This window comes from Rhizophagus irregularis, chromosome 18, assembly GCF_026210795.1.
Source record: "Rhizophagus irregularis chromosome 18, complete sequence".
NCBI lineage: Eukaryota > Fungi > Glomeromycota > Glomeromycetes > Glomerales > Glomeraceae > Rhizophagus > Rhizophagus irregularis.
Window position 1 is genome coordinate 2667566 of NC_089446.1, and position 104811 is coordinate 2772376.

General features: G+C 25.4%; 20 protein-coding genes across 20 annotated transcripts; 10 read left to right on the plus strand and 10 right to left on the minus strand.

Moving 5' to 3' along the window:
• Positions 1 to 7954: 7954 nt before the first annotated feature.
• OCT59_010212 (uncharacterized protein) lies at positions 7955 to 8292 on the plus strand (the record flags this gene model as incomplete). The annotated part of the gene is made up of 2 exons (XM_066132879.1): positions 7955 to 8107; positions 8203 to 8292. 2 exons carry the CDS (start codon positions 7955 to 7957, stop codon positions 8290 to 8292), a joined length of 243 nt encoding a protein of 80 aa, XP_066000483.1.
• Positions 8293 to 8671: 379 nt separating this feature from the next.
• OCT59_010213 (uncharacterized protein) lies at positions 8672 to 9043 on the plus strand (the record flags this gene model as incomplete). The annotated part of the gene is made up of 1 exon (XM_066132880.1): positions 8672 to 9043. The coding sequence occupies one exon, from the start codon at positions 8672 to 8674 to the stop codon at positions 9041 to 9043; it is 372 nt and encodes a 123-aa protein (XP_066000484.1).
• Positions 9044 to 33203: 24160 nt separating this feature from the next.
• On the minus strand, positions 33204 to 34757 carry OCT59_010214 (uncharacterized protein). The gene has a single exon (XM_025320197.2). It carries the CDS (start codon positions 34744 to 34746, stop codon positions 33571 to 33573), a length of 1176 nt encoding a protein of 391 aa, XP_025171967.1. The 5' UTR covers positions 34747 to 34757; the 3' UTR covers positions 33204 to 33570.
• A 4273-nt stretch (positions 34758 to 39030) lies between these two features.
• On the plus strand, positions 39031 to 39549 carry OCT59_010215 (uncharacterized protein; the record flags this gene model as incomplete). Its single annotated transcript, XM_025320196.2, has 1 exon — positions 39031 to 39549. One exon carries the CDS (start codon positions 39031 to 39033, stop codon positions 39547 to 39549), a length of 519 nt encoding a protein of 172 aa, XP_025171966.2.
• Positions 39550 to 39925: 376 nt separating this feature from the next.
• On the minus strand, positions 39926 to 41365 carry OCT59_010216 (uncharacterized protein; the record flags this gene model as incomplete). Its single annotated transcript, XM_025333496.2, has 1 exon — positions 39926 to 41365. The coding sequence occupies one exon, from the start codon at positions 41363 to 41365 to the stop codon at positions 39926 to 39928; it is 1440 nt and encodes a 479-aa protein (XP_025171965.1).
• Positions 41366 to 51784: 10419 nt separating this feature from the next.
• Positions 51785 to 55955, minus strand: OCT59_010217 (uncharacterized protein; the record flags this gene model as incomplete). Its single annotated transcript, XM_025320194.2, has 10 exons — positions 55025 to 55955; positions 54298 to 54955; positions 54087 to 54218; positions 53893 to 54016; positions 53500 to 53832; positions 53170 to 53428; positions 52967 to 53100; positions 52862 to 52877; positions 52540 to 52787; positions 51785 to 52453 (listed from the first exon to the last, which is right to left on the minus strand). The coding sequence occupies exons 1-10, from the start codon at positions 55839 to 55841 to the stop codon at positions 51785 to 51787; spliced, it is 3390 nt and encodes a 1129-aa protein (XP_025171963.2). The 5' UTR covers positions 55842 to 55955.
• Positions 55956 to 57170: 1215 nt separating this feature from the next.
• Positions 57171 to 57892, minus strand: OCT59_010218 (uncharacterized protein; the record flags this gene model as incomplete). Its single annotated transcript, XM_066132881.1, has 5 exons — positions 57171 to 57344; positions 57419 to 57473; positions 57622 to 57703; positions 57779 to 57787; positions 57868 to 57892. The coding sequence occupies 5 exons, from the start codon at positions 57890 to 57892 to the stop codon at positions 57171 to 57173; spliced, it is 345 nt and encodes a 114-aa protein (XP_066000485.1).
• A 704-nt stretch (positions 57893 to 58596) lies between these two features.
• OCT59_010219 (uncharacterized protein) lies at positions 58597 to 59409 on the minus strand (the record flags this gene model as incomplete). Its single annotated transcript, XM_066132882.1, has 4 exons — positions 58597 to 58716; positions 58836 to 58964; positions 59026 to 59202; positions 59296 to 59409. The coding sequence occupies 4 exons, from the start codon at positions 59407 to 59409 to the stop codon at positions 58597 to 58599; spliced, it is 540 nt and encodes a 179-aa protein (XP_066000486.1).
• Positions 59410 to 60650: 1241 nt separating this feature from the next.
• Positions 60651 to 61318, plus strand: OCT59_010220 (Histone H2A.2; the record flags this gene model as incomplete). The annotated part of the gene is made up of 3 exons (XM_066132883.1): positions 60651 to 60797; positions 60887 to 61196; positions 61269 to 61318. The coding sequence occupies 3 exons, from the start codon at positions 60651 to 60653 to the stop codon at positions 61316 to 61318; spliced, it is 507 nt and encodes a 168-aa protein (XP_066000487.1).
• A 2865-nt stretch (positions 61319 to 64183) lies between these two features.
• OCT59_010221 (uncharacterized protein) lies at positions 64184 to 66604 on the minus strand (the record flags this gene model as incomplete). The annotated part of the gene is made up of 8 exons (XM_025320191.2): positions 64184 to 64630; positions 64729 to 64943; positions 65021 to 65270; positions 65365 to 65429; positions 65498 to 65593; positions 65666 to 66023; positions 66101 to 66411; positions 66496 to 66604. 8 exons carry the CDS (start codon positions 66602 to 66604, stop codon positions 64619 to 64621), a joined length of 1416 nt encoding a protein of 471 aa, XP_025171959.1. The 3' UTR covers positions 64184 to 64618.
• A 2239-nt stretch (positions 66605 to 68843) lies between these two features.
• OCT59_010222 (uncharacterized protein) lies at positions 68844 to 70406 on the plus strand (the record flags this gene model as incomplete). Its single annotated transcript, XM_025320190.2, has 1 exon — positions 68844 to 70406. The coding sequence occupies one exon, from the start codon at positions 68844 to 68846 to the stop codon at positions 70404 to 70406; it is 1563 nt and encodes a 520-aa protein (XP_025171958.2).
• Positions 70407 to 71954: 1548 nt separating this feature from the next.
• OCT59_010223 (uncharacterized protein) lies at positions 71955 to 72848 on the plus strand. Its single transcript, XM_025327303.2, has 2 exons — positions 71955 to 72313; positions 72396 to 72848. Exons 1-2 carry the CDS (start codon positions 72086 to 72088, stop codon positions 72489 to 72491), a joined length of 324 nt encoding a protein of 107 aa, XP_025171957.1. The 5' UTR covers positions 71955 to 72085; the 3' UTR covers positions 72492 to 72848.
• A 2115-nt stretch (positions 72849 to 74963) lies between these two features.
• On the minus strand, positions 74964 to 75813 carry OCT59_010224 (uncharacterized protein; the record flags this gene model as incomplete). The annotated part of the gene is made up of 5 exons (XM_066132884.1): positions 74964 to 75066; positions 75139 to 75190; positions 75271 to 75486; positions 75692 to 75710; positions 75787 to 75813. 5 exons carry the CDS (start codon positions 75811 to 75813, stop codon positions 74964 to 74966), a joined length of 417 nt encoding a protein of 138 aa, XP_066000488.1.
• A 309-nt stretch (positions 75814 to 76122) lies between these two features.
• On the minus strand, positions 76123 to 76942 carry OCT59_010225 (uncharacterized protein; the record flags this gene model as incomplete). The annotated part of the gene is made up of 3 exons (XM_066132885.1): positions 76123 to 76352; positions 76439 to 76535; positions 76697 to 76942. The coding sequence occupies 3 exons, from the start codon at positions 76940 to 76942 to the stop codon at positions 76123 to 76125; spliced, it is 573 nt and encodes a 190-aa protein (XP_066000489.1).
• Positions 76943 to 86981: 10039 nt separating this feature from the next.
• Positions 86982 to 88602, minus strand: OCT59_010226 (uncharacterized protein; the record flags this gene model as incomplete). Its single annotated transcript, XM_025309485.2, has 10 exons — positions 86982 to 87134; positions 87204 to 87262; positions 87335 to 87452; positions 87545 to 87671; positions 87743 to 87846; positions 87927 to 87968; positions 88034 to 88113; positions 88192 to 88264; positions 88342 to 88464; positions 88531 to 88602. The coding sequence occupies 10 exons, from the start codon at positions 88600 to 88602 to the stop codon at positions 86982 to 86984; spliced, it is 951 nt and encodes a 316-aa protein (XP_025171956.2).
• Positions 88603 to 90241: 1639 nt separating this feature from the next.
• OCT59_010227 (uncharacterized protein) lies at positions 90242 to 92575 on the plus strand (the record flags this gene model as incomplete). The annotated part of the gene is made up of 3 exons (XM_066132887.1): positions 90242 to 91709; positions 92142 to 92205; positions 92346 to 92575. 3 exons carry the CDS (start codon positions 90242 to 90244, stop codon positions 92464 to 92466), a joined length of 1653 nt encoding a protein of 550 aa, XP_066000490.1. The 3' UTR covers positions 92467 to 92575.
• Positions 92576 to 95594: 3019 nt separating this feature from the next.
• OCT59_010228 (uncharacterized protein) lies at positions 95595 to 96280 on the plus strand. The gene has a single exon (XM_025320188.2). The coding sequence runs from the start codon at positions 95650 to 95652 to the stop codon at positions 96082 to 96084; it is 435 nt and encodes a 144-aa protein (XP_025171954.1). The 5' UTR covers positions 95595 to 95649; the 3' UTR covers positions 96085 to 96280.
• Positions 96281 to 97999: 1719 nt separating this feature from the next.
• Positions 98000 to 99649, minus strand: OCT59_010229 (uncharacterized protein; the record flags this gene model as incomplete). Its single annotated transcript, XM_025320187.2, has 1 exon — positions 98000 to 99649. One exon carries the CDS (start codon positions 99647 to 99649, stop codon positions 98000 to 98002), a length of 1650 nt encoding a protein of 549 aa, XP_025171953.2.
• Positions 99650 to 100858: 1209 nt separating this feature from the next.
• OCT59_010230 (uncharacterized protein) lies at positions 100859 to 102476 on the plus strand. The gene is made up of 2 exons (XM_025320186.2): positions 100859 to 101150; positions 101235 to 102476. Exons 1-2 carry the CDS (start codon positions 100894 to 100896, stop codon positions 102373 to 102375), a joined length of 1398 nt encoding a protein of 465 aa, XP_025171952.2. The 5' UTR covers positions 100859 to 100893; the 3' UTR covers positions 102376 to 102476.
• A 715-nt stretch (positions 102477 to 103191) lies between these two features.
• On the plus strand, positions 103192 to 104603 carry OCT59_010231 (uncharacterized protein; the record flags this gene model as incomplete). Its single annotated transcript, XM_025333494.2, has 9 exons — positions 103192 to 103272; positions 103354 to 103386; positions 103475 to 103522; positions 103610 to 103688; positions 103771 to 103841; positions 103937 to 104099; positions 104166 to 104237; positions 104304 to 104345; positions 104422 to 104603. 9 exons carry the CDS (start codon positions 103192 to 103194, stop codon positions 104601 to 104603), a joined length of 771 nt encoding a protein of 256 aa, XP_025171951.1.
• Positions 104604 to 104811: the final 208 nt, after the last annotated feature.

Consider the following 104811-nt stretch of genomic DNA (forward strand, 5'->3'; position numbering starts at 1 on the left):
AAAATTTCCTTTTTCAATCTATTATTTGGATGTACAAAAAATTCTTTTATTATATTACCTCTTGCGGAAATAACTTATTACATACAAGTTACCAAATAAATTTCCAAAATACTTTGTTAAAAAAGAACATGGCGTTAATATAATATAAATTATAATTTATTATTATTATTAGACCATAATATGAACTTATGCATAGTACATGGTTAATAATAGTTGCAAATATGCATAGGTAAATTATTTCTAGTTTTGGCGTAGTAAAAAAAAAAGTACGCATGCATGAACGAAAGATATCGTATGAATGTATTAATTCTTTCTTCTCATGATTTTTTTTTTGTTATGAATTCCTTTTAGACTTAACTTCCTTTTTATCGATAAAACACTATAACCGCCATCTAATTTTGTTTAAATTCAGTATTAGATATCGAAAATATCGATGACAAACCAAAATTACAAAGTTTCGAAGCTGCGCCATGACGCCTATGACACCAAAGCGTCACATGATTTTTTGGAATTTGGCAACAAGTCTGGTCCTAAAAGATGAATGTGTTTTTGTTAATTATTAATTAGAAACTAAAATTCTAGAGAAAATGACATCTCAACTAAGGCATTCAGCTATCTCTTACTTTCAAATTTGTAACGTATCGTAATAATTTTTTTTTAAAAAAAAAACTCCCCATAATCTGACCTTTTATAAATAAAATTACAATAATACCATTCTTCAATTTCTAAACTTCGCATAATAGGGAATTCATTTATGATTATCATTAGTAATGTAATACAATTATTAAATATTACTGAATGTATGCGGAATTGCGGAATTTGAATACTTCAATTTTACGAAAGATTGTTTATAAAATCAACTGTGTCACTAAACCTGACGTCTAACTATTCATTATTTAATTTCCTATATTATCATTATCTAAAGTATAAAGTAATATCATGTAGTAAATCCTCTTTAATAAATTGTCCCTTAATCTTTGGAAAATTACCTTAATGGGAAATTTCATTCGAAAAGTTCAAATAATTCGGAAAATTTAGCCGAATGTTATCGAATACTAAATAAATATTTTCAAAAGAAAGGATTTCATATTTTGCATTTACACACACAAACATGTATTCATTCCGATCTGTCCCGTTTTATAAAATATTATGACAACAATCGAATATTTTTAATTATAACCAATTTCAAATAAGAAATCGAAACTTGAAATGTGACGCGTTAGGTTAAGATTATTGAATAAGGCTGATTTTTATTCCATAAGGATTAAGGAGTTCACTCGTGATGTTGATGGAGTTAGGTAATACACATTTCTAAATATTTTTTTTAAATTACTAAATAGAGTTCAAAATAATTTTAAATGATAAAATATTATTTTTACAACAAAACAATCAATTTATTTTATTGACAAAATCGGATTTTATAGGATCTGTTTAATTTTCCTTTTTCTTTTCTTTTTTTTTAAAAAACTTAAAAATTGACGTAATGAAGTTTATAGCATTTTTAAGGTGCTGCAGTTTCAAATCAAAAAAGTAATACGAAAATTAGCCAATTGAAATTAAAATTTTGCGCCATGAAAATTTCTCGGGATGAATGGTGTGACAATTTATAATATCGCATTAAAGTAAAATTGTCAAACAAAAATAATATAATAAACATTACATTTTATTTTATTTTTTTTTATTTCAATGATATCAAATGTATAAAATTTATAAAGTAGCAATTCAGAATGGGTCGCGTGAACCCTCATAAAAACATAGGTCTTGTTTGGGGTTTACAATTAATATACCGCAAAAAGTATCTATCTATCTAAATAAAGAAATTTGAATCAAAAAAAAACACGCATAACTCAAAACCATACAGAGTAACACAGTGAGATGATGGATTATCGTTATCATGTTGCATTCAAAGTTTAAAGTAACAAATGGCGAAGAAATATTTTCAAAAGATTTACTTTAAACCACAAGGGACGAAGAATTAGACAATTTAATTCATTCATTTTTCATTTAACCATATTTGATTATCTCATACAGCCGCAAGATATAACAGAACAATCCAAGAGCGTTAAAATTATTGTTTCTCTCACTTTATATTTATAACAACACATGATCTCTCGATGACGATCACTTGAATTTTTACTTACCCTAAAAATTAGTATCAGTTAACCAAAATAAAAATATTTACATGTAAACATAAAATTCTGGAAAATTGTTAAAAGGAGGTTTGAAGTTACTTGCTTCTTAATTTAAAAAATATTTGTGAATTTAATTAAATATACAAGAATTATTTAGTATTTTGGAAAATTAAAATTGTCTTAACAAATTATTAGTAAATTATTTAGTAGAATTAGAATTACTGGTAATTTAATTTTATTTAATTGAACCAATACTTATATTTTATAAAAATTAGATGTATATTTATATAATTTTATTGTAAAAGTAAGATAAGAAACATATTTACTAAAAAATATAGATATTAATAAAGGTAAATACTTCAAATTTTATAAATTGCAGTCAACTTCTAAATGCATCCCCTTGGAACCATAATGAAAATTTGAAAAAACATGCATTTAGAGAAGGAAATTTTATATGATCTTTATATACTTAATACTGAGTAAAAGGACGCATTTAGAGAAAAAATTAATACATGCACTTAAAAAGAATTATTATACTAAAATTATTGATTTTTTTACAAATTTTAACTATCCCTTAAACTGTTTTGCAGCCAAATTTGCCTGCAATTTTGTTTTTTAATTAAAGACACTTTTAAATATCTTAAAATATTTTATTACATAAACCAATATTTTTGTAATAAATTCTATAGTATTTTCTAAGTAAAAATCGAAAAAAAAGTTCAATTTGATTAATGATTTTTTAAAAGTAAATGATCAACAAATTATAACAAATAGTAGCTAAATTTTTCAAATTGAAATATCTTTTTATCCATTACACCTAGAAACATAAAATTACCACCATTTGATGCATCTTAATGAGAAGAATCTGATAGAAATAAAATTGTCCTATAAATATTATGTGACAGGATAACTTATAAAATCTAAAAATTTATAAATTAATATAACTTTTTATTTTATTACCATTAAATGCGCCTTAATAAGAGGAATCTAACAAATATAATTTCATCTTTCTATAATCACTAGACCTTAAGATATTTTAAAAATTCAAAAATTTTTAAAATTAATTTTAACCCCTACAGTTTAAGGGATAATGTAGTTTTTAAATTGAATTATTTTTTTTTTACCATTAAAAAAACTGTTTAATAAATTAAAATTACTTGTAATTTAATTTATTTAAACTAATTAAATTTTAATAAGTATTTTTAAATTTATTATAAAATTAAATATTTTGCAAGTATTATTTAAAAATCCTATAAATCCTATATAAAATATATATAGAATATACTTATTAATTATATAAAATTATTTATTTTAGAAAAACTATATATCCTATTTAAATTAATTAAAAATACTAAAAATACAAATTTAATAAAAATATTATTAGAATCTTCTTAATAAAAGAAATATAATATGGTGGTCGTCACCTATAAACAACAATATTAATAATAGTCCGAAATTTAAAATTTTATTTATTTATATTGTGTAACTTATTTTTAAAGTACTTTGCTAAAATATAATAATTGCCGCGTAAGCGGCAAAATTTTTTTTTGCTATATTACATGGAATTTTTGTGGATTTCCATGGAATTTTTGTAAAATCCATAAAAATTACATAAAAACTAGTCCGAAATTTTATGTTTTTATTATGGCTACTTATTAAAATTATCTAACTTTAACCCATAATATTAATTAAAATTCTTATTAAATTCTATAAAATAACCCGATAGAAATGTTCAGTACATGTTGTTCTATCATTTTATCGGTTTAGTTTTTTCTTTTTACTATTCAATTTACAATTTATAAAAATTTGAAGTCACATAATATTAGTGTGGTTTATAGGTGACGGCCACCATAGTAATAATTTTATTTAATATTTTCTAAATATAATATACTAAAGTACTATTTAAAATTATATAGCTTATACTAAATGGTAAGTAATGCAAACTTATATATATAAATAAATATTTTACTGATAAATCATAATTAATTAGTTATTATTATAATAATTAGTAAATATTATATATAGATTGTTTTTTATATTTTTATATATTATATTTTATACAATATAAATAAATTATTTATTTATTATATTAAATAAATAATCTGCAAAAATCTATTAGGGGAGTGACACATATTACGTCATATTCATTTTACTATGAATTCTACCCCCCTCCCCCCTTTGTCAGATTTAATAACCAATTAAATTTAATTATACAATTTATATAAATAGAATAAGTGTAACGTCAGATTTTAATTATTCCCTCCCCCTTTCTAATAATTACGTCATATGTGTCACTTCCCTTATTTGATTAAAATTGATTAATATTTATTATTCTATATAAAAAAAAATTATATTTTAAAAATATTAAAATTTATATTAATATAATAAATAGAAAATTACTAAATATTATCTGAACAATTATCACCTTTAAAATGAAACTTAAGAGTTGAAGCAGAATTAAAATATAATTATAATTCTATTTAAAATACTATTCTAATGCTAGTAAAAGTAATATTTACCTAAGTAATATTTAGTAATATCCTAATAAATAAATAAATAATTCACATTATAATTTAATAATAAATATTTTAAATATACAAATATAAGTTATATTTATTAAAATAAAATCATTTAAAATTAATTTTATATTTAATATTATTATTTATTAAAAACTTTTATATTAATAGTATAATAATTAGAAATAATTTATTTATCGCACGTGCGATGCAAATTTTTATGTTTATCATTGCCATTTTAAGGGGGTGGCGATGTATAAGCAGGTTGATCAACATAAATAATTTACAAAAAAGGAAAGTGGCGATGCATCGCACGTGCGATGAATAAATTTACTCTAATAATTATTCAATATTTTAAAAATTTATATATATGAAATTTTTAATAAATATGTAATAGTAATGTTATCATCCAAAATTTAATTATAGAAAAAATACAAAAAATTAGAATATTATTAAATAATGTTACTAATAATTATCATTTTACTAGAATTAAAGTAAAATTTTAAGTAAAATTAAAAATATTATTAATACTAATATGGTAAAAATTACTTATAATAAAATTTAATAATATAAAGATTTTAAAAATAATTTTATCTAATTTTAGTTATTATTAATAAAAAATAATTTTAATATATATAAAATATATAGTTTTATTATTTTAAATTTCAACTAAATTTAACTATTAAAAAAGGTAATTTTAAGTAATAAATCAATAACATTTAATATATAATAATATTTAAATTTTTAATAATAGTAACTATTTATTTATATAAAAGTTAAAAATATTTTTTAATTATTATAGAACTTTAGATATTTTTAAAATAAATTATAAATTATATTTTTAGCAAATTAATTCATTTTTTTAAAAAATTAAAAATTAGAGATATATAATTTTTTTAGTATTTAAATTAATAAACTTTTTTATTTTATAAATAATTTTTATTAAACTTACAATTTAAAAAAAAATATTAAAATTAAACCACTAAATATTAAAATATTTGCAAAAAAATAACTTTTAAAATTTTAGTAAAAAAAATTAAAAGTTTATTATAATTAATATATTGATATCTAAAACTCTATTGTAATAAAAAAATAAAAGAATATTATTATTTTTTAAATAAAGTATATAAAAGTTATTTAATTGACTAATAAACTATTATTATAATTATTATAATGCTAATCATTTATTTGTTATAAGTAAAAATCATGTTATTTACTTTTTTTATTAAAGAATTATATAATATTTAATTTTTTAATAATAAATAATAATAAAATTTTTTATTTTAAATACAAATTTATTTAATTATAAAAAAAGTTTAAATCAATTTTTAGTATAATAAAATTATTTAAACTAATAAAATTAATAATATAAAATTTTAATTATATAAATAATATTAAAAATATTATTATATTATTTCAATATTTCAATAGTAATAATATTAAAATAATTATTATTTTAATATTCCAATAGTATTATTTATAATTATAAGAGTTTATTTAATAAAAAATATATGGTGCATATCACCTAAACTCATCAAATAAAATTAGTGATTTTAAAAAGCTAACTACTTGTTAAAATTATATGATAATTAAAAATGTAAACCGATAAAATTACACTTTGAGTTCTTCTCTTTCAAATTATCGGATTACTTTTCCTTTATCTAACATATTTCAAAAGTTATTAAAGTTTAAAGTTAGCATATTTTTATATATCTCTATATTAACTTATATATAAATGAGAAAATTTCGGAATTATTCTATCATGTGATATTGATTATAACCAATTATTTGTTATAATAAATTGTGATCAAAATTTTAATTACTAAATAAAGTTAGACTATTGCCTTATTTAGAAGTAATAAATCCTAATTTAGTAATGATCATCATAAAATAAAAATTCGGACTATTGATGAGTTTAGGTGATATGCACCATATATATATATTGTATATATATGGTAATATGATAAAAACTAATATTTTTACATCTAATAAATAATAGTTGTTAAGTAAAGGAATTGAAATATTACTGAATTGCAAAGCAGTTTGAATGATATTTAATATTCTACCTAATAACTGTATTATTATGCAAATATTTAAGATTATGATGTTTTATATAAAAAAATAGGTATTTATTTATAAGAATTAGTATATATAATATTTAATCCAAATGATGAAATACATTAAAAATATCAAAGATATTTATGCAATAATAATTTGTTTAAAAATATCAGTATATTAAAAATAATATAATCTTATTTTGGCTGTATAATAATAAATAGTTATTAAGAATAAAAATATTAGTTGAAAGTTAATATTTTCCATCTAACTGATTTATAAAAATATTGGTCATTAAAATCCCATATATTTTAAACAATAAATGATTAATATTAAATTAAGCATATTATTTTAACTTGTATATTATATAATTATAATAATTTTTTTTTACTTTAAATTAATTCTTTTATTTAATATAATTGTCTTTTCAGCAGTTTTTAAATAAACAAAACTTTTAATTCAGGATGAATCAAAAATTTAGACTAAAATGGATATAATTAAGCAAAATTATTATAATTTTCCTATAGTAGTCACTTGTAATTTTTTATATTGTATTATAAAAATAATACCAAATTTCCTTTTAAAAACATATTTATACTATATTATTTAAAGTATTTTATAAATATTTTTATTTAGTTTAGTGAATATCCAATTTAGTTAGTATATTAATTAAACCCTTTTATTAAAATATGGATCATTTGTGTTATAATTAATGCAGTGAAATATTGGATGTTGATTCAATTTCAAATCATAATTAGTCATGATCTATATGCGAAAATCAAAGTGTAAAAACCTATAATATAAATTAAACCATTTTTTATTCTATTATATTTATTTGTCAATAATAAAAATTAAAACTGACGATCTCGGATTTCAATGATTCATTGTTTTCTCTATCGAAAATTTTAAAAAAAGTAATTTTTAATAAGGGTGTCGATCGAGCCATCAGATGATATATAAACATTTATTTGGGATCCCTCCTGTAATAAGTTAAACAATGATGAAATGGTGTCTGGACGAAAAAAGATTGGTTCCGCACAATATATAATGCACATAATCAACACAAATAAAAAATAGATCTTTCTCGTGGTTTCCATAAATCCACGAAAACATTGTAAAATTCCCAAGCCCCTTAGATAACGGTAACGTAATATTATTTTAAAGATATCCCGATTCCCGAAATATACCGAACCATAATTCTTTAAAAGGATAATATTTTAATAAATACAACATTTTAGAGAACCAATCCTTATGAATCGGGATGATTCAAGTTTCACAATAAATTTTGTGTGCTCATTGTTCATTGTTGGCGAGTTCCTGTCTGAAACTAAGATTTGGGAATGTCGTTCAATTGTTTCTTATTTTGATCGTGACACCTTTGTTCATTTCATTGTTAAAAATTGTGTAAATAATTTTTTTATAACCCGCTTGGTGATTGATCTACTTGATTACACCAACTAAATTAATTGATCACCAAAAATATAATTTTCTTTTATTAGAACAAGGGCCTTTTTAATATTCGGATATTCGGGGCTCCCCACGTTTTAATCTTTTTCCCAAACACAATAGACTTTAAACGCGTAACGTAACATAGTTGATGCAAACATGCAAACAGTGGACTTCATAATCCCTAAAAACCATTCATTTCATGCAATTAATTTTCTAGGTAACTCAAGAGTTTGAAATTTTAAACAATGATTGTTAAAATAAACTTTTAATAATAGCCATTATATTAATTATTTGTAACAGTTAATTTAATAATTGAGGATCGGTCCTTATAACAATGGTTTACTTATAAATAATCCTTTTTTTACAATGAAAAAAAACAAAAAAGAAATCTTTATTTTCTTTTTTTTATCGAAATACTTGTTACCTTCTACATTTGGGTTGACGTTTTACGATATTGAATTCTCCTTGTTTCCTTTTAAAGTTTTCCTTCCTCTTTGTAAACTCTTTTTCTTTCAAATAATGAGTAGATTAATCAACTCTCCAAATAACAACCTCTCCTCCATTTCCATTAATAGTCTTTCTAATAGAAGACGTCGTGCTCGCAATCTTCTTGCGAGTATTAATATGGCCCGTATCTTTCCCCCTTTTATGAATAACATAAGGAGAATTCGTACCCTTTTAGCTCACAATAATCGACGTCCACGTCGAAGAGCTTATAATGGTTTCGATTTATTTGTCATAATTGTCTCGGAAGAGGCAAGAGATCATAATGAGGGATCAGATTGCTACGTTATTAGGATAGTTGCAAACGCACTATGGAGGAGAAGCACTAGATTTCAAAAAAATGACTACATTCAACTTGCTCAAATAGTTAACTCAAGTAGTAGGTAACAACCTATAAATATGATATAAGTTTCTATAAGTATCCAAACTTACTAAGAACAAAAAATATATATCGACATATATATTTCTTTACGCTAATATTACTCATATGCGTTTAAATTAATTATTAAAACAACATCTTCTATGCTTTTATGAATTTACTATTTATATTTCCTTTTATTTTTATTAACTTTATATTATATTATTATTATATTTATTATTATATTTATCGTTTATTATTATTTATCGTTTATTTTTTATATATTTCTCGTTTATTATATTTCTCGTTTCTTATACTTATCGATTATTATCTACACTTAAAAGTTTAAACTAAGTTTCGAAAAAGTACCTTGCAAAAAGTTTATAGTTCGTTTTTTTTTCAATCCGACTTTATTTTTCGATCGTTGAAATTATTCTTAATGTTCATACCCTTATAATTCTAAATTTTTTTTAAATTATCAATCATTAATCGTGTTATTTTAAGTTGGCCATTTTCGAGTAAATTTTTCAATATTGAAATAAACTATTCCATTTCGTTATGCAACAATTTGTTGTACCTTTTAAATCAATTTCTCATATTCTATGTATACCTTATCTTAATGGATCTCAAAAAAATAATCAAAGGTAAATTGACTGCAACGGTTAAATTTATAATGTTACGAAAACAAAGAAGTGATCTAAAGGGAAACCGTTGCGAGCTGAGGATTTGCAATTTTATTGGCTGAATGTCACGTGAATGGCAGAGAAACACCCGTGACCGCAAATTTTTCATAGGGCGTAGTAGTATATTGTCCTTCGCTTCGCTCGGACAATAAATGTGAAATAAGTAGCCTTATTAATGCCTTATTCGTGTTTAGGTTACAATAGATAAATTTACTAAAGTGTACAAAAAATTTAATTTATTCTCCTGTAGCCTAATGAACTACCAGCCTACCATCCAGAATATAGATTTCTTTATTATTTAACATACCACTCAGTAAGTACCTTATAATAAATTAATAAAGTAGAAAAGTAAAAATTATATTAAATACAACTATAAAAGCTTGTTGGTATTATATAGGATAATTATATTAAATATAAACTTATAGACATATTATTTTTATATAATTTAATATAATTTCAATAATTCTATAGTTTATATTATAAAATATAAAGTATTAAACTCAAATAAATTAATTATAATAACTTTAACTATAATTCAGAATTCAATAGTTGGATTGAAAATTATTATCAGAAGATAAAAACATGCTAAAGGATTTCATCATACAGTTAAAAGATATGAAGACACTGGTGAGTTATATTTAAATTCTTATTCAATTGAATACAAAAATATATTATTAATTAATGCATTTAATATTTGGAAGAATGTACTAAATTAGTTGAAAATGAATCATTAAGTAAATTTAATAAATATTTACTATAAGAAATATTAAATTTCTTTATTTTATTTTAATTTCTTTATTTAAAATTTATTTATATATTATTTTTAAATATCTAATACTATAAGTAATATAATAAAAAGTGTTTAATTTTTATAATACATTATTTTAAATTAATTTTTTTTTAATATATGTGTAACTTTATTAAATAATAAATTTGTAAAACATACTATTACTATCTACTATCCATCTAATCTGCAGATATGTACATTAAAAATAAACAAACAAAATAAATAATATATATAATAATAAAAATAAAAAGTTTGTTTTTATTTGTAATGTTATTAAAATGCAAAGTATTTTATACAGATATATTATTCAATTTATAATATTATAATTCAAATATTACATAAGAAAAATAATATATAATTATAATAATTTTAAGATTTTATAAAGCAAGTTTATTTAATTAATTTTTTTTATTATATTTAAAGAGAACAATATATGTATACAAAGGGCAATCAATGATAATTATGCAAATATTTTTCAAAGTGAAAAAAATTATATACATATTAATAAAGTGAAAGTAAAAATTTAAGTACAGTATATTTATTGCATCTTTAATCATTAATTAAAATAAAAATTTATCATTAAATTCTATTTTCATTTGCCACAATAATAGCTTTAATTCTATAAAATAAGCAATTAATCTATATTTTATAATACTCCAGAGGAATATCTTTTACGTATTTTAATATACTTTTCAAATACTTTTATTAAGAATTTAATAAGACATTGTGAATATAATATAAATAATTTAATATTATATAAAATTAGGGGTAAATATCCCTTAAACTGTAAAGGCTAAAATTAATTTTAAAAATTTTAGAATTTTTAAAATATCTTAAGATCTAGTAATCATAGAAAGATGAAATTATATTTGTTAAATTCCTCTTATTAAGGCGCATTTAATAGTAATAAAATTATAACTCTAAAATTGATAAATAAAAAATTATATTAATTTATAAATTTTTAGATTTTATAAGTTATCTTGTCACATAATATTTGAAGAAAAACAATTTTATTTCTATCAGATTCTTCTTATTAAGACACATCAAATGGTGGTAATTTTATATTTTTAGGATTAATGGATAAAAAGATATTTCAATTTAAAAAATTTAACTACAGTACTATTTGTTATAATTTGTTGATCATTTACTTTTAAAAAATCATTAATCAAATTGAACTTTTTTTCAATTTTTACTTAGAAAATACTATAGAATTTATTACAAAAATATTGGTTTATATAATAAAATATTTTAAAGTATTTAAAAATGTCTTTAATTAAATCAATTAAAAAATAAATTGTAGACAAATTTGACTGCAAAATAGTTTAAGTAAACATAAGTTATATAGATTTACAAAAATTGTAAAATTCTTAATTTTTTGAAAAATTTAAGTCATATATTAAAAATATTTCAATATTAAGTGATTGGATTTTTATAATCTTAGATTCAATAGAATCATCTTATTAAAATAATTCTAATAATAGTAATTTTATGCTTGTAGAATAGATATTTGATATGTAATTATACTTTAAATATCCAGAATTATCTTATGATATTTTATAATATGGTAATTAGAATTTTATGATTATTAGTTCATTGGATTTGTCTCATTGAGATAATTCAAATGATAGTAAATTTATAGTTATTAGAATAATATTGATCATGTTATGCTATTTTTAAGTTTTATAGATGGTATAACAAAAATCAATAAATTTATTTATACAATACAATCAACTCTTATTATAACGAACACTTAGGAGTGCAGGCACTGAAAACTTCGCTATAATTTATAGTGAAGATTTTAAGAGATTTAATTGGATAATTCATTATAGCGAAGGGAAATTTATTATAATTGTCTAAAAAATTCACTATATCGAGGGTTCTTATTTATATCGAGTTTGATTGTAGGTGATTTCATATTTCTAAAAAATTTTAAAAAAATATGAAGCATGGAAATTTGTTTATTATGTATATAAAAACAAAATTATAAATTATTTGCATTACAGTTACAGGTCAAAAAGTGAAAAATTAGGCATTAATCAGTCACCAATTGGTCACCAATCAGATAGTTAATTGGTAACTGATTGGTAACTGATTTGCATTTTTGCCAAATACTGTCACCAATCAGGCAGTTTGCTAACTTTTGACCTACTGTATAGCGCTGCATACAATATCCCTTTGTAATAGTAGTATCTCCTTTAAATAGTACCAGGGTATTATTCAAATTCATATTTGGGTATTTTTAAAAAATATCCTGGTACTAATCAAAATTTGATTTTGAATAATATCCCAGATACTAATCATATTCTGACTTAAAATTAATCAAATTTATGCACTAATTTATTTAATTATAACAAAATCAAATGTACCTCCCTTCCAATATACCCCCTTTTAATAAGTATCTCCTCCTATAAGTATCTCCTTGTACTATTCAATCTAATAAAGACTTTCTTGAATATAAGACTATATGTAGCGTTATATAGTAGTGATCAGAAAAAGATGAAATATAGCTCATTGGAATCATTTCAATAAGATGAATCTAATAGTAGTAAAATTGCATTTTCAGAATTAATACTTGATGAGAAATTAAGTAAAATATAAAAATAAAAATATATCTATTAACTATTAATTCTGGAAATGCAATTTTACTACCATTAGATTTGTTTTGTTGAGATGATTCCAATGAGTTATATTTCATATTTTTCTGATCATTGGGTCAAAAGTTAGCAAACTGTCTGATTGGTGACAGTATTTGGTAAAAATGCCCGATTGGTGACTGACTGATGCCTGATTTTTTACTTTTCAACCTGTGATACATTAACATATAATGATCCATATAATTTTGGTAAAAATAATAAGTGTTCACATAACATTAATCACCTTCTATAGTTAATAGAAACAACTACAAAAATCTATAATTTACATATAACTGACAGTACTTTATCATTAAAATATAATAATCAAATATATTCTATGAGTTTATTTATTTAATTAACAATTATTTTTAATTATTTTTAGTTTAATAAATTTAAAATTAGGTATAAAATTAGCTATTTTAAGTTTATATTTAAAGAGTTTTCAAAATGGAATAATAATGTTATTACAATTCTTTTTTGACAAATATATAGTTTATATATGATATTTGATTTGAAAAAAAATGAAACTTTTGGCAAATTTTAATTAGATTTTTTTTAAAAGCTTTAAATATAAAATAATTTTACATATAGATTTAATAGGATCCCGAACAATACTAATACAACTCACATTGGAGTTTGCGTAGAGTTTATATTAAAATTTTCAAAAGTTGCGTATTACAGAAGTGTTTTTAAAATTTTACTAGTGTTCACCTGTTGTCTACAACAACAGTTAATATGTAATTCCGGCCAGAATTAAAAGATCTGCAAAGAATTTCCTTTTTTGGAAATTTGAGCAACACAATTTTTTTAATTTCTCTGAAAAGTAACAGAAGACAAAATTTCCTTTTTTGGAAATTTGCGTAACCGACAATTTCCTTTTATGGAATCCTGTGTAACCCAAAATTTCAGTTTTTCGCCAGAAATAAAATTTCCTTTTTTGGTCTTGTGTAACATTGGCGACGAATAGGAGTAGGGTTACACAATTCAAATGACTTATTTATATGGTTAATCTAAACATAACGCCCACGTGATTGCAGTGTTTTTAAATAGATAGATTATTCTACATATCCCTATTTTTAATACAACCAGTAATTCAATTTTAATAAAATTTATATCATTAGATTCATCTCGATGAGAGAATTTTAATGATAGTAAAATCGAATTCCTAGCTTCAATATTAACAGAATTATGTCATAAAATATATTTTTACTTTGGTACTTAAAGTTTACTTGTGAGTTATATTAGGGGAGTTACATATATTACGTAATATTTAGTTTAATATAAATTTACTCCCCCCTTTGTCAAATTTAATAACCAATCAAATTATAATATTTATAAATTATATATTTTATTAAGTATAACGTAAGATTTTGGTTACCCCTCCCCCTTTAATAATTACGTAATATCTATAAGCTCCCTTAGTATTATTCAGGATCCTATTTAATTAATTGAAATTTTTTGTTATAATTTAATAGAAATATGATTACAACTAAATTTTATTATTAATTACAATTTGCAATTTATAATTACAATTCTAAATTTTTATATAACTATAATTTTGCAACTATTTAAAAAATAGAATTTTAAATTTAAAATATATTTATAAATTAAAGATAATTAAAATAAACAAAAATAAAAATATATAAAATAAAAATAAAAATTAAATAAAATTAAATAAAATTAGAAAAAAATATATATATAAATAAAAATTTTTTTAACTATCATTAAATGTGATGATTATTGATGACTAAAATTATAATGATTAACCAACATTAAAAAAATATAGTACCAGTAAAAATTGATAATTTTGGTTAACAGTGATATTTCTGATGATTTGAAGTAAAAATCTAAAAATAAAATAGAAAAACTAATAAAATATAAAAAAATAGATTTTAAAATTTTAAAAAACCTAAAACTTATCAATTTACTAAAATACTTAAATTAAAAAATTTATAAAAAAAAAGTTTATTATTTTTAAGAATCTAAATATATATATATATATAAAGTTAAAAAATATTAAAATATTAAAAAATAATAAAAAATAATAAAAAAGAATTAGTATTTATTATTATTTAATAAGCAAATAAATCATATTAACTGAAATAAAGTAATTTAATAAATTATTATGTATTCTATTAGATTTTACTTTCTTTTATAATATTTTTTTACAAAAAATTTATTTAAAAAATGCATTCTTTTAAAATTCTTTTTAAAATTAAAGTTAATAAACTATATTAAGAAATAAAATATATATAATTTTATATAAAAAACAATTTTTTCAATGTTAAAAAGGTAAATATTCAGATAATTTTTACTTAAAATACAAAAAAAAACCAGTTTTTTTATTTTTTAATTAGTTTGAAGTATAATAAAAAACTATATTTTTTTCTTTTACTTATATCATGTTATTATTTTACAAATATTTTAAGAAAGATTATAAATAAGTTAAATACTATTTTTAATATTTTTGACAATTTGTAACTTGAAAAATAAGAAATATCAAATTTATCTAAAGTAAATTGCCTAAACTTTTTTAAAATCTTACAGTTAATTTCTTCAAAATTTTACTATAATTTTATTATAATTTTGATAAAGTTTTAGAATTTTAACATTTATAATAAATTTTACTAGGTTTTACTTTTTTTAAAGTTTTGCCAATTTTTAATAAACTTTTATATAATTTTACTAGTAAAGTTTGCTATTTCAGAATTTTACCAACTTGTCAAAGTCTTTTAATTTCTTCAACAATATTAATTTTAATCAAAATTAAGATTTAATTATTACTAATACTAGTGTCTAGTATAAATTATAAGAAATTTTAATTATATAATTATAGTTTAGTTTAGATGATTTTATTTATATATATAAAAATTAAAAATTTAAAAAGAAATTAATGCAAAGATGAAAAAGTCAGCTAACAAATTTAAATTAGTGGTCAATAAATTAAATAAAATAGTAAGTTCATATTAAATAGCTGAATATTTAACAAGAAAGATTATTGGTCAAATTTTTAGAGCTTTTATGATGAGTCACCTTTAATCTTAAGGTGACAAGTCAGTCTTTTTCTTTAGAAAGGACAGTATATTGATAATATTTAAATTAATTTAGAATACTTTATTTTATTTTACTTTTATAAATATATTATATTACTTTAACATTATTATTTACAAATAAACATGATTGTACTTTTACAAAGAAAAAAATAAAAATAAAAATAAAAATTAAAAATTAAAAATTTATATAAAATTTATATATAGTTTTGATTAATTAAAAATTTTATTATAATTATTATAATTTAAAGGATTAATTTTACATTCACCTCCGGTGAATTTCACCTTGATCTGCAATGCATTAAAATTTTAAATTTACCCTGGTGAAATTCACCAGGTGATTTCATATTACACAAACGCGTAGCGCATATTTTGTTTTTTGCTTTCTTGTAGTATTATTTCCAAAATGGCTGGAACTTCTTTAAGGTAAGATTTTTTTTTTTCTTATTACTTCGCTAGTTTAATGTTCTTTTTCTCTTATGCTAACTTGTTAACTTGTTTTTCAGAAAACAATTTCAAATAACTTCAAGAGGTTTAAGGTAAGACTCACTTTTATTGCTAGTATTTTGCTATTTTATTGTTTTCTTTATTGAAAATAATACTAACAGTTTCTTTTATTTTCTATCATCACTTTATTCCCTTTTCATTTTCTATATCCATTTCACTCCCTTTTCATTTATTTGCTATTATTTTTTTCGCTCCTTTTGTTTTTTATTATTTCATTATTCCCTTCGCCTCCACCCTTCGCCTCCATTTTATTTTTCTATCATTCCCTTTGCTCCCATTTTGTTTTTAATTATCCTTTTTATTTATCATCGTCCCTTTCGCTCCCATATCATTTTTCATCACTCCATATCGCTCCATATCATTTTTCATCACTCCATATTGCTGATTGCTCCATATCGTTTTTCATCACTCCATATCATTCCATATCGTTTTTCATCACGCCATATCGCTCCATATCATTCTATATACTCCATATCATTTTTCATCACTCCATATTGCCCCATATCATTTTTCATTACTCCATATTTCTCCATATCATTTTTCATCACTCCATATTGTTCCATATCGTTTTTCATCACCCATATCATTTTTCATCATTCCATATCGCTCCATATCATTTTTTTCATCACTCCATATCGCTCCATATCATTTTTCATCACGCCATATCTTCCCATATCGTTCCATATTGTTTTTCATCACTCCATATCGCTCTATATCATCTTTCATCACTCCATATCGCTCCATATCGTTCCATATCATTTTTCATCACGCCATATCGCTCCATATCATTCTATATACTCCATATCATTTTTTATCACTCCATATCGCTCCATATCGTTCCATATCATTTTTCATCACTCCATATCGTTCCATATCGTTCTATATCGCTCCATATCACTCCATATCATTTTTCATCACTCCATATCGCTCCATGTCATCTTTCATCATTCCATATCGCTCCATATCGGTTTTCATCATTTCATATCGTTCCATATCATTTTCCATCATCTCCATATCATTTTTCATCACTCCATTTCGTTTTGCAACATTCCATTTCATTTACATCATCCCATTTCACTCCCATTTTGTTTTTCATTATCCCTTTACTCCAATTTCATTTTTCACATTGTCTTTTTAATTTCATCATCCACTTCATCCCTTTTTTACATATTCATTTCTTTTCCGTCATAAAATTATTAATTGTTAACTGAATTATAAAGGATTATATATCTTATGCATTACTATAGATTTTAAATTAATAAAAAACTTTGAATAAAAACGTGTAAAAAAGTTTTTCTATTGACCATTTAGCATGAACTTATAAAGTTTTATTAACGAAAAGTTTCTTTTTAAATTACAAGAATATACATAACTTTAATTAAACTATTACACCCATCCACTAACCATTTAATCTAACATAAAAATTTGAAGTTACGTAATTACCGATCTTAGCAAAATTTTAATATAATAATAAATATCACGTGATATGGTGAAATTCACCTCCCGGAGTCCTCCGGTGAATTTAACCTCCGGTGAGCGTTAAAATGATCCTAATTTAAAATACATTTATTATATTAAAATAGAAAAATCTATAATTTTATTGAGTGATCTTAACGCTCACCAGTAGTGAAATTCACCAGGAGTAAATTTCACCAGGGGTAAAATTCACCAGAGGTAAAGTTCACCTATTTATTAAATTTTAAATTTTTTTGTTTTAAAAAAACTAATAATTTTATTAATAAAAGTATATATAGTTTAAATATGTCAATATATTATACAATAATTTAGAAGTTAGTATTATTATAAAAAATGGGATAAATAGTTTTTATACTGCTAAACAACTTTCAATTAATAAAGGAAGTTGATTTCATGCGACCAAAGTGGTAAAATTACACTCTAAAGTTCATAGTAAATGGAAAAAAAAATCAAAAGTTAGTACCATTATGAAAAATGTAGGTTTCTCTATATGTATTATACATACACCCATGAAAATTAACATACAAGTAGTTTCAACCTTGCTGAACAATTTTTAATTAATTTAGAAAGTCGATTTCATTTGACTAAAGTGGTGAAATTACACGCTGAACCCAATAAATAAAAAAAGAAATCAAAAGTTAGTACTGTTATAAAAAACGTAGGTTTCTCCATATGTATTATATTTACACCTATGAAAATTAATATACAAGTAGTTTCGACCTTGCTGAACAATTTTTAATTAATTTAGAAAGTTGATTTCATTTGACTAAAGTGGTGAAATTACGCGCTGAAGTTAGTAAACAGAAAAAAAAAATTCAAAATTTAGTACCATTATGAAAAATGTAGATTTCTTCATATATATTATATTCACATCCATGAAAATTAATACACAAGTAGGTTCGACCTGGCTGAACATGTTTTAATTAATTTAAAAAGTCAATTTCATTTGACTAAAGTGGTGAAATTATGCTCTAAATTTAGTAAATGGAAAAATAAAAATTTGAAAGTTAGTACTGTTATAAAAAATGTAGATTTCTCCATATGTATTATTTCTACACCTATGAAAATTAATATACACATAGTTTAAAGATGGTCATTGGTTCTACCGGTCCTACTCAGTTCTGGACCGGTCAGTCCCAGAACTTGTAGGACTGGATTACGGTCTTTCATTTTTTTTGGCGCAGTAGGATCAGGCCTGAGACTGACCTAGTCTTTGTATCAGTCTTTATATATAAGTTATTACATGCATATTGAAACTTTGCCTTATTTCTAGAAAAGACTGTCTCCAAGGAAAAAAAAGAAAATTAACGTTAATAAAGTATAATAAATCTGTCTTTATACATGTTATTTGCTTATAATATACGTCTGGACTGGAATGGTTCCTGGAAGACTGTTCCTAGTAAAGTAATAGAAAAAAATTATTATTTGCGGAAAAAAGAAAAAGACTGATCGGTCTTAAAAAGACTGCAGTCCTTAGAGCCATTCGGTGGTCTTATTGTACGTGTTACGCAAAGACTGACGAGTGCCTACACCAAGACAGACTGGTCCGTCTTTTTAAGGTGTAGACTAAGCTGAGACCATAGTCTTTTAGGACCGATAACCATTTTTAATGTAGTTTCAACCTAGCTGAACATTTTCCAACTAATTTAAAAAGTTGATTTCATTTGACCAAAGTGGCGAAATTATGCTCTGAAGTTAATAAATAAATAAAAAAAAATTGAAAGTTAGTACTGTTATGAAAAATATGGGTTTCTTTATATATATTATACTTACACTTATAAAAATTAATATACAAGTAGTTTTGACTTCATTAAACAACTTTCAATTAATAAAAGAAGTTGATTTCATTTAACTAAAGTGATGAAATTATGCTCTAAAGTTATTAAATAAAAAAATATAAAACTTTGGAAGTTGATAGTATTATAAAAAACAAATTTCTCTATAAATTTTATTTCTAATTTATGAAATTGAGTTGTATAGGCTAAATAATATATTTGGAAAGAAAGTTACAGTTTAAAAAAATTCACAAAAAAATTTTTATTTACATGTACAAAATTGTAAAACGTAATACAAATATTAAAAATTGTATTAAAATACTGGTGAATTTCACCAGAGGTAAAATTTACCACTGGTGAATAACCACTGGTGAATATAAAATTAATCCAATTTTATTATATTATATTATAATTCATGTAATTTTTACAAATATTTAATAATTACATTTAAAATTGAAATTAAAATAAAAAAATAAAATTAAATGAAATTAAAATAAAATTAAATGAAATTAGATGAGATTAAAATAAACTAAAATTTAAAATTAAATAATTAAAATTAAAGTAAAAGTAAAATTAAACAGTAAAAATAAATTATAAAGTCAAAGTCAAAATATAAAGAAAATAAAAAAAGAAAAAACCTAAAAAGAAATAAAAAAAACTTTTTAAAAAAATAAAAAAATAAAAAAAAATTCCAATAAAATCTAAAAAAAAATTTAAAGAAAAAATTTTGGCCAAAATAAAAGAAATTCAAATAAAAAATAAAAAACTAATTAATTATTATAAAGAAATTAGACTTTTGAAATTTTAAAAAATTTGAAAATTAAAAAAAATTTACAAAAAAAAATGGATAATTAGAGAATAATAGTAAAAAAAAAAATAAATATGGTGCACACAATCTAAAGTCATCACTTTTTATTATGTGATTTCAAATGAATAGAAAAAAAAATTTAATCAATATTTTTTTAAAAAACTTTCTGTAATATTGTAGTTTAAATAGTATACTTTTATGTAATAGAGAGTTTTTTCAAATTGAATTACTATAGCATAAGATATATAGTAAGTTTTAATTTTGGTTATTTTATTATATTTTAAATAAATTTGGAGGAATTTGGCCAGTTTAATACTAATATAATGCAGGCCAAATTTTATAAACTGGCTTAAATTAAAAATTAATATAAATATTTTTGTTTAAAATAACTGAATAAGAATTATTTATCTATAAATTTTATTTTTTTTTTGAAATAAATTAAATATATATTTATTATTATTAATGAATATAAAAAAATTTAATGGATATCACAATTTTATATATAATAAAATTTCTAATAATATGAATTTATAAATCATCTAGAATTAATATTAATTCTGGCTAAACAATTAGTATTTTATTCTACAAACCCACCTATATAGTATATATATGATAAGTAAATATTAACCAATGAAATTTGCTCATGTGATTTTATAAAACTTGGCCAAAAAATAAAAAAGTGGTGGCTTTAGACTATGCGCACCATATTAAAATAAAAAACTTATCTTTAAAAGTAAAGTTATTAAAAATATTAAAAAATATTAAAAAATATTAAAAGTTATTAAAAAAATATTAAAAGATATTAAAGAATGTTAAGTTAAAATTATCTATTTTATATGTAATATACTTATTGAGTTACAATAACTATTTAGAGTTATTATAAAATAGTTTACTATATATAATTTTATTTTATTTTTAACTTTAATAAACTTATAAATGCACTGTAGTTATAAAAAAAAAATTAAAAAATATTATAACTTAAAAAAAAATTATTTATTATTTAATAAATAAATAAACAAAAAATTTAATCAGATAATATTATCTAATTATTTATTACCTATATATGTTAAATAAATTTATACTGTATAATAAAAATTAATAAGTGATATTATTTAGATAATTTCATTTTAAATGCAAATTAGTTATATTTATCAAATTTCATATAAATTTAATATATTAAAATAATTTTAAATAATAAGAAATTAGTTTTTAAAAAAAAGTTTGATAAATCAAAAGTTTATTATATTATAAGTTTGTTATATTAAAATCAAACTGTAGTTTAAATTTAAAATTCCAAATTTTTAATTTTTTTTTTTCAAATACTTTATTAATTATATAAAATAAGTATATTATACCAAATTTTAATCTCAAATCCAAAATTTTATAAATAATAAAATTGATAATTATAATTACTACATTAAATTACATCAGTAAGATTTTGGGCGGTGTATACTTATGTTAATTAATGCCAAATTGCCAATTGACACTAGTGTTGTTTAACGCTGTCACCGGCACCTGCCATATACCGATAGATGACAAAATCCTAACATTTATAATTATATATGTCCTTGCTTGGTTTAGATTTTATCATTTTAATTTATTCAAAATTTTAAACTGCGATAATTTCTCTTAATGCTTTCATAACTTCATTATTTGTTTATTAATTTTATTTTAAATATTAATTTTATCAATTATTAAACGTTTTCTAATATGAAGCCATATTAGTAACTCTATATTAACAACTAATACAATTATTAATTATCATTATGTTTCCTAAATCCCCAATATTATTACCAATTTCAAGTTGAAACTTGGTCCCTTTTAATTAACTCCAAAACCTCAGTCTTAAATATCTTTTTAAGTTACTGCAGTAAATTGATTATCTCTCGATTATCCATCTAAAACTTAATATTTTCCATTTGTAATTTATCATTTCCATTACAATTTATCATTTTCCATGACAATTTATCATTTTCCATTACAATTTATCATTTTCCATAACTTGTCCAAACTGTCCATCATAATTTGGTATTATCCATAATTTGTCTATTCCATAAGTTAAATTGTCAAAGTCCTCCTAATATTATATCATTTCATTAACGTGATAATAATCTATTTATACTAAACTAATAATAACTAAACTAATAATATAAATAATTATCAATAACTGAACTATAAATAAATAACTAACTATTGTACAACTATAATAATGTATTTTTTAATTATTTCGGTTAAATATTCTTCCATTGGCTGAATGTTTATCTATATTCCATTCGGTATATTATTCATCCTTCAGGTAGTTATTCTTCTGATCACATGATTATCTTGATATCTAGAGTTACAACGCTTTAAAATATAGAAAAACTAACCCTATAATAACCAACACTATTAAAAAACGTGTATAAAATTGCAGATTAGTGTTAAATGACACGTATCATGTGTTAATTGATTTGTATTGTACAATAAACATATAGTATTGAAAAATACATCTATTTACGTATATATTTTAGTTGAAAAACGCATAAAAAAGTATTGATTTATACATTTATTTACATGAAAATACGCATTGTTTATTATTAAATTATCTAATTATTTAACTAATGTAAATATCTAATGTAAATCTATATACATATAATGAAATAAAAAAATTAAGTTTTTGGAAGTACCAATTTCCAGGTACCCGATTTAAAGCCCTTTTGCTGGATAATTGTTTTCATGTTTTCACTGATTTTTGTAGATTGTTAGAACAAATTGCACTAATCAAAAAATATCTTGCTAAAAATTCTATTTGGAACTTACAAAAAAAAAGAAAAAAAAATATTAAAAATAATAATAAAAAAAATAAATAAAATAGTCTCATAAAGAAACTTACGGTTTCAGTTCCAATACATTGATTCGAAACTTTAGGACCTATAATAAAAATAAAAAAAAGAAACATTGAAAAAGTTTCTTATAAAAAAAATAAAATAAGTTTCATTTTAAAATTCGAAACTTACCATCCTGAAGGCAGAACTAATTATAATTCATTTCGCCTTGCTGGTATCTCTTCTATGCTTAGTGCCATAAACTTCATAACAACCATCTTAAATATGCGAACTCTGGATATTTCATTACACCGTATGCCTCTGTTTGCATGAGCTGTATTAGTGACAGTCATTCTATTATTATTATCTTTACCAGTTCTAGCAGGTAGCTATTTCTATCTCTTTCACAACGAATTAACGAAATTTGCAGTTTAAGCATTCCCAACGCATTTCAACGCGTTTCAGATTTAAAACCTACAAAAGAAAGTAAAATAGAAATGTTAGCTAGCGTTTCTAATTAAATAAATGAAAAAAAAAACAATTACTTCACAATGGGATGTTGTGAAACTTATATTTCAAACGTTTTCGGTGCATTCCCAATTCAAGATAACACTCCGATCTGATCCTACAAAAAAGATAAAGGAGATGTTAGTAAACGTTTCCTAATAAAAATTTTAAAAAAAATAAATTTTAAAAGGTTTGAAGTGAATCTCTTCAAAACTTACCATCTGATACTAAACCAACGAATTCTATTATATACCTAAATAAATAAAAGAAAAAGGAAATATTAGTAAACATTTCCTAATTTTTAAAAAAACAAACAAATAACGGTAATTTCGTAATAAAACGTACAAAACTTACTGTTTCAGAACCTGTATCCAATACCGGATATTCTTGAACCTACAAAAAATAAAGGATCAGTTAGAACGGTTCCTAATAAAAATTCTATTTTAAAAAGTTATTTAAGTTTTATAACGAAACAAAACTTATCCAACCGTTCATCTGTTCTGAACACTTTGATCCTACAAAAATGATAAAGGGAATGTTAACAAATAAAAATTAAAAAAAAAAAATCAATTTTAAAAGTTTTGAAGTGAAACTTTTCAAAACCTACCATTCTACTACTATATCTAAGATCTGAAGTTAAACACCTACAAAAAAAATTATAGGAAACATTAGTGCCGTTTCCTAAAAGAAATTAAAATTTTTTTTTAAAAAAGTTTACCATTTCATTTTCCAATCGAATACGCCAAGTCTTACAAAAAAAAATTATAGGAAACGTCAGTTTCCTAAACTAAAAGGATTAAAAAAATATAATTTACAAAAGTTTTAAAGCTTTCGAAACTTACCATTTGAAAAACGGGAAAATAAAAGAAAAGGAGAGAATGAAAAGGAAAGGGAGTAATGAAAGAGAAAGAGAAGGGAGGAGGGGAAATAAAAGGAAAGGAAAGGAGAAAAAACAAAGGGCGAAAAAAGAAATTTTTAAAAAAAGGTTAAAAAAAGTTTTGAAGCAAATGCTTCAAAACTTACTATTTTGAAAATGGAAGGAAGGGGAGAAAGCGAAAAGAAAAAAGGAGAATAAAAGAGAAGGAAAGGGGAGAATAAAAAGGAAAAGAGAAGCGAAAAGGGAAGGGAAAATGAAAGGGAGAAAAAAGAAATTATAAAAAAAAACTTAAAAAAGTTTTGAAGCAAATGCTTCAAAACTTACCATTTGGAAAATGGGAGAAAAGGGAAGGGGATAACAAAAGAGAAAAAGAAGAGGAGAATGAAAAGGGGAAGGAGAGAATGAAAGAAAGAAAAGGAAAGTCGTGAGAAAAAAATTAAGCTTTTGCTAAAAAAAGCTTAATTTTTTTTTCGCAATACTGCAGCACCGCAGCAGGCGTAGCAGTAATTATTAATTCAATATCACATAATATACATGATATGTAGATTTATATAAATAGGGGGCTTTTTCCTGAAATTTTTTTTTATATTTTTTTTTAATAGATGTATATGTTGTGCCTCAAATTGATTCTTGCCTCAGCTGACAGCTGACGCACCTCAGATTAAAATCATCACCTGACGCGTCTCATTTGAATCGTATAAATTTAATCTACTATAAATAAACTTTTTTCTATTAATTAAATTGCCTTCATGTTATAAGTAAATATATTTGTCACAATAATGTACACATATTCTGAAATTTTTATACAATTTTAATTCATATTAAATATACAATGCGAATATATTTGGAAAATTTGCATTATAAACACATTTTTAAATGAAGATTTCAAAAGCAATCATGAATCCAATTGATCTAAAATTTTAGAATTGAATATTTGAAAATACAGCAAATAAGTTTTATTAATAATCAAATGTACATTAGATTAGAAAATTTAATGCTTAATTATAATCAATTTTTTATTGTAAAGTGAGGCACGTCAGGTGGCGATTTTAATCTGAGGTGCGTCAGCTGTCAGCTGAGGCAAGAATCAATCTGAGGCACAACATATATATGTGCTTATATATACATATATATATATCTATTAACTTTAATACTTTATGAAAAGCCCCTCCTCTATAAATAGGTAGAGGTCATAAAATACCTATAGGGGAAGAGCCATTGCTGCCCCTTTCGTCTATTTTATAGTGATAAAAAGAGGAAGTCTTCAGTAGTAAGGTTTAATGTGTATTTATATATATTAATTATTAATATTAAATAACACAATATATATATTAAATTACACCTGATATTAAAAAATCTCTATAAAAAGTATTTATATTTAAAATATAATTAAAAACTTTTTAAAATATATTTAAAATATACTTAAAATATATCACTGGTCGAAATCAAAACTTTTGACCGTTAAGAGCTTTCGGCATGATTTTTGCCGATTGGTCATATGATTCGTCACATTTTTTGACCAATGGCAAAAATCGGTAAAATCAATTACAAATTGACTGATACTGATTGTTAAACAAAAGCTTGTTCAGTCTTTTGGTGGAAAATCAACTTATACTGATTGATATACGAAAAATTGTTCCTTTAAGATCATTCAGTAAATTATGCCGATTGGTCATATAAATCGACACAATTTTGCCAAATTTGCCAAATTGGTAAAAATTGGCAATAATTCGGCAAATCAGTTGTTGAAATCATCAGATGATTAAGATCGACATTTTACAGAAACTTTTTTAAACTTTTTAAACTTTTCGCATCCTTTCCTCCCTCTCTTTCGTCCTTTTCCCTTCCTTTTTTTACACCTTAGTTCTTCACATAAATGTACACATTGAATTCGGTAACTTTTTATTAAATTAAAAAAGTTTCGAAATTTCTTTAAAAAAACGTTTTTTAACGTTAAAAAACGTTTCTTTTTTATACTTTTAGTGAAGAAAATCAGTTCCGGCTTGAATACCGATATTACAGGTAAAGTTTTGAAAAATTTCGAAACTTTAAAAAAAAAAAACATTTTTAGATAAAAACGTTTCTTTTTTATATTTTTTGCAGGAAATCGGTTCCAGTGTGGATACCGTTTCTCTAGATAAAGTTTTGAAAGATTTTTGAAACTATCTTAAAAAAAAACGTTTTCTAACTAAAAAACGTTTTTTTTCATTTATTATGGTAGGAAATCAGTTCCGGCGTGGATACCGTTTCCCTAGGTAAAGTTTTGAAAAAAATTTTCGAAACTTTCTTTAATAAAACGTTTTTAATAAAAAAACGTTTTTTTTTATTATTTTTTTATATAGGAATTCGGTTCCAGCGTGGATACCGATATTCCAGGTAAAGTTTCGAAAATTTTCGAAACTTTAATAAAAAAACGTTAAATATTAACGTTTTTTATTATATTTTTTTGTAGGGAATCGGTTCCAGCGTGAATACCAAATCCTAAAGTAAAGTTTCGAAAATTTTCGAAACTTTAATATAAAAAACGTTAAATATTTAACGTTTTTTTTAATTTTTTTGTAGGGATATTGGTTCCGGCGTGGATACCAAATCCCAAAGTTAAGTTTTGAAAAAAAAGTTTCGAAACTTTCTTAAATAACGTTTTTTAACAAAAAAAAACATTTTTTTTTTATTTATTTTTGTGGGAAATCGGTTCCGGCGTGGATACCGTTTCCTAGGTAAAGTTTTGAAAATTTTCGAAACTTTAATATAAAAAACGTTATATTTAACGTTTTTTTTAATTTTTTTGTAGGGATATCGGTTCCGGCGTGGATACCGAATCCCAAAGTTAAGTTTCGAAAAAAGAATTTCGAAACTTTCTTTAATAAAACGTTTTTATACTAAAAACGTTTTTTTTTTATTATTTTTTATATAGGGCTATCGGTTCCAGCTTGGATACCGAAACCCAAGATAAGTTTCGAAAAATTTCGAAACTATAATAAAAAAACTTCGTAAGTTCTTTGATTTTTTTTATTTTTTTTTTAATAAAATATGAACGGTTAATACTAACCGTTCTTTTTTACTTTTTTTTTTAGTTTCGGCACTCGGGTGGGCTTCCGAAGTACAGAAATCCAAAGATTCGTAAGTAGTACGAATTCTTTGGATTTTTTTTTGTTTTTTTTTTAAATAAAATATGAACGGTTAATACTAACCATTCTTTTTTACTTTTTTTTTAGGTCAGCTCTCGGGTGACTTCCGAAGAATGGAAAAATGGAAAAAACCAAGTTTCGTAAGTTCGAAACTTGGTTATTTTTTTTTTTGTTTAATTTTTAATATTATGAACGGTTATTAACCGTTCTTTTTCTTTTATTTTTTATAGGTGGGAGGGGCTTCCGAGTTCCGAAGAACGAAAAAAAACCAAGATTCGTAAGTATATATACGAATCTTGGTTTTTTATTTTATTTTTTTTTAATTTTATTAACGAACGGTTACTAATAACCATTCGTTCTTTTTTTAGGTTCGGTGGACTTCCGAATTCCGAAGATCAGAAAAGAACCAAGATTCGTAAGTATATACGAATCTTGGTTTATTTTTTTGTTTTATTTTTAATATTACGAACGGTTACTAATAACCGTTCCTCTCTTTTTTTTATAGGTCAGGTGGATTTCCGACGAATAGATGAACCAAGATTCGTAAGTACAAATACGAATCTTGGTCTTTTTATTTTTATTATATTTTTTGATTTTTTTTTCTTCTATTTTGTAGGTTTTGGCATTCAATTCTTGAGCGTTGGATATATGGGTAAGTTTTGAAGTAAAACTTCGAAACTTTTTCTAAAAAAAATTATTTTAATTTTTTTTTAATTTTTTTTTTCTATTTGTAGGTTCGACTTTCAGTTCTTGGGCTTTGGATTTATGGGTAAGTTTCGAAGTGAAACTTCGAAACTTATTTTAAAAAAAGATTTTTTTTTAATTTTATTTTAATTTTTTTTCTATTTTGTAAGTTCGACTTTCGGTTGGGCTTTGGATATATGGGTAAGTTTCGAAGTAAAACTTCGTAACTTATTTTAAAAAAATATATTTTTTTAATTATATTTTAATCTTTTTTTTCTACTTTGTAGGTTTCGACTTTCGGTTGGGCTTTGGATATATAGGATAGTTTCGAAGTTAAAACTTCAAAACTTTTTAAAAGAAATTTTTTTTAATTGTTTCTTTTTTCTATTTTGTAGGTTCGACTTTCGGTTGGGCTTTGGATATATGGGTAAGTTTCGAAGTAAAATTTCAAAACTTTAAAAAAAATTGGTATTCTTAATTGTTTCTTTTTTCTATTTTGTAGATTTCTTTCAGCTCTAGGGCATTTGGATATATAGGTGAGTTTCGAAGTGAAACTTTGAAACTTTTTAAAAGAAATATTTTTTTAATTGTTTCTTTTTTCTATTTTGTAGATTTTGACTTTCGGTTCTTGGGCTTTGGATAGGTGAGTTTCGAAACTTTGCTTTCTTTTCAAAACTTTAAGAAAATTTTTAATTTTTATTTCTTTTTTTATTTTGTAGGTATCAGCTGCGATCGATGGTTGACAATGGTTGACAATAGATGGTGAATGGTGAATGGTAGTAGGTGTAAATAGACAGATACTGTAGAATGTAGATATTAGATATTTAATATGATAATTTTTAATATGTAATTTTAATAAAGCGAAATAATAAAATTTAATCAATTGATTGTTATTACAAAATTAAAAATAAGCTAAATACATAAAAATCATTAACAATTAGACAAAATTAGACTTAATTTTGTCCAACATTCGGCAATTTGAAATTTGGACGAATGTCTAGTAAAAAATTGACGAATAGTTTATTTCCGATTTTTAATGAATTTTTGCCGATTTGTGATTGCCAAGTGGCAGGCATTACGGTGCAAATCGTCCATAAAATTAGTTGCCGATTTTTTTGGTACTGATCGGCTAAGGTCAGACCGAATTTCGTCCAACATTCGGCAATTTAAAATTTTGCCGAAATGGACTATTCTGACCAGTGTATTTAATTTAAAAATTGTGAAATACTTATAATATACTTAAAATGTATTTAAAATTATCTTAAAATATATTTCTAATATATTTAATTTTTGCCCAAATACTTAAAATATACTTAAATTAAAATTTAAGTATATTATAGATATATTTTTTACATACTTAAAATATTCTTATAATATATTTCATAATATATTTTAAGTATATTTTAAGTATGTAAAAAATATACTTATAATAATCTTATAATATACTTAAATTTTAATTTAAATATAATTTAAATATATTTTAAGTATATGGGCAAAAATTAAATATATTAGACATATATTTTAAGATAATTTTAAGTATATTTTAAAGAATTTTTCTAACTATCAACCGGGGTATCACCGGTAACTGAAATTATGACGATCGACTAGCATTAAAAAAATATAGTGCCGGTAAAAATTGATAATTCTGGCCAACGGTGATGATCACCCCCGGTGACTTGAAGTAAAAAACTATTTTAAATATATTAAAAATATGATATTATAAGTATTTTGCAATTTTTAAATTAAGTATATTTTAAATATATTTTAAGTATATTTTAAGTATAATACTTTTTATAGGGTAATATATATAATGTTAAAAAATACTAATAAAAATGTGTGTATTTTTATACTAAATTGCAGTATAACAAATTTCATATTTATATATATTGCTTATTAGCATTTAACAATATATTAAACTACATTATGTGTTGAAAAATATGTATAGTATTAATAAATAGAAATAACAACTAGTGTTTTTTTATACTAAATTTTAATAAAATAACATTTTGTGTTTGTTTACATTAATTGATAGCATTAAACTACATTACATATCATATTGAACTATACTTGACATTAAACAACATAAAAAAACTTGTAAAATTATACGTTTAATGTTAATCATTACAGTATACAGTATTAAACAATAGGATATATTGTATTAAACAACTTCTTAATGTTAATTAACACTAAAATTATGTAAAGCAACACTTTTAAAACTTGCTGATGTATACAGTCAATTTTCTATAAATACATTACTTATAAAGTTTCAAGTATATATAATATCTAATTATTTACTCTTTATAAATACACATGGCACACCCTTTATAATCACATACTTTTATCCAGTTCCAAAAGAGGTGCATTTATAAAGAGTTGACTGTAAATGAGTTTTATTTGTATATAGGTCATAGGGTATTCAAATATAGGTTTTTAAAAAAGTAAATTTTTTATGTTGATTATTTAATATTAGGCAGAATTAAATTTAATAAAAAAACAGGAAAAAAAAAAATTTGTTAAATAAATTAAAATTGACATTTAAAATTAATTTTATATTTTAAGTAAACTTACAGAACAGATAAAAATACATACAGTATGTTACAAAAAAAATCAGAAAATTATTCATATAATAAAAATACATGTTATACACTTAAAATAAATGCAACTTACATTGTGTAAATTGTATAGTAAATTTGAGATCTAAAGCTATATTTTGATATCTTTTGATTTTTGAATTATAAATGCTTATATTATTTTTTAAAAAAATTAGCAATAATTATTTACTTCAAAGTAAAAAATATAAATTAAATTTATAAAATATTGGTGGATTAGATTTAATTTAAATACTCAAATATTGTTAAGAATAATACCAAAAAATAAATATTAAAAAATCTGCAGTAAAGAAAATGTAACATTTAAAAATCTTTCAACTTCTTAAAAAAAATATAATTTAGAAAAAATAAACTGGTAATTTTATTCTTCGAGGTAAGCTCTATTAAATTACCAGTCAGATGTTTTAAAAGAATGTTTATGTAAAAAGTTATAAGCATTAAAATTGCATGATTTTCATATAATTAGCCTAAATTTGAAACAAAATATATTGGTCAGAACTTATGATAATTTGGGCTAACTTCATACATTGTGATAATGCCAGCCTGAATTATCATAATATGAATCAAATGTAATTTTTAAATTTTTTATCAATGTATAACTTTTATAAAATAATAGTTACGATTTATTGCTATTTACTTTTTCTTATGTTTTATCTTATTTATAATAAAAAATTTTTAAAAACTGCATTTTATTAGTACTTTACACAAAAAATTCCAGTTTTTTATTGGCTGAATTCTGGATCACATGATATAGAATTGACTCAGAAAATTGAAATAAAATCATGTAATTATCGAGTATAGACTTCCAGTATCATAATAAATGGTTCAAATTACAAAAATGCATGTAGTTCATTTAAAACAAACCCAATTTTTATCATTTAAATTATAAAATAAACTTAAATATTGGAACTACATTTTGATATCATTTGGGACTCTAGTGCTTTTTTACTTTTGAATAAATTAGCTACAAATGTTAATTTTAAAGAAAAATTTGGCATGAAATTCATAAATTAAAAAATAGATGCAAATTCACTAAAAATTTCTTGTATTTATTAAGATAAATGGAAAAATGCAAATAAAAAAAAAATTCTTTAACAATATAAAGTATTTTATAAAAAAAATATAAATTTGCTCTAAAATAATTATAAAAATTTTTAAATAAAAAAAATACAATTATAAGTTTAATTATAGAAAAATTGCTGAAATAAATTCCATATTAATTTTTTTATTGATAAAATCTATGGTTTCCATCTTTCAAATAAGCTATTTCATATATAATTTGGTAAAATTGTCATGGTATTATGGTTAATTTTTTAATTCCAGTTTTTTTTTGTAATACACTGTATATATACTGTATATTTCTTTTAAAATTATATTTATTAAAAATTTTTTTACATAACTTTTTAATAAAGTTATGTAATACATATATGAATACCTAGTATAAATTAAAAAATTTTTGTTAGTGTTAGCATTTATAAGTCAAATTATTATAATAATTTTATTATTTTAATATTAAAATTTTGTAAAAAGATTGTATGTAATATATAAATCAAATTTTATTAATTAAAATTATTATATAAATTTAATATTATTAAAAGTAAAGGATATTAATTATATTTAAATAATTTAATTTATTATTATTTTAAATAAGTCATTTTAAATTATAAATATATTTTGTATAATATAAATTTTGAATTTTTTTTTTATTAAAAAGAAGAATTTTAACAAATTAGTAGAATTTAAGATTTATAAAAAAAAAATATTTATTAATTTTAAATTTCTTATTATATATTAAGATTTCCTTTACTTAATGTTATATTTCAACTATAATACTGTTTCAATAATTATATAAAAATTTTATAAAACAGAATTTAGCTTTTTTTTATTACTACAAAGTTTTAATTCAAAATATTGATTCTTTATGATTTAATAAGACATAATGCTTAAATTGCTTAGGGGGATTGTTACGCATACATTAAAAATTATAATATATAAACATCTTAGAAATACTAGTATAAAAGGGAAATAATGTAGGTAAAAAAAGAAGGTAATTGCCAAATACTCCCCCATAATTCAAGGCATAATTCGGTATAGTCGTTTTTATTAGCTGAAAAGCCAATGATATCATCTAATACATACATTTATTTACAACTTATTCTCATATTGAAATAAAATATATATTTATATGTATAATATTATATAAATTTTCCATATAAAAAATATATTAATTATAAGGAGAAAAATTTTTCGAAATCATCATTTGAGATTGTGATTCCCAAATCGTCGGGACCTTCGTATTCTATAAAATCAGGTAAAGGCTCGGAATTCACTTCTGTATTTGTATCATTTATGGTAACGTTGTCATTGTTCAAGTTATCGAGGCAATCGAGAAAGTTTGATTGCGTATCGTCGAAAAAAGTGGTTAAATTATCAAAAGTATTTAAACCTGTTGTTTCATTATTTTGAGAAAACCAGAATTGTTGTGACAAGTCGTTGATAACAAATTGGGGAATTTCTTTTTCTTGTTCAATCTGTTCGTTATTATTATTTTCCATTTGCTGTAAATTTTCGATAGGAAAAGTATTAAATAATTCATCTAAATTTGGAGATGCAAGATTACTTTCATCGCTCAATGATAAATCTGGACTTGGATAAATTTTTTCTTGTTGTAATTCATTATTATCATTGAAATAATTATTGAATTGCTCGAGATTGTTTAATGAACTATCAGACTGTATATTACTTTGATCATTATTGTTATTGTTCAAGGCATTTAAAGATAATTCATTGGACGCGATAAGATTTTGTAATAAGACTTCATTAATCAAAGCACTAATTAACGGATTTTTTAGAATATCTTCAGTAGGAGTAGGTAATTGTAAATTTCCGATATTCAATATTTCATTGTTTATATTTTCTGAAACATTATTACCATCATCGTTATTAGGAATAGTACTCTTAAAAGAAATAACATTCCATTTCTCTCGTTTTTTACGTCTATTAACTTTTTTAGGAAATCGTTCGTTTCGATAATTAAATGCTTCTTTGGCAAGTCCTTTATAATAATTTTTAATTTCTTCAGGTTCTTGTTCCCAAGATTGTGAAGCCATCGAAGAAATGGAGGTCATTGGTAAAACATATCCTTCATTTTTAATAGTTTTAAAGAAAACTTTACGATAAATAATGAATGCATTTGGGGACCTAGTAGGTTTATTATCTTTACCAATAATCAATAAATCTTTTGGATCGATTAAAGGTGGAAATGGTGGTTTTAATGAAGGATAAGGAAGTTTTTTCTTTTGAACGTGATTTTTTACTTCTGGATTGTTCGTATTAATGAACACGCATTTATTTAACTCATTAGAGTTACTGATAATAATCGAATTATCAATTGTTTCGTTCATTTTGTATTTTTGTATCGAATTTTTTTTATAAAAAAGAAAAAACCGAGTGAATTATTTTTTTTTTTCTGGATCGACTTAACGTATATTTGTCTTTATTCCCCAATATTTATAATGAAATTTAAAAGAAAAAAATAATTAATAATCATTGCAGATCATTATCTGCAAAGTAAATAGCTTGGCGTCTCACGGAGTTACGGACTCATAATGTTTACCAAACAAATTAAAAGCCCGAAATTATAATTAAGAAATTTCCATTGTCGGGCATGTAATATGCCACACTATTCCCATTTATATATATGATCATCATCGATTACTTCATTTTTTATTTTTAAACTTCAAACTTATAGGTTCTTTTCTTACGCATTTAAATTAGCAAACTTCCCTAAAAAATTTTCCATAAATCTATATATGTCAATTAAAATAAATAAGTCAATGATGATAATGAAGTCTTCAAATTCGAAAAAAAAATATTTGATTGTTTGTAAAGCACAAGCACATCATTTTTAAGTGTCGATTTTTTTTTGGTTTCGGGATCTTTCTTCCAAACTGAAAATCTTAAATTTTATTAAACGTAATATAATATATGAGTATTAATTAAAATATTAAAATATTAAAAACTACTCTGTCTAATATTATTATCAATCTATAAATAGAAGAAGTATGGAGAATCTGGACGAAGATAATCAAATTAAAAAAATGGTAAAAAAAATATATTACGTTATGTTAGTTATCTCGAATGCCAAAAAAAGGTAATTGGATACTGGAAATGTGCGTGATTTTCTTCAATTAATGATTTATAATATAGTCTTCGTAATATGAGAATATGAGGTAATTCATGCAATTAATCATACTTATAATTATATGCTGCGCAAGTATACAAATATTACATCATGTGTAACTATTTATGGCACGTACCGCATTTTTATAATGATTATGTTTTTCGTTATTCGGGAACGCGTAAATTTTTTACATATTGGAATGTTCGTAGAATATGTAGAATATCGTAGAAGGTGATCGGAGAATTTATTTAGACATAAATAAAGGGATATTACGATATTACACAAATAAACATTTGCATTAAATAAATATTTATCTATATTAAAAACAATTCGTTACAAATATTTATTAAATAATAATTGGCTACCATTTTCCGAATTGAATGAATGATTCTATACTATCTACAAATAACATAAAAAGCAAATTATACACGATCCTATTAAAGTTATTCTTTTCCCATCTGTAAAGTAGATCATAGAGTAGACTATCAACTCATCTAAAGTATATTTAAAGCTAAACTATAGTAAATTAAAATAAATAAATAAATATAGACTAAGAGTGTAACAAATATATTTTCGTGGATCATCTCTGCTCTAAAGTGATAACATCCGGCCATGTGTCTATCATATGCATAATCTAAAACGATATGATAGTCCTATTTTATCAGCTGATGATGCAATAATAAAAGGTAGCGTTCTGACTTCCTGAATGAGGAAGAAGATTCATCAGAAACATGAATTTGGTTATGAATAAATTAAAAAGCAAAATAGACCAAAATCTAACGTATTCTATTCTGGAAAAATCCAAAATTTCATTCCTAAAAGGATAAAAAAAAAAAATTTCATAACGTCAATGAAAGTCATGTAAAGCTTATAATAATGCAGCACTTACCATCTTTCTGTTTATAAAATCTTTATCCTTTTCTAATTCTTAATTTAATTGCATTTTGTAATAGTTTCATACTCAAATAATCTCCTAGTCAATTAGTTCAATTAGTTTCTTTTTACAATTGGGCATAAAGCAATTCATCCCCAAAATCACTAAAAGGTAAAAACAATAATAAAAATATAAAATTGGATAAACTTCCTAAAAAATCTTCCTTATACTTCAAGATTTTGATCTCTAAATTAATAAATCCGATTAAAAAAAAACTATCCCACCTTTTTCATAGACATTTCTTTCTAATTATAATATCCATAATTATACCACAACACTGTTAAATGAATCACACTGCAATTCCTTACGAGCGCCATCACTATCAATCATGTCATGTTAAGGTGAAGTGAAATCATCTACAAGACAATAAAATGTTAATCAAATCGCTAATAAACCAAAATTTCTTGACGGCAAGGAAGAGATGTTTTTAGGATGTCAAGTAGTAAGTATTGTAAGCGTTATTGTAGTTATTGTAGTTGGCGTAACGCTTTGTGCATAAGCAAATGCCAATATGAAAATTTGCCATTAATCTCTCAGAATTAAACTTTCAAATAACTTTCAAAATTTCATGATTTCTATGGGATCATACTATCATTGCATAAAAATTTTTGACCCGGTATTTACACTACCCTCTGCTACCTATAATTATAAAAATCAATTAGTTATTTCGTGTTTCAAATTACTAAAGATGTTGAATCAACAAAAGAGAAGAAGTGTAATATGTGTTTGTTTCCTCACCTTGAAATCTAATTATTACCTGCGAGGAACAGGCGCTTAATTTATTAGTGTCGTAACATTCTACGCTATACTACATTTTCACTTTTGTGTTAAATATTGCAATGTATAAAAAAGAGAATAAATAAATAATTTTTTTTAGGTATACTGTAACTATAAAATTAAGACATAAGGATGGGATAATACATATATCTTGTTAATCCCCCTATTGATCTCTTTATTCACCTTATTTTCGTTTGTGATTTGAACGTCCTTTTCAAGTATGAGATAAATGATGAACATCAAGTAAATTTTTTTTTTGCATCAGCAAGCATGCTATAATCGGACTAAAATATCCCAAATAAAACAAATTGCCCATTTCAAGAGTAATATGCTCAGGAAGCTAATCGGTCATCATCTATATATCTGACATATCAATATGTGATGCTTCAACAAGTTCTGAATAACTAAAGATATATTGAGCATAAAATGAGGCGACAATATTTTGACATTGAACGCTGGTCTTCAACTCTTGTTTTATTTGAAGCTACTTCATTACATATACAATACTTTCTGGCAAACATTATAAACGCTCATAGAAAAAGGATTTCCCCTGCATGTTCGTACTTATATATATATATATATCATTTCATTAAACTAATAAAAGTCTAATTCCGCAATGCTTCCTGGCAAAAATCTGTCAGAAGAAGAATAGTGACAGTGTTTATTAACGATAAAAGTTTGAAAATTTTAATATTACCATGAGCTTACTAGGTGGTTATATTTTTTAGTTTGTGTGAAGCTAGGTAAATTTTCTTGAAGAATTAATATACAAAAAAAAATTGATGTAGATCATCACGTGTATTTCTTATTTTCTTGGAATTCTTAGAAATGTAGATTTCAGAAAGAGTGTACAGTATGCTTAAACATCACGCGCTTATTACCAAATAAGGACAAGCCCAGACCGTTTCTATTGTATACCACTTATGTTCACGTGACCTGTTTATATGTGATGTTTAACCATACTACATGCATAACGGTTCCATACATTACATGTTTACTATGTTCTCCCTCGGAAGTAATGAACAAATTAATACATTAAAAAAAAAAAATTTTTTTTTACGTGATCTTTTACCTCTGATAATATTGATCTAACGCGAATTCTAGGGTTATTTTTTATAAAAAAAAAAGAAAAAACATTCTTTAACTATATTCTATTCATTACTGAACATACTTTGATTTGTTGATCAATGTTCTGCGCCATACTCATTAGAAATGGATTTAACAATCAAGGATCGGATCTTTTTCTCTTTAGCAAATAAACAAATTTGGGCTCTTATCAGATTTAAGAACTATTTTAAGTTCTAAATAACAATACTTATGAGCTATTAATATATATAAAATGTATAAAAATATCTTTGAATTTTACATTCGTTACATTCGTGCAGATTTTTCATAATAAAATAGAACAAACTCATTAAAAAATCGATAATAACGCGTTACACTGATAAAAAAGCCTCACATATTAATAGAATCATGCAACCAACATGTAATTTAACCAGATATAGTAGTAGATAAGCAAGTGAAAAGGGTTTAGAAATGAAATATAAATAAGCCCTTGAAAGGACCAAAGATTTCGTCTCCCACTTTTTTTTTTTTTAAAAAAAAAGGTTTTCTTTTTTTCATATTAAAATTTTCAAAATTAAAATAAAATAAAATAAAATAATCATATTGTTAATTATTTAACTTAAAGAAAAACTTATAAAACTTACTTTATACGCGATTTTTCGTGAAATTTTTTCGTGAAAAAATCAATATAATTCATAGTATTAATTATCAATTATATAAGGTTTAAATATGAGTTCGAGTTCGAATAATTCGCATGTACAATTTTCCGATGTAAGAACCTTTCATACAACTCCAACATATTATAATTCACTTTACAATCCAAACAATTTTCCCGTCGTGTACGATGCGAATCACGTGATGGTCTCGCCGCAGCTCACCATCCATCCATTCAACTTCTTTTATAGACCACCGAATGAACTTTACCATTACAACATTAAATGTAACGAAATCTCTTACAGCAACGTTATATTCCTATTAAATAAATCATTGAATAGTAAAGAATTTAACACTCAATCCAATGAAAATGAATATATTTTCTTTTATCAACAAGAATATGACAATCGATTTTATCAGGTTACTTGTGAAATTGTTTCGCCTTCTTCGATTACTAATTACTTGAATGAAAATATTTATGGAATTAAACCTCAACAAGAACAACAAGAAGAACGATTATCATTTATTATCGAACAAAAGCAGAATCTTGAATTTCATTTAACACAATATTTAAGAAATTATTTATTGAATTAAATTAAGTATGGTTTTAATTATATGTACCAATAAGCTTTAAATTTGTATTGTATTTGTATGTTATAAGTTATAACAATATCAATAAAGTAAGAACTAAGTTATATTAACGTGAATCAAAATTATAACGCAAAGCATTTGTTATCACATTAAAACATATCATGTTGATTACCTAATGTTTCGCTTATAGTAAAGCTTTGTTATCAAAAATACTATCACTCGTCGTGATCAGATAAATTATTTCCGCATAATAAGGTATGATAAATTCCGTAAATTAAAATGCATGTGACACTGTGATGAAAATTTTCGTAAATTTATTTATTTTATTTAATATACAGTTTTACAATTGTTATATTGGATATTTCATATATATGAAATTTTAATAAAAATCATAATTTGAACTTTTTATTACACCTTCTCTAATATATTTCCTAATAATTGATTTATGATCATCTTTAATATAATTTATAATATTATCAGGTATAATTGCAAAATATGATAAAATTCTTTCTCTACAACTATCAAAAAATTGTTCAAAAATATTAATAGAATATTTCCAACTACCACTAATTCTTATTCGAGTTAAAGAATTTGGTGAATATTTAGTTAAAATATCTAATAATTCATCTCCTATATTATCATTTTCATTATTTATATTTAAACTATAAAATCTTAAAGATTCTAAATCTCTACAATTTAATAATAATAATTTTACATGAATAAAATCTATTGATTCAAGATATGTTGATAATATTTTAATCCTTGGACAATTATTAGAAATTGATTTAATTAAAATTCCTGTATTTTTTGATGTTTTATCAGAATCTGAAATTTCAACATTTATAATATTTCCTTTGGTTTTTTCAATTAACATTGAAATTTCTTTAAAACATGATAATCTATTAATTAAAAGATATCGAAGATTTGGAAATTCTGAAATTGAAAGATATTTTTGAAATTCTTTAATCTCTTCTCTTGTTTCATCATATTTTTCTCTATTATAAATTGATATAAATTTTAAATTATTAAGTGATGTTAAGAATGTTGGTGTAATGGTACTAATTGATGTTAAACTAATAAAATTTATTGTATTACTCTTTCTTGCTATTGCTTTACTTAATTCTTTACAATTTCCTTCCTTATTTTTATAAGAATAAAATGATATACTTTTTAAATTCTTTTGAGCATCAATTAAAGAAATTAATCCTGAATCATTTGAAAAATTTTCAATAAATAATTCATATAAATTTTTTGAAATTTTTGACATCTCATAAAGTGATTTAGAATCTATATATTCCATATCAATATCTAAACTCTTTAATTTTGAAAAACATTTTAATGCTCCTGGAAATAATGGTAAAGGTTGTGATGTTTCCCAACTTAATTCTTTAATCTTTTCACATTGACTAACAAATAATTTATAAATTTCTTGTTCTAAAAGATTTCTTTTATCTTCATCATTTTCATCATTATCATTCAATTCTTCAAATACCATTTCAATTATATTATCTACTATTTCTGCTTCTGGAAATTCACAAAAACTTATATAATTAAATATTGGTGGTTTTTTTATTATAGGTAATTTTATATTATTATCATTTAATAATTTTTTTGATGTTAATGATAAACAAGATAATATTGTATTAAAAAGTTTCTTTTCTGATTTATCATCTACATACCATGAAACTTCTTTCCATAAAATTGGAACTACAATATTACACCATTCTTTATTAACCAATAAACAAGAATATAAGGAATTTTTATCTTTTTGTAGTTCATCAAAAATAAGGTTAAGACAGTCCGTATTAAGTTTTATCATTGTGAAAAATTGAAAATCATGAAAAAAAAAAAAAAATTATTCCATTATTTATATAACAAGTTAACAAGGTTGTACAAAATCAAAATAATTTAACTAGTTATTCGATGTGTATCCATGTGGGTTGTCCAATTAAAATTATCCGCATATAGCCAACATTATTGGTGTTTATCATAAAGGACGTAAACTATTTAGTTAATGAATGGACTGTACATCTTTTGTTAGAGACTATGGACATTGGAAAAAGGAGGACCATTAATAGACACTTGTCGATTTTGATGATACGAACATATTCTTTCGCCAAAATTCAAATTCATAGATTATATACTGTACGTAGTTTCATTTCTCTCCTCTATCTTTATGTCTAAATTGTTACTTTATCATTTCTAAATTTATTAATTGGCATAATTGGCCGTGAAATAATGTCATAGTTGCCTAGATATAAGAAATATAGTTTTGTTTTTATTTAAAATTTGTTACAATTATAAATGCGCAATAAATGCGCAGTAAATTTGCAATCAATTCTTAGAAAAGTAATAAGTTGTGATTTCTACTATTTAAGAATTTGAGTATCTCAAGAATTTGAATATAAAAAAAAAAGAATTATAAGTCAATGTTGTAATTATAATAATATTATAGATTATTGTTGGTCTACGTTAAAAAAATTAAATTTATCGTGAAAGTTGTTCGAATCTAGGTGAATTATACAGTATTTGGGTGTGAATCATTCGAGAGTTTGGAATAATATGTAATTTCAAGATTCTATAGATTGGCTTCGGTTTTTTACACATAAACACTATGAACTTTTCCAATCGTATGGAATTAATTTCACTGTAATCTATCTCAACATGTCGCCATAAAATTGGCATCCCAATACTTGTACCAAAGACGATTAACAAATAGAGCAGGATAAAGTGATTTATCATTTAATAGAAAACACGACTGAACATGTGGCGTAGCATTTAATATTAATACTTGTACGATTATTAAGATGAGACAGCATATAATACAATTCAATTTATCGCAAAAGAAATATATGTATTTATGACGGAACCTTCAAATATATTTCATGCAGCATCTAATAACATGAAAATCAGAGAATTGACGCGAGGTATATATATTATATAATCACAACCTAAACAAACTATTTAAATCTAATGAAGAAAAAAAGTTATTATTAGAAATATGGGAGCGCTGTTACTTAAACATAAGAGAACTAATATGGATCAAAAGATGCAACAGAGTAATTGAACTGGAAAAAAGTAAGGGAATAACGAAAAAGGAAAAGAAAAGAAAAAAGGGTAAGAAGGAGGACGATGAATTTGAGGACAATGGGTCAACATCAATTAATTGAAAATATAGAAAAAGAGATAATTATACAAAAAATAGGTAATAACAGCGTATTAATAAATCGTTCTTACGAGAATATAGTTGATTTTATTAATGATTGTTTTTCAACACATCCATTATTATAATGGAGTTAGTAGATAGAAACTGTTTCTATGTATTTCTAAATTTTGAATTTTTATTATTAATAATAATTTAATAAAGTGAAATACGCGTTACAATAAATATTGGGATACATGATTCTTCATATACTTCTTAAGCTGTCTTTTTTTATGAAATAAGCATTTTCTACAAATTTTACGTGCAGAATTTAAGACTTAATCATACTATCCATAGAATATACCAACATGGACAATTTTTTCATGTAAATTGTTAAAGGATTTATCCCATAACTTACATTACAGTACGAATAACTGGTATGTAAATAAAATTTTAAATAAAAAGGAGTGCGAGTAAAAAAAATGAATTTAAATTAGTATATAATAAAATAAGAATATATTTACGCTGATTAATTACACTTTTGCATGAGAAAAAATAATATGTCATATCAACTGATTTGTTAATTATATAAGATCCTTTTTTCTAATTCCCTATTTTTTTAAAAAAAAATCTTTTTTTCTTTTTACTTTGACATACAATTAATTTTATAACCATGTCCGAGTTCGGTAAGAATTCTTTTATGAAGTTTTATGATTATGTATTAAATAAAATGGTTATAATAAGAAAAGAAACATTATGATGATAAGGATGATAAATCTTAAAATCTATTTTTTCTTAGTGCTTCGCGACAATTGAATAAATTCATAAAACATATGCATTATTTAGACAGAATAATGTTTAACATTTATTCTTTACAGTTGATTTCGCACTTTCATTTATTTCCTTTATGTGCCATACATATTCTTCTTATTCTATGTCACATTATTCCAATTCGTATCAAAATTATCTATTTATGAGTTTGTATTTTTTTTTGCGTGGTGTATCACGCTACTATTAATAAAAAATATTAGCGCAAATGATTCTTCAGAATATTGATCGCAGGGATAAACTAAAGTTAATGGGTCATATGCGGATCGTGATTTGCTGGATCAACTGACAGGTTTATGTGATGAACATGAGTTGAAAATTTGCAATGTCCTTACATTTCGCAAAAGAGAACTTTATTTTATCAATATACAAGGAATTCTTGTCTTTGCTAAGTTCTTAAAATTTTTCTTTTTACCTGTTACGCAAAAATTTTACTTATCTCCACGTATTTTTTTTTTTTTCAAGGTAATTTGGACATATAGTAATTAACTTACGACAAGGTTACTTTTTTACACGAAATTTCACTCACTAGTATGTTCTAAAAATGACACATATTACCCTCAATTATTCTAGTGGTCAGTTCAATGTTCTTTCACGCTCATAGTTATGATTCAAGGGACAAACAGTTAACGTGCTTCAAACTGCAATTATAACTTGGGACTGGTTAATAATGTCTCTCTTGATATTTGATAAATGTAGATGAAAAGCGTATGCGGCCACAGGTTTTGCTTATTTGTATGATTGTATTAATAATTTTTTTATTAAGAAAAAGTCTGACATATCTTTTTTAGAAGTGTGAGAAGTGTGGGCATTCAAATCAAGCTTCTCACAACCTGAGATTCAATAATAATGCCTCAGATTCTTTCATCATATAGAAGAAAGGCTGAAATTTATTAATTGCGTTTAAGTATGAAGAAACTTCGCGTCTATCACATTGAACACAAAATTATTAGAAATATGTTCAAAAAATTCTTGGCATTTTTTATTCAGTTCAGTTATGTTATTTATTGAAGATTGGACGAACTGGAAGATCATCTGAATGGATCATATATTAATGACTCATTTTCATTCCAGGATTGCTAAAGGATAAGCCATTTACAGATTAGTCTGTAATATAGACGTTTCAGTTTTGAAATTTATTCTTTAATGTACCAAGAAAGCATAATTGCCCATCGATTTCATTTTTACATAAATGTTTTACGTTTTTATTTTCTGGGCTATTGATATTTATTATCAAAATTTCCTACGATATAGATAGACATTGAATAATATCAAGATTTTATAATGATTTTAAGAAGCGTTTGTTAATCCAGATTTTTGTGATGCGATCATATTAACGTAGAGTGAATTTCCAATTTCAATTCTTGGACCGTTACAAATTATAAAATTGAGATGAGATTAGTTGATCACTTTATATCTGTTTTGCACAAGTACAATGAAGAAAATTCTCTAACGAGATCAAATACATTATCATAAGTGCAGCACAACAATTGAAACAAAACTTATTATAATGCATTAAGAGTTCTAGAGAAAACAACTCTCAATAAGTTTCTCGGATTATGAGGCGGAGTAGCTTATCTCTGATATTGTGAACGAATTTATGCTATAGGTTCGAGATACAAAGAAATTCTCTTCTGAAGTCAATCTTGCTAAAATCTTATATGGATGGTCCATGAGGTTGAAATGAAATAGGATGGAATGAGATTTGGAATATTATTGTGATCGCAATTGAAGTTACATTCCGTCTTGATTATTTTGATGGCAACCTAACATATACTGTAGTGTACATTTGATATGTCTCAAACAACTTTCCTTGATGTACTGTACAATATATTTGTGAAAGGCAAGTATAAATCGTAACAACAATTTAATGACGACCAAGATATTATAAAATATTAAATACTGGGACAATTTATTGATTTAGAAGGTAGTGATAGATATAATTGCAAAAATTTTATAGATAAAAAGGATCATGTTGATGGGAATTGGTATCTAATCTTTTACTAAGACAATAATAAAGTTTCGTTTGAATTGTGCTTGATTTTATTAACGTTCGTGTATGTGTGTATGTATGAAGTGATGCTCCTTCTCCCTATACCTAAAACTTATGATTGGATTGTCAATTAAAGAACACACGACCAATCACTCTGCTAGAGTGTAGTAGAAAATTTCTAGTGAAATTTTTAACCAACAAACTTAATACGGTATTATCGACTAACAATATTTTACAAATTAATAACAGAGCTGGAGTTAGTGGTCAATCTACTCTTGAACCACTTTTCGTAATATTTAATCGAACAAGCGCGTCTTAATAAACAAGAATATGGATTATTCTACAAGATCTACAATCGAGTAGATATTTCAATCCTCTTCTTTCAAATATGAATTTATAAAAAAGTTATATTTTTTTACCTATTTTCCTTCCGTTCATCTTTACCTGTTAACTATCTTATATTAATTTTACATATTATCAGTTATCAGAGCAGAAATAGATGAAGCCTTCAATTCAGTTTAGAGATTTATGAGTTAAAGCATTATTTATGAATGAATATACATAATATGTAAGTCTTAGATGAAAAATATTTAGGTAATCTAATTTTAGTAACTTATACTTCTAAGGCTATTACCACTTCACTAAGTAAGAAAGAATTATTCATCTTATTGATAATTAAAGCTATTTTTTAAATTTAAATTCATTTTCTAAACTAATTTTAAACTTTTAAACTAAACTTCATTTTTTAAATTAATTCTAAACTAATTTAAACTAATTCTAAACTTAAAACTAACAGAAATTAGTTAAAAATTAATTTAAAACTAAATTTGTACAGTGACACCTCTCTAAGTGCACCCCCCTTAGGACCATAGTAAAAAAATAGTAGAATGTGCACTTAGAGAGGGTGTGCATTTATAGAGAGTAAAATATTAAGAGCTCTTATATAAGTTGCAACCAGGTCCACCATGCACTTAAAGAGAATTTATATAGTGCATGCACTTATAAAAGGTGCACTTATAGAGGTATCACTGTAAAATAAAAAATTGATTTTTTAAAATTTAAAGTAATTTTTTAAATTAGAATTACCTATCTAAACCTATTTGAAATTTATGCATTTCAATTTTATCAGTTTTTTAATAAGAATTTAATATAGTTTTATCATTTACTAATATTTAATATAGTTTTGTTTATTATAGTTTTGCTAGTTTTTTAATAAGATTTTAATATAATTTCATCAAGTTCTGACTTTTTATCATTTTATCAATTTGCTAAATTTTCTAGTTTTGATAGGTAACCTTATTTAAAATAATTTTAAAGTCATTAGTTTAAAAAGGCAATATTATTAATAATAACCAATTAAATATAATATATATAAATTACTGTTTAATATAAGTCATAATTTTAAACAAATAATTAAATTTTACTATTTATTATATATTTATATTTTTTTATTTAATATGCTGTATATTTATTAGTTAAGGTAAAAAAAAGGTATAAATACAAGTAAAACTAAATTATACTATAAAATACTAATAAACTTCTATTTGAGATTTTATATATGCACAATTATTCAGTTATTTAGTTATACAGATAGGCAGAAATCCAAATTTATTCTGATATTAAATTGCAAATTTTTATTATAATAATGGAAAAAATTTATTGTCTAGAGCGTAGCGAAGGATTATATAATTTTACAAAGATCAATGACAATTAGTGTCATGTGGTGATTTCCAGTTGTCCGCACACATCATTTCTGATTGGTCTGCACAGAATGTGTATTAAAATTTTATGCTACATCAAAAATAAACAAGTAAAAAAGTTTATGATTTTAGATTTCAGTCAGTAAGTATATATTTTTTTTAAATAACTTCAAAGAAATGTTTTCTTATTTTTTACCTAGGATTTCTGGATTTCTTGTATGGACTGGTGAGTTTTTTTTTATTTGTTTTGCTTTAAAAAAACATTTTTAACATTTCATTTTATTTTCTTTTATCTAACGTTGTGATTTTTGTACATGCCGATCTCTTGTGCCGTAAATTGTGCTGTCTTTTCTTATTTGTTTAACTTTAAAGAAACATTTCTAACATTTCATTTTTTAGTTTTATTTTTTAGGGATGCCAGATTTTTTGTATAAATTGAATTTTTAAAGATATTTGGATTTTATATAAAATCTTTTACTCCAGACTTACAACGGTTTCTGTTTCCTAGTTCTAATAAAAAATTATTAATTATAGTAAGAAACACTTAATAATTTTAGCAGACTTATATTTTAATGTAGGTTTAAGTTATGCTAGTAATATAACAATAATTTTAGCCAAAAATAATTGTAATTTACTATTTTTACAAATTTTATCACAATATAATCAATAATGATTGGCTAGTTGTCACATATCAGAATAAAATTATTAAAAATCATAAAATTCTGTTTATTTTATAATACAGCAAAAATTCTGATCTATTTATTTATTATAAAAATGGAATTTTTCTGAGTCTTTGTAAGTAGTGTATATTATTCAAATAATCTATACATTAGTCGAAATAAGGCAAATCGGAAATAAGGCAAATCGTCCTTATTTCGGCTAAATTTTGGCTAATAATTAACAATCGTCTGTATATCAGGTGACATTCGGCATAGCCGATTTCCGATTTCACTAGTCGAAAAAGGCCAGCCTATATTCAATTAAAAATTTGACCATGATCTACGATTAGACATTGGTCGAATAGTCTAATTAAACGTTACGCGTTATGCGTATCAAAGTTTAAAAAAGGATCTTTTTTAAACTTTTCCCTTTCATCCCTTCCTTTCACTTCACTTCGTCCCTACTTTCCCCTGTCCTTTCGTCCTTTCCCTCCCTTCCCCTATTGTCCTTTCCTTTCCCTTTCGTCCTTCCTGCTTCCCTTTCGCTCTCCCTCTTTTCTCACACCTTTTTCTGCCTCTTTTCTTGGAAGTAATATAAGTTTCGTTTCGAAACTTACATATTTTTTTTAATTTTTTTTTTTTTTAATTTAAGAAACGAATTTCTTTTCATTGTTTTTTTTTTGTAGGACGCCAGCTTTAACACGAAACTGGACTTTAAGGTAAAAAACGGGAAAGTGAAGTTTTGTTAATTTAAGAAACAAACTAATGTTTCTTTTCATTATTTTTTTTTGTAGGACGCATAGAAGGACGCCGGCTTTAACACGAAACCGGACTTTAAGGTAAAAAATGGGGAAAGGGGAAGGGGAAGGGGATTTAGAACCAAGATTCTTAAGAATCTTGGTTTTTATTTTTTTTAATATTTCAGAACAGTTACTAACTGTTCCTTTCTTTTTTATAAGTTTCGGGCGGGCTTCCTGGTTCCGAAGAATGGAAAGAACCAAGATTTGTAAGTAAACGAATCTTGGTTTAATTTTTTTTGTTTTTTTTTGTAATATTAACGAACGGTTACTAATAACCGTTTTTTTCTTTATTATTTTAGGATTGGGTTGGCTTTCGAGTTTCGAAGAACGGAAAGAACCAAGTTTTGTAAGTACAAGTACGAACCTTGGTTTATTTTTTATTTTATTTTTTTTCCTATTATATGAACGGTTACTAACCGTTCCTTTCTTTTTCTTATAGGTTCGGCCGTTTGGGTGAGTTTCCGAAGAACGGAAAAAAACTAAGATTCTGTACTACGAATCTTAGTTTTTTCTTTTTTTAATATTTAGAACGGTTATTACTAACCGTTCTTTTTCTTTTATTTTTTATAGGTTCGGTGTCTCAGGAGGGGCTTCCGAGTTCCGAAGAATAAAAAAAAAACCAAGATTCGTAAGTATATACGAATCATGGTTTTAATTTTGTTTTTTTTTAATTTTATTAATGAACGGTTACTAATAACCGTTCTTTCTTTTTTTAGGTTTGCGAGTTCTGAAGAACGGAAAAGAACTAAGATTCGTAAGTATATATGAATCTTGGTTTTAATTTTTTTGTTTTGTTTAATTTTATTAATGAACGGTTACTAATAACCGTTCTTTTCTTTTTTAGGTTCGGGTGGGCTTCCGATCTTTGGAAAAAGTGGAATTAAGATTCGTAAGTAAGTACGAATCTTGGTTTAATTTTTTATTATTATTATTATTACGAACGGTTACTAATAACCGTTCTTTTTTTTTTTAGGATTGGATGGATTTCTGAATTCCGAAGAATGGAAAATCAAGATTCGTAAGTAACTACTAATTACGAATCTTGATTTTTTTTTCTTTTTTTTCAATATTATTAATGAACGGTTACTAATAATCGTTCTTTTTTTTTTTAGGATCGGGTGGATTTTTGAATTCTGAAATACAGAAAGAACTAAGATTCGTAAGTATATACGAATCTTGGTTTTGGTTTTGTTTTTTTATTATTTGGAACGGTTTACTAACCGTTCCTTTCTTTATTTTTTAGGTTTCGAGTTGAGCACTGAAGATCGGAAGAAAAGGAACCAAGATTCGTAAGTAAGTACGAATCTTGGTTTATTTTTTATTTTTATTTTTTATTATTTTGGAACGGGTACTAACCGTTCCTTTCTTTTATTTTATAGGTTCGGGTGGGCTTTCAAGTTCCGGAGAATGGAAAAAAATCAAGATTCGTAGATATATACGAATCTTGGTTAAAATTTTTTTATTAATATTAATGAACGGTTACTTAATAACTTTAATTCTTCTTTTTTTATAGGTTTTGGTGGATTTCTGACAAATGGATGAACTAAAACCAAGATTCGTAAGTACGAATCATGGTTTATTTTATTATTATTATTTTATTATAATTTTGAATTAGCAATATTTATTTGTAATTTAGATAGATGATAATAATAATAATATAATTATAAAGTTTTTAAGCATTTAATTAATAAATACATTTAATAAATTTGATAATAAAAATTGAAATAAATTTAGAAAAAAATAGTCCGATTTTTGTCCGATTTAAGTTCTGAAGTACATTTGATTGACTGTCTGAATTTAGTATGATTTAGTTCTGATTTATGTCCGATTTAAGTTCTGAAGTACATCTGATTGGCAGTCAATCGGATAACAATCGGAATATATTTTTTTTGTAAAAATCGGACATATTTTAGCCGTAATTCGACCTAAAATCGAATATCTGATTTTTAGCCGATTTGCCTTATTTCGACTAGTGTATTTTTAGCTGATTTTAATTAAGTAATCTAAGCAAGCAAATTGAATAAAAACAACTTTACTATACCTGTATTATTATATTAGTATTAATATAAATAAATAAAAGAGTAATGTAAAAAATTAAATCTTCCTATAATCCTTATAGAATTTCTTCACTTTTAGTAAAATAGCAAGTTGATTTAATCAGGCTGTATTTAAATTGCAAAAGTCATTTAAATCTACTGGATTTTTAGATTATTAAATGTATTTATTTATAAAATACTATATAAAGAGTTAGTATTGAAATGGTATTAGATAACATATACATGTAGCTAAAACCTCTATGAAGCTGGACAAGGTTTCGGACTTTCAGTAATTTAATTATAATAAATTATTAAAAACTATCCAGAAATCCATTTGAAACTCCAAAGACTTTATATTATAGTTTCGGCTGGATGTAGAGATTAATTTTTATCATTTTTTAACTTAATTTTGATTTAAAGATGTGGCCGAAAATCACGTGAAAAGGTTTCGGCTACAAGTATAAGATAACATACTTCAAATTTTACTTTTATACTATTCATCTAATTCCATTAGTAAACTAATAATACTAATTTTAACAGATTTTTTGGTGATAAAACTGGAAAAAATGGAAAATACACCAAGTTTCTATCATTTTTACTCCTCAAATATCAACTGATAATAAAGAAGAAGTCTGCTCTTCAAGTGGCCATTTTGTCAACTATTACTTTATGAAAAGACTTTCATAATACTTCCAAAAAAAATAATACTTTATATAATTAAAATAAAATTATTTTTTACAAAGATAAATCTTTTATAATTTAATACTATAAAAAATTGTAAACTATAAGTTTATTTTTTTTAAAAAAAAATGGCTAATTGATATATGTATTTATAATTATATTTTAATATTTAATACTTAACATTAATATTAAAAGTATTAATTTATTTACTTATTTGAAATTTTGAAAGATTTTTATTATCATATATTACAGAATGTATAATGGTTTTACTGTATATTATTATGTTAATTATTAAATTTTTTTTTTTACAGAAGAATAAATAATTAAATAGATGATTCTATAAATTACATTAACTAAATATACAAGTATACATTAAAGTTATCAGCAAAATTAATAGAATTAATGAATAATTGCTAATAATATATCCGCCACTACCCATGGAAAACTTAATAAAATGTTTTCACCTTGATCTGGATATTCTTCTTGGTTATACGTGACATAATACCAGGCTGAAGCTTTTGCTTTTGTTTCATCATTTATTGGTATGGTCACATGTAAACTAAACGGTGTAACATCATCCATATCACCGTCATCATTTGTATCTTGCCCTCCTAGTCCCATTAAGAATTGTTTACGACAATAGTAAATAATAAATGATACGGTTCCACTAATCGATTCTCTTATATCTTGGCTCTTCCTACCCTCTACCTGTCTTCCTAATAATTGTGCTGCTATAATTTCAGCTTCAGTTTTCACTTTGTATTTTTTCATTAAATGTCTAATTTCATTGTTGTAATATTCACGGTAAATCATAGCTTCTTCCACATATTGTTCATATCCGTCAAATAAAAACTCTTCATTTAAAATTATATTCTCTACATCATAGTTTAACAAAGAAACATTCTCGGATTTGTCAAGATGAATGTTTCGGTACAATTTGCCGAGTATTTTTTCGGATTTATAAGATTTCTTATGATCTTTTTCCATAAAGTCTGGATATTCTTCAATATTAGGTAAAGTTTCAGTTACTGGAATCCCAGTTTTACTAAAATCGACTGCTTTAGAGTGCTATTTATCATAAAGAAATAATAAAATATTAAAAGCGTAATTAGAATTATCTGCAAAAAATGTTATAAAAAAACGTAACTTCTTACCAAAGCCGCTAAAATTTTACACCCAATAAAGTTAACACCTTCTTCTTCACTATCTGCAAAGGCCACATGAAGATTGCTAATTTGACCAAGTCTATTATTAAGCATAAAATCTTTAAAAAATTCGCATATATCAGTGATTTCGACCGGTCTACCCAAAATTTTTTTTTCCGGAGGATCATAATTCATAGGTTCCATGTTCTCGGTTATTAAAATTCTTTTATCAAAAGAAACGAAAAATTCATCTCCATCTTAAATTATACAATAAAAATATTAAGAGTAATTACAAATTATGAAAAAATAATAAATTTATGATAATATTTACCTAAATCGCCTCCAGACTATTATATTTAAAAAATAAGTACATGTGAATTATGTAATAATGTAATATTAAAAAAAAAAATAGTTAAGTAAAATAAACATCACGTACTAGAAGGTTTGGTAGTGGTTTATATCCTTTTTGGCTAAAAACGACACAATTTTTTAAGTGTGACAATTCAGGAACCTCTACTGCGACAACTTTTCTGAGATCGCCGGGATGCAAACATGGGTTCCTTGTGATAACTGTAAAAATCAAAAAATAAATAAAAATAATCAATGCATTGATGTATTATAAATAAGTTAAAAAATTACCAGCTGGGCCTTTCCAGATTTTTTGCTCCCTCTGAATTTTTTCATGAGCTGTATCGAAAGTTTGATACTCGGAAACTATGGTGGATGTTTGAACATAGATTTCATTCTCTTCTAATATACCGGTTTCGTCAATAACGCCGATCAAAAGAAATGAATCAGGTACCAAAATTCGCGCTTTGCTTCGTAGCAACTTCAGTGTAAAAATACGCTTGCATTCCAAAAAAGCATTCAAAAATAAATCATTCTTCCTCATCAATCCCTAAATTAAATGAAAAATCTATTATTACATAATATTTGATAAGTTAATTAGAAAATATATTTAATACAAACCGCATTGATCATACTAATAATTGAACGTGTAATATGAGAACATTCTCGTGTTCCTGTACTACGCTTGACAATTTGACAGGCCTTATCCTCGTTTGTCATCATCAAATTAATATCCGCAAGCATTTCTTCTTGAAGGGTAATAAACACTTCATCTTTAACACCAAGTGTTGATAACAATAATACTATTTGACGATTCAAGTGCCCGGGCAATGGGCTTTTTACCGTTCTTACGATTTCTAAATTTAAAGAAGGCGCTTCAAATTTTTTTTGACTAGGGCGTATGTATAAAACGTTACCCTCTTCTTTGAGATTCGGGTCAACAGCTACAACTCCCTAAAAAAAATATTAAGATTAGACCAAGATATAATTATATATGACCCTTATTTTTCATACCTTACATCCACCTAATCGTATTTGGAAAACCGTAGGGATTTCTTTATCTTTTGTGTTTTTGGTTCCCCAGTATTCTTTCGCCGCAAGTTCTGCTAAGCCAGGGGATATTTTCCCACATCCGTCACTAAATACCAAATTATTTTTGTTTAATAAGAAATATATAGATTGAGTTTAACTAATAACAAACATATTACCTAAATTTAAAATCATTCTTTACAATTTCATCAAGTGGTTTAATTTGTTCGCGATTAAGTTCCAGTACCCCCATCGTGCTTGTGAAGCACTGACCCATACGGGCTGCATATAATGCGGGATTCTCAATTTTTCTATTTAAAAAATGATAGTTAAAACAATAACTGATAATGTTTGTAATTTATAAAAGCAACAAAAAGAATTTTCACTCACTCAAATTCCCCCATATTAGCTCGAATAAAATTGGCATTAAAATCACCATTTGAAGCAACGAACCAGCAAGATGTCTCTTTTAACTGAGATGAAGAGAAGGCTAAAAATTCATAATGTCTCCCAGCCAATTTAAATCCTTTATTTTTAATAGCCATAATTCGCTGTTCGATTATATCGACATCTTCGTCCTTGTTAACAAATAGCCTTTCAAAATTTTCTTCTCTGAAAGTGACTCGCAAAAAATAATCGATCTTATCCTTGTATAAACGTAATATACGATTCGATGATTCGTAATGAGGTCCATCATAGTAAATATTTGTTGGAGTTATTGTGGCATGATTTATCCATGCGCAACGTGAATTATTTATCAAAGAAATCGGCGGATGCCAACTCTTAAAATTCTTTATTACATTTTCAAAAATTGTTATCGGCCGATCTTTATGTCTTTCGTCAAAGGGATCCCAATATTTGGTACAGATTTGGTTCAAAGCATGCAAAGCCACATCTTCTTGGTTTTCATTGTGAATAAGTTCACTTAAACGTTCTCCTAATTTAAATTCTTCGATTTCGTATGGTCTTAATATTCCATATGAAATTAAACTTTCTAGTTTATAACATATATTAAACGGTAATAATTCGCAAAGAAGTTGAAATTGCTCTTCATATTTTTTTAAATAAACCGGTTTTTCCACGCATCTGATCATAATTTAGGGTATATGTGGAATACCTCTAAATCTAAATTTATCTAATGTATTACGTAACTCATCAAGATTATCTTTAAATATTAACCTATACACCATACATCTTCCAAAAACTGCTTCTGTCCAATCAACGGTTCGTATCCACTCAATAATTCGAGGCTGTTTTCTCAAAATCGGTAAAATCCATAATAACTGATTCACTTTTCCTTTACGATAAAGGTATGGCGGTATCTTTAAAGTTATGTAGATAGATATTTCATCGTCTCTCTGGTCGAGAATAATTCCCCGTGAATTTCCGACTAAAATGCGAAAGGGAATTTTAACACGTCTTAATACGGAATCTTGATCAGAATCTTTGAACCCTTCCAAAATAAAAGCTTCGTCTGTTTTTGAAAAGTATATCTGAGGCTTTTCATAATCTTCTGGGTATTTCCATTCACTTGAGAATGTGAAAGGTTGGTTATTATTACTCTTTTTCTTTTTCTTTTTATCAGTTACAGATAGCCAATTTCCGAGTTCCAAACTCGATAAAAAAAATTCTTCTTTGATATCACCCGCGTTATCGCTTATTGTTTCGGCTTTTTTTCTGGGTGTGGCAGGATATATATATAAAGGTCTTCCCATGCATATTGGCCGAACAAATGCCGCCTTTGCAATGCAGTTTTTCGCATCTTTCTCATTTTCAAAAACTACGTACCCGGAACCAACATTACAATTTTTTCGAGTTTTATGCATCTTTAGGTCACAATCATTTATGGGTCCATGACCATTAGATAATAAAGCTTCAATCAAAGTATTTTTATCGGCTTCGTACGGAATATTTTTTACGTATACTTTTGCCATGATAAGTACTAAAATGAGATTATAAATTGTAATATGTAATTATATTTTGTCTTTTTTTGTGGAGTATGGGAACAACAAAATCTTCCCAGTTTTATATCAAAAGCAACAAAAGCAACAAAAGCAAAAACTAAAACATTGGTAGTAACACACAATTGGGTTTTGTGATGAATAAATATAGCAATAATTTATCGAACAATAACCACATTTCTTTTGTTACTAGAATAGGAAATTTTTTCAAAGTCTTTGTAGCGCAGTTATGACTCATTATTCGCACCACATGATTATTGTATTGTTTACACGGGATGTGCTTTTGTTCCTACTTTTTGAACTTACATAAGTTTATCAATCTCATGATCAATACTTGAGGAACTCTACCTTTTCAGTTACGATAGTAGAGAGTAATAGCTCAAAACGAAAGCTACGGTCGATTTTACGAAAATTCTCCATATTCACAGCTTTTAAAACCTCGTTTTATACGAATATAAATTAGCGCTCGGGAGTCGCTTTCCACAGAAGAAATTGGAGGAATCTGCTGTAATGCCCAACATAATTGTTGAGTAGCCACTTACTGGAAATAACCTCAACCTCATAGAGTATTGTATGAATAGAAAGTGTGATTCTTCCCTGTATTTTCTGCTTATTTACTTTTACAATATATTGGTAATGAAACAAATCTCTCTCTGCTAGCGGCGCTTGAAGACGAGGTCTCAATATAAATCCGAAAATAAAAGTATTACGCTCTTACAGTGAGATCCTGATATAACAAAAGGGCACCTACTCCTAGTAATGACTCCAAATCTAAGAATGGTTTATTTATTATTTTTAATTTCTCCTTTCAGCACAATTGGGGCTACAGATGCAGTGGGTTAAGGGAGAGTTCACTGTCGTAAATCTTATTTCAGGATCTCCCGTAATCGTAATTTGATGATAAGAACTTGGTACTGGGTCTACATCATGTTATTACAATTGTTGACACTGTATTTTGTGATTACGGACAATCATCTGGGTTCTGGGAGTTCTAATTTAAATTCGAGGATAATATTGCAATATGTGTGATGTGAAATCTAAACGAGGTCTGAAGCACCTGGATTTTAATTAGCTAAAGGCTGTGAATAATGTGAATTTAATTTTGCACTTCAAATCAGATTATTTATTTGTTGATGTCTATATTTTAGCATTAAATTTTATTTGTAATGATAAAAAAATAAAAATACTAATAAAGAAGTGCTATTACTGATATGATGTACTACATTATATAAGCAACTTTTTATTATTTGATTTGATTAATTAACACGTGAAGAAAAATTATAATCTAGACGATAGTATATTTCAAACATCTTGTTTCTTTAAGCTACAATATTTCATTCCACATTTTTTACAAGCATAAGCTGAGACAAATACACGCACTGAACAAAATTTCCTTAGAGGATATCTAGATGGTTTGGCTGCCACTGTTAAATATGTTTGAACATCTTGAACATCTGGTGGTTTCTCTGCAATTTTCTAAAAAAAAAACGAAAGATTTTAATTATACATTTGAAATAATTTATTTATATTATCAATATATTCAATGTTACCGATTTATCTAATAAAGCTTTAAAGCTTCTTTTTGATGTTGATTTTATATGTTGACTTTTAGTTCATTTCGGGTTTCTATCTATAAAATAAATAAATATTAGTAAAAAAAATTAAATTTGAATGTTAAAAAAAAAATGATATAATTTACGTTCGTATCAGCTAAATCAGAAACACGACGCAGTTTTGAAATTGTTCCTGTTACAATTTCAAGTTCTGGTATTTCTTGATAACCAACTCATTCAAGTGAATTTCTATATATTTTCTTCGCGTTGCTTCGTCAATTTCTAATTTTTATAGGGTTATAAAGACATTTTTGAATGAAAAATTTGAGTAATTAGAATAAGGAAACGAATAAGTACCTTTTGATTCTTTTTTGACATTTTTTCGAGATGAAAAATACGGACGCCCTTTTTACTAATAATCTTTTATTCCACCTTGCTAATAATACCGTGCCAATTGGGCGTTTGTAACATAAAGGCAAATTTAATCGTTCTATATTTAACTACACTTTCTGGTATAATTCTTTTACCTTGAAAGATCACAATACAACTATAAGTCCCTCAATTCCTTAGGGAATTTCGTACCACAAACAACCCTAACGTAAGATTTTCCCCAACAATTTTATAAATTCTGAATCTGATGCAATATCAGCCAACAAATTCATGGAGATTTATAAAATAAATAGAATTTTTTCAAAGATCCATTATACCCCCTTTATTGTCGGGAATTTTTCAGGCTTCTTCATCTTCGGGAGCAAATTCATCAACATACGTACACTCTTATTCTCTTCCCGCGCGTTTGTTAACGTCATCCAGATAATCTCACAAGATGTTTTTGTTAAAATATGCAATTCGATCAGTGTAATGAAATAATTTAATATATGAACTTATGCATCAAGTATGATGAAATTATTTTCAACATATTATGCTTGCTTTTGATTAAAATACAATGTTACCACAGATGATAATTCCATCAAATTCCATTATAACATTTTCTTTTGAATCGGACATTATTTATTTTGTTGAAAATTTTAAAGAACCACCCAAATTTTCATAAAGAGCTTTTTTTACTGATTGAAAGTTTTTTTCTCCATTGCTTGGTTGCCTATGAGCCATTTCCTTTCTGATAAATTCTTAGGACTGATGACGTGATTACTTTTGAAAATTCATTAGAAGTATCAATTGGTTCTAAACCTTTTTCCCTCTACGGCATCAAATTCGTTTTGGTTACGCATTGAATATTCTTCAAATCCATCCAATAGTTCCCCTTCGTTATTATATTTTTGTATATAAACCTTCTAATATGACAAGGAAACAAAATGATGATAAGTAATGAGATCAATGACAAATTTGTATAAATTTGCATAGAAACAATAAAGGTTACATGTCACATTCATGATATGATGTAAAGTCTTACCAGTACTGCCAGCATTAGTAGTTTGATTATTAAAGGTGTTTTAGGAGTAAAGTTTCTTAATCCTGGATCAATAATTTCGTCATCTTTTTCTAAAATAGTGCAGCCAATGGTGACATTGGTAAATAAGATCTTTTTTAATTTGCTTTATAAGATCATTTATATCCTTTCCATTAAAATTAATTTTGGTCACTCGAGAATTGCCGTATTGCGAGCTTAATGAAATCAGTTGAGCCTTATATTTATCAAGGAATTCCTCTGGTGTTAGATTTATCTCCATTTTTGCCAAATGATCAAGGACAACATTTATAGACCAGCTTTCAATGTCTGAATCGTGAAAAAAGAAAGAAATTCCACTTGAATTGTTCATCTATGAAAAAGTTAGTTACAAAATTAAAATAACTATGAGGAAACACGGAATTGGCATCGACAAAATGGAATTCTGGAAAAAAGTTTGTCATACGAATCTAAGAGGATTACAATATAAATCGTAATGGGTCCTAGTAGGCGTGCGATGCCCTCCTTCCAAAGCATTGGCCGTAGGGGTCCATATAAATGGGTGGGTCCATACAGACATAGCATACAGACATAGGAATTCAATATAGTTCAGTATACTGGAAAAGAGTATGTCACACGAATCTACTATGAGGATCACAGAAGCAGTGATGGGTTCTAGTAGCCGCCTGGGTTTCGTCACGTGAAGTTTTTTCAGGGAGAAAAATCGAAAATATTGAAGCTTATAATCTCCGTCACGATTTATGTAGATCATATTCTAGAGTGCAATTCCCTTTTTCCAAGCATTGTGGTTCCATACAGACGTAGGATATTGTGTAATGCCAGAAAATATGTCAAAAAGATACTGAACTTCTGTGGTTGATGAAGTCTCAACATCCTTAACCTTTCTTCGTTTACTAGAATACTCTAAGTAACCCAAATATCAAAGAAAAATATGAAAATATATCACAAAAAAAACCGGGGAAAATGGAAAATTTTATACGTAAAAAGTAGAGAAAAAATGGAAAGGTTTATACGTAAAATGGGGAAATTATACGTAAAAAGCAGAGAGTAAGAGAAAAAAATTATATATTATTTTTTTGACAATAACTGATTAACAAATCTGAATCTTTCCCGAGTTTATATAGTCTAAGGTGACACAATTTTGAATCACATGATATAAATTGCATTATAAAAATAATGCCCATTTACCCATTTAAACATTTTGTCTAGTAATGATTTTATCCAAATTTGCTTGTTTTTTTTTTGTTTTTTGGTATTATTATGTAAAAAATAGAATTTTTGAATAAATTTACATTGTTATCCTATTCTTGTTAATAATTGGTCAGGTATTAATAAAGTTGACAAGATGTACGGCATAAATTACGCGTGAGCAATGTATTGCAAAGATATCGAGGGGCGACTAATTTTATAAGATCAAACTTATTTTTGAAATTGACGAACTTAATAATAATATTTAAATGATAAAATTTCACCAAATTATATAAATTATACTTTGTTATTATTATAATTATAGGCAAAAATCTATTAATTCATAATATTTAAGTATATTATGAATAATTTTTAATCAGAATTAATCAAATGACTAATTATTTGTCATTTAAATAATATAATTAATAAAATTAATGACAAATTATTACAGAATTATAAATTTAATGATTAAGAAAATAATCAAATATTATCATATAATCATAAAATTGGATATATAAAAGAGCTGGAAATCAATATTTATTACCTTCTCACTTTCTTATTTTTTATTGCAGTTTAACGAATCCTTTTCTCTTAATAAAGAACAAAAAAAAAATGTCTACTCGTACTAGAAGTAGTAAAAAAGATACTGGTGGTAAAAGAGATACTGGTGGTAAAAAAGATACTGGTAATAAGAAAATTCCTACTAGCAGAAGGGTATTAGTAGAAGAAAAGAAATCAATTACTTCAAGATCTGCAAGAGTATATTTATTTATTAAATGAATTATTTTAAAAAAGTTTTGATTTTTCTCATATATTTTATTAATAATATATGTTATTAATTTTTTTAGGCTGGCGTTCAATTTCCAGTTGGACGAATTCATCGTTTTCTTCGAAAAGGAAATTATGCATCTCATATTGGTGCTGGAGCGCCCGTTTTTCTTGCAGCAGCTATTGAATATTTGGTGGCAGAGATAATAGAACTTGCTGGTAATGCTGCTACGGATAATACAAAAAAAAGAATCAGTCCTCGTCATATTCAGTTGGCTATTCGTAATGATGATGAATTGAATAAATTACTTGAAGATGTTACAATTGCTCAAGGAGGTGTCTTACCCAATATTCACAAAGTTTTGTTACCACCACAAAAAACAAAAAAGAGTAAGTTTTATAATAAATAATATTTTAGTTTTTATTCTGATTAAATTAATTGATGTTAATCTTGATTAATAGGTGAAAAGGACAATCAGCCAGAAGTGGGAGTAGTCGAGAGAAGAAAATAATTTTTATGGGGGAGGTTTTTTTTTTATAATTTGATTATTTAGTAGAAAAATGGAACTAAAATTTAGTAGAAGAATTCGAATAAAAAATCATAGATAATGCATTCAATTACTCCCATATTAAATCGTAGTTTTTTTTTTCCTGATATTATGTAATGAATTCTTATTTTCTATAAAATTTGGATGATAATTATAAAAATCCAAGATGTGAATTATTTAGATTTTTAATATAAAAAATAAAGTGAAATTTCCGCTATCCGTCAGTCTGATCCGTTAAACGAATCATGGCGATACTAGTAACAATTTATTATGCCTGAATAAATTATTCCTTTTTGATCCTGTTCTTATATCGGATCTATCGGTTTAATTACATTCGATCGGTGTTAAATATAAAATTAATACTGTACATTTAAAAGTAATTACATTATTGAATATTTCAAACTACTTAACGATATCAATCTCTATCAAGAGTAGCTGATTCGAAAGATGAATACTAAAAATACGAACTTTATCACGTGATTGCGGATCAACTGTTATAGGTCATTAGATTATAGTGAATGCTTGAATGGCGGTATAAAAGAATAGATTTAAACATGTACTTTATATTCTCTATAATTATCAATTAAATCTAATCATTATCATGTGTTTATGAATTTCTGTTATCTACCATATCTAGTTCTAAAAAGCATCAATCGAATACTTCCAACTTTCACTAAGCATTATTTTTTTTAAATACCGTACTGCACTACAACTGATGCAAAATACCTGCTTAAAGTATTTTGTGTATCAGAATTAGAATTGACGCACTTTCTTGATATTTATATTGTATAAAGTCCATTGGTACAATTTCATCACATCATTTATGATTTATAATAAAATCTGTATTAAAAAAAAAACAATATAATATATATATTATTTGCTAAATTTAAATTTTAAGTCAATATTTTATTATTAAATTTTAGATTGGTACTCGGTAGCAATAATTAAAATACAAGATTATAGCACTACCTATATTATTCATTTTATCAATACTTCTGACAAATCAATGCGTTAAATTTACATTAAAGTACCAATATCTGTGCTTATTATGATCTCTTTCATATATTTATTAATTATTACTTTATGACCTTCCGTAATATAATATCCATCTTCGATCGCGAAATAAGATAAAATCCTTTCTTTACAGTTTTCAAAAAATCTCTCAAGACCATCAATTGAAATATTTCCAACTTCTACTAATTCTTATATCAGTTAAAGATTCTGGAAAAAAATTTGGTTAAAATATCTAATAACTCAACTACTATATTATTATCATTTATCATAAAATCTAAACTAAAAATCTTATATATTTTAATATTAATCTTTACATTAATAAAATCTTCACTCTTCAGGTTTTATAAGATGTGCCAGAATAACTTTTCAATCTTCGGACAATTATTGGCAATCGCTTTAGTTAACGTTTCTGCACCATCAGCAACTTTATCATTTGTACAAATATCAATATAAGAAATATTTCCTTTAGTTTTTTTCAATTAACCTTCTTTAAAATATGATAACCCATTGATAGTAAGTGAAAATTATAATATATATCATGAAGTTTATTTATTTAAGTTTAGTTATTGTATTGCCTTTTTTTCCAATGCTTTCGCTTAGTTCTCCTAAATGAAGTTCAGTTATTGTATTGCCTTTTTTTCCTAGTTCTTTGTATTTCCATTCTTATTAAGGTCGAATTGAGAATCAATTAAGGAAATTAATCCAGGAAACCTTAGATACAACTTTCGATAGTTAATTCACCTTAAACTTTTACATCTCAAATCATCAAAAGATTTTCTCTCAAAATCATTTTCATAATATCTATAACAACAGATTATTAAAGGTTAAAGGTATTGTTGATGATAAATTTAAATCATTATCTGATAAAATTTTGTTTGAATTGAATGAAAAAAAAAGTGTGTATTATATATATTCAAAGAGCTTTTTCACTCGATTCTCTCCAAAATATCCCATGAATGTTTTTTCCATAAAATTGGAATTAATTGTAATTCGATATGGCGCGATAAAAATAATCAATTACACGTGATTATGTTACGATTTTATAGAGAAACACCAATGAAAAATTGCGTCACATACTTGACCTCGTTTGCGGCGCAACAAAAAATCTAAATGTTCTTAATACGTATAACTTCTAAAATTCATTGGCTGCCCTGAAAGTTCAAAAAACTTTGATTCATTAAAGAAATGATCAGCAAAGAAACCCCATTTTTTTTATATAATTATATTAAAATCAAAACCGGCATTCGAAGCCTCCTTTTAAACTCAAAGTAAACTTGCAAGATCAGGTAAAAAAATATATATCTAAATATAATTTTATTTTTATATTAGAAGAAAAAATCTTTTATTTAAAATTTAATTTACCATGCCACTCAGAACCTGTTCAAATTTTAGGTGTGTTCAAGCCCGATACATTTGCTTCGCTACCCATCGCTACGCCCTGGATAATTACAAATTTGGAAATTGAAAAATAAATATTTACATGACGTAATTTAAAGTTACACATGATTGCATAAAGATCGATGAGCTTAAATTATTTTTTGATTTGACACATTGTTTTATCATTGATTTTTCAATCGTAGGCACGATTAATGACATCAACCCTGTGAGCCCTGGAGGAACCTTTTTAACCTTTACAATAAATGGTTTTAGTGTCAATGTTTCAGTGTTTTTGTATATTTATATGTAAATATACTAAAACATAAATTCTATAAATTTTCCCCAAAATCACTTCCAACTAAAATTTCTTAAGATGTACTTTTGTAATTTATTATACTGTAGTTACTGTAGTTATAATTTAGACTTAAATAATTATTTGAACAGTTTTAACATCCAAAAAAATATTGGCATCTTGATCAGATTTATTTAACACAAATGATACTCCTTTTCTTTTAATATTGAAAAATTGAAAAATTTTTACTACAAAGTATCAAATTTTTTATTAAATGATTATACTAATTAGAGTATATCAGTATAACCGAATAGGATAAGTAGTATCATATTAGATACTTGAAATTTTTGATATAAATTTTTGTTTTGATATTTTGTATATTAAAAGGTCAATAAATAATAAATATTTTTTTTTTAATTAATTCGATTCGTATCAAATAAATAATATTATTAAAACATATAAATAAATAATTTTTTTAACTTGTTTTTTGAACATGTTTTTCCATTTCAAGTTTTAAATATAAAATGATATTATAAAATCAAATTACATCCAAATCCAAAATGCTTGATTATGTGATTTCCTTAATAAACGTACTAAAAAAATGATAATAACAAGATTAGATTATTTTATCTAGTACGTACAATTTTTTTTTTAACAACAGATATATATATATACATATATTTGTACTTACGGGTAATAATTTCCATTTTACAACTTTTCCATATTCATCCCAATATTTTCCATATTTACCCTTACATCTAGCATCATCTCTCCAAATACGATGAATTAATAAAATAATCATATAAATAATGTAAAAGTAAGGCAATATATGATTAAATCCACAAGTAAGGCACATTGCTAATGAGATGAGTAAATCACCAACATAATTAAAATGTCTTGATATTCCTATAAAGAAAAAGAAATACACAAAAATTAAGAATCTTAATAAAAAAAATTATTTAAGAATACTTTGAATTACTTACCCCAAAAACCACTTGTAAGTAAAATACTTGAATGGATTTTTCCATCACTAGTAACAAATTGAGTTCTAATAAATCGAGCAGGTTTACCCCAAATCAAGCAATCACCATTTTTTATTCTAACAATATCTTTTTGATGATTTACGGCTCGGAAAATATAATAACCGGAAAGGCCAACTCCAAGGACAAATGAAAAGTAAGGAATAGATAGATCAATCGGATTACGAACTAAATAATGAGATTGAAGCGTATACTAAGAAGAAATCAGGAAGGTTATAATTAATTAAAAAATAATTTTTAAAGATTTGAGATTTTTAGAGATTTGAGATTTTCTTTATAAAATTTACCATCCATGGTAACCATACAGTATCACCCCATGCCAAATAGAATCCAAAATGATCATGAGCGATATCTTTTGAAATTTACAAGTTAATAATCTCGTTATATAAATCTAAAGAATTTATCTTCAAAAAAGCCTACCAATGGTCCTAAGATACCAATCCTCATTATAAAAGAAATCCAAAACATAAACGGCATGTAAGAAATTCAACAAAATCATTGAATTGGTTACATAACCTGAAATAAATCAATATCAATATATTGAATCAAATAAAATTAAAAATCTTTGATCATTTATTAATTCCTTACCAATTTTATTATATTGAGCAGCGGCAAAAGATAAATTAATTAATGTCCAAGCAATGATTCCAGGTCTGCCATTATGAAATAATTTGAAATCCCAATATTTTCCAAATCTTGGATTCATTTCAATACCCATTAACAAATCATAAATAAAACTTCCAGAAAATTTTCGATCTTCTGCATGAGAAGGTATTAAATATGCTTTGATAAACGAGAAGAAAGTAAGGAAATAACCATATATATTTGCGGCTATAAAAAGTTGACCCCATCGATCATGAATGATAGAAGCATCCCACCAATTAAAGTAGAATGCACCAACCAAAAAAAGAGTATGGGTAATAAACCAAGCCAAAAGTCCATTTACCTAATAAAATAAATAAATAAATAAATAAATAAGTAGGTAAATAAAAATAAGTAAATAATCACATATAAATAATTTACCTTATAAGGTAAAATATGACCAGCAGGAGTTCTCTGACCGTGACCAATTTTTGCTGGTAAAACAGCATAAAGTATTGCCTGAAAACTTAACCAAGTAAAATAAATTTTGATACCCTCCCACGAAAATTGAGGAAGTTTTTGTAAGATTATAGTTTCAAAAGCTTCCTTAGAGAAATCATTTGATTGGAGAAGAAAGACAGGCTCAATTATAGAACATTGATAATGAGTACAAACAACCCAAAAATAAATAACCAAAAGGGGACAACAAGTGAGAATAACGGTAGATAATAAAACAGTAAGATATGATATATCTAAATAATAATTTAGACTAGGATTAATTTGAATGATTTTTAAAGAAAAAAAAAATTATTTCTAAAAAAAAAAGAAGTATTTACCCCTGTCACGACCCCACGTTTTCCCGGTTTGAGCCTTCAGATTTACTATATTTTCTGAAGGCTCATTATCTTTTTCGTTAACAGCATTTCTCTGTCTTAATGAAGACATAAATGAAATAAATTTAAGGGAAAAAAAAGCGTAAACAAAAAATTTCGATCATCACACAAACTTTTCAGAAAGGTAAATTCAATGTGACACAGCATCGGATATAAAAATTTCCTATAATCATATAGATTAAAAAAAATTGAGAAAACGATTTTGATTTCTTTTTACAACTTTTAAACCTTAAAAAATTTATTACTAGATAACACGACGGCTAAACTGTCGGATCTATAACTTTATTTTATGCAAAATTTAATAAGTCGTAATTTATCCGAAAGAGTTCACTACAGTTACATATTACTTGTAAGCATTCTAGATTTCGAATTTTTGAAAATTCTTAAACACCAAATAATCAATCTTTAAAGGCATAACCGAACTGTAAATACACCCATTGCATTTTCCTAAAATTGGATAAAACCTGTTGTCTTAATGAACTGTTTGACTGTTTGACAGTTACAGTACATAATATATATATTTTGGTTATCTTTTATATCAGTTAGTTAAATTTAATTTTTCTTAGTGATTTCTTTTTCAATTAAAAATTCCAAATTACTTTGTAACATCAAATATATTCCAATTAATTCAATTAAATTAAAATCATGGTAAAATCATAATATATTATTGGTAAAAAAATAATAAAGTTTCATTTTCATCATATTTTTTTTTTTGGATTGCATGGAAAAAAAATGGATGTTTATCCGTACATATATGTTTAAATGAACGATAAAGAAATAAACACATGGGCTATGTTAATTTATTCAAATGTCAAAATTTGTAATGAAACTAAATAAAGTAATAAATTTCAAAACAAAACGGGATTTAATTAAATCTTGAATGTAGCACATAAAAAATTGAAAAGTTGACAGCTTTGATTAAATTTATAAATAAATGTTGAATGTTTATCTTTTTTTTCGGGTTCTCTTACACAAAATTTTAAATTATGATCCCGTAAATCGTATAATTTAGTTGCGCGAACTTTAAGAAGAAAATGCACGTCAAATTAGTTGGAGTAAATCATTTCCCTGTATAAACTATCATAACTATCATTATCTCCGTTTTTTTCCGTTTAAAATGATGCTTTATACTATTGAAAACACACACAAAACATATATATAACATTGAGACTTTGACACAAATAAACTTGTTTGATTTTTTTTTTTTGTATCTCAAGTTTATTTCTCTCTCTCTATCTCTCTATCTCTCTCTTTCTCTTTTTCTTTGGTCTTTACATTTATGTTTGCGTTCAAAAAAAAAATTTTTATATAGATATAAAGTTGAATAAAATGGAAAAATGTCTTTTATTTTGGAAAGTTGACAGTTGACAGTAAACGCGTTAGAAAATAACGAAAGATGAGGAAAATATGAAAGCAAAATGAAAGAAAAATATTTACCTCTTTTTTTTTTATTTTATTTTATTTTATTAAAAGGAAGGAAGGAAGAAGATGTATATATATATATATATGTATATATATATCAAAAAAGTTGGTTCACTTTCTCATTTTTTAATATTTTTATTTGAAAATTCTTTTTATTAAAAAATTTTCTTTTTTTTTTTATTATTAAAAGAATGCATGCTTTTTCATGTGTCACCACAGTGAAAGAAAAAAAAAAAACGCTGCGGTGGCAACGTGACGTGAATAACGTGACAATTTTTTTTTTTTTTTCCTGAATCAAACATGGATTTCAAGAATGCGGATTTCAGGGGGAGGGGGTTTGCAGCCTTATTAACACGGGTGTAACAAGCCCTTCCGGTCAAGGAATTATTTTTTTCTTTTTTGTTTTTTATCTAACATGTTCTCCAAAGATGTTTTACGTTTTTGGTGAAGAATACTAATAAAGGATATTGGGCGTTTGGGGAAATTTAAATAATTGTGGAGTAAAAAAAAAAATAATAATAAAACTGCGGGGAGAAATCCATAATCCATTGTTCTTACGATGGATTGAGATTTTTAAGGTTTCATTGTTATGATCAAATGACCAAATGATCAAATGATCTTTGAAATTTTATACCAATTGTAGTCATTTATTAGGATTTTGGAGGCACTAAATGTATTACAACATGATTTTATTTTCGGTTACATAAAAATAAAAAAGTAATGGTATCAATGTAAATCTTTTTTTTCCCATTAAGTTCAAATTTTTTTTTTTTTTCTTTTAGAAAAGAGAAGGAAAAAAAAAGGAAGAAAGGAAAAAAAAAGAAAAAAAAATTTTTTTTAAAGATTTTTTTTTTTTTTTTATAGGAATTATGAATTCTTATGTGGAAGGAAAACCAATAGCACCACCATTACCATACGAATCTATGGTAGAAATATTAAACCATCTAGAAAATGATATAAAATCATTACATTCGTGTGTATTGGTTAATCGACATTGGTGCCGAGAGTCAATGTCTCACTTATGGGTTGAACCTTTTACCAAAAAATTATCGGATAAATCAATACTTTCTTTATTGGAAACATATTTCAGATGTTTAAAAGATGAGGATAAAACTTTACTCCGAATAGAAGTTGGGAACATTTTACCGACAACATCAACAACGAGACCATTTTTTAATTATGCATCATTTTTAAAAAAATTAAATACTAGATTATTAGGACATTCAGTAAGTGTTTTGGTAAATTTGGAAGAAAATTTATATTCATGTAATAAAAATAAATCAGAGATAACAAATTTGATGTTAAAAGCATTATATAAATTATTTATTGAAAGTGGTGCAATATTAAATAGTTTAACTTTAGATGTATCATCAGGATCAATGGATATAGCAGCAAAAATTCCATTATTTAGAAAAAATTTAAATTTTATATCAAATATAAGAAAATTAAATTGTATATTTAGTAATCCATCATCAGAAATATTTTATAATATGAGTGATTTATGGGATGAATTACCAAGAATTTGTACAAGGATAAGAATATTAGATATTGATGCAAATGACATGCATTGGTCAAGTGGTCAAACCTTGGCAGATTTAATAAAATCACAAACGGAATTATCAAATGTTAAATTTAGATCTTCTGGTAGTAGGGTTACTTCAGCTATTGCTATGTTGGCAAAAAAATCTGATACTTTAACATCACTTGAATTTGAATATATAGATTTTCGTAAAGTATCATTAGATGGTCTTGAAAGTTGTACAAAATTAGAAAAGTTAAGATTCATTGGCGCTAATAATTGTAATATTAATACTTTTCTTCCGTTAATTAATGCAAAATGTAAAATTAAGACTTTAGAATTAAACGAAATTGACGATTCACAATCTTTGATAACACTTTTAGAGAATGTTGGTTGGAGTTTGGAACATTTAATTATACATCCAATTATAAATTCTCTCATGGAAATTTTACCAACTTATTGTCCTAATATCACTTATTTAAATATTTTAGTAAGTTCCCCTTTCATACCTCAATTATTATCATTAGTAAGTGGTTGTCAATTGGAATATTTAGTTATAAGAACAAATTCTATTAATGACTCTGAAATAATCGTAAATGAAATGGGTAGAGTTATTCCTTCATCTTTACATTATTTAGAATTTTTAATGCCTTTAACTTCTAGTCAATTGAATACTTTTCTAATGGATTGTCAAGCTCCTCTGAAGACACTTATAGTAGATTCTTCTCCTTATATATTTTTAACCGATTCTCATATTAATGCGATTAGAAATTTTACTATAAGAAAAGGTACATTAAAATATGTTAGTATCGGTATTGGAGGTCTTAATATAGATCATGATCGTTTGTATATTGAAGAAATTGGTAGATATCTAAATTTCTTACCTGTAGATAAAGTTATGGTGAGATATTAAAAAAAAAACAAAAAAAAAGTTGGGAAATCGTATTTTGGAGATTTTTTTTTTTTTTTTTTTGATACAAAAAAAAAAGGTGTTTTTTCTCTGGCAAAATAGAAATTAAATTATTTATTTATATTGGACATTAAAAAAAAAAAAATATTAAAAAAAGAAAAAAAAAAATTTTTTTTTGTGACTGAACATTTTTACTATTTGATTATACAAAATACACCTGACATTTTTTTTTTTATGGGATTATATTCAATAGGATATTTGTTTCATTTTTTCATTCATTTTATATATTCATTCATTCATTCATTCATTTTTTTTATTTATTTTTGCTTTTTTTTTGTGAGATAAAAAAAAATTGGTAATAAGTGTGAATATTTTTATAATTGGCAAAACAAAAACAAAAAAAAGTGGCATCGATTTCGTTTTTATTTAAAAATAGAATTTTCTTAAAAACCAAAAATTGGAGGATAAAAAAAATCACAACATTATGTTTTATTATGTATTAAGATTTTAAGTTACATTTTTTTTCTATAAGATTTAATATATATATATGTTCACACATTAAAAAAAATAAAAAATAAAAAATAATAATAAATAAATATATATAAAAGTCAAAATTTAATCTACGTTCGGGGTGCTTAAATATTGATTATCTAACCTATTTAACCTATTAATACCCCACGTTTAATTCTCCACAAGTTGCACATACGATCATCATCATTCATCAGATCAAATCTTGCAGGTATTGTGGCTTTTATGGCGCTTACACAAAGGTGGCTTGGTGGCTTTATTATCATATGACAAAAATTCTATACATAGAAGGTGATGCAACTTTTGCTTGGCGCTTCTTTAAAATAATAGTACCTGCTTAATTTAGTTATCCGTGTTTTTTTTTTCTTGGCATTTTTAAAGAAATTTATTGGATCAAATGATCAAATTTTTAATTTATTTCGTATTACACAAGATGCATCGGATATTCAATATTTTTAAATTATCTCTATGAATTCCTAATCGATTAAATGACAACAAAGTTCTTTTTCTAATTTAGGGTAATCTTTATTATTCAAATATTACAATTGACCATCTCTTGCACATTTTACTAAAGTATGATATACGGGAAGTATTGGAGATCAATCTTTAATGCATTATTATTTTGTCATTACATAATCATTGGTTCGTGAAAATTTCAAATTATATAAATAAATATATACTAAATATGTAACACGAGAAATACCTTATTTTGAACAAGCTACATATGATTATTTTAATTTTATATCTTTACTACGAGAAATTGATCATTTGAACAAATTTTATTTCTGGAAAACAAAGTATTTTAAGCGATCAATTACTTTATTTTAAGTAACTAACTTGTTCTGATTTTTTTTTTATCTTTTTAAAAATTTTCAGAGATTTTCCCCTTACAGTATATTACAATAATACATAATTGTGATTACATGTATTTATTTATTGTAACCGTCACAATTAGTAATTGTAACCTGTTTAAAAACATTGCCGTTAAATTAATATATCAAAATATTATTTATAAAAGGAAACGAACAAATAATACAAAAAATACAAAAAATACCTCGCAAAAAAATTTCGTTTTTTACAAACACACACACACATATATATATATTACATTATATTCATAAATATTATATGTTTATACATAAATTCATATAATCATGGTGGAAGATGATACGTTACCATTATATCTAAAATCAACTGAATCATCAAATCCTACTCGAAAAAAAGTAATGTTTAATATTTACAAAAAATTCGTAATTTATGGTTTCTTAATTGCGCTGTTAATATTTATTAGTTATATTGCAACTTGTAAATTATTATTTCTTTGCGATGAGAATTCTACATCAGTTGATAAAACATATGACAATTCTCCATCAAATAATTTAGTAAGTTCTTGTAATTATTAATAATGATTTTTCGATTTTTTTTTTAAAAAAAAAATTCTTAAATTTTCTTAATTCTTTTTAGGGATTAAAAATTGATAAATTATTTGTTGAAGTTAATAATTGGAAAAATGACGATAATGATGTAGAAGATTTCGATTGGACCGAAATAACTCAATAACCGGAAACATTATATATATATATATATTACATTCTTTATAGAAATGACTGATTTTAAAAGCATTTACGGTGTTTGTTAAGAGTGGTTATATGTGTTGAAATTTTTAATTCAAATTTTTACTATAAATTTTTACTGTAAAATTTTTAGGGTTATGAATTTTTGTTGATTTATTTCATATGGCTTCTGATTAATGCTGTATATTCACTCATAAACATTATTTTTTATCATTAAGTTCAAATAAGTTTTTTTTTTTTTTTTTTATGATTTATTCAATTTTATGTAATCTTTATTTTTAAGCATTAATTAAAATAATGCGAGATATTAAAAAAAATTTTGTAAAGTAAGTTTCTACATTTCTACAATAACGTCAGCAGTCACTTTTTCTTATTTTTTTTCTCAAAATCCTGAATAATCTTATCCTATATGATTTGCTTCGTTCTAAATCGCGTTTGAAGGTCGCAGTCCCGTTTGATGGTCGTAGTCGCAGTCCATTCTAAATAATGTTACATAACATAATTTCTAGAAGGTTAATCTTTTCTAACCAATACAATAATAATAAAAAAATGAACTAATTAATAGATATTCTAACTAAATTTTTTATTAAATTCTTTTTACAATTTGTATAGGAATTAAAATTCAATTTCTAAAAAAATTATGAAATATAAATTCTCACAAATATTTGAACATAACAGGTACGATTGAGCAGAAATTATTTTTTATATGATCGTGATAATATGCACCCTGGTTGTAATATAATAGTTTTAAATAGAATATAAACCAATAATCCTTTAAAAAATTTATTCCGTGTTATTTTGTTCCATATCATTTCCGTAAATAAATATTTATAACCTCAAAACATGAAAATTATCCAAATTGTAAATGGAAATTACTAATGAAATTCAAAATTTGAATAGAAATCGTAATTCGAGTAATATCCATGTTCAATAATTAGGTTGCCAATCCCTGTAATCCCGTTGGATAACTGTTGCATGGGAAACATGCATATAGTGTCTTTTTGGAATTAAGAATCCGAACTCTTTGAAAAAAAAATTCTTAATAATAAACAATGTTCGGCCGAAAGATATTAAATCATCTTCTATCAAAAGATATTAAGTTCTATCTCACTTTTTTTGCACACAACAAATACAATAAATTGATATTTATGTTTAATTTAATTTGCAGTAAAAAATGTTTAATCTGCAGTAAAAAAAATATTTCACGTTTAATTTAATTTGCAGTAAAAAAATATTTCATGTTTTATAACAATATTATAAAATAATATAAAATTAAATTGATAAAGAACCTTTAAAAGAAGGTCAGAGTGAAATCGTAGGAATAAAATAAATCAGAATAATTTAACTGATGCGCAGTGTCACTCAATATCTATTATCCCTCTGGTATTCCCGAGGATATGCATGAAAGCAATATGTGTCAGGTGCCTCCAATCACAATCTTTCCATCCAGCATCTCTTATAACAGTTACATGACAATCTGTAACGTACAACAGACCGCGTTAAAGTCTGGACCAACCTCAAGTTTGTATGCCATGTGTGGTTAAATAAATTAGGACAGAAAACTATTAACATTTGCTATTGCATATTTAGGCGTTTTACCTTGTTATGTGAAATCATGAGTGAGAATGTTGCATGGTGATCGCAAATAAGTGCTATTGACAAGAATAAAAAAATTATTACGTTCTTGGTACAAAGTAGCAGAAAAGAATTTTTAACGTTAAGGATGCATTCAAACCTATTTTAGCAGGTTTGCCGTTTACTTATTCTTGAAATTGTGAGTAGAGACTTTTTTTTTATATAAGCCATTAGGGGGGGGGTTGGTTTAAATTCATAAGATTAATCGGCACGGAGAAATAATATGGTTTCCATTATAGAAAAAAGGGGTTTATTTTACCGACCGACAATTATTTTACCGATAAACATTTCGCCGACAGTTAATCCATCTTATCCTAACTTAGTCCTAACCCTAATTTCTTTATCAAATCCTAACTCTAATCCTAAATTCCCTTGTTGGTGAGATAATTGTCTGTGATTGTCTGCGAAATGAATAAAAAGCTATTTCAAAATCAGTAATTTTTCATTAGAATTTATGATTAGATTTCTATTGTATAATGAAACTTGATGTTATTTGTATATTACATGTGGTCTCATTAAATAAGATGGTTTTTATTAGAATTCATAAAGAAAAAAGCCATTCTAAATTAATTGTTTGAAAAAATTGAGAGTGGAAGAAGTTTAAGTCAAACAAACAAAATAAAATGAACATAGAGAATCTATAATTTTCAGATAACGGAGAAATAATATGGGCATTGATCTATAAATATCATTATATGTATTATTCAAAAGATAGCTAGCATGTATAGAAACAGTATTATTTTATTAAGGAAGCATTTGTCATTTCGGCTGATCATTAAATACAATATTAACGATAATAATACTGCATGCAAAAAATAAAGAACTAGCCTTGTGAAGTGATGCCGTCTTCTTCTAATTCGTCTTCTACTGTTTCAGCATTGATTAGAGCTTTGGTTACTGTGAAAATTAAAGGTACGTTCATAGTTCTTCCTTTGTTAATTTTTCCTTCCGCTAATCAACAATGCATTTACTTTTCTAAGCCAATCATTCGACTTAACTGATGGGTCTTAATTGAATTATAATCAAAGCAAAAAACCAACGTTGTTGAACCTATTAAATCACTAAGAACTAAATACAAGTAGACACTAAAAATATACTAAACAGTTTACAACCCCTATCTGTTTTGATACCTATTATTTTGATCAATTTTTTGATTATAGCCCTCTTGCTAGCTGGAGAACTATCAACACTAGCACGATCCCTCAACAATCTAACAATAATACCAATCACCATTTTCACGTTGCTTCGAAGTAATTCAGGATTTTCTTTGGCAGCAGAATAGCAGATTCGTGTAATTTGGTACTTGCTACCACTAGAGTATATTTCATATGGAGTATATATAATCACTAGTTGATTGGCAATCACTTGCTTGATTTTTATATTTTCTGCATACATATCTTCTAATACTTGTCAATCCATTCTACACATAGTCCATGCGATATGATAAAATACCACTCCGAACCTGTGACACAATATCATAGAGATAGTCGAAATAATCGTTCCCAAATGCTTGATCTGTAGTTCGTTTTTTCTTATTTGTTTGGTATACACTTTCAAGTTGCGCCAGATTCTAAGAAATAAGCATCATTAAATGTATTAAATGTTTTTGATCTTTCAAAAAGCATGAATATGAGCAGTAGGCTTACCTGAGTATATCCAATTTTATATTGCATGGTTTCCCCTCGGTGATAAAAAGGTGGTCTTCTCAACCTTTGATTGTGTAGTCAACTTGACGGTTGAATCTTCACCAGAAATATCTTTTTGTGCTGTTCTCCTCAAATACGAGGCCACTAATGCAATTGCTCTTTCCTCACTCATTTTATTGGCTATACAAGCCCGACTAAATGCTTCTAACCATTCAAGGGGATCTTGGTTCCCTCCCTTGAATACTGGAAAGTCTACTAGTATAGATTCTCTGGGTTCTAATGGCAATTGATGCATGAAGAATCGATGAAATAAATTCATTTGCAACTGTCATTGTCTTAAAAGACACAAAAGATTCGAATTTGAAAAAAAGATTTGAGATTGGAAGCAGTGTAAATCGTTTTAAATTTCCGCGCATGTGATTGAATGTAGATAGGCGCGATATATATAAGAGCGCATATGACTTCATAGGTTGCGCACAAAACTTTTATGTATAATGTGCGTTCCTCACATATAAAAATAATCTGAATTTCCAATACTGAATTCATCGTCATTGAACTCCTTGAACCTGAGAAGAAAAAATATGTTATTATACATGATGCATTACTATGGGTAACTGCTCCAATCTAAAAAAAAAATTTAATAGTCACCCACCAGGAGTAAACTGTTTGATGCTTGTTATATCTTCCCCATTGACCTTATTTCTACGCAACATTTCCATCAAGTTGTTGAGAGTTTTATGGGGAATAATCTGGCTGAGGTCTTCAATAAATTTTGCAAGTAAATCCATGCAGTTGGCACAACGTGCATCGTTTTAAATTTCCGCTCGTATGAATATAAGTATCTATTCCCGTCAACTTTCGCGTTTTCACAAGTGACTTTTTAGTTCTTTGCTCAGATCTTTCACAAAACCTTTCTCAGAGATTCTTTAATAATTTGCCAGACTGCGCCAGCTCCAATCCCTACGATAGTTGTTAACCCAACATAGAACGGTGCACCTTCGGGAACTTTAGCTAATAGTGAAAAATTAATCCTTATAAATTTTATTATAACATGAAGATTGAAAATATGATAATTCCCTTGTAATTCATATACTTTTCTTTTAACATTTCTTAATTTGGACATGGATGAAGTAGATGAAGAAGTTTGTGAAGACATTGGTTTTCATATATATGTTTGTGCTTGCGAAAAAATTATGCATCCGACTGCAGTTACAACCTGCAGCATATGCACCGTGCTATTAGCATCATAGCTTCTGATTTTCCATTATTTAAAGGTGTGTTCCCCTTTCCGAGCTAATATTGCTGCTTTCCATACAAAAGGCCTTCCCTCTGATGTCATTAAAACTACACCTAATAATTGTTCATAATTGTTCACTGTCCAGCCATCAAATATAAGTGTAATACCTACAGGATCTTCTCTCAATGCAATTTCTATTGTATCACATCATCCAAAATTAATCTATTAAGAGTCTTACGATCAGGAAGTTTAAGAAAAGGATTAAGAACCTCAAATAGTTCTTTTGTTTCGGGATTATTAACCAATGCAACGCGCATCCACAAGGAACTGTTAACAGAATTAATAATGTATTAAATCTTTTTTGTCTTCTTTTGTTAATGATTTAACGATAAAATTATCAAGTGGCCAATAAGAAGAACGATCCAGAAGAATCAGAAAATGTGGAAGTAGTGTCACTGAGGTGTAAAGCTATAAAGAAATCGAAATCAACAAAGTATTAAAAACTTACATGATCGTTTATTTTCTATTTGTCTTTCGTTATTTTTTGATAATGTAAAAATTTCAAAAATTTCGTCTCTACACTTTTTCAGTTGTTGTACTATTCCGTCTTTTTTATTTGGAAAACAATTTTTTTCCCTTCCTCTTCTCCTAATACATCGATACAACATTTGCAGTGCGTCTTAAGGTTACTCTGATTGAGTTTTCGTTAGTTTTAATATCGTTTATTAAATCTGATATTGGTGACATTGAAAAGTTTGCATTGCAATGTAATAACAATGAAAAAAATTCATAAAGATTGTAGGATTTTATATTTTCACAAAAAGTTCGGCTGGTAATTTTCATAAGCAACGATAATTAAAACAAATTGTCTACTTATTAAATAGTAAAAAGGAATGAAAGAGTAATGTCTTTAATAAAAATAAAAAAATTTTTTTTTAGATAATCGATGTGTACTGTATCACGTGATTTCCGCAGCTGTTTTGAGATTTTGGAGTGTTTTCAAATCTGATAGTGCTATGAAAATGAAAAAACTCTTTCCCGAATACATTTTTTTACGAAAATTTCTGCGTAATAATTTTTTTAAAAAATAATCCCCTTTATTAAATTTTATTACATAAATATAAAAAATGTCTATAAACAAGAGCCGAACATCAAACGAAGCAGCTTTAGACTTCGTTTCTAAGTTTAACGAAATTTATTTTCAAACTTTTACACACCACTTAAGTTCTTTTGTACAGGATGGTTTCCTCAAGGACTTATTTGAAAAAAACCCCTCAGTACCTAAGGATAAAGCCCAGATACTGATAAAGAGGTTTGGCGAAACAGCCAACCCTGCGAACTTCACTTCACAAGCTCAAGCTACAAATATACAACCCACCACCCTTTCACTAATATTTTCTATAGCGCTATATGCTGCGTCCAGGTCTTGGGATAATTTTTCACACCATTTCCTTAGCGAATTTGGCGATTTGGGTGCTGATGATGACGACAATAATGATAATTCTCAGGATACTGATGATTATCTAATGGATGCGTCACCTTTTCTTGAGCAAGATGTAGATGATCTTATACGCCAAGAATTCCAAAAACCACCAAGTCCAGTACCTATCAAGCTTTCATCAATGCCTGATTTGGTAATGACCCCTGTTGATCAAACTGTAATACCCAAAAATTCCCGGAAGAAAGATAAACAAAAGGTGCGTATTACAGATGATAAGCAAATCAAGAACCAATCATCGAAGGCAAAACCTGATGTGAAAACATCAGCCAAAAATTCCCATATGGGAAAGAAATCATCTGAACCAGAAGCTACACAGATACTGATAAGATACGAAGCTGTCAGAGAGGAGCAAGAGTGAATCTGAGACATAATAGTTTACAATATCCCGTATATCTGGGACCTCCAGAAAATATTAGGAGAGTTAAAACTTTGGGGGAATGCTATAAAGTGTTCTGTCAAGCGACAACACAAGTACCAGACTCTTAGAGTCAAAATAGCTTTATCCTCCTTTGCCCTTTCCCAGTTTAACAAATATTGGACGACAGACTTGGGAGGTATACCTGTTAGATGGTTCCCTGCGAGTTGGACTTTATGAGAAAGAAAATAACGTGAAAAGTTCCAAGCTGTCATTCATGACATTCTGGAGAATATAACGATAGCTACCTTGTGGATGGACCGTAAACCATGTAATTTTTTAATGACATGCGGTGCTAGCTCATTTAAAATTATACTAACAAGTAAAGGAAGGAGGAAACTTGTGGCCTATTTCGAGAATTGGGAGACCACACTAAGGGCCTTAGATATGCCACAGTTTTTCGTACCTGATGGTAAGGAGTTGAAATAGTGTCGACACTTCATTCCTACCTTGAAGAAAGCACAAAGTAAACCGAAGGCTAAAAATACATTGAATACGAAGAAGTCAGGTAAGTCTGACAAGAATTTGGACCGTAATCAGCCTAAGAAGAAGGATAAACCCACATTTTTGAAGAAAATCTTTAAAAATAATAACCAGGAGGAGAAACGGCCGAATCTTTCGAAGAAGGCAAAGAAGTCATCGAAGAAAAGGGGTAATAATAAAGATAACAAAGCGGTTTTAGCAGAAATTTTAACTTTATTACAGAAACTAGTTTAGCCTACGCTTTTATTAGCGGTTTTACAAATTTCAGAATTGTATTATTTTTAGGATAGAATATATTTATGTATTGCACCACAATTTCTTGGAGAGAGGATTTGTCCTCTCCACTTTTTCTCCCCTCCCTTTTTTTTTACCCAGTGTGTTCGCCTGGATTATTATCGGACATGATAGTAGTGCAGGTCTTTTTTCTTTCTAAGAAATTCGGGTTGGGTTCCAGCTCCTCTGGAATTCGATGGTAGGATTTATTTGGGTTGTATTACTTCAGAATCATGCCCTTTGTGTATCCCCTGCCGGCTTCACATAAAATAAACATAAAATAAATCTGATAGTGCTATTAAAGGCTAAATAATGTTTGTTTTATAATCTTTTAGCATAATATTTTTTTCATAAAAATAAGTGATACTAGATAAAATATGAAAAATATTATAGTATAATTAGTGACTTTTTTTTGAATAGTGATTCTTTTTATTTCAAAGAATTATCCATAAAAATCCTATAAAGATTTTTTTTTTTTATAAATCAGGACCCCGGATATCTAATATAAAGGTCATAATGGACTTTTGGCCAAAAACACCCCTTTTTGCTGAAACTCAAAAAATCGTTTTTTGTAAATATCTCAGCATCCAGCAATTCAATTTTAATGAACTTTTTTTTATTTTGTAGCCCTCATTTAGCTCTACAATTTAAAAAAAAGTTCATCAAAATTGGACCACTGGATGCCGAGATATTTACAAAAAACGATTTTTTGAGCCCCTGAAAAATGGGCCAATCTGCCGAAAGTGTGACTTATGACCTGTTTTGGAGATATCCGGGGTCCTTATAAATCTACTGAAAATATTATGACTACTGTAATTACCTTTATTTTTTATAAATTAAAACTATATAGTTTTAAAAAACTCAAGTTTTACTTGGTAGAAATAACCTGATATGGGTTTTTTTTAGTATAGTTTTATTTTTAGTTTTTGCTTTTTAGCATATTTTTGGATTGTAATTTTTGGACTTGACAAGACTAAGGTTGCTTGTCTAAACCTCTTCAAAATCCTACGATTAGTTTCGTCAAAATTTTACTATAGATTTATTATAGTTTCAGCAGAGTTTCGGCAGTTTCGGCATTTATAATAAGTTTCGGCAGTTTCGCCTTTCTCCAAAGTTTCGCCAGTTTTTTAATATAACTTTAATATAGTTTCAGCAGAATTTCGCTTTTCGGTGAAACGCCATCTTGTCTAAACCCCTAGGTTTCGGCAAGCAACCTTAGACAAGACAAAAACTCTTTTATTATATGAAAACAATTAAGCAAAAACTTTTATTAAATGAACTTTCAATATAAACATAAGAAATATGAAAAGACAAACTCTTAACAAACTTTTCTTGAATGAAAAGTTCATATAATACATGAAACAAAACTATTTTTATGATAGACTGATAGGATCACTGCCTACTACTAAGATATGTTACTGGTAGAAATTTTACTTTCATATGAAACCTTACCTTATAATTTGCTTAAATTCTATTGGTTAATTGACTAAAAAGGAAAAAAATCATAACAATGTAACATAAAATTTCCTTTTATAGTAAGAGTTTTATACATATGGGCTGATTTGTCTACCTTTAATTAAAATATTAATTTTATTACATTTTTATTATATAAAATACTATATAATATACAGTAAATTGGAAATGAGTATTAAAAAATTTTTATTTAATGTTATTATACTATAATTTGGTAAATATTTCTTTTAAATTAATATAATTCTTAACACTTACTATATATGTTAAAAATTTGTATCTCAACTTAAAACGTAAATATCTCCAGATCCAGTGATCCAATTGGCAAGCTCTTTTTTCGTTCATATAGACCAGATCAAAGGCTTTCCAAAGAGCCTAAATTTATAAAAAAATGAATCAGTGGATCCCAAGATATTTGCATTTAAACATGTTAAAAAGTTCGTACCTCAACTTTAAACGTAAATATCTCCGGATCTAATAATTCAATCGGCGAGCTCTTTTTTCGCCTATAAAGTCCAGAACAAGGGCTTTCCAACGAGCCTAAAATATAGAAAACGGATCAGTGAATCTTGATATATTTGCATTTAAAGATGGTAATACAAACTCTGACATAAAATAATTATTTTTATTGTTTGAAAATATTTATTATGGTATTTTCTTTTATATGATATTTTTATTATACTTTTATAAACATTTATAGCTACTAAGGCTATATAAATTTTTATTTTACTTTATATTTTATTAAAATATACTTACTTTTTAATAATATATGTTGAAAATTCCATATATATGAGAAATGGGTTTTTTATTAGTGAAATGGGTTTTTTCACAGCTCTTTTACATTTAATAATTTAAGTTTCGCAAATGTAAATTTTTGTTCAACTTATTATTTAGTCAAGTGATCATCAATCAGATGATTTTTTAGTATTACAAAACAATTTTGAGTAATAAAAATTGTGAAAATCAATCAATAACTCTTTTTAATGCAGAGTAGACAAATCAGCCCATATGATGTAAACTTTACTTGGTCACAAAGGTAAGACCTATCTTAATAGTAGGCGGGATTCTGGGGACGATAGTAAACCAACTTACTTTGATTTTTTAGAAAGGCTTAAGACAAATATAAATAAACTTCTGTTTATTTCTGAAAATTATTAAGATGATATTTTTACAAATTTTAAGTGACACTCTAGAATTATATCAGCTGCTTCTCTCTTTACTTTTTATCAAAAACACTATTTTTTCTCTTATCTAAACTCCTTTTAAAATGGGAACGCATCATATTACTAAAAAATATATAATAATAAATATTTCTGTATATATATGAAACTTCTATTAGATATTTTTCTTAATATCTTTCAGACTTTTCTACTTTAACAATAACAATTAATTAATGTAAAAGAATCCTTTTATTTTATATAAAACCCTAATAAGTGATTATGGATTTGAAAATTTATCAGAACTAATGATTTAACTACCAGCTGAATGTTTAGCTATTCCTGTAAAAATGCAATTTTTAAATAACTGATAACTATACCTTTCAATCTTATTTATTTCAATGAATTCAATCCATATATACCAAAAACTATCAAAAATAAAAATAAAATTATTACCCTAAATCACAAAATGTTACTTTACTTGGTTTTTTTATTATATATAGAAATTTTTTCTTTTATTTATTTCATATCAATTTTTGTTTTTATTTTTTATCAATTTTTTATTTATTTATATTTTATTAGAAGGTTATGTTTGGTGGTGCAATTTTAAGGAATTATGAAGGAACAGATTTTCAGTATTATTAAATATTTATATTTGTATAAGACGATATCCAATAAAAATTTTCTTTCATATAAACAAAACTTTTAAATTACCAGATATAATAGGCTCTTAATAGTTGATATCCATATTATTTCACTAACTTTATAGAAAAGTAGATCAAATCTGTGTAGCTTTACGATCTTTATTTTATATTGTTATTAATAAATTATACATCAGAATCCTATATTTCATATATAAACCTCTATTTGATGTCTACTTGGATTTCTAAATAATAGATATATTGTGAGGTATATACAGGAGTTTTTTATTTTACTTTAATTTGCAAGAAAAATATATAAATATCATAGTATAATAGATTTTGTAGTTAATTAGAATATGAAAGTCAGTAGAACTATATAATTAAGAACATATTATTTTAAATATTTACTATTCTCTGATTTAATCTGATTATATGTAAAGTACAATTTAGAATTAGTTTTTTTTTTATATTTTGTAAACAATTAATTTAATAAATTAGCAAATATACTGCAATTATATAAAAAAAACCTTTTTAGTAATTCATATTTTTTTATTAATTTAAATTCTTTTATAATTACAGTCAACTCTCTATAAATGCACTTTCTATAAATGCACACTCTCTATAAATGCATCTTTTATCTAATTCTAACTTGGACCTTAATGCTAAATGCATGGTTTATATATATATATATTCTGTAAATACATAGGACCCCGGATATCTAATATAAAGGTCATAATGGACTTTTGGCCAAAAACACCCCTTTTTGCTGAAACTCAAAAAATCGTTTTTTGTAAATATCTCAGCATCCAGTAATTCAATTTTAATGAACTTTTTTTTATTTTGTAGCCCTCATTTAGCTCTACAATTTAAAAAAAAATTCATCAAAATTGGACCACTGGATGCCGAGATATTTACAAAAAACGATTTTTTGAGCCCTGAAAAATGGGCCAATCTGCCGAAAGTGTGACTTATGACCTGTTTTGGAGATATCCGGGGTCCTAAATACATCCTTTATAAAAAAAAATTTATATAGTTTACTTATAAAATTTTTGGATTACCTTGATTTTAGATTAATATCATATACAGTCAAAGCTCGTTATAGTGAACTTTCCGTTTCACTATGTAATTTTTTCCCTTTTTTTCACTATAACGAGATTTATTAAGAAAATTCACTATATCGAGAGAAATTAATTATAAGGAAAAAAATCAATAGGTCACTATAACGCGATTTTATTTAATGTTCACTATAATGAGATTCACTATAACGAGCTTTGACTGTAGATTTATATGTATTCTATAAATGCACACCCTCTTTAAATGCACTCTTATACCTGATCCTACATTTATTGAGAGTTGACTGTATATTAAATTTTATTAAAAATCAATTAGTAAAAAAATTATAAATATTGCTATAATTTCAAGTAATTGTATATTTAAATTATAACTATTAAATGTTATAATTAATTAAAACTTTAAATTAAAATAAATTTATATATAAATTTTAAATCTTTTATTATTAGCAATTTAGTATTTTATTTTTAAAACTTTTTTTAATTTTCCTTTATTTATTATTTATACTTTATTTTAGTTAAAAATAATTTTAAAAAATAAGATAAATTTATATATAAATATTAAAAATTTTATAATAATTTCTATTAAAAATAAGTAAAATTTTATTTATATTAATAAAATTAAAATATAAGTAAATTTAATTTGCTAAATAACTTTTAATAAATAAAAAGCTAATATTATTATAAAAAATATGATTTTTTTCTATAAGTATTATACTTATATTCATAAAAATTAATATATAAATAGTTTTAATTTTACTAAATAACTTTTAATTAATGAAGAAAATTGATTTTCATTTGACTAAAATAATGAAATTATACTGTAAAATTAACAAATAAAATAATAAAAATTTGAAAATTAGGAATATTATAAAAAATATAACTTTTAATTGATAAAAAAATTAATTAATTTGACTAAAATATTAAAATTATATTCTAAAATTAATAAATAAAAAAAACAAAAAATTTAGAAGTTAATATTATTATAAAATATATTTGTTATATATATAAATATTAAATTAGCTTTATAAAAATTAAAATACAAATAATTTAACTTATTAAATAACTTTATTTAAATATAAAAGATAATTTTATATAACCAAAATAATAAATAATAAAGTTATATTTTAAAGTAATAAAAACATATTTTTACTTATAAAATATAAATAGTAATTTTTTTAAATTATATCACTGATATACTGATGTTTAATACTGGTTTTGGTACGAAATCTCAAAAATCATTTGAGCGACTGATACAAGACCGACAACAAAATCTCGACAATCCAATATCTTGACAAGTCAAAATCCTGATAAGTCAAAATCCCGACAAAATTATAACACATTTAAACTAAATATTACATATTGCAAAAATTATTTTATTAGAAATACACATCACAAAATTGTCGATATAATGACTTGTTGGGATTTTGGATTGCCGAGATTTTGGATTGTCGAGATTTTGTTGTTGATCTTGTGTTAGTCGTGCAAGTGACTGTCAAGATTTTGATCAGATACCGTTTAATTATACATGCCACCCAAATTATTTTGGACTGCCGTAATTATAAGTAAAATCCCAAATTCAATTATGGCATCCCAAATTATTTTGGCACTTTACATAGTAAATTATATATAAACCGAATGAATTATGGCATCCCAAATTATAATTATGGCATCCCAAAATAATTTGGGTAGCATGTATACGTTTAATACTATAGTATGTACTTATTTAAAAACTATAGTTTAAACCAAACAAATTATATTAATTAAATTACTTAAAAAATAGTTAAAAAAAAGTTTTAATTAGTACTATTTTTTTTTATATTGCAAATATTGAAAAATAAGAATAGGAATATAATTATTATATTGATAAAATTAGCTTAGCTAATCTACTAATTTACTAATAATATAGAATAAAAAAGTCAAAGTAACAAATAAAAAATATATAAATTATATAATTATGATATTAAATACTGTAATATATTTATAATTTTCTATTTGCAAAATTGTAAAATATAATACAAAATTAAGGTAAAAATTACCAGTAGTTACTAAAAATGAAAATTAAATAAGTTTCAAAATTCTTATAATATATATAAAATAAATCATATTTTTTTATTTTTTTAAACAAAATTATTATTTTTTTCTTTTAATTTAAAGGTAATCAGTCATAAAGATTTTTTAATATGTAAAATAAAATATTTTTTAAAATATATGTATATAAAAGTGTATAGCTAATAATAACAAATTGGAAGAGAGATCCTAAAAATTTATAATTAAACTCTTGGATAAACTTTAGAGTAACTAATAAATTGTAAGTAAATTAAATAGTAAAAGTAGTGTAAAAAGTCTTCAAGATTGTATAAAAGTTCAATTATAGTTTACAGAATATTAGTTTAGAATATTAACTACACTATGAGTTTAGCTACATATAATTATGCTATCCTTCCAAGCATAAATCATTAAATCGCGTGATTCAATTTCGGCATTATTTGCCACATAACTTACACATTAATGTTACATTAAACGTTTGAAAGATGTATTATGATGAACGTATGCAAAAAGAGACTCATAAATTTTATAGGGATTGAGGAAAATAGTCAATTTATTAATCGAAAAAATAATGATTGTAGAATAAAAATTATAGATTGGATTAAAGGTTTATAATGAAGTTTGATCTAATCCATTATAGAATCCCAGTATACTTGTCCCATAATATAAAATAATACGTAAAAAATTCTTTAACGATGAAACGATATAAAGGATAATGGAAAATAGCATTTATTGTATTTATTATTTAACTTGATTTTTTATTGGAATAATAGTAATATCTTATTTAAACAAGTAGCCAATTCACTCTTCATAAATCAATCAAAATATCTAGAAACATTATGGCAAAGAAAAAAATCAACTTATTAAGAAAGATAAATTCATCGGTCACATATTATTAACTAATTTTTTTGATCGGCAATTTGTTCATAAACAGAAGCTTTAATAAGATCAAGATTTTTATTAGAACAATCATTTGTACTATATGGCATAAAAATAACTTTAGTTCCTGAAGCTTTGGACATCGATGACATTGTTTCAAGATATCGAATTTGCTAATAGAAGACAAAATTAATTAACAATAAGATACTTAAAATTCGTATATTATTTGGATAAGAACTTACCATAGCAGCTGGTGAATTTAGAAGTTCAGCAGCCTGTTTCATTAATTTAGCAGCATCAACTAATTAAAAAAATGAGTAAGTAAAGTGAAAATATTAAAGGAAAAATATTGTGTAAAATAAAATTTAAATACCTTCAGCTTGCGCGGCAATAACTTTACTCTCACCAATTCTCTTTTGTTGAGCAGCTGTTGAAAGAGATTCTTGTAATTCCTTAGAAAACACTATATCTTTAATTAAGATACTTTCAACCTATAAAATTTGTTTGAAGTTAAAAAGAGTTACCCGGTCTTAGAAAACTTTCCAAACTAAAAAAGAATTTCAGAATTATTGCAATTATATACTTTTACACCCCATCTATTAGCAGGTTCATCGATAGTTTCTTTAATTTCAAAAGCAATTGCATCCCGATTTTCAATACAGTCTTGAAGAATACGTGCACCAAGAGTTTGGCGAAGCGTGGTTTGAGTACTATTATTAAATAAAAAAAATTAGCAAATTTCAAATTATATTAAAGAAAACACGAAATTAATATAACTAACCGTTCAATAAGAGCTTTACGAACATTCGCAATACCAAACATTGTTTGATAAGGGTCAACTACATGCCAATAGATAACAGAAAAAATTTCAACATATACATTATCCTAATTTATATTAAAAAAAAAATCATAAAATTTAATAATATTACAATAAAAAAATAAATAAATAATACAAATAAAAATACCTTTGTCATAATATATTGATGTGGAATTTCTGTGATTTGGATCTATTAATTCAAATATGAGATCAAAACGTGATCAAAACAACGAGTTTACCAAAGTATAATAATACCTTAACATCGACTTTATGAACATGTTCGGTGAACAGATTTACTTTAATCAAACCGGGATCAACGATTTTATAAAATTTACCTTGATTTTTTAAAAAAAAGAAAAATTAATAATATTCTAGCAGTTTTCCTATTCATAAAAAAAGGTTACTGCATTTACCAAATTGAGTAATTAATCCAACATGGCCTTGTTCAATTTTTTTATAAGGACTGGGGCATGGACAAACAGGAATCTATTTAATTAATTAACAATGATAATATTAATTTGGAATAATTAAAATGCTGCGGATCAAATTATAGTAAAACTTACTGAGCCAATAAAACCAACACAACTCCCAAGACAATTTAGCATTCCACCATAAAAAGTATGAGAATTATCTGCTATTGGATACTCAGCAGCATAGGATGGCTGCATTTGCTTTTTACTCTCTGGCTATAATTCATTATTAAAATGGTTAATATAAAAAAAATAAGAGTTTATTATTTGCCTTTTACAAACCTGCGTGGTTATTAATCCATTAAAACCTTGAGAATTATTAGAGTCATAAGGGTTTGTTGCGCTTGTTGACATAATTTATTTCTTTTAAAAATTCATGAGAGTAAGAGGTATTATCTAATATTAAAAGATCGTTGAAATTTGATATGCTTTTTATATTAAAATTGTTTTTAAAAATCATTAATGAAATTTTGCTATTGTGGGACAGTCAGCAGACTTGATCACATATTGTAATTTGTGTATTTATTTGCACATTTTAATTTTATAATAATGTTAATCCTGGTCAACTGATGTTAACTAACCTTAATTAGCTAAATATTATTTTTTTATCTCGCTAAATTTGGCACATTGCCGAAAGTTATTACCGAACTTCCTTGTACGGTTTTTGTGATATATCACGAATAATTCTAAACATATAAATATGCTAAATTTATTGAAATAAATACGGAAGATGGATATTTTACCATTGAGACTCTTTTCTTGGAAAAATAACAATGTTTTTGTTTGTTGATTTTCATTCATAAAATCAAATGTCTACAAAAATGTCAGTTTTTATACGACCGAAAAATTTTATTTTTTAATTAGATAAATTATCATTGCTATTCGTAGCGCCAAAGGGAACTTTCAATGATTTTGCATTTAGGTCAATAATGAGATCTTTTTCAATCCACAAATTATGCATAAGTAGATGTCAACACCAAAGTATGAATGATATGAAAGACGATATTTGGACATTAATCCGGAAATTGTCTTATCAATAATTCCTTAAAATACGTTTGTATGAGAGGAGATGACTTAGATTTGGCAATTTTATGAATAAACAATTACTGTATCTAATTTGGTAATAATTTGTTTACACTACACCGATCAATGAACTCTTGGCATTGATGTCATGATCATTGAAATACAGTGAACGTCGCGACGGAATTTTCAATGATTATGTACCAAAAATCTTTAAGAATAAAATCTTTATTCATTTGCTTTTAGTTTTTCATTAAAAATTCAATATGAATCTTTTGATGCAGATTTATCTATGCCAACAAGAATTCTGATTATTAATGCGTTAAGCAAAGCGTATGCCAAGAGGAAATTTGTTCAAAATAAAATACTATTGACACTTGCGAATAGAATCACAAAAATTTTGATTAATATGAAATTAAATCAATAATTTGCGTTTTTTTACACTATAAAAAAATCCTACGCACGAAGCTTAGAGAATATCAAATTTATCGAAAATATATAAAAATTATTAGCCCAACATATCGTTCAATTATTATGAAAACTTTAGGTGATATGTGGTGTAACAAATATTCATTACAAATAAACAAAAATAATGTACTATTATTACCATTATATAAATATGTAATAGTTATTTCACGGGAAACCATAGATATCTTGATTACCGCGGCGGAGCTGAAATCGAGGCTGATTCGTGAATGAAATAACTCGTTTATACCACGAAAACTAACGTCTTGTAACTGATAGACTTTTTAGCTTACATCCATAAAAATATCAATAAGAAATACTATCTACTATATATTTAAATTAATAATTAGCGTCTTGTCTAAGCCACTTTTTTTGATCAACGGTTGATCATGTTGTCATATCACACATTTGGATTGTACTACATTTATGTCATACAAAAACAATTGCGGCTTAAATAGTTTTTTCTCTTTTTTCTTTTCTTCCTGCAATTTGTTGTTATTTTAAAAAAATGACAAAGTTCAATAAGATCAATATAGACTGTTTTAATCTTATTATTAATGAGCTACGAATGGATAAAAGATCTTTACGCTCTTGTCTTTTAGTAAATAAAGAATGGTGCAATATTGCAGTCCCAATTTTATGGAAAAATCATTCGTGGTGTAACGAGGACAAACCAGAAAAACTTTTTACAGCAATATTTTCTTGTTTACCATCCTCTTCAAAACAAATTTTATCCGATTATAATATTAAATTACCCTCAACAAAATCTCCTTTATTCAATTATGTCAGTTTTTGCGAATTTCCGAAACCCAAAATTATAAATAAAATAATAGGAATTGTTCTTAAAGGAAGATATAATAGAGAGATACTATATGATGGAGAAACATTAGATTATGGAAAAACATTATATGATAATGAGAAACTAGATGATAGAGAGGAACTAGATGATAAAGAAGAACTAGATGAAAAAAATATTTTAGAACGAGAAATTTACAAATTGTTTGTTGAACAATGTAAGGGTGTTAAAGAATTATGTTGGGAAACTTCACAACCTTTACCATTATTCTCAGGAGCTTTAACATGCTTTTCTCAACTCAGTAGTCTGGATGTTGATGTTGATTTTGTAAATTCTGACGTTCTTTATGAGATGGCACAAATTTGTAGAAATTTGAATAGATTGACTATTAACAATTGTTCTCAAGATCTTCCCGGATTAATTTCTTTAATCGATGCTCAAAAGAATTTAAAAAATGTATCACTTTATCCTGCTCATAAGAAAGGAACTTGTAAAGAATTAAGTAAAGCATTAGCAAGAAAGGGTAGTATGATAAATAATCTTTATTTGGGGCCAATTGGATCTATTTCACCTTCGTTCTTAACATCACTCATTAATCTAAAGGGTATAACAATTTATGAGGGTGATGATATTAGGAAAGAGATTGTAGATTTTCAACGTTATCTTGCAATTTCTCAATTTCCAGATCTTCAATATATTTCTATCGTCGGATTATCTTGCTTTAAAGAGTTGGCACAATTAATTGAAAAAACGAGGGGAAGTATTTCAGAAATTTCTCTTTTTACTTTCAATAGATTCGCTGAAAATACGGGATTGTTCATTAAAGCAATTGCAAACAATTGTCCAAAGATTAAAAGTTTGCCCATTTATCTTAGATCAGAAGATTTCATACATGTTAAATCATTATTATTAAATTGTAAATATTTAGAGGATATAAAATTTTATGGATTGGCTTCCGTAATTACAGATGATAACATAGGAGATGAATTGTTGGATATTTTAACTGAGTTTTCACCAAATCTATTAACTAAAATATTACTTAGCGGAAGTTGGAATTATTCAATTAATGCCTTTGAACGATTTTTTGAAAGCCATAGGGAAAAACGACCTTTATCTATTTTTGAGATAAGAAATATTTCGGAAGAAAATAAAGTTATTGTTAGAAAATATATTAAGGAAGGTGTGATAATAAAGTCGAATATTAGGGTATAGATATAAATCTAGTATATTAGAGCGAGTTTATTACAATGTATCTTTAATGATATATTTTATTTTAGAAAAAGAAATTTCATTATAATTTATTTCTAGTGTGTACTTCATCATATAAATAATTTTCACTATCTTTGCATTTAAATCTAAGAAAATTGGATATTGATTTTGTCCTATACAGAATTTTTTTGTTTGTACGAATGCCACAATTTTAAATTCATTAAATAGATTCACGTTGAATTAGTATATAATTTTAATAATTTTAAAACAATCAACTTATTATTATTCCTGATACAAAACATTATTATCTTACTAAAAATTCGGTTCACTTTTTAATGTATAGAAACAAATTTCTTTAGATATTCAGATTAAATCGTCAATCTGATTGAGTTTTCGAAGTCAGTTTTATGGGAACTTACAATTGATGAATTTAATGCGCAAAGAACTTCAGACTATTTATTACTTGTGTAAGATACTCAAAGGAATTTTAATAATCATTTTGATTTCGTACCCACTTGTCTTCATTATTAACACCACTCAATTCAAGGGGTATATCGGTGATGGTTTTGTTTTCTATTACTGACAGTCTGTATTTTTCCTATTTTAGATGGCCGGTTCTGATTTTGAAACACCAGAATAACTCCTTAATTTTTTGTAATGGAAGTTATGATCTGGGACATGATTCACATGAATATCTCGCTTTAAAACAAAATTCAACGCGTGAATAAAATGAAGTTTGACGTAACCGGCCCAAGCTGATGCAATTTGATATTTGTAGATTGGAAACTTAATGTTATAATGAAACTATAATAAATATTTTTCTAATGATTGGTTTCGATATTTACGTGCGAAATATATATTTTCCTAAGCTATATAAATATAGATAAGATTATATCCGGGATGAATTTCGTGTATTCATCATTTTTTTGATAGTAATGGGCAGCTTATACAAATTCAACATACGCATCTAGAGCCGTTGATAGTTCATAGATTTTTCTTTTTCTGATGCAATATCGATGAGGTTGATCGGCAAAGCGATTACCATAGCTACGTAATATTCTTCTTTTTTTTTTGAATGTATATGGTTAACACAAATTAAGATGTCTAGGCTTCATAAAGATATTTTCTTGTTATTTGTTGAATTACAAGATGTGCACTCTACTAATTAATGACTTTGGTGTGAAACGGCTATTTTGTTCTACGGGGGAGCCCTTGGCGCTATGACAATAACGTAAATTATCGAAACCAAAGTTCTTTACGCTTTATTATTATATCATATTTACTTATCAATATAAACGTTATTAATAATATAATTTCTATCGGATCTTCATCCTGTGATCAAATTATTTTGCAGCGATAATTTTTATGAGTAACACTCAGAATTAAAGTAATTTCAGTCCAGCACCACACAGAAGCTAAAGATTCTCACTGGTTACACATCTTTTTTTACGGGTATCACTCAGAGTTAAAAAGTATTGTTAAATTAATTGATCATCTATATACTGAAATATTTAAATTCTTCCGAACTTAATTGATTTCTATTATGGTGAGAAATTGACGAATTCAGTATATCATGATCTTAAGATCTTTAAATACATTAACACTATAAAATTTGTTTAATTGAAAAAAATAGAGGCCACCTTAGGGAAATGTTGATTAATGATTATCTTATTAAAGAAGAATATTATGATAATTTTCCCAATCTTATTCGTACATTGATTGATAAGAATTGTCATCTGGTTGCACAGATCGAAGAGATATGGTTTTATACTATTAAAATTTTGGTGGAAACCTTCCGATTTCCATGGTGAACGCCAGATTTTCAGTTTTTGTGGAAATGTTATGGAAATGTTATGCAAATTGGACAAGTTTGAACAGTGATCGTAATGGTGGCTTACAAGAATGATGGCGTGATCAAACGTTCTAGTTGTTCAAATATATTTTTAATTCGATCAAATAATCGTGTCGAAACTATATATATTTACTTTTTAACAAAAAAAAAAAGATATTCTTTAACGTTATACCACAATTAACAATTTCTCTCTCTTATTTAGCTGAAAGAGAAATTATATAATTTCATATAATTTATTGAAATAAGACTAAGACAATTTATATCGAACTTAGTAAATACAATGTAATTTTGTAACATACCGGTTAATACTCATAATTTAAAGTTGTTTATGTGTAGTCGCTTGAAATTCATGAGGATTTTAATAAATAAAGCTTGGACTTTCATATTTATTTATTATGATTCAAGAAATATTGCTTATTCTTATAACGCGTGTTATATACATAAATTTAGACCTTAACTAAAGGATTCTCAAAAATAATGCATGAATATTGAAGAAGAGAAGTCGTCTTCAAAGTTGTATTTGTAAAGAACATTCTGGTTCGGTTCTTTTATCCCTGTTTCATTAATAGTTTAATATCAATAGTAGATTTGTTTCCTACTCTTTAAAGACCTGTTAATTCTGAAATTGTATATTATTTAAATTCATTAATTTCCCCATAATTTTCCCATTTATGTATTTTAGATTAAAGAATGATGTTGATAAAAGTGCTAATGATTTAATTAATGATTATTATTATATCGCCCTTTTTCACTTAGTTTTTTAGCAAATTCCTTTCCTATTTACATTGGAATAAGTAATACAACAATTCTTAATGATAGCGTATTCAAAAGCTTTTACAAATTTGATCCATTTCGTAAAGAATGATATCAGTACTTAAAGTTGACGCTCCGACACTCTGAGAATGATTCCCTCTTACTCTTAATTATTCGAATAGAATTTACAACTATAGTTCTACATAAGAAATAATGAAAATTCCCCATTAAGATGGTAAGGTTAAATTATTATGGCAAATTACATTAGAAAGCGTGGTGATAGGCCCATTTAAATACATATCTCGGAGATAGCTTAGAATACCTTCCATATTGTATACATCTGTTTGAAGGATTATTAAAATTCAAGGCCTAGATGAAGATGAAAGTCTTAAAAAATTTTTCAGATATTATTAGATGAATGAATGAATAACGTAATACGCTATGGGTTATGATATAAGAAATTCCTGGGTTGAAATAGTATCAGCGCCAATGTTAATAACTCATAGAACTTGGTGACTTTCTCGTGTAAATAAAGCAATTGCTCTTGTTCCAGATAATTTTCCTTTTAATAAAACTCACACAAGACGCTTTTCATATTATACACACTGGAGTATATAGAATACACCAAACCGCTTGTCCTTATTGGAGCCTATGCCAATATGAGAATTATTTACTCGGAAATGGACAGAACCTTCATGTTCGTATCAGAAGGGATATCTTGTACAAGTGAGACCGAATACCAACCACATCAATTTAAGATCTTAGCTAAAGAAGAAAACGAAACAAATTATGCAAGAACATTAAGCAGGAGGTGGATGTAATCGTAGGATTATTGAAGAATAAAGTAGACATTGAGAAAGAGCCAGCAATTAAAAGTAAACTAGTTCGAGAATATAGTTTAGTATAGATAAGATAGAAAAAGTCTCATCTTTGTAATATATTTATTTCGTGTGTTAACTACCATATATCACGGGCCGCAGTACCTGCAAATTTTGAAGGGTTGACGTATATAAGGGGTTACAAAGAATTTATATTGCGTAATATATTTTACATTTTTACATTGTAGTCCCTAATATAATACCGGGTATTTTACCAGTTCGATATTCAAGAAAACATAGACGAACAGCACATAGCTGGACTTTTATTAACACATAATGACATAATGACATGTGACGTGTCCCGATGACGCAGCTCCAATTATACCCGATTTTTATATGTATAAATACGCCTTAACTCCACATTATGTGAAATAGAAAAAAAAACAATTCTATACAGAAAAAAAAGTGAAAATCAACAGAAAATCAAAATGAAATTTAACTTTCTTTTGCTCCTTTCAACCGCCCTTACTGCTGTTGCTCAACTGTCCAATGAAACTATGATAATTCAATCATCGGGCTCTGATCTTTTTTGGGCATTAGATAATATTAAAGTTGTTTTAAAACCACGAGAACAAGCTGCTAACTGGACAATTATTCGTTATTCTGGAGGCAATTACATCTTACTCTTACCCTATGATATTCCTAAAAAATCCGTCCAATACAATGGCCCTGGCAAACAACTCACTGTTGAAAAAAATCTTAATACCAAATGGCTATTCGAACCTGAATCTGAACTTCCTGAATTAATTTGTTCCAGCAAACAAACTAATATGTGTGCAACAGAAGATGAAGAGTGTAAAGTTATTGCTTTGTATAACGGGGCTGTCCCTAGACAGAGGTGGATATTTCATAAAGTACATTAAGAGGATTAACAACTACTTAATTCTTTTAAATGCTACTCTCATATATCATATATTATTATAATATTGTATTATCATGTAATATTAATAACATCAGGCTTTATTTATAACATGTATATGTTGTCAATATATAGCGTGAGTGTGTAACTGTGCATTAGAAAAAATAAAAATATGCTCTTAGCATTTATTTTCCCCTGATCTCAATGAAATTTTGTCACGTGGTTTTTTATCAAAACTAACGAAATTCTTCTTTATTCCACGAGTTTGATCAAGAGAGATAGCAAGCTTGGCGATATCGATATTGCAATTTTCTGCTCGCGAGAAATCATCATTCAGATGATTATTGTTTCTATAATACATTGACTTTCTCTAGATTCGCTCCTTCCGAATCATTATCACAAATTACGGCATTTATTCGTACGTATAAACTATATTTAACAATTATATACGATTATATGCTTTAAAGCATGTTTTAAAAGTATTAGACCCATCAACTTTATAAATTGTTATACCCTAAAAATATGCGATTCATTTTTTTGTTACGGTTTGATCCAAACACCGCATACTAATGATACTATGCATGTTAAAGACATGGGCAGACTTTAATAACGAAATAACTATTTAAATACCTAGAAGCATTCTCCTGGAAATACAAAATTTGCATTCTCGGTTTTATAATTCATCTATTAGTCGATTACAAGAAACACTGTTCAAGGTTTCATGTGATTTACGTAACTACGTGATGAATATGTTAAAAAAGAATGTGATTGTATATGTTGACTCAAAAAATTATATGCTAAATATGCATAGTTTGAAAGCTCTATGACGTCACAGATAAACAAAGCCAAACGTAATTTGCTACGGAATTCATTTAAATTATCTCGTTTAATAAAAGTAAACAATTCTTCTAAATTCTGTGATTGAAATTTTTTTTTAAGATGACTTCTTGTTAAAGTTTAAGTAGGATAACAAAGCATATTTGTCCTTGAAGATAGATTCCCAATGAAGAATTTTCGTTGATAGTTATCCTTTTTACCAACTTTGGCAGGATATTAACATATATTATGCTACATATTATTACAACACATGTAGAAATTGATCTTGCCGTCAAAGATTTTCAATAGTCCTGATTTTTCTGATTTTGATCAAGACTTCACCACCACATGTTTTTGCTGCGGAACTAAGAATAATTTAATGTGGCGCAGTCAAATAACTCGACTTTTCTTTTCTTTCCCAGCATTATTTATTGAAACTAATTAGGTAAATGCCATCATAACTATTATTGCCTTGTCTTAACTTGGTGAAACAGAAATTATAGTCATATTTTTAGAAAGAAACCGGACGTCAAATTCTGATGAACTCAAGTTCGGCTGGGATAAAGAAGAAGAAGAGGTGAAATAACTATATTGATAAATTATTATTATTAATTTTTGTTTTATACATCTTATGTTTGAATTTATTAATAAATTAATTAATTAAAAAAATATTTTTTTTATTTTTTTTTCTTCCTTTACCTTTCCTTTTAATAGTTTGTTTAAATAATCATTTATTAGTTGAAATATTAAGAAAAATTAGATCTAATAATTAAAATTTCTCTCTCTCTCTCTCTTTTGAATTTTGACAATTTTCTTCCTATCCTCTTGTTTCATAAATTTACTTAATTTTTGACCTCATCTTTCTCATATCTTAAGCTTACGATTATATATGATAATTTTTATTTTATCATCTTCCATTACATCAACGTACTAACCATATTCATACCTAACAGAATCCATAGAACACATTTAACAATTCCTATTTCTTCATATTCACATTAATTTTCAAAAAAAAAGAGATAGAGAGAAAGAAGAATTAATACAAATAATACAAATAATACCAATAATACAAATTTCAAAAATCAGATCGAATTATAAACTTACTAGATAATTGATAAATTTTCATCCCATACGACGTCAATCTTATTACAAAAATTCATATAATTAGGATAATAACTTGATTCCATTATCCTTTTTCCTCTCTCTTTCGACCATCCTTTAATACAATTCATGTATTCATAAATATCATTATCAATCGAAATAATGATATAAAAATATTTCAAATTTACTGAACAATTTTCCAAAAAAATTCTGCAATAATGAACGCAATTAACCAAAAGTTCAAGTTGTACGGTATCAATTCTTTCAGGTAAAGATTTTGCCAAATCCATAATAATTTCGGTACTAATATCAACCGTATGCATATCCAGATAAATATTTAAGTAAAGTTCTCTAAGATTTGAATTATTTTCAAGAATTATGAATAAAATCGGTATATCATTATTTGCTGTTAATTGTGTAGAAAATTTCACTAGATTCCTACAATTTTCACCGATCGCTTCTAAAAGATCATAATTTTTTAAAAACTTATTTCGTAAGTAAAGTTTTTTTAAATTTGAAGAAATTATTTTGTTTCTTAAAATTCCTTGAATTGGATTAATTTGTCTCATAAAATCCACACCATCACAATTAGATATTAATTCCAACGAATATAATTTTGGTAATTCAGCTTTAGAGATCCAATCAAAATTTTTATGTGAAATATTTGAATCTTCTAAACGTAAAATTTCCAAATTTTTACATTTACCGAGAAATTCGAATGTTTCATCTGTCATCATTTCTATTCCACTTATCTCAAATCTTTTAAGAGAATGAGATATAGATTCCAATGATGAAAATATTTCAAATATATTTTTTTCATAAAACCACATTCCAGAATTATTTTTAACGCCAATAATTTGTAAAATTTCAAGATTTTTTTGATATTTGATTAATGATACAAGTGGTATATAAATAGAACGAAAATCTCCTTCAATACGAACGGTTTTTAATTTTCTACATATTTTTGATAAAGAATCTAATGAAGGATGATTATTATTTAATTGACCACATTCCAAATATTCTAAATTTTCGAAAAAATTTTTTGATTCATCAAATTTTAAAAATACTGTAAAAATATCTAAGTATCTATCAATGGTTAATCCATTATCTATATGATGGTACTCATTTTCATTCTCCATCCTATCAATAATTAAATTTTCAAAATATGCATATTTATTATCTATTTTAAACCATCGAATACTGGCTTTCCTTTTTGCCATATAAACTAATATTAATAAATTAATTACCCATATTTGACCAAATTCTGACCATTCTGAAAATTTTATATTATGAAATATTAATGATAATGATTCATCTTTTTCCATTAATAATATAAAAGATTTAAACAAATTATTATTTATCTTTGAAAATTCGGAAACAATCTTAAAAAGGTTATCAAGATTTAAATGTGTAATCAAACAAGGATAATCAAATAATGTATTCTTTCCTTTTTTTAAGAAATTGAGTAAAATAGGAATTATTTTAATTTGATTTTTTATGTTGATATCGTTTCTAAATGGATTTTTCCATAAATATATGATACCATTTTCACACCATGTATGATCTACTTGGATAATAGAATATAAAGTGTTAATATCTTTAATATCACGAAAAATTTGTTGTAAACATTCATTTGGTAAGCTGGAAATCATTATTTTAAGTAAAAGAGAAAGGCAAAAGAGGGAATAAACAGTAGAGCAAGAAATGAAATTTTTTATAGATCTATTTACTGTGTAAAGTAGTACAGCATGAGATAGTGTTACATTATACCTTCGTGAAATTTCGGCTAAATTAAAGTAATGCCGGCCGAATTAATTTGGTTGACCAGAATTACGTAATATTTATTATATGCGTATCATTCGAGAACGTAAATTTGAACATGTTATATTTCTTCATCTTAATGTTACATAAAGTAATTCAAATCCGAACGCGGGCTTTTCAATCAATGCTATGGACGGTATAACTTTTTCGTAACCCGTTTTCATTTATGCCAATGATAATATTATAAAATCGTTATATATATTTGTTGAAAAGTGTGAGGATGTTTCTATTGATAAAAAAAAAATTCTTCTATAACATCAATGATATCGCAACCGTTATATGAGCATTCACTGGCTATTGGCACTTGAAATTCATTCATCTTTTTTTTTTTTTGAATCGATTGAAAGTAATTGCATTAATACCTTTTCATCAACCCATATTCAGCTCGTTTCATTTACTAATATGTAAAATATAGACAATTTGCCATACTCCATACGATCCGATAAATACAAAACGATTTTCAAACTTTTGGATATATTTTAATAATAAAATTTGGATACAAATTATCGTATGAAAGGGAATTTTCGTAAATTACAAAAGCTTTAGCTCTTATACCATTCTGTATACTTCTCATCAAATGGACACTTATAGAAAATATTTTTAATTTTATTAAAATCAAAAATATAATTTAATTAATCGCTAAGGAGTAAGGATGCCCCTATCAGGGCTTTGACCTGATCAAGTGAGCATTTAATTATGCCAAATTTGAAATTGGACATATCATGGGATAATTTTTTTGCTTTGCATTTGATTGGTTGACTACAGAACATTATTAATTTTTTTTTTGAATTACATAAATTAAGTGCATGTGATTAGTGTAATCAATCACACGTTTATGTGAATTATAGTAATTCATCGAAGATTCCCATTTGCAAAAACAATAACGTCTAAACATGTGCAAGAAGATTGTTCAATAACGCCATAGCCCTTAATTGGTAATATTAATCGTCTTTTAAAAATCAAGTTCGTTACGTGAATTGGTCATGTGACCCGTATCTTTTTTTTTATATTTAAGGAGTTGATGCTTTTGAAAACTATTTACATTTATTTATCGCTTACTATTATATGATTAGACATGTCATCTCATTATTGGTCAGAAGTTATTCAAGATTTTGAAAATGCTCTTCAAAATGAAGATCGTTACGATATAATCATTAAAGCCGGAGAAGATCCTGATGTCAAGGAACTTCGAGCAAATTCGTTTGTGCTTTGTGCTAGATGTTCGTACTTTAAGAGAGCATTATCTAACGAGTGGGAGGAAATTGATGATGATGGTAATTATATTTTCAAAAAACCAAATATCTCTTTTGAAGTATTCCAATTAATTCTCAGGTAAATAAATATTTTTAATTAGTTTATTATTTATTGCTCGATAAGATCTCAATATATTTATTGTACTTTTAAAAAATATTACAGATATTTATATACAGGTACTATAGATTATAATCAATACAACAAGGATGTGATTTTGCAATGTTTAGTCGCGTCTGATGAATTAGGTTTGGATAAGTTGATTGAGCATATCCAAGAATATTTGGTTAAAAATGAAGAATATTTGCATAAAGATCCAGTTGGTACACTTCAAATCATTTATCAACATGAACCATTCGCAAGTCTAAAAGATTATTGCTTAGAAATCATTAGCGAAGAACCAAAGATTCTTTTTTCGTCTCAAAACTTTTCATCATTAGAAAAACCGATTATTACTATGGTACTTCAAAGAGATGACCTTAATATGGAAGAAATTGATATATGGGAATCTATTCTTAGATGGCTTTTTGTTCATTATTTAAAGGTCGGTAAAGACGATTCAACATGGTCATCAGAAGATTTAACAAGTGTTAAACAAACTATAAAAGAATATATTCCATTTATTAGATTTTATGATATTTCTAAGGAAGATTTCTATTTAAGAGTGTACCCATATAAAGATCTTTTGCCTCAAGATTTGCTCAATGATATCCTTCGATATCATATGGTTCCAAATTCCATTCCAATGTTGAATTTCAAACCTTCTAGAAGTCGTAAAACTACCTCTGTTTTAATTAATCATGATATATTTAAGCTCTTTGCGAAATGGATCGATAATAAAAATAACGATTATACTCAACAAAATATACCATATAAATTCAACTTACTTCTGCGTGGCACTAGAGATGGTTTTGATCCTGATATGTTTCATCAATTATGTGATGAAAAAGGCGCTACGATTTCTATTGCAAGAATTAAAGATTCTAAACAAATTGTTGGTGGTTATAATCCATTAAGTTGGAACTCGAATGGTTCATATATGAATACAAGCGAAAGCTTTTTATTTTACATTACAGACGTCGGAAACCTCAGTTCTGCTAAGATAGGACGTGTTTTTAGGTATCATCAAAATGCGATATATGGTGATAGTGGCTATGGGCCAACTTTTGGTAATGGGCATGATTTGTACGCACAAAATAAATCTTGGTCTGCTAGTAATGGAAATGCTTACACCAACATTAACATCCCATCTAGTTTTACAATTGATGAGTACGAAGTATTTCAAGTTGCGAAGAAAAGCCTTTAAAACTCTTTAAAAATTTTTGTTTATAATTTTTATAATTTTTTTTTTTGTTACATTGATTTATAAAAAAAAATAAAAATCAAATTATTGGACACAAAATTCACCAAAACTGATTAAAAAAATCTTTTTGATCTATTCACTATTTCTTATTTGCTACCAAGTACCGATTTTTATAAGTAAAAGATTAATTTTTTTTGTTTGTGGAGATCTCATGCTTGTTTACAAGTTATGCCACATCAGGTGACTGATAATCCCTGCTCAATGTCTGAAATATGAAACAGGGGTTGAAGTCTACAAGGCGTACCTCAAGACCCAATTCAGATTTTTCTTTGCTAGTAGGTGAGATTTTTTGTTCTATTTTAATTTTACGATATTTGAATCTCTTTGAACCTGAAACAATACAGATGAAAAATCCAGCTTATATAACTAACAAATTGCCGGTTTTTCTAACATTGATTTCATGGGTCAACCTTTTACAATTGGTTCTTACGTGTAAACAAGTACTATTTAGAACGCGAATTCTTTTAAATAGAACATGAAATTTGTACTACAGAACTGGATTATGCATTGCAGTGCATCTGGCGTGTAACTTACCGAAAATCTATCCTTCTGTTCGATCACAAGCTCCGCAGAATTGTATAAATTGCTGAAAAATTCCTAGAATCGGAATTTAAATTTTCATTTCCGTTAAATTAAAATAATTATCTATAATCCAAAAAAAAAAAAAAATTCTTTCCCATTCATAATACGCAGTTTCTTCCCCCGTCTAAAATTTTTTTCTTTCTTTTTTTTTTTGAAGGAATTTATTATTATAGCAAAATGTCACAAGATGATTTCGGCTGTACATCATCAAATCCTATCAGAACCTTAGTTGGAAATTTACTTATGAATGAACGAAATGTAAATGATTATGTGTGAATATTTTTATTTCTTAATAATTTTATTTATTCAATTATTTTTATTTTGAATAAAAATATTTAGAATGAAAGAACGATATTGAAAAATTTGGATACTGTACGTAAAATATAACCTTAATTAAGAATAATTTTTTAAAAAAAATTTATAATTTGATGAGAACTAAAATTAATTTTTTTCCAATTAGAGTAATCAATTTCGTAAGTTAGATGATACTAGCGAAGAATTAGAAGAGGTTTGTGTCCCTTTTTTTGGATATTAGAAAACACGTGATTGAAACCAAGGTGCAAAATGTTTAAATTTACTTTATCTGCAATATAAGATGAAGGAAGAATTTTTTGGCGTAAAAGAAGTTAATATTATTAAAGTGAGCAATAACATCAAATACTTATTATCCAAAGGTAAATATTTATGTGTAATATTTGATTGTTTTATTTATCATATTAAAAGAATATTTTTCTTAGTCCTAATCTTTTTATATAGTATTACTTAAAGCTAATAAATCAAGAAAAACGAAATTAATAGTTAATCAACAAAGTGATGCGAGTTATTCTGTATGGGTTCTATAAGACCTACAATATTTTATTTATTGTAATGTTCGAACGTTAATTTGATGTTCTGACTTTAATTCTTTTTTACTTTTTGGTAGATTACATTTGCTCCGGTCGTTGGAAAGTTCAAGAAATTTAAATTAAAATGCTCATTTCAAATTGATGTGTACATTCCAAAGAATAATGTACAATTCAAATATTCTCATAAGAGAAGTATAAGATACCTAATCGATACTCAAGATTCTAAAAAATTCAACACAGGTAAATATTATTAAAAAACGAAGATTTCGTGATTTTATAGCTAAATATTACTTATCATCAATTTAGAACAACATGACCAACTTTCTTTGATGGCAATTAAAGCCTATGCTGATTGGTTGAAATCTATTTTTGAATCTGGTAAAAACATGATTAATTTTTGCTTGATTTTATTATTTAATTATTCATAATATTTTTTTTTTTCAGGAGGATTCGGAATGAAGTTAAGAAGCGTAAAATTTACACAAAGTAATTCTATTAATATTTAATTGATAATTGATAAATCTATTTAATTCATAATAATAGTTATTGTTATATTTTGTAGTTGAACGAATGAAGGATAAAACCAAAAAACAAAAGAAAAAGGGAGAAAAGAAAGAGAAAAGAAAGAACAAAGCGAAAAGGACAGAAGAAATGAATAAAAAGGATGAAGATAAAAAAGATACAATTAAATGTGAAAATAAAGAGATAGAGAGGCCAATATATATCGTAAAATCTAAATTGTAGTTTAAAAAATATGAATCTATAGATTACGATGTAGGCTTTTAACTTATATACTATTGTAGCAATTTAGGAATATAAAATATTAAATAACTTATAAACGCTTAAATTTGTTGTTTGCAATAATTTTTAATAATTTGTATTTTTCAATTAGTAGTAATAATTTAATACACAAACTCAATATTATAATAATATCGCGACTTTGCATTGTGAA

Coding starts and splice junctions, on each gene's coding strand:
- OCT59_010214 (XM_025320197.2), bottom strand. CDS start 34,746: ATGAACGAAACAATTGATAATTCGATTATTATCAGTAACTCTAATGAG.
- OCT59_010223 (XM_025327303.2), top strand. CDS start 72,086: ATGGTGGAAGATGATACGTTACCATTATATCTAAAATCAACTGAATCA. Junction 72,314..72,395: donor ATTCTCCATCAAATAATTTA/GTAAGTTCTTGT, acceptor AATTCTTTTTAG/GGATTAAAAATTGATAAATT.
- OCT59_010228 (XM_025320188.2), top strand. CDS start 95,650: ATGAAATTTAACTTTCTTTTGCTCCTTTCAACCGCCCTTACTGCTGTT.
- OCT59_010230 (XM_025320186.2), top strand. CDS start 100,894: ATGTCATCTCATTATTGGTCAGAAGTTATTCAAGATTTTGAAAATGCT. Junction 101,151..101,234: donor GTATTCCAATTAATTCTCAG/GTAAATAAATAT, acceptor AAAATATTACAG/ATATTTATATACAGGTACTA.